This window comes from Eschrichtius robustus, chromosome 7 (assembly GCF_028021215.1).
Source record: "Eschrichtius robustus isolate mEscRob2 chromosome 7, mEscRob2.pri, whole genome shotgun sequence".
Lineage (NCBI taxonomy): Eukaryota > Metazoa > Chordata > Mammalia > Artiodactyla > Eschrichtiidae > Eschrichtius > Eschrichtius robustus.
Window position 1 is genome coordinate 112,908,681 of NC_090830.1, and position 137,479 is coordinate 113,046,159.

Here is a 137,479-nt window from a genome sequence, read left to right on the forward strand (position 1 = left end):
TTATATTGTATAAAATTTGCTTTTTTTGAAAAAAAAGTACATTTTGGTTGATTTTCTCATTTTTTTCCTGGATAGGTGTAAACTTGGCAACATGCTAACATTGGTCTGAAGACTGGCATTTGGAACTACTGGTATAGATGATCTTTTGGTCATTAAAACATCGTTCATCTAATAGCTTCAGTAACAGTATATCTTTAATTTTCATGGGGAGTTAGAATTGACATTGATGGATGAGAAAACGGAAGTGAAGAGAGATTATGTGTCACTGTTTTCTAATGAGCCCAGTGCATTTTTCTCTAAATTATTTCCTCCATCCCTTCAAGTTGCAGGGAAACTTTAGTTAATAGCAGCAGTAGTCAGGACTCTCTTCTATCCCTTTCCCTTGGAATTTCTTCAAGATCATTGAGTGGAAGACACTACTGTATGAAAAGTTATTGTAGGCAGGAAAATAATTCCCAACCCGGTGCCTTAGGAATTAAAAAATTTCCCAGTTACAGAGAGTCAAAGGTAATGGAGAGGGGCAGGTTCATAGTAGATAATGAATATTGGTGTTCCTCAAGGCAACCTGCATACCTCTGCTTAAAACAGAACAAAAAAGAGATTGTCATCTTAACCATGTCATTTGAACCATGTATTAAATAATCACCAAGTCCATACAGAGTGAAGTAAGTCAGAAAGAGAAAAACAAATATCATATAATATCGCTTATATGTGGAATCTAGAAAAATGGTACAGATGAACTTACAGGCAAAGGAGAAATAGAGTCACAGATGTAGAGAACAAACTTATGGTTACCAAGTGGGGGAAGAGGAGGGTGGGACGAATTGGGAGATTGGGATCGACATATATACACTACTATGTATAAAATAGATAACTAATGAGAACCAATTGTTTATCACAGGGAACCCTGCTCAATGATCTGTGGTGACCTAAATGGGAAGGAAATCTAAAAAAGAGTGGATATACGTATACTTATAACTGATTCACTTTGCTGTACAGCAGAAACGAACACAACATTGTAAAGCAATTATACTCCAATAAAAATAAATAAATAAATAAATAAATAATCACCATGTCTATTTAGCTGATCCTAGTTTAAGTCTTGCTACTTTCTGACAGAACTCCAAAATAGGTATTTCAACATATGACCCCCGAATTTGGCGGTGTTAGTGTCAGTCAATACGGTCAATGGATATTCAAAGACGGTAGGAAACATTTAGATTTATAATCTATTAAAACTAACGCTACATGGACGCATGAATCAATCCACTGTCAGACATATTTTTTAAAGGTTTTTAAAAATATTTATTTATTTTAGGCTGTGCTGGGTCTTTGTTGCGCTTGTGGCGAGTGGGGGTTTCCCTTGCGCAGCTGGGGCTCTAGGCGAACAGGCTTCAGTAGTTGTGACGCACGGGCTTAATTGCTCCAACGGCATGTGGGATCTTCTCGGACCAGGGCTCAAACCTGTGTCCCCTGCCTTAGTAAGTGGGTTCTTAACCACTGCGCCACCTGGGAAGTCCCTGTCAGATATATGTTTAAATCCTTCTTAGCAGCGTGTCACCATAACAGTGACAAGCCCTTTGTCGGTGCACTTCCCAGTGCTTTCATGGGACCCTAGCACCTCAGAAGGATGCCCCAATATCTCTATTTAAACCTGGGTTCCTCCTAACACTAGGGGGAGTCCAAGAGCCTTGGGACACCCCCGCCCCGCAACCCTGGGAGAGGGAGGCGGGACCTATTGTCAACTCATGCCTTCCCCACCTGTGACTGGCACAGACACTAGCCAATGGGTGCCGGAATAGGGCAGGCCGGCGCCACGCCCCCTGAGCGCCCCGCGGCCCCCGAGGCACCCTCTGGCCGTCTCTGCCGCGGCTACGGCCTGGGCGGACGGTGCGCCTTGCGCAGGCGCGAAGCCTAGACCTCGCTGCAGCCCCCCCATCGCCTCCGGGAGTCGCACCCAGGGAGTTCGCCTGCTGGCGCGTCAGTGCTCTCCCCCTCGTCTGCCCTCCCCGGTCCCCCCAGCACCCTACGCGCCCCGATGGCGGAGTTGCGGCCTAGCGGCGCCCCCGGCCCCACCGCGCCCCCGGCCCCTGGCCCAACAGCCCCTCCGGCCTTCGCCTCGCTCTTCCCCCCGGGACTGCACGCCATCTACGGAGAGTGCCGCCGCCTTTACCCAGACCAGCCGAACCCGCTCCAGGTTACCGCTATCGTCAAGTACTGGTATGCCTTGGGCCGCGGGGAGACGGACAGGGGCGGGCTGAGAAGGGTTAAAGCGCTGGGACGAAGTAATTTGTGCGGGAATAGGAGGGGGAAGGAGAATGGTTAAAGCACTTGGAAGAAGGGCTTTCTGCTGCTAGGGAAGAAGTTAAGGCTCAAGTTAGGAATGGGGACAAAGGGGTTAAAGAAGCCTGTGGGTAGCGAAGGGTTAGCGAGGGAGGAGGGGAATGAAGGGTTAACTGGGATTAGGAGAATAGAGTGAATTGGGGGTGTGGGTAGGAGCGGCGGGGTAACGATAGGAGAGAAGGAACTGTAAACGTGGTGAAAGGAGGGGGCGCCTGTAGGGGGTCATTAGTGGGCGAGGGGAAGCCGGGGTGGGGGGGGCGGCGGCTGAAGTGGGATGGGGGAGGCGAGGCGGGGCCTGGGGAGCATCTGAGAAGGCTTTGGAGCCGCGCGGCTGGAGGAGCTCAGAGGGCACGAGACTGCACAGGGTAGTGGCGGGTGTGGGTCTGTGGGTTAGGAGGGGAGCAAGTTGTGAGCGTTGTGCTTGTGAAGGGATGAGGAAGAGGTCGAAGGGATGAGGAAGAGGTCTCTTTTTGATACCTTCCCGATGAGCTCAGACGTTCATGTCAGTGCAGTGCTTTTGCGTTTGAAGTTTGGCGGAGCAATTTTTCCTGATAAACTTTCTGCTTACTCTGCACAGTTCTGTTTCTCCATGCAGAGCTTCTTCTGGCTCCGCAGCTGCTTTGCTTTAGGTCACTGGCTAGAACAGAGGCAGACAGGGTCAGGGAGATCCATGGTTTGGCTCAGAATTGAAGGAGACTGCAGTAAATGATGAAGACCTGGGACTTGGACACGAAGGATCCTGCAGTGAGATGTTAAGAGGAGCTTGGTGGTCCAGAGCTTCCAGATTTAGGCAGCAGTTCCTCAGGGAAGCTGAGGGTAATGCTCAAGTAGCTCTGTTAAGATCAGACCTGTGTACAGATGGGCTGCCCCTGGGGAGGGAATGGTCTTTTCTAGTTTCCCATTTCTTTTGCAACTTGTCTCTTCCTGTCCCCTCTTGGCAAAACAAGTGTTATAGGGACTCTTCTTCATGGTCTTTCTGGACCAAAAGTTGACTGAGAATTAATTGAATCTGTCCAAAACCACATTCGTGCAGGCACTGTATTAGATGAGCCCCTTCATTGACTCCTGAAAGACTGTTCAGGCAGCTGCTTGGGGTGTGGCCAAAGGGGAGGTACACTCAAAGGGGGCAGTGAATAGAGTGATGTCTTTGCTGGTTACCTTTCCCTTTAAGAGTGAGTCTTTTTCCTCTTTGACAACCTTTTTCTTCTTCTGGAGATGGCAGAAGCTAGGCTGTGTAGGGCTGAGGCCACCTCCCTGTGTCCATGGGAGGATGTGAAGAGGCTGACAGTGTGAAGGGCCTGGGGAGCAGCCACCTGCTCCTTAGGGAGAGCCATGAGAGCAGCCTGCCTCTGTCTGGTAGCCAGGAGGAGGTGTGGCCAGTGGTACAGTTCTCTCTGGCAGGCACACTGTTCTTTGGTTGAGAGGAGTTTTTGAAGAGAGCTTCTGAGTACAAAGCAGCTCTTGATAACTTAATCACCCATATTTAAATATATTCTACCACTATATTTAAATATGTATAGTGATGGACTGTATTGGGATATGTCATGAGGAAAAGGGGACCTGCCACTGCCATGCTGTTTGTTCAGGCCTCATTTGAGTATAAGGAGAAATCCCTACTCAGACTTGGGCAACTGTTTTTATGTCACCCAAGTGGCCATGAAGGATAGAGTTGTGTGTAAAAGGTATTGAACAGGTGCAAATGACTAAGACTGGTTTGGGAACCCTTTATTTTCCACCCATCCCCCCAGGAACCTTTCTTTTTTCATCTTGTTGCGAGTTTCTTAACCAGGCCAGGACTTATCTTAAAAGATGGGCCAGCATCTAATGATGAATAAAAAGGATTGTATAGCACTTTGTGGAATTAGAAATGCTGCCTAGATGCAGAAATATATGAGAGGGAACAGCTCAGTGACTGGTTCTTTCTAAGATTCGGAGGGGGTTGCATAATTAAGATCCTGAAAGTAATTTACTGATAACCCTCACAATTGGGATCCCACAGTCCCTCTTCAATTTTCATAGCAGGATGGCTGACTGAGGCTGCCTCAGTTTGGCTGTGGCCCAGGGTACCTTGGGATTCTTTTTCTTGTGACAGAAGGGTGGCTCTTTGACTAGTGGTCCCTAGCCAACAGGGACATCCTGGTTGAAAGCTGAGACATGAGTGATCAGGGAGCTGAAGTAGAACCAGTGCCCTAGGGCCACTCCACTCTGGCAACCTCCCTGTGGAGTGAATGAAGTCAGGTGTTCAAGGACTTAAGTTGAGGCATGATCTGGGTCCTGGGATAACATCTTTTTCTAAGATGTATTTTCCACGTACTCATCTGCTTCCCATCAGGTCTCTGAGTGAGTATAACAGAACACTCTGCTTAGAGATGAGGCTGATTTTGTCTGACTCTTGGTCATTCTCTGCAGTTGGAGTTTTAAGGTAAAGCCTCTCTCTTTGATGAAATACCCTCTGGGAGACTTGGCCACAAAGAGGGCTGCCAGGGGTGTGGTAGATGGAGCATGGAAGAGTGGACGCAGTTTTGCCACTTGATGCTGGATGGACCTAGGCTGAAGCATGGGCAGATATGGAGCCTGTAATCATTCCCACCTGTTCCACGGTTCTGCAGTTATCATGAGGTCCTTGCAGGGGTAGCCGACCTTTCTTTCCTCTTTTCCCCGACAAACTTTTCTAAATCTAACTGGTTGTGGAATTAGTCAGATGAGTTGGTGAAAGCAGAGTTAAGGAAAGACATGGAGATTTGTCCCTTTTCCTAATCCACTCAGTTGAGATTCTAAGCTATTTGTAGCGACTTTCTTACAAGTCCTATAAATAACTTAGCATTTCCTAGCAGAGAATAAGGATTTCTACAAAGGCAAATAACATCCTGGCAAAAGAGGGTGAAACCAGACCTACTGGTTTTAAATAGTGTTTGAATTGCATGGTACTGGCATGCTTGCTGGGATCACATACATGTAACATGTCTTTTATTTGGTTGTTGGCATTCCTTCAGCATACGATCCCAAATGCAAAGTGTACCCCATCCTTGTCCCAGGAGCAGACAAAGTTTTTGCAGTCTGTGGAACAGTCAGATGTCCGAGGCAGCTCAAGTGCAGTGTTTGTGGGCTAAATGCAGACTTCCTTCTGCTGATGGTTTCCATTTAGTCTTGTTTCTCAAGTCTACCAAGTTTCTCTATCCATTCTGAAGAAAAGCAGGGTTTTTTTTTTAAAGAACACTAATTACTAAAGGGAACCCTTATTGAATTAAATCCTCAGAGTGAGCTAATGGCTGAATCTCTTCCTCAACTGCCTCTCTGTTGGAATTATGGGGGAAGTCTAATGTGGTTCTCAGAGGCCCCAAATCATTTAATGTTCCAGCTCTACCTTAGAGGCAGCTGTGTCCCGGGATCATCTTCCAGATGCAAGAGCTCATAGGGCTCTCAGCCTGGCTCCTGCTGCAGTTCTCTGCAGAGCCGAGCTAGCCTAAGTTTGGCCTTTGTCACTTGCATGATAAAAGACCAGCTTTGGTCTGGGAGGTGTGGGCTGGGGTCTGGAGGCATTGGGTCTGTTTAGAACAAACTGTAATTAACATAGGGCACAATACAGTCTTTCAGGAATTAGCTGTCTAAGAGGCAGGAGTGGAGCTGAGCCTCTGCTTCCAGTAACAATGCCCATTGGGGATGATCAGGATGGTCTTTCAACAGAGGCCAATTGATTGACTGATGAGCTTCTTGCCTTGAAGCTTGGCGTGCTTATAGGCACCATGGAAGAGAGATAATCCCTGCCAATCCCACTTGGGATTGGTAATTTGAAACAGGAGGAAGCCAAAGGGTCAACCAATCAGTCTGTTTTATTTCTTTTGTTTTTTTTGAATTTTTGAATTTTTATTTATTTTTTTATACAGCACGTTCTTATTAGTTATCCATTTTATACATATTAATAAGTCTGTTTTATTTCTGAAGGAGGTTCTACCTGTTGGAGATAGGAGAAGGGAGCCTCTTGTGCTTATGGAATTGGGCTGCCTCCAGCTGCCCATCCTTTGGTCTTATCCTGGAGATAAGACCTGTGTGGCCTCCCTTTAGTTATCTTTTACCCCAGGTTCCTCTAGGATGGGGCCTTTAGGTTTGTAAGGCAGAGCCCCTCAGCTTCACATTGTCTGCTTTCAGGCTCACACTGACACTCCTGTGTTTTGTCTTTTGCAGGTTGGGTGGCCCAGACCCCTTGGACTACGTTAGCATGTACAGAAATGTGGGGAGCCCTTCGGCCAACATCCCCGAGCACTGGCACTACATCAGCTTTGGCCTGAGTGATCTCTATGGCGACAACAGAGTCCATGAGTGAGTGTGTACACTTGCCCTTCCATCTCCCTGTTCCTTAGCCTTGAGCCTTATTTCTGAGGTTTTCCTGAGCAGGGGTGATAATGTCATAGTCCCTTGAGATTGGCATTTCTCACGTGGAACATCTGGGTTTCTGCCTTCTGCCTGTACCTCCTTGTGCCAAGGTGGTCCAGGTCATCACCTGAGCTCTGCTCATCTGGTGCAGGAAAGTGTTGGTGAGCAAGAGTTCCAAAACCATCAGGTTTTTCCAAGCTTTTTCTGATGTTTGAGCTCAAATGACAGGCAGCACAGCTATGACCCAGATCTTGGGTTGATTCCTCTAGGTCTACTTCCTTTTTTCCCCTCTAGCTTATTATGAAAAATTTTAAACAAGAAACAACGTTGAAAGAATTTTACAGTGAACACTCATGTACCACAACCTAGATTCTACCATTAACATTTTATTCTACTTGCTTTATCATGACTATATCCATCTCTATCCCTCTGTCGATCTTACCTACTTCCTTTTAACCTGCAGTTATCTGTGCTCAGATCAGCTGCAGTACATTTTTTTTTTTTTTTGGTACATTTATTTATTTATTTATTTATTTCTGGCTGCGTTGGGTCTTCGTTGCTGTCCGTGGGCTTTCTCTAGTTGCAGCACGCAGGGGCTACTCTTAGTTGCGGAGTGCGAGCTTCTCATTGCGGTGGCTTCTCTTGTTGCGGAGCCTGGGCTCTAGGCATGCTGGCTTCAGTAGTTGTGGCTCGTGGGCTCAGTAGTTGTGGCGCACAGGCTTAGTTGCTCCACTGCATATGGGATCTCCCCGGACCAGGGCTTGAACCTGTGTCCCCTGCATTGGCAGGTGGATTCTTAACCACCGCACCACCAGGGAAGTCCCTGCAGTACATTTTTTATCCTAGTCTTTCTTCCATTTGCTGCCCTGTAATACTTCTAATTCCTACCTGCCTCCCCTACTTGCCTCTATAATCACTGAATTTAAATACATTTTAATATTAAGTTAAACATTGTCAGTTGAAAAAATAGCAACAGTAATAATAAAAGCTAACAGTTAAGCATTGATTATGAGACAGGTACTCTTCTGATCACTTTATATATATATGTATTAACTAATTTTATTTTCACCACAACCCTAAAATACTGGTAGGTACTAATATTTGCCCCATTTTACAGTTGAGGAAAGTGAGACACAAAGAGATTCTATAATTTGCTTAAAGTCACACAGATTGGAAGTGGTGGAGCCAGGATTCTAACACAGGCAGTCTGGCTCCAGAGTCCGTACTCTTTTTTTAAAAATTAATTAATTAATTAATTAATTAAGGCTGCGTTGGGTTTTCATTGCTGGGTAAGGGCTTTCTCTAGTTGCGGTGAGCGGGGGCTACTCTTCGTTGTGGTGTGCGGGCTTCTCATTGTGGTGGCTTCTCTTGTTGAGGAGCACGGGCTCTAGGCACATGGGCCTCAGTAGTTGTGGCATGCAGGCTCAGTAGTTGTGGCTCGCAGGCTCTAGAGCGCAGGCTCAGTAGTTGTGGCGCACGGGCTTAGTTGCTCCGCGGCATGTGGGATCTTCCCGGACCAGGGCTCGAACCCATGTCCCCTCCATGGGCAGGTGGATTCTTAACCACTGCGCCACCAGGGAAGTCCATGATTTCTCTTTCTATTATGTCCTTTTCTGTTTTTTGTTTTGCATACTATCTTTTTTTTGCCTCTTATACCATCTTTTTGGTATCTTGGTGGTGGCTGCTTAGCGTGTGTAGACTGAAAGAGTAGCAGGGCTCTTCCTACCTTGCCTTAGCATTAAGAGGTTGATTCTGGAGATGATGATGCTATGATGAGGAAGAAGATGATAATAGTCTTTTTTTTTTTCCTTTGGCTTTGTTTTAGTTCTTACTATCTTTCATCATGAGTCAAATGCTTTACAATCTTATCAGGTTCTTTTGTTATCTCTGTTTTATACATGAGGAAACTGAGTCCCTTGAGGGGTTAAATGAATTGTCTAAAGTCACACCTCTAGGCTGTAAAAGAGCTAGGATTGAATTGAGCTGTTCAGAGTCTGAGCTCTTAACCACTAGGCTATACCACTGCTCTGATCACAGGCCCAACCCAACTTCCTCTTTTCTCTTGTTAAGCTTGGAGGCCCAGGCCCCATCTCCTCACTGATCACGTGTCAGGAGCAATTCCTGGGCCTGCCTTTATAGCCTTCAAACATATCCATTGCAATGTCAGCCGAAGGCTTTGGAAACAGGGAATTAATCTTGCCTGAATCAAGACCCAGCATTGCATTATTAATAATGGAGATAGAATAGCAAACAGATGCAGGGAGTAGAGGGACTATGCTGGACTTTAATTTATATTTTTAATAAGAACCTGCAGAGGATATTTAGTGCAGCTAGCCTGTACCTTTTTGTTGACAGATTTATTCCAGTTAAAAGAATACTGTTTACTATGTGGCCTAAAGATTCTTACAGTCTACCTGCTTATGAGGTATGAGTCCAAGGCCCAAATGACATGAAGAACATAATTGAGGAAGTCCCATATTTCAGAAAGGGCAACCTCTGAATTTGAAAAAGGGCCTTTCTTTGTTTAGCAGTACCCTCGTATATGTGTGTCATTTCTATGTGATAAAACACTTTGATATTCAGATGTCATTCATGACAATAGTGAGACCTCCATTTGGGCTTTCACCTCACCACTCGAGCCTAGTATTTTCTGGTATTAAAACCTGCCACTGGGCTTCCCTGGTGGCGCAGTGGTTGAGAATCTGCCTGCCAATGCAGGGGACACGGGTTCGAGCCCTGGTCTGGGAAGATCCCACATGCCGCGGAGCAACTAAGCCCGTGAGCCACAATTACTGAGCCTGCGCGTCTGGAGCCTGTGCTCCGCAACAAGAGAGGCCGCGACAGTGAGAGGCCCGTGCACCGTGATGAAGAGTGGCCCCCACTTGCCACAACTAGAGAAAGCCCACGCATAGAAACGAAGACCCAACCCAGCCAAAAATAAATAAATAAATAAATAAAAATTAAAAAAAAAAAAAAAAGTTCAAACCTTTCCTTAAAAAAAAAAAAATACAAAAAAAAAAAAAAAAAAAAACCTGCCACTAGAAGGACATGGAAGGAATGTTCTTGGATATTTACCCAGTTCTGGTCTACGTTGCAGAAGTCAAAAGTACCTTTGTAATTGGCCTTGTGCTGGTGTGACTGGTCTCTTCTCGATCCTGGTAAGTTTCTTGAAGAAAAGTTTGCTTTTCCAAACATTTCATGTGGCGAGCCCTCTTTAAAACTGATTCATGGATTCTCATATAATTTAGGGCTTGAAACTGAGGTCAGAAAGTTGAGTGTTCTATCACCCAGCTTAAGTGCTAAGAGGTGTTGAATTGGAATTATGGCAAATGAATCTCTGGCAACATTCTCCTTACACTGCCTTTGACTTCTCATTCAATGAAAAAAAGGGCAGAAGCCTTGGTTCATTTATCCAGCATTTATCAAGTGCTGAAGTCCTATTTTGTACTGGACACAGAGCACCATAATAGGTGTCTTGGGGATAAGATGCCAAGACAAAATTCGTGTCTTAAGGAGCACATGTTGTAGAGGGAGGATAAATGTAAAGAGATAGTTACAGTACTGGGTAAATAAATGCTGCAATCCATGATGTAGAACATGATCTGGGAGCACAGTGGAGCGAGTGACTTACAGTCAGGCTGCTGGATTGGAAGAAGCTCCAGGGAGGAAGTGAAGTTTGAGAGGAACCTTGTAGGAAGGGGCTGGGGTGAGATCTGCAGTCTGACACCTCTAGGGCACAAACATTCACTTTTGGAAAGGAGAGGAGCTTTCAAAATCTTCTAGCCCAGTATTTCCAAAATTTTTAGCGCTGCCTTCATAACCTTTGCCACTTGTAGTATATTACCTACTTTATGTTCTCTTTAAGTTAACCTCCCCTGATATAAATATATTTTTAAAAGTTAAATCACTACCATATATGGAAACCAATATCACTTGCTGTAATTTAAAGGTAGTTATGGAAGTAAACACAGTGATAACAAAGCTATATTATTAAATTCTAGCTTAATACAGTGGCCTGTCACAGAAGATTCTAAGCCTGAGGCCAGCTTTCTCTTTGTTCAAGAGATTAGTAAGTACGAGCGAGGTATTAAAAAAGACATGCTAACACCAGATAGAACCTGGCCCTAGCTATGATTAAAATAATTGAAAGACAGTTGAGAAGGGAATTTTTTTTAAAGTATGATTCAGTATTATTTCTTGTCACAGACAAATGGGAAACACTGATCTAGTCCGTCTCCCTTAATTGTGCAGTTTAGAAAGTACAGTAGCCTGCCAAAGGCCATACAGCAAGTTAATGAGAGCAGCAGGGTCTCCTAACATCTAAAATGTTCTATGCTAGATAAACAACAAGGTCCTACTGTATAGCACAGGGAACTATATTCAATATCCTGTAATAAACCATAGTGGAAAAGAATATGAAAAAAGAACGTATATGTATAAAACTGAATCACTTTGCTGTATACCAGAAACTAACACAACAATGTAAATCAACTATACTTCAATTTTTAAAAAGTGTAAAAAATAAAAATAAAACGTTCTATGCTTTCTTTCAATGTACAGGGTATTGTTTGTCTTTAAGGTAATAATACAAGCAAGCTTTTTCTTTTTCTTTTTAGTTTTTACTATATTGCAGGTTAGTGCTAAGTTCTTTTTTTTTTTTTAACATCTTTATTGGAGTATAATTGCTTTACAATGTTGTGTTAGTTTCTGCTGTGTAACAAAGTGAATCAGCTATACATATACATATATCCCCATTTTTCCTCCCTCTTGTGTCTCCTTCCCACCCTCCCTATCCCATCCCTCTAGGTGGTCACAAACCACCGAGCTGATCTCCCTGTGCTATGCGGCTGCTTCCCACTAGCTATCTGTTTTACATTTGGTAGTGTATATATGTCCATACCACTCTCTCACTTCATCCCACCTTACCCTTCCCCCTCCCTGTGTCCTCAAGTCCATTCTCTACATCTGCGTCTTTATTCCTGTCCTGAGTGCTAAGTTCTTTATATAAAATTATCACTTTATATTATCCTCATAGTAATTCTGTGACATAAGGAATTCTTATTACCTCTTGCTCATAGATATAGAAATTTAGGCTTAGAGAACTTACTGCACAGGTGGTAAATTGACAATCAGTTCTAGCGACCCCAAAGCCTATATTCTTAGCTACTGTTCTGTATTGCCTTTCCATTTTAATCAGTCAACAGCATTTATTAAATGCCTACTGTGTACTTCTTCCCATTAAGATCTTTCTTTATCCTCACAGCTTGTTGAGGACAGGGACAGGCAGAAGCCTAGGGGTCCCCTGCGTTTCTTCTTGCTCCTGGCAGGCTTGCTTCAGTGAGCAGAAGGGGAGCAGCCCCACCCTGGTAGCCTGGAGAGGGGAGAAGAGTAAGCTGACTGGATGAGCCCTGGTTTGGCCAGTTCCATCCAAGTTCTTTCCCTATTCACAGTCACTAAAGGAAATAGGACAAGAGAGCACTTGTTTGGATTAAAGGTTCTTAAGAGGCTGTTTCTAAAGTTGGAGAGATGGAACAAGTTGCAGTTCGGGGCCGCCACACGGGAGATCAGCGTGCTTTTCTAGGAACCCTAAGGCCACCGCCAGCTGACTTCAGCAGCAGAGACTGTCCTGGTGCTCTTCCCCCCAGCTTGGGAGGTGTGAGACAGCTGAGCTTCAGCTGCCAAGTGCTTGTCGGAAGACTTCAGCTCTGGCCCTTCCCTTTGTGGCCAGGCAGCTGTGGACTGGAATGTGCGGGTTTGCAGAGCTGTGGAAGAGGGGGGCTTCAGCACCACTCTCCGTCAGGATTTCTGGCTGTCCCCGGTCCTGCCAGCAGCCCTGGCTAGACCCAAACTACAGGGGGCCTAACCAAGGCACAGGAGGCTGGCTAGTTGCAGAGTGTGTTTGTGATCTCAGGCAGACTTCCCTGGTGGGATTCCACTGCGCAGGTCATCTGCTGTGTGCGCCGGGCTGGTTCCAAAGACAGCCTTTGTGTGGTGTTGGCCTGCAGGCTGGCAGCTCCACAGGGTAGAGCCCACACCTCAGCTCTACCTCCATGGTCGATTTGGGCTCTGCCCCACAAACGCTGGCCTCTTGGCAGGTATGTCCATGGAGTGTAGAGTTGTTCTTGCCCCCTTGGGGCGTGGAACTGCTGCTGACTGGCTCCCCATGGCTGCCTCTACTGGGCTGGTGGATAACCTCTTTTTCCCTTTGGGTTTCTCCCATCTGGGCTCTGCACTGAATGAGTTATTTATTAAAACACTGGATACAGATTAACTTTTCCACTTGTTGTTTTGTGTGGCCTTGGTCCCCTGCAGTTGGGAAATGCTAATTTGCCTTCCTCAAAGCTTGGTTGGCAGGAACTTTTTAACATGCCATTTCATTCCCTGGGGTTTCCAGTGGAGATTCTGCCTTTGCCATAACACACCTGTCTGGGAGTGTGGTCTCTCCTCTAGTTGGCCTTTGCTTTCTTTCCAAAGTTCTCCAGAGACTGACAAGTGGAATTCCTCTCTAAGCCACCCATAGATGGCAGGTCCCAGCCCTCCCCCTAGCTGGGCACAGCAGGCCGAGGAAGAGCTTTGTAGGTTCACTGGAAGGCAGGCCTCCCTGAAGCTTTGGTCCCTCCCTCTGTCTTTCATCTCAGAGGTGTTTAGTTTCAGGATGATTATGTGAAATGGTGGTGCTCTCTGCTAAGGGCAGGGGACCTGGCCTACCTAGAAAGGGTGGGGCGCCCTTGGTCTTGGCCTGGGGTGGGAATAAGGGACAACAGTGGGGATAGAGCTCCCCCTGAGGCTGAAACCACCACTCTGGGCTGGATTTCAGACCCCAGATCTCTGAATTTTGAAATGTTGAGAATTCCTTTTCTTTTGTAACCACAGGAAGACCTGAGGCATTGTGGGGTTCCTAGCAGATCTGTGTGGGTGTGTGGCTTCATCCTTTGTAAAGCATTTCATTTGCAGCATGGATTCTCTGTTCCTTCATGGTGTAGAGATGCTAAATTCTCCGATTCAAGGAGTCCTTCAGCAGTAAGGGGGCAGTTGGGAAGAGATTCCTTGAGCTGGCCCAGTCAAACTGACTTAAAAGTCTGAGAGGCCTGATTATTCAGGAGTGACTGCCAGGCTGTCAGCATTGGGAGAGTTCCTCCTCTTCCTGCAGAGAGAGGCAGAAACTTGGAAGCCTTTATGGGTTTGATGTGATCAGATCTCTCAGCCCCAGGATTCTTCCCTGCCAGCCCACCCTTTTAGACTCCCATCTTTCACGCCACAACTTTTCCCATGCATGCTGGTCCTCACACCTGCCGTGTTCTGGGTCTGGGTTTGCCAGCATCTCCTTTGCCCAGTATTCTGACTCAGAGGTCCTGACTCAGGACTTTGGCCTTTGGCTCCTAAATTCATTCCTCTCAACTACGTTTCCAGTCAACTACGTTTCCTGTTTCAGTAGCTCCGTTCTGATGTCTGGTCCTAAGAAGTGTGTGGAGAGGTCTTGTGCTCTCTGACCTGAGCCCCATGGGAATGGTCTCCTCACCCCTGCACATACTTTCAAAGCTCGCTGACCTGCTGCCGAGCTCTCCACAGAGCACCAGGCTGCGCGGCACACCCCACCAGCAGAGCTATATTGAGTCCCAGTACAGGCAGAACACTGGAGAAGGTGATGTGTTTGGGTGGGGGACAATGAGAAGTCATACCGAGCTTCTGTCCTTGAAAAAACCCAAGATCTGCTTGATAAGAGATGGCAGAGTCCTTGGGAAAGAAGGCGACCGTGAAGATTGGGGCTGGAAGCAACTTTAGGCTTTGCCTGACTTCTGTGACTTTGTGGCTGTCTCCCCTCACCCTGTGGTCCTCAGTGCTTCATTAAAACATGTAATAATACTTGCAAACTACTTGTAGCTCTTACTGTGTGCAAGGCACTATTCTAAGTGTTTGTTTTTTTTAAAAAATTAATTAATTAATTTATTTTTGGCTGTGTTGGGTCTTCGTTTCTGTGCGAGGGCTTTCTCTAGTTGCGGCGAGGGGGGGCCACTCTTCATCGCAGTGCACGGGCCTCTCACCGTCGCGGCCTCTCTTGTTGCGGAGCACAGGCTCCAGACGCACAGGCTCAGTAGTTGTGGCTCACGGGCCCAGTTGCTCCACGGCATGTGGGGTCTTCCCAGACCAGGGCTCGAACCCGTGTCCCCTGCATTGGCAGGCAGATTCTCAACCACTGCGCCACCAGGGAAGCCCTCTAAGTGTTTTATATAAATTCATTTCATCCTTACAAAAGCTCCATGGGGTAGATATTATTAATCTTATTTTACAAGGAAACTGAGGCACAGAGATGTTAAGGAAATAATCACCCAGCCAGGGAATGCTGGAGCTGGGCTATCAACCTGGGCAGTCTGGCTCCAGCAGTCCTCACCCTTCCCTTCCTCTACCTGTGTGGGCGTGTGGAGGAAGGTCCCCCCTTGGACCTCTGTTACTATCGTGTGCCTCAGTTCAAAGGTATCTTGGATTAATGGAGTGTGAATAGTTAAGCAGGAAGAGCTTTGTAGGGGAAACGTTGAGCTGGGTGTTGAAGCAACTTTGTAGAGAAGAAGGAGTTCTGTCGGGTAACAGCAAGAGGGTAGGTGATAGGATCCTGTGTCAAATTCAAGTCAAGGCTTCTGCAGCCTTACTGTGGTCATTTTTAGTAAGTTGCCAGGAAAGTCTGCTCTTAAGAGCACAAAGGTGGTGCGTCTGGCTTGGATGTCAAGTTCACATGGTCATGCTTCCTGTGTGGTCAAGAATGTGCCCAGCATTCCCACAACCCAGAGCATATGTTGCCCAGAATGTGTGGACTATCTGATCATTCTCTCTGGGGAGGAAGTATAGAAATGAGGAACACTTCAAAACTGGGAGTACCCATACCTTCTAGCTGAGGTGTCTGTAGGGCCAACATGGGAAGGATTTTTGTTCTGAAATAAAGTTGTCTTGTCACCCTGCAGAGTGACATAACCAGCAGAGGATATATTTTTCCTCTGTCCTTATATCAATGCAGATTGTCATATCATTTTTTAAAACATTTTAATTCCTGTACAGTAAGTCCCCTACATATGAACGAGTTCCACTCCGAGAGCACATTCATAAGTCCAATTTGTTCGTAAGTCCAACAAAGTTAGCCTAGGTACCAAACTTTTACAGATAACACCAGACACGTGGACTAACTTACGCGATCAGACATGCAAACGCACGTTCGCATCTTAGAAAGTTCGCAACTTGAAGGTTCGTATGTAGGGGACTTACTGTAATGGTTTTTTAAAATTAATAGGCCTTATATTTTAGAGCAGTTTTAGGATTATAGAAAATTGAACAGATAGCCCAAAGAGTTCTCATATACCCTTTCTCTCCTCTGCTTATAGTTTCCCTTGTTACTAATTCCCTTGCATTAGTGGTACATTTGTTACAATTGATGATCCAGTATGGTACATTATTACTAGCTAATGCCTTCTAGTTTACATTATGGTTCACTCTTTTTGTTATATAGTTCTGTGTGTTTTGACAGATACATGTCCTGTATCCACCATTAGAGCATCATACAGAATAGTTTCACTGCCCTAAAAATGCCCTGTGCTTTTTATCCTTTCTTCCCTCCTCCCAGACCCCTGGCAACCACTGATTGTTTTACTGTCTCTTTAGTTTTGCCTTTTCTGAAATGTCATGTAGTTGGAATCACACAGTATATAGCCTTTTCAGGTTGACTTCTTTCGCTAAGCAATATGCATTTAAGGTTCCTCCATGTCTTTTTGTGGCTTGATAGCTTATTTCTTTTATCACTGAACAATATTCCATTGTGTGTATATACCATAGTTTATCCATTCACTTATTGAAGGATATCTTGATTGCTTCCAGCTTTTGGCGATTTTGAATAAAGCTGCCATAAACATTCATATGTGGGTTTTCTGTGGACATAAGTTTTCAACTCATTTGGGTAAAATTGCTGGATCACATGGTAAGACTATGTTTAGCTTTGTAAGAAACTACCAAACGGTCTTCCAAAGTGGCTGTACCATTTTGCATTCCCATCAGCAATGAGTAAGAATTTCTCTTATTCTGTGTCCTCACCAGCATTTGGTATTGTCAGTTTTTTGGATTTTAGCCATTCTAACAGGTGGAGTGATATCGCATTGTTGTATTAATTTGCAATTCCCCAGTGACGCATGATGTTGAGCATCTTTTCATATGCTTATCTGACATCTGTATCTCTTCTCCAGTGATATGTCTTTGTTTTTGTCCTTCACCTCCTCCCCCTCCCCATTCTACCCCCCGAACACAAAACCCCTTTTTCTTACATCATGGGTTCAGACAGTGTTTTTTGGCATATTTTCCTTTTGGTCACTTCTCATTAAGTGAGTTAGTTCCCCTGAGTAGGTACGGGGTCCACATCTGAATCCCTCCATCTCAGTAGGTTTTAACTGGGGCTGGCCCGTGTGTTCTGTACCTTCTTTTCCCTAGTGATGGTGTCTTTCATAAAGTCTGTAGCTGGTACTGGGTAGGCTGGTAGCCTACAACTTCAATCCCAAGGTTCAAGATTGATACGCCCTCCAGTACAGACACTACAAAGACTGGTGTGCAAACTTGTCCAACAGCAGACCCTGGCAAGCTTAATCTTGTCTTAGATGAGAAGTGAGAACATCAGGCTCCTTGAGGCCCCAGCCAGACCTCAAACTCTCTGTTTTAGCTGAACCAGCATCAAGAAGACTCTTTAAAGTCCGAAACTTTGCTGGCCTGTACTTTTCCTGTTCCATCCATTATTGTTGTCACTTTTTAGGTATAAAATTGCGTTTTTTCATTTACAAAGACAGACAGTTGAACCATTTTACCAAACATGTTGGAAATTAGAGAAGGAAGAAAAAAAATCATCCATAATCCTATCACCTTTTGTTTGCAATCCTACGTCTGCCCTCATGATGATTTCTGTAAACAGTTCATTGTGAGTGATGCTGTGCCCAGTGTATGCAGGGCTTCTGTCTTATGTGAGTTTCTCAGTTTGAGACTAACATCTTCCAAGGCTTCCCTAGTACTTGGCTCATGCTATTTTCTAAATTCAGCTGGCCCACGGCTGCTAGGATTTCCAGATTCTGAAAACAACGCTTTTGCTTAGGATGATGGCTCCTACCCATTGTCATGTTGCATTAACTACATCTGTTTCTTTTGCTGCTTGACTTCTCACGGAAGTGAAGAGCGGTTGAGGTAGTTTACGTACCAACTGTGCTGGCCACCCACCTCTCAGTTACTACCTCCATCCTTTTAATGCAAATCGCCGTGCATGGTGGTGGTAGTCCTGAGAGTGTGTGTTGTTCCTGTTGTTGTTTGCCCCTTAGAAAGTTGATCAGTGATTAGATTTGGTGATCACTGTCACCTGGAAATTAACACCACAAGCCTCCTTGTCTCTCCCTTTCTTGGGTGTGTGGATACAGAAGACTGAGATTGGGCTTACGGAGTGCCCCAGGTTCCTGGTACCCAAGTTATACAGAAGGTTCACAAGTATAAGCACAATTGCCAAGAGATAGGTAAGATCCTTCTCAGGTAATTGCCTGAAATAAATGAGCTACCATTTAGGACTTTTGAGGCTTTCTGCCATACATAGGAATCAAATAATATAATAATACTCTCTGTTTGCAGCAGGATCTGATCAGTGGATCTAGGAGAAAGGATGGCCTGCTGTCCTTTCCTGGCACTGGGTCTACCAGGTGATGGGTGGGTACACTTGGTTCCCATCCAGCGTTAATCACTGGCCTGTCTTCTTCGTTTGGAGGGTCAGCCGTTCACTCATTACAGAGATAGTCATTATTGGGGTAGTTCTGGGCATGAGGTATGTAGTAATGAAAAGCATACTCCTGGTCTGGCCTGGTCTTCATGGAGCCTCCAGTCTTCTGGCTGAAGCGTCCTTGAGCAGGAAAAAACAGTGCAGGGAGGTGGGCTGGTTACAGCCTCAGAACCTTAGGTGTCACACGGAACCTCCCTGCCTCCTTTGCTGCAGTCTGTCCCTTGAGGCCTAGTGGGGGGCTCTTTGCGAGCAGGAGTCCTGAGGCTCACAAATGAGGCCAGGCCTATGTTTGGGGTTGGGCCATTTCCCCATTTGTAAGTGAGAACATGCGTTCATAGCAGCTGCTCAGAGGAATGTGGTTCACTGGACTCCAGGCCCTTAACTAGCAGGTTAGTATAAGCTGGTGGCCTTCAGAGGTCCTTTACCTTCCTACTCCCTCCCGTGTTACTCAGGCTTCTTGAATCCCCGTCATAGAACCAGCTTTGCCATAATGAGGCCAGTCAAGATGTTTTTGTTTTTCAAGTGCTGACCTCCATGTGATGCCTGGAGGTGCTTGGAGCCTTGCCTCTGACCACCAGTTTCCCTTAGTCTGATCTCAGGCCTTTCAGCATGAGGTTAGGAGCTCAGGAGCCATGCCTGTGGGGAGGGGTAACTACTAGAGAATGGGGCCTGGCCCAGGCTGCCGGTCCCAGGGGATCAAGCTGGCTGGCTGCACTTTCTCCCTGTGATGGATCTGACTCCTAAATGCTTCTGAAAAGCTTGATTGGTTAGAGGACAAAACAGTGAAATCTGACAGACAACACCATGGCTTGCCCTAACCCCTTCTTCTTCCCGTTCTAGCTTTTTCAATATATCGGGTTGCAGACATGCTGGATTCCCGCCCTCCTGGAGCCAGTCTGGCAATTTTTCATTCCCGTAGCCAGGGGTTTTGCACAGAGAAAAGGCCCAGAAGGAAGGCAGTAGATGAGCAGGGAGCCCTTGGGGTTGGAGCTTTACAGGAGCGTTGCTAATATGGATCCCTTAGTTCTGTGCCAGCTCTGTGGCTGGGGGCAGTGTCCACACCATGTCCCTCCTCTGCCATCCAGTGGCCTCTAGTCTCACTTTAGTAATAGCCAAAGGCCATTGCTGCCAAGATTCTTTGATCCACCTCATCCCCTGCTGCTCTCCTTCCTGACTGTGCTCCACCCACTCTAGTCTGCTGCTGTTCCTCCAAAGTGCCAGACAGTCTCCTGCCTCAGGGCCTTTGCACCTGCTCTCCCCATGTCTAGAAAGCTCTATTCTCAGATAGCTTCATGCCTTACTCCCTCACCTCCTTAGGTCTTTCCTCAAATAACGCCTTTTAGTGAGACCTTACCCGACCTCCTTATTTAGAATGGGAACCCTGAACCCCCCTCCATGAAGCACTATCACCTGCTTAATTTTTCTTTAAAGCACTTATGACCGTTTACCTTATTTTACTTAGTTGGCTTGTTTGTTGTCTGTCTGCCCTCCTTCCCAGTAGAATGTAAGCTCCCTTAGGGAAAGGATGTATACCAGCTTTATGCATTGTTTCCCCGGTGCATCAACAAATATTTGTTGAAGGAATGAATAAATGAAAAACTAAAAAACCTTGCTTTGGGATTTCTCTGGCTGTTGGGAAAGCATTCTCACAGCAGAGGCAAAGAATTCTTCTGGCCCAGCACCAAGTCTGAGCGTTTAGCTCACTCGGGGATTTCTTCAGTTTGGACCCATGTACTTGTAATAGGGTTGATACTCCACAGGCATTTTCATAGGAGTCAGAGCCTTTCTCTGGGAGGAGGTGTGTGATTTTGGTAAAAATGTCGGAAGCTTTCTTTATCGGGGTGGGGGAGAACCCCCAGCACCTAGCACGGTGCTTGGTATATGATAAGCCCTTAATTGATTTCCTGAAGTGTTTAGTGCACATTACCTTTTAAATGCTGGGGCTATCATGGGAGCAAGACAGGCAAGATTTCTGTTTTCATTGATTTTACATTTTAATAGGAAAAACATGTAAAAATAAGTACAGTTTTAGATAGTGCAGGTGCCGTGTTGAAAATAAAGCAGGGATGATGTGCTGCAGATACCCAGGTAGGAGTAGGGCTTGAGGTGGGTGGAGAGGTTGCATTTAGCAGGTAATCAGTGATGGCTTCCTTGAAGACACATTTGAACTGAGACTTCAGTGACAAAGTGGCAGCCAGGGCTGTCACATCTTGCAACTCTAGGGGCACCGTTCATATTATTCAGTGCAATTTGTGCTCCCTGGAGTTGTACAATGCTCTGGTCACCCAACCGTGTGAAGATTGTAGGCAGTGAAAATTGTTAGTTCAGAGGCCCTGAGGTAGGAAGGACCTTGAGGTGTTCAAGGAACAGAAAGAAGGCCAATATGCTTGGGGCTTGGTAAGAAGAGGACAGCGGAGCAAGATGAGGTTGGAGGGTTTGAAGACAATACAAAGAACGTGACATTCAACTAATTATCTGTTATCTGTTGACTGATGAGGGAAGCAAAGGGATGATATTATGGGGGCAGGAGTGGGGTTTTAGGAAACTTTTCTGGTAATTTGGGAACTCAGCACTGGTGTGAAGGCAAGAGAACAGATTTGAGTGATGGTTTTATTTCCCTGAAAAGGAAACAGCAAAGTGGCTCAAAGGAAATACCATTAAGATATTTGAGTCTAACTTTGGCAGTGACTAAGAGGAAAGCTCATTGCTTTTTTTTTTTTTTTTTTTTTTTGGCTCATTGCTTTTTAATACTGTCTTATCTTGTTTGTCATTGAACGTCTCAGCCTGATTATCTCTTTGGACAGAAATGGGAATATTATTATCATTTAGCATTTGCTCAGCTGTGACATGATGTGCCCATGTACAGAACACACAATAAGTACAATCCTTGCTCTTGGGGAACTGAGATGCTGAAAAAGATTTGTTTCTTTCCGTTACCCTCTTTCAGGTGTCTCAATCTGGGGTGGCCGACTTCCCAGAGTCCTGGAGGCTAGTGGGTGGACAGAAAGTCCTTGGGCAGAACGCCCTGGCTCTTGGGTCTGTAAGAAGCCCCGAGGCTGTACATCTGTGTGCAGACGGCACCTCGCTTCCCAAATCAGACTGTGATCTTGCCGCCATTGGCCTAGCCTGTCTTTTTTTTTTTTAAAAAAAAAAAGATCTTTGTATAGATGCTGCTTTAGCCCAAAGCCAAGAGTGGGGGCTGTCATAGTGATGCCAAGAAACTCAAGCACCAGGCTCTTCCTTGGCCCAGAATTCCTATAGAGCACGGGGCGGGCTTGGAATCCCTCTGGGGACTGACCTTTGGGTTCTTTGGTGGTGGATGGGAGTAGAGGAAAGAAGGTACAGTCGGTCTCCAGTAGGGGAGCTTTCTCCAGTAGGTGGTCAGCTTTCACCATTCTGCAGAGAAAGGGTCTGCTGCTCTTGGCTTGGTGCTTTTCCTAGATTCAGTTCTCAGTCTGGGAAGCTCTTTGCTCACTGAAAGCCCAGGATAGAGTTAAGCCACCCTAAGTGTTGGGAGCCAGGTAGTTTGTTTAGCTGGGTTCTCAGCTAAATCAGTCCTGGGAGCTACTGTTTTTAAACTTGAGGAATGCTGTGGGAACATGGTACTTGGCTCCCAGCAAGGGATCTCAGGAAACATCTACTTGAGTAGGCAAATGCATTCCACGAGTCTGGTTGTAGTAGAAAGAGTATCTGCTACTCAGAGTTACAACTCAAAGGTGCCTGCCCTGCATTCTAGCCTCATCAGAATCCCAGCTCAGTGTGAGGGTGCAGAGTCTCAACTGATATGGTTTTTCTCTTTCTTTCTTTCTTTTTTTCCCTTCCTTTAAGATTGTGCAAAATTAATATAATATAGCTGGAAGTGTTTTAAAAATCTTAACTATCAGAATATTACCATATAAACATACTGGAAAAGAGTTTTACAAAGTTTTATTACCTCGAATAGTACTTGTGTAGTCACCAAACACCATTTCAAAACAGCTCATGAAGTATCAGTAATTGTGAATTGTTCGAAATAAAAACATAATCTTTGCAAATGTTTATTTTGTAATTGTTTACTGAATTCTGTTGTAATGGCTGTCACTCAAAGCATGGAAGCAGTCAGGAAGAATCTTGGGCCTGGTTTGAGGGATCCAAGGTCAGGAACTTGGGCAAAACTGGAAGATCCAGGCAGCTCTTGAAGGACGGGGCTGATTAAGCTGCAGAGTCTAGAGGGTAGGGAAGCTAGAGGCATCTGCTCTTGTTCTCAGGGAGAAATGATGAGCAGGACTGCTTCTACTGAGCACTAAGCAAGGGAAGGATGAATACTGGCTTCTCTGTTTGGGTACTTGCTGATGCTGGACACTGTGCCATCCATTAAAAGCCTCCCAACTGCCCTATGAAGCAAATATTCTTCGCCCAGTTTAATAGGTGAGGAGACTCCAGGGCACATGGAAATTAACTTGCCCAAGGGTCAGCTAGAAAGTGGTGGAGCTGGGCTTTGTGTCAGCTCAGGTGACCTCCACTGCCCGTATGCTTGCCTATGTCACTGGACTCTTCTCTAGCATCTTACTAGGACCCTAGGGTAGTACAATTTTATGCAATTTCTGCCCTAAGTCCACCCTGGGACCTCCAGAGAGTTCAAAGAGCCCAAGAGCCCAAGACTAAGAATCTCTTGTGTCTCCCTTCCTCACTACCCAGCTTCCCTGCATTGCTGGGCCGGCTCACCACTCTGCCTAAGCCCTTCAGCTCATAACCTTGGGCTGGCATTTGCCCCCTTATCCCTTGCCCAGTATTCTAAAGCTTGTAAAACTTTGCCTCTTTTCTCAGATTTAGTCTAGTTAGTAAATATTTTAGTCTCACTCTGTTCCCTTGTTCAGCAAGCCTTCACTGAGCACTTCTTTGCCAGTCACTGGTGGTGCAAAAAGGGGCAAATCCAGTCCTAATGGGAGAGCTAGGAAGGCAGTTACAGTACAGCAAGGAGGGTCCTGTGATGGTGGTTTGCACAAGAGTAAGGAAGAGTGGTAGGTGCCCTATATTGGTCAGGGTTTCAACAAGAAAGAGTTTGGTACCTTCAAAGTAGAATAACTGGGGGAGGGTTTGTTTATAAAGGAAGGGCACCATAGAGGATAGTGCAGTAATGCAGGGCTGGTGGTTGGCTTGGCTGCTGCTCTCCTAGCGCTGAAGGGACCAGAGGAGGGAGTGAGATTTGAGAACCTAGAAGGAAAGAGTTGTGTAGAGTGTCCCTCCTCAAAGTGACCTTTAGGACTAACCTTCAGTCGAGGAGCATGGCCAGCCTTAGGTAGTCTCAAAGGGAGGGAGCCCTGGTCTCTCCTCCCTCCCTCTGATTTCCTTTAGGGCTTCCACTGGCTGAACCCAAGTGGAAGCCAGAAGGCTCAGAAGCCCCACAGAGGTCAGCCTTAAAGGGCAGAGAGCAAGGTGGGTGTGTTGGTGTTCTATTGCTGCAATACAAATTACCACAAATTTAGTAGCTCAAAACAGCACATATAATCTCACATCTCCTCTGGGTCAGGGGTCCAGGTGTAGCTTAGCTGAGTGTTCTGCTTAGGGTCTCACAAGGCTGCAATTAGTGTCAGCTGGGCTGCGTTCTCATCTGAGGCTCCATTGGGGAAGTATCTAGTACTTCCAAACTCCCTCAGGTTATTGGCAGAATTTCTTTCCTTGCAAGAGTCCTGGAAAGTTCTTCAGAGCCAGCAATGGTGATAGCAGCTGCTAGCAAGACATGGTCTTACATAATGTAACATAATCATGAGAGTGATATTCTGTCACCTAGCCACGTTCTGTTGGTTAAAAGCAAGTCCCAGGTCCTACCCGCATTCAAGGAGGGGGGATTCCGGGACTCCCCTGGTGGTCCAGCAGTTAAGACCCCGTGCTCCCAATGCACGGGGCCCGGGTTCGATCCCTGGCCAGGGAACTAGATCCCACATGCCGCAATTAAAGATCCCGCACACTGCAACGAAGATCCCGCGTGCCACGACTAAGACTGGTGCAGCGAAATAAATAAATAAATACTTAAAAAAAAAATGGAGGGGGGGATTCCACAAAGGCATGAACACAGGAGGCAGAGGTCGTGGGGGCCACCTCATGATCTGTCTGCCATGGTGGGGATGGACCTAGAAGAGCAAACCGAAGGTACTCAGCACAGGTACCCAGCTCAGAGAAGGTAACACCTGAGCCTCCCTGAAGATGAGCAGAGGGCAGAGAAAAAGGGAACAACCTGTGCAGAGTCTCAGAGGTGAGGAAGTCATTAGTGTGTCAGAGATCTGCCAGTCATTCATTCATTGTGAGGCCTAGGAGGTGAGAGGGACCTAGTTCCCGGTGGTCTTGTTGAGAAGTCTGGACTTTACCCTGAAGGTTTGGAGTGGGGGTGGGCGTTGGAGGATTTTTTAGCAGGGGAGAGGTACATCATATCCCATTTTGAGAACATCAGAGTGAAGAACTGAATAGGGCAGGAGGCAGGAGATCAGTGAGGAAGAGCGGTGTTGGCCATCCAAGTGTAGGATGAAGGGGGTATAACCAACATATTATAATAACTTTAGATGAAATATTACCTTTAGAAATTGTAAATCAGTATGTTGTACACCTGAAACTTACATAATACTGTACATCGACTCTACCTTAAGGAAAAAAAAAGGCCAACCCATGGTGTGGCAGTGAGGATGGAGAGAAGAGAACAGATTTGAGAGCTGCTGAGGAGGGAGGAGGAAGTGTCATCAGACCTCAGTGACTGCCAGCGTGGCTGCACAGGAGGACAGGGAGGGCTGGAGGATGACTCCTGGGATTCTGGCTTAGTGGCTCTACTAGTTTCCTATTGCTGCCATAACACATTATCACATTTATTATCTTACAGTTCTGGAGGTCAGATGTCTGACATGGGTCTCACTGGGCTAAAATCAAGGCGTCAGCTGGGCTATATTCCATTTCCTTTACCAGCTTTTAGGGGCTACACGCCTTCCTTGGCTCATGCCCCTTCTTCCAGTTTCAAAACTGGCAATGCAGGCCAAGTCCTCGTGTCACATCACTTTGACCTACTCTTCTGCGTCTCTCTTCCACTTTTAAGGACTCGTATGGTTACCTTGAGCTCACCCAGATATCATCTAGCATCTCAAGATCCTTAACTTAATCACATATGCAAAGTCCCTTTTGCCATGTAAGGTAACATACACAGGTTCCACAGATTAGAATGTGTATGTCTTTGGGGAGCCATTATACAGGCTACCATAGTAGTACTCGTCTTCAGTTAGAGAAAGCTGGAGAAGGATCACGTTTGGGGAGATACTGAGTTCAGATTTGTATATACTGAGTTTGCGGTGTCTGGGTTTGGTCCTTTGCTTGGGGATAGATTTGGGAATCCTCAACACAGACCTGGTGCTGCAAACCATTTTATGAGGTTACCTGGGGAAACTATGTGTGGTAAGGAGGTGGCAGGAGCTGAGCCCTGGAGAAAGCGGGGCTCTGGCTTTTGTCCCTCTTTCTTCACCTAGAAAGTCCCCTAGGGGCAGATGGAGGCCATGCATGGGGAAATGCTCACATTCTGTTTTCCCTAGTGAAGTGGTTTCCAGTGGTGCCCTCTGTTTGCCAGGCAGCTCTTTATTCTCTGCATGGGTGTAAGGGGCAGAGTAGTGGCCAATCGCAGGGCGTCATGGGGCTTGGGCCAGCACTGAGGGCCTTGGAGCAGACTGACCTTCTCAAGAAACTTGGTGCAAATAGTAAAGGCAGCTGGTGCTCCAAGCATGTGCTGGAGTTTAGATATATGGTCCTTGCACTTGCTTGGTGTTGCCCTGGGAGGCAGAGAGCTTGTGGAGAAGAGATAGGCAGCCTCCTGTGCCGAGCCCCAGAGCTACTGGAGGTCTTCGTTTCAGTTCTTTCTGTAATCGCTGGGTCCAGCTGGGGATATGTGTGTGCACTTGGAGGGAGGACACCAAAGGAAAAGCTTTCCTGTCTATTCCCCTGGGACGGGACCTAGAGGCTCCATTCTTCTGGGAGAGAATATCCAACTCAGTAAAGCAGAGAACTAAGCCTGATCCCAAGGAGGAGGGCTGGTTGGAAAGGAAGACCAGCCCCAGGATAAAGGCCTGGTTTACCCAGTTCTCCAGCCAGCCTGGAACCAGGGGGTAGGGGAGGAAGGACAACAGGAGCTTTTGTAGGGAATGAAGTGACATCAGTCTTGATTCTGGAATTGGACTGGGCTGGCCTCCTGTGCCATATGTCTCCAGAGGAAAATGGTCCCCTCTTCCTTTTCTTCTGACACCAGCACTGAGCTTGAGACTGAGCCACAGTCTGTAGACCTGACTTCAGAGGTACCACCTTCCCAAGGTCAGTGGCATTCTTAGCTGGCCCAGCGTTTCTTGCTTCAGATACCAGTGGAAGTATCCAGGCCACCCCCAGAAAAAGTGGGCACTGACCACAGGACTCTCCTGTCATACCATGAGTGTCCAATATGGACACTTAGCCAACAGGTTCTGTGAGAAGCCTGGCAGGCTAAACTGGCAGATACAGTAGTGCACAAGACACAGTCCTGCCCTTGTGGGGTTTACAGTCTAGACTGGAGGGTATAAATGCTAGAAAACTTGGAAAATACAAAGAAGTTTGAAAAAGAAAAATTGTATTGTGATAGCCACTATAATATTCAATAATTTTATTGCATTTTCTTCCTTTTTCTTATATATTTTTACATTGTGTGTGTCTACACAAGTATTTTGGATCACACATTATAGTAAGTTTTGTTTCATGCTTTTTCAAAACCATTTGTTTCTAGTAAAATATACATAACATGAAATTTATCATTTTAATCATTTTTGATGTATTTAGTGGAATTATTATTACCACCATCCATCTCCAGAACTTTTTCAACTTCTCAAACTGAAACTCTATACCCATTAAACAATAACATCCCATTCCCCTCTTCCCATAGCCCCTGGCAACCACCATTCTATCTTCTGCCTCTCTGAATTTGACTACTCTAGGGACCTCATGTGAGTGGAATCATATAATGTTTGTTCTTTTGTGACTAGCTTACTTCACTTAGCATAATGTCTTCAAGGCTCATTCATGTTGTAGCATGTGTCAGAATTTCCTTCCTTTTTAAGGCTAAATAATTTTCCATTGTATGTATATAGCACATTTTTTTTAATCCATTCATTCGTTGATGGACATTCGGGTTATTTTCACCTTTGGGCTGTTGAATAAAGCTGCTGTGAACATGGGTGTACAAAATCTGTTCAAGTACCTGCTTTCATTTCTTTCGGTTATATACCCAGAAGTGGAATTGCTAAATCATCTGATAAATCTGTGTTTAATCTTTAATCTATGTTTATTTTTTTTTTTTTTGAGAAACCACTATACTGTCTTCCACAGTGGCCACACCATTTTATATTCCCACAAGTAATGCACAAAGGTTCCAATTTCATGACCATTAAAAAAAGTTATTTATATTTTTATCTTATAGTTAGTAGTAGGTGAACAGCAAACAATAATGGATATAGAGTGGGGTTCTGACTTATACTTCCTGTTCCTCCTTACCAGTTAGAGGTGGAAAACCCTTTGCCTCTCAAAACTCAGGGATTAGTCCTGCTGCTTTCAAGAAGTCTCATTTTTAATGACCATGTAATGTCCCACCACACAATGCACCAGAACTGATAATACCCCTACTTGTAGAACATTTAGATTGTTTCTAAATGTTTTACTCTTATAAATACCACAGAATATATTTACAGAAAAGGCTTTTTCCAAACACAAGAGGGAAAAGCTGCTACCCCTCTTATATACATAAAATAAGGAATTGACGCATGTAATTATGGAGGCTGTTAAGTCCAAAATCTATAGAGCCAATGTTACTAGGTCCATTACAATCAGTATGGAGTCATGGATTTTTACTTTAATAGGTTATAATTTGTTAATACCATTTGTTTCGATGCTCAAATTGTCCTAGATTTGGCCAGTGGGAGCTCTTCAGTTTGGCTTCTCTCCACTTTTGACATGTTCCCATCATTCTTCAAGTACTTACTTACCTTCTGGCACAACAAAAAGTTCCAGGCTCATTTTGTGCTTTCCCAGCCCTAGATTCAGCCATTTCTCCAGTGAGCTCTGGTTTCTTTTAATGGCAGATGGTATTTAGGCACCAAAATCTGAGTGCTGGGAGTTATCATTGCTTTTGGGGTGTCACTTAGTGGAGAGAGCTAGGAAATACACACACATATATCACACCCACACCCACATCTTTATCTATTTCTATATCTATCCCTCTATTAAATACCATATTGATACCTCTAATTCCAAAATTATACTATGAGGCTCATTCTATCCATCCTTTTTTATGTATTTCTAACTTTGACATGTTTACCAGTTTTTAACATTTCTGACAATGAGAGAAACGTGGCTCTCATTATCCACAGTACATTTACACAGAAGGTAGTTTCAGAATTACCAACTCATAACACTGCAAAAAGTAAACCTACTAACCAGAGTTCAGTATTTTACTGTTCTTTTTGCCTTTAGCCTGATGACATATGTAAACATACTGTGTACATAAGGCACTTGGGTGGCTTCTTTTTTTCCCCTCTTCAGTGTGGTTATATTGTTCATCTGAAGTACAGTTAAGTTCACTAATTTATGTTTGTATTACATTTAGCATTTTCCTCCATCCTTGTTTATTCTGAGTATGTGAAAGCATTATCATTGATCCAAAAAAATGTATATTCAGAGAAATGTCATACACTCATACATCCCACACCCCACAGTACTTTCCACCTGATTCCCTCCTATTGCTATTGCCTGTAGATAACCAATCTTATTTCTGATTTATCCTTCCTGTGTTGCTTTTTGCAGAAATGAGCAGATACATGTACATTTTCCTGTCTTCCCTTTTCTCTTCCTCAAAAGGTGGCATGCTATAGTACTCTTTTGTTGTTTTTACTTAACAGTTACCATATCAGTTTGTAGAGCTCTTCCTCATTCTTTCTTGTATCTGCATAGTACTCTTTGGACCACTCTCCTATGAATGGGCATTTAGTTGCTTCCAGTATTTGGGGATCACAAATTCTTAGAGTGGGATCGCTGGGTCAAAAGGTAAACAATATGATGGGAGTTCCCTGGTGGTCTAGTGGTTAGGATTCTGGGCTTTCACTGCCGTGGCCCAGGTTCAATCCCTGGTCAGGGAACTGAGATCCTGCAAGCTGTGCAGCATGTCCAAAAAAAAAAAGGTAAACAATATGTAATTTTGTTAGGTGTTGCTAACTTCCCCTCCAAAAAGGTTGTACTAATTTATATCCCCACCAGCAACATATGAAAATACCTCTTTCCCCACAGCCTCATCAATAGAATGTAATGTCATACTTTAAAATTTTTGCCAATCTGATAAGTGATAATGGTATCATTGTTTTTTTAATTTGCTTTTGAGTTGCAAATGAGTGAGATTGACCATCTTGTTGTATGCTTAAGGGGAATATATCTATAGCTATAGTTTGTGAATTTTTTTTACTATTAGTTCTTTGGGATTTTTTCCCCTCAGGTTTTAAAAACAGCTTTATTGAGATAAAATTCACATACCATACAGTGTATGGTTAGTGGTTTTTAGTATACGGTTTAGTGGTTTTTAGTATATTCAACAGTTATATAACCATCATAAAGTGTACGGTTTAGTGGTTTTTAGTATATTCAAGAGTTATGTAACCATCACCATAAACTAATTTTAGAACTTTTTTTATCACCCTCAAAAGAAACCCCACACCCATTAGCAGTGACTCTGCATTTGCCCTCAGTCCTCAGCCTGAGGCAGTCACTGATCTACTTTCTGTTCCTATAGGTTTGCCTATTCTTGACATTTTATGTAATATAAATATATATTACAAATTATATTATTTATCATATCACATACATGGATTCATACAACATATGGTCTTTTGTAACTGCCTTCTTTCACTTAGTGTGATATAATGCCTATAGTGTTCCAGGTGGTTTCTGAATATTTAATCCTCACAACAACTCTGAAATAGTTACTGTTACTGTTATTATCCCCATTTTATAGATGAGAAAACTGAGGCATGGAGAGGTTAAATATTTTGCCTGAGGTCACACAGCAATAAGAAGATGGGCTTTGGAGTCAGGCAGACCTCAAGTCTGAAGTCCATCACTTGCTTACTGTGTGACGTATAGAATATTACTTAAACTCTCTCAAGTGTCTTTTTCTCATATGTTAGTTAAATGAGGAAAACAATGGCTGAGTCACAGGGTTGTTGGAGAATTAAATAATATGGCATCAGAAAAGTGCTTAGTACAAGGCCTCAAACTTAGTAGGTATTCAGTTAATTGTAGTGGTTATTAGTAGATAGAGCCAGGTAAAGGCCTGGAGTACTTGACATGGTTGGCCCTGCTTCCCCTAGCATTTAGGTGTATCTGAGATGCCAGCTTTTTTTTTTTTTTTTTTGATATAATTCACATACCATGAGATTCACCCTTTTAAAGTGTACAATTCAGTGCTTTTTAGTATATTCACAAGGTTGTGCAATCATCACCATTATTTAATTCCAGAACATTTCCATCACTCCAAAAAGAATCTCTATACCCATTTGCAGTCATTCCCCATTCTCTCCTTCTCTAACCCCTGGCAACCACTAGTCTTTCTGTCTCTGTGGAGTTGTCTATTCTGGACATTTCATATAAATGGAATCATACAATATGTGGTCTTTTGTATCTGGCTTCATTCACTTAGCATAATGTTTCCAGGGTTCACCCATGTTATAGCAAATAATCAGTACAGCATTCCTTTTTATTGCCAAATAATGTTCCATTGTATGGATATACTATGTTTTGTTTATCTGTTTATATGTTGATGACATTTTGGTTGCTTCCACTTTTTGGTTATTATGAATAATGCTACTGTGAACATTAGTGTACAAGTTTTTGTGTGAAAAATGTTTTTGGTTCTCCTGGGTATATACCTAGGAGAGGAACAGCTGTGTCATATGGTATATTTAACTTTTTGAAGAACTGCCAAACTGTTTTCCAAAGCAGCTCTGCCATTTTACTTCCCACCAGCAAAGTGTGAGTGTTCCAATTTCTCTACATCCTCGCCAACACTTGTTACTGTCTGTCTTTTATTTTGGCCATCCTAGAGGGTATGAACTGGCACCTCATTGTAGTTTTGATTTGAATTTTCCTAATATATATATAATTAATGGTGTTGAGCATGAGATGCCAACTTTTAGGTCAGCTTTTTCTGCTTACCCACACTCTAGAAAGTCTCTCCCAGGTTCCTGTTTGTCTGATTGGTACCTTCTTAATCAGGTGCTTTGGGGGAGACCTTTGGGCAGGTTCCAGTGGTTGCACAACTATGTCAGGATTCGAGGCACATGTTTTTCCTGTTGGCAGGTTTAATGTTACTCTTGAGGCTGGCACAGCCATTGCCTAGGCTCACTAAACTGCTGGGACAAAGCCAGCTTCTCCCTTGAGCACCTCAGTGAGCAGGATCAGAAGTTCTTGAGCTGGAAACAATCCTGAGAGGCCGTCTCATCCATCCTTCTGCAACAAGACAGTTAGAACCCCTCCCTACCAGATTGGGGAGGATCTGTAGTATATTCCTTTAAGAATCTCTGTAGGAAGAAATTCCACTGGGCCCCTTTACCACCAGCCAGTATTTTAGCAGCCTTCGGTGTTAGAAAAATTCTTTGCTCTGACCCAGATCCCACCTTCTGCAGCACGTGCCGATTTCCTCTCACGCTTTCCTTTCTTGGAGGATGCGCGAGACAGCCGCTCTCCGGGAGGGGCTTCATCCTCTGGTCAGATAAATCTGCTTTGGCTGGAGAAGCCCTCACTTGAGGAAATGCAGACCAGGCCAGGCCCCTCCAGGGGACCTTAAAGACTGAATGACCTTGTCACTGGGCTGTTGCCTGAGCAATCTGCTTTGAAGAAGAGGCCTTCTGACAGGCTCCAGGTTGTGTGTTTATCCTGAGGCTGGGCCATTCCAAACTCATGTTTCAGAGTTTAGAGGTTGCATCCAGCCAGCCTGGTGGGTGGTAATCAAACGCAGGTGGAGACCATCTGGCCAGACCTGTCCGTCTCAGGCAGTCAAGTGAGGGCCGGCCTGCCCACCGCAGAGCTGGCCCAGAAAGCACCCCGTGTGGAGGCAGATGGTGTAGAAATGCGTGTGTGTGCATGCACAGCCCTCTTTAGAGAGGCGGTGCTGCTTGGATGCATGTGCCTACTCTCTCTGCATCTGAGGATTCACCCCATCGCACAGTCCGAGGAGCATGTTTCTTTTAGTCTGTTACTCAAGTTTTTGCGGTTAGAAATCATGTATTTTTCTTGGCCTGAGATGAAAGCCCGGGAGTAATGGTCTAATACATTTTACAAAGCTGCCTCTAATTGGTGGCTGCTTGAAATCTTCCCTTTGCCCTAGTGACCCATCTCTCTTTGTAGGGTTTTAACTCCAAGTCAGTCTTGCATTACCCCAGGTTTTCATACCCCTCGCAAGCCTATAGCCCTTGGGAGGCAGCTCTTACAGCCTCAGCTTGCTTAGCTATTCCCTCAGCCTTTCTGCATAGAATTGCCCCCAGACAGGGCAACTCAGCAAGGAAAGAAAATAGCTTACACTGCATCCTGCCAGGCATCTTCTAGCCCGGTCTCCAAAATTCTGGGTGTGTACCCCAAAATGGAGTGTGCCTCCCACAGTTATAGATACTCAGAGAAAATAGTGATTCTAAGACTTCCTTTTCAGTCCTTTAGAGAACTTAGCTTATCAGAGGTGAGCTCCTCACTGCAGCAAGTGCAGGAGGGCTGGACCAACTCGGGTACACAAGCAGGGCTAGCCCTGGTGTCAGAGCTTCTGAGACGTTAGCACCTCTTTCTGCCCAGTCTCCCGGCCTGGCCCCTTGGGGGCGATGATGATGATGATGGATGAAAGATGCCACATGGAATCCCAGGGTTGGGCACTGACTGCATCATTGCCCCTTCAGCATTCTCCCCTCTGACCGCCTGTTCCGGTAGCTTGGCTCGCAAGGAGGTGTTGGCTGTCATCTTATTTTATGGCTTGTATTTGTATGCTGAGGAGTTTAAATGTGTATAATCATTGTGGCTCATGTTTGTACAAGATATAATTACTGAAAATTATATCATGAACATAGTTTAACTTTTAACCCTTCCCATGCTGGCAAGCCTCCTGTAACTCTCAGGAGCCCCTCCCTGAATGCTTCCCTCACCCCAGGAGGTGCCACCACCAACCAGCCTTGCTCTCTAATCCACATCATTTCCCTCTCTGGCAGAAGTCCATTTCAGGGACTCCAGTGAGACTCAGCCTCCTGGGCGTTTCCTAGCAGACAGGGAGGCAGGCACTGCTGCCCTGCCTCATCTCCCTATGATGTTTGTGGCCATCATCATTCTGGGCCACTTGAGGATGGGAAGGGAGGGCAAACTCTGCTTCCTCAAGGTTCCAGTGATTGAAGAGTACACACGGGGTGCCAGGTTTCAGGAAGAGCATGTGCTGATTGATGAGTGCATGTGGGGTGCTGGCTTTCAGGAAGATCATGGGCCCTCCCAGTATTTGGATATTTGGAATCTGCTTTGGGACCCATCCTCCAATGCTGAGTTTGGAGGCCAGCCAGTTTAGCCCAAGGATTGTCCCCTTGTGGGGCAGGGTGGAGGTGGCAGCGGAGAAAGGGTCTCATCCTCATCGGGCATACAGTAGGACATATATCCTTAGCAAACTAAGTAGGTGCTTATTAATAGCTTGAAGGAATAAAGAGTGTAAGGATTATTTTCAGTAATGGAGCCTCAATCATACAGAAAGGAATGGTCCAGAGCCACAAAACCTGGAACTCGTAATTCAGAGTACCAGCAGGGGAATTTGATTGGCGGGGCTGAGGTCACACACATGTGCTGTAGCTGGCAGGAGGGCAAGGCTAGAGTTCTGGTTCCTTATTGGCTATCGAGGTGCTTCCTCCCCTCAAGGCTCAAGATTCCTCCGACTAGGGGGTTTGGATGCCGAGCCTACCCAAAAAGGGGAAGAACTTTAATTAGACAACAAAACAGTGTCTTCCCTAAGGTAGTTAAACAAAAAACATTTGCTTTTTATTCCTTCCAGATTCACAGGAACAGATGGACCTAGTGGTTTTGGCTTTGAGTTGACATTTCGTCTGAAGAGGGAAACAGGGGAGTCTGCGCCCCCAACATGGCCAGCAGAACTAATGCAAGGCTTGGCCAGATATGTGTTCCAGTCAGGTAAGAGCCCCAGGAGCTGGCTGGTGTGGTTGTCCTTTCACCATGAGCCTGCTTGGGTTGGGAACCTGAGGGTATATTTTGATGTCCATGGAAGGACCTTTCCTGGGAGTGCTATACCGCATTTGTACCATAAGGGTGGCTTGTTTCCTGGCGTTTCCTGGGTGGAAAGCTGCCTGGGCCATGGGAGGGAAGGATATGTCATATGACCTCCTGCAGCGGGAGTCCCTGACACCCTGAGCCTTGGTTGCAGTCTTCCAGCCATACTTCTGATTCCCAGCGAGCCAAAGGCCAGCTCAGCATGGAGCTGACCAGCACTTTCTCTGTCTGCCCCTTTTCCCACAGTTAGCACACTCTTTCCTCCCGGATGCCAGTGGCCTAGCCACCTCCATTTCTGGGGCACGAGCACACATGTTAATCTTGGCTAAGTCTAGGGTTAACAGTAGAGGACAGGGCAGAGAGAGAACGAATTGCCTTGAGGTTGCTCCCTCACAATGTGAACGGGAAGCTGGAATCAGGCAGGACCTTGACAGTCAGAAATATTGTTTGATTCAGATGATTCAAGTGCCCTCCAGGGGGTGGTCCTGGGCCCCTGGTGCCCTTCTGGAGACTGCTAATATGGAACCTGAAGTAGGGACTTCGTGCTGGGAGCCTTGGTCGCATGCTCTTGACTCAGCCTGCCTATAGTCCTCAAGTGGGATGAAATGTTGGGGTGGAATTCAGTACCTTCTATGGAGGGTTTCATATCATCTGAATGTTTCTGTGTGGTTAATTAATTGCTCAGAAACATTTCCCATATGACTTTATATTTTGTTTCTTTGGTTTGGTAAGTAGTTTTCAAATGAAAGCCAACACAGTTTTATCCAACTCTTGCTCTTAGACTGTCATAGATAGGAGCAGACTAGCATCTAGGCCAGGGTCTCTCAAAGTATGGTCCTTGGACCCCTGCATCAGAATCATCTGGAGAGCTTGTTGTAAGCACACATTCCTGGGCCCCAGAGGAGATCTCTGACTTAGAATCTTTGGGGCGTGATGTTCCCAGATGCTCTGGTAGAGACTAAATTTGGAGAACCATAGATCTGGCAACTTCTCTGAGTATAGTGACCTTTTTTTCAGCCTTGAGTAGGCTATAAATTGGGGGTGCAATTGACCATCTAGGTTGAAACCCTTTGCCCTCGTTTCAGACCGCTGGGGGTCAGTTGTTGGCTGGATGGCCATCATGTAATGGGACTGATCCTTAACTACCATCTACCATTGTGTGGCCTATGCGATAGTACCCTTTTGGAGGCTACAGTGGGTCTTCTCTAAGCAAGGGTTCCCAAACCTGGCTGCTCATGAGATCCTCTGGGATCTCAACACACTGAGTCCCAAACCCTCCAGGAGGGCTCTGATTCAGTTGGTCAGAGGTGGGACTGGGGCATCTGTTTCTTAACCAGCTTCCCGGGGGATTCTAATGCAGCTGGTCTGGGGATGTTGTTTGGACTCTGAAGGACTGTTGACGGGAAGAAGTATCATTCACAGGGGCAGGGGAAGCAGGCTGCTTGAAGCAGCTGGCTCATGTGATTTGGTACTATCCTAGCGTCTAGGTCTGCACAATCTTTTTTTTTTTTTAAGATTTATTTATTATTTATTTTACTTATTTTTGGCCGCATTGGGTCTTACTTGTGGCATGGGGCATCTTTCGTTGCCGCACGCGGGCTTCTCTCTAGTTGTGGCGTGCAGGTTTTCTCTTCTCTAGTTGTGGCACGCAGGCTCCAGGGCGACTGGGCTCTGTAGTTTGTGGCAAGTGGGCTCTAGTTGAGGCACACAAGCTCAGTAGTTGTGGCACACGCATGGGCTTAGTTGCCCCGTGGCACGTGGGATCTTAGTTCCCTGACCAGGGATTGAACCCGCGTCCCCTGCATTGGAAGGCGGGTTCTTTACCACTGAACCACCAGGGAAGTCCCCTGCACAATCTTTTAATGTTTTAAGATTGTGCCAGGAGTCTACTGCCTGAACCCACTGTGTCCCCTTCTCTCCCTTCTTTGATGCCTGAAACTGATGCCGATATAGAACTGTCTTTGAGAAAACAGACATTTCTTCAGTCTAATGCTCTCCCAACTGAGCTATTTCAGCTCCTGGAAAATAAACATTTCTTGACATGGAATTTGATCTACTATAGGAAATGGGGCTCTAAAGACTAGGCAACCTCTTGCTTGTATAGACAGGTAGCTTCCTGCCCACTGCTTAAGCCAGTACATTTATATGTTTGTTTGCACTTAATGTACCTGCTCATGTGGATCAAGATCAGAGAAATGTAAAACAGGTGTTATGAATCACTGTCAGGTGGAGTCAAGCAGATGAACCTCTGAAATAGTTCTGATGTTATAGTTCTGAAATAATAATGCAAGTTGGGGGAAAAACGGGATTTGATTTGCAGGGGTTCATTTCAGCCACACAGTAAACATCACAGTGACTGTTTTGCAACACTAATGTGATCATTGATTCAGGTACATTATCAACAGATGTCAAAACTATCGGATAAAAAAGATTTTTTGGGTATAAGATAGTCACAAGGACTCAAAGAATCCCTCCACAGATTACTTATGTGCTACAAAGAGAAAAAGAATACCTTTACAATGGAAAGGTTTGGGTGGGCATCAGCTTAATCAAATGATCAAATGTAGCAACACAAAAATGGAACAAATGACTACTATGTACCTCCTTACATGTTACACTGTGAAGTATAAAGCACCAGCCATGTAGCACTTTATTTATTTATTTATTTAATTTATTTTTGGCTGCATTGGGCCTTCGTTGCTGCACGTGGGCTTTTCTCTAGTTGCAGCGAGTGGGGGCTGCTCTTCGTTGGAGTGCGTGGGCTTCTCATTGCGGTGGCTTCTCTTGTTGCCGAGCACGGGCTCTAGGTGCACGGGCTTCAGTAGTTGTGGCACGTGGGCTCAGTAGTTGTGGCTCACAAGCTCTAGAGCGCAGGCTCAATAGTTGTGGTGCACGGGCTTAGTTGCTTGCGGCATGTGGGATCTTCCCGGACCAAGGATTGAACCCCTGTCCCCTGCATTGGCAGGCGATTCTTAACCACTGCGCCACCAGGGAAGTCCGCATGTAGCATTTTTCCAAAAATGTTTCACCTGAATTGAATCCTGAGCATATAGTCAGGTAAATCCAGATTGTGGGATATTTTACAAGACAGCTGCCTGGACTCTTCAAAAATGTCAATGCTCTGAAAGAAAAAATGGCAAGGGGCTGGGGCTGTCCTAGATCAAAGAAAACATGACAGTTTAAACGTACTTATGACCCTTGATTGGACCCTGAATTGGAAAAAGAAGGTTATTTTTAGGGCAATTAGAAAAAATATAGACTGTGTATTAGATAACAGTACTGTGTAACTGTGAAGTTCCTTGGGTGTGATATGGTATTATGGTTATAAAGGACAGTGTCTTTGTTCCTAGGAGATAAAAGCTGAAGTATTTATAAATAAAATGACATGATGTCTGCAACTTAACTTTGGAATGATTTGGCAAAAAAAAGTGTCTGAGGGGAGACAGAGAAGAGAAAGCGATTGTGGCAAAATGTTAAAGGGTGAATCTAGGTGAAGGATGTATGGAGGTGAAGGATATATTGTACTATCCTTCTAACTTTTCTATGGGACTGGAAATTTTGAGAATAAAAAGTTGTGGCTGGGGGCTTCCCTGGTGGCGCAGTGGTTGAGAATCTGCCTGCCAACGCAGGGGACACGGGTTCAAGCCCTGGTCTGGGAGGATCCCACATGCCTCGGAGCAACTGGGCCCGTGAGCCACAACTACTGAGCCTGCGCGTCTGGAGCCTGTGCTCCGCAACAAGAGAGGCCGCGATAGTGAGAGGCCCGCGCACGACGATGAAGAGTGGCCCCCGCTTGCCGCGGCTGGAGGAAGCCCCCGCACAGAAACGAAGACCCAACACAGCCAAAAAAAATAAATAAATAAATAAATAATAATTAAAGGTGCTAATAATTAAAAACAAAAAAAGTTGTGGCTGTTTCTTGAGTGTATGTTGACTGGTGTGGCTCCATAGTCCCGCCTGCTGTGACAGGCCCTTTTATGGTGTCTGTAATGTAGCAGCTATAGCTTGTGCCTGTAGATCACTTCAGGCATTTCACAGCAGCAGCAGGATGACTACACTCCCAAAAGTATAATACCTGATTTTCTGTTTTCCAGATTTTTATCATATGATTGTACTACTTGAATAATAACTAAAACAAATCTTCCTTAAATTCTTTTTGAAACACGGCAGGGAGTAGTAATTATTTAAATAATGGGAAAATGATGAAGAAAAGTATATGGCAACTGGTGTAAGAGAGAAGACCATGGCTATGAGCCTAAATAGTGAGGACAAGAGCTAAAATTCAGTAGTGTGTTCTATGTGCCAGGCACGGTTGTAAGTGCTCGTTTAATGTGCAGTAAAGCCCTGTGAGTTAAGCACTGTTATACCAGCTCTACAGTTGCAGAAAGGAAGACAGACAGAGAGGGGAAGTAGCTTGTTCAAAATCACACAGCTAGTAAGTGCAAAGGGCCGGCCGTTGTAGTTCTTAACGCCACTCTCTTAACCATGATACCATGTTGCTGGTGGCTCAGCTGATATTTGGGCTGCTGCATGTCTCAGGCTGGACCATGAGGTTTGAGAATCATCCACATGGGTGATTGCACTTGTGCACATAGCCTCTGAGCTCCAGCATGCCTTGCTCGGGCATTCTGGAGCATTTGGAAAATAAATAGAGGAGGGCTAAAGCCATTCGTAATATTACCCAAATCCTCTTAAACCCATACTTTCATCTTTTAACTTTTGTTCATGAAAATATGTATATAAAAAGTACAGCTTGCTGAGAGTTAACAAACTAAACACACCCCATGTAACCAGCACCCAAATCAAGAAACAGGCTAGTTCTCCAGAAACCTCCCTTGTGCCTCCTCTCAATCACCTTCTTACCTTTTCTTCCCTTCTCTCTTTCTCTCTTCCCTTCCCTCCCTCCCTGCCTCCCTTCCTTCCCCCCTTCCTGTTTCACTGCATAGTACGGGTCCTCAGCCCAATGTGCCTGAGCTCGTTGGTAAGTTAGGTAGGTAGCTATAGGCTACGTAGCCCCCATTTCCACTTCTCTCCCTGGCACTCTTCACCATCTTGCACGTTACTGATAGATCAAGGAGGACAGAATAGTATGATGGTCAAGAGCATGGCTCCTAGGCCCAGACTGCCTGCATTTTTACCTCAGCTCTGCCAGTTACTGCCTCCTGCCCTTGGGCAACATAACTTATTTGCTCAACTATAAAGCAGAGATAATAATAGTAACTATACATGAAGTTATTGAGATGATGAAATGAGTTAATACCTGCAAAGCACTTAGAACAGTGCCTGATACATAGTAAGTACTATTGATATATAAGTATCACCCACAATTATTATTATTATTCAGTCTTCAAAAACCTTATGTGAATAGAGAAGATGGGTACCTTGGTCTTTTTTTGCAGTGTTCATAAAGACCCCATTTTATAGGAAACGCTGATAGGAAGGAGATGCATTGCTTGTCCCTGTATCAGATGCCTGCCTCAGCTGATATGATAATATTTGGTGCCATTATCTTTCTCTCACACAGAAAATCAATAATAGTGACACAAACGAGGTAAAATTACCTCATTTTGTATATCACATTGTAAACGCAAAAAGCAAATTCAGTTCAACTGTGGCTCCTTGATTTATGTAGTTGGCAGTGCCTGTAAAGTCTTAAACAAATCAAATCCTATTCTATATGCAATAGAGCCCATGCAGTTTAGTGGGGCCTTGTAAGTAAATCCTTTTTTATAAGGTGAAGAATCTTTTTATAGTGTGAATAATTGCCCCTTTTTGTAACTCTTTCGTAAGACTGGATTTAGGCCTTTCCAGTTTTCTCGGAGCAGAGCACACTCTCCTGATGCTGCAGAGAACCTCCCTTGTAGGCATTGCTCTGTCCCAACCGGTTACACTCTACAAGGGTTACACATATGTTATTATACGGAACATGTATTTTATGTTTGATGTATAGATAGATAGACCTACACGTATATACCTAGCAGCATAGTTCTGTGTGGTGGTCTTGCCTCACCTGGGCTGTCCACCTTAAACTCAGTGACTTACATGGAGTGCCCCGCCCATTTGCATGTGAGAACATGCTGAGCAGTATCTAGTAAGTGGAATGCTTAGACCTGCTTGTCCAGGTCTAAACAGCATCCACAGCTTTGCCATCCAGACTTAGAAACAGCATCAGGGCAGTGGGAGGCAAGGGAAAGAGACGACGAGACTCTGGGGGGGTGGTGTGATGGGGAGTGGTGATGCCCACGCCCAGCCTGGGGCTGCATGAGGCTGCCTCTAAAGCTTGCTCTGAAGAATGACTTGGACAGGTTCTGTAACTTAGCCCCGACCTGCTGGAGGGCAGTCACTTTTTGGTTGGTTTGCTCAGAGGTGGGAAGCTGAGCAGTAGAGAAAAGGAAGTGGAAATGTGAGAGACCTGGGAAAGAAGAGTATCCAGAGAAGGTGAAGGAGTCAGGATGTGGGGGTGAGGCAGGTTAGTGTTTATTTGAGGCGGGATGCTTCTAATCATGAGCAAATGACAGAAGCCCAACAAAAACTACCTGAAATAATAACAGACTTTATTGGTCAGGTTACTGGGATGTCCAGGGTTTCAGGCATGGCTTGATCTATACGTTCGAACAGTGTCCTCAGGGCTCCGACTTGTGTGTTGGTCTTCTACTGTAGACTGACTCTTCCCACGTGCCAGGAAAGATGAGCACCACCAGCCAGAGTTTCCAGTTCTCCCAGTTTGTAGTCCCAGCAGGCAGAAGGCTTTTTTCTTCCAACATTCCTCCGTCAGTCCTGGGGAAGGACCCAGATTAGTTCCGTCTAGATCAATAGGACCCCCCCTGGTTGGGGGTGGTGGTCCAGATGGAGCACCAGGATTTATGTTTAAGGTCTTCCCCCTCCTCACTTCCAACTACACGGAGTGGGAGAGAAGTCCTCTAAAGCAAAGGGTAGAAAGCACTGGCGGAAAACATGTAGGTATAGCCCTTGGTAGGCAAAATCAGTTGCTCCCACAAGGCTTTAGGGGCATCTGCTGCCTCAGTAACTGTGATGTGCAGTTATGCTTGGAAGTCAAATCATTAGAGAATGCATAGGTGGAGCGGACACCTCTTGTATCTGTTGGGATGGTTTTGACTACAAGTTATAGAATACCCTAACTAAAATGGCTTAACAATAAGGGCACTTATCTTACAGAGCGAGTCATCTGGAGGTGGGGAGTTCCAGGGATGGTTGTCATCTGTTCAGTGATGCTGTTAAGGACCTGAGTTCTTTCTAACTTCCTGCTCTGCCTTCCTCAGCACTTTGGATTGACATTTTAAACTGGTTCCCTGATATTCCAAAGATGGCTGCCGCAGTCCCTAGCATCCTAGAATCACACTTGACAGAGTCTGCAAGTAGCAAAAAAGACACTTCTGTCCCGAGTGTCTTTTTTTTTCTTAACTGGAGTATAATTGCTTTACAATGTTGTGTTAGTTTCCGCTGTACAATGAAGTGAATCAGCTATATGTGTACATATATCCCCTCCCTCTTGGACCTCCCTCCCACCACCCCCTCTTCCACCCATCTAGGTCATCACAGAGAACCGAGCTGAGCTACCTGTGTCTTTTCAAGACCAATCAAAACCTCCACAGAACCGCCCTCATTGATCTCCTCTTGCATCTCATTAGCTAGAGTTATGTCAGGAAAGTGAGACAACCATGTTGGCTTACCGATCAATATCCACCTCCTAGGGCTGGGGATGGGCCCTGGTTCCCTGAAAGTCATGGCCAAGGAAAGGCAGAGGAAGAAAAGTGGGATTCTCTTAGTAAGAAGGGGAATGGCCACCAGGTGGGCAAAATAGTATCTGCTCCCCTACCCAAGAAGCCCCAAGCGTTACCTGGGGTCAGAGGATCCTTGCATATTGATCAGGATGCTGGGCCAGTATAAAAGTGTCATGTGGAAAGGGAATGTGACAGGGTAGCTGTCATTGTTTCACCTGCTACATAGATTAAGAACCAAATCCAGCCACTGTCATGAATCATTTGGTAAGTTCTGCAGTAAATACATCAGTAACTTCACCAGTAGACATTTCAACTTCTTTCCTTCTTACTTTGCAGCCAGTTTCTCTTACTTACCCATTCCCTTTTAATTTTATTGATCAGCTCAGTTTTTCTTCTCAGATTGCCGGTGACTGTTCCCCTGCCCCCTGCCCTCTGGGTTTCATTAGAAATAAACCATTCCCCAACTCAGCAGGGCTTGATTTCTGAGCTGTGCTTTAGAATTCCGCTGGAGAGGCTGCCTGCTTTCAGTTCTGCCATTGGTAGGCCTTAACCACAAATTCCAAGGCAATTTCACTTGAGTTTCAGGAGAAACATGGCCCCCCAATCTTGTAACTGACACTGTGGAAATTCAAGTGCCTCCGATTGCTGCTGTTTAATGGCAGCCTCATGACATGTGCTGAGTCGGCTCACTTTGTGATTCAGGCCTAATCAGGGAGATTGGAGGGAGGGTGCTGCCTGAGCATCCTGACCTCTGTGGTATGGACAGACTAATGCCAACAAGAGATTTTTTTTTTTACATTTTCTTTCCTTTTCCCATTTATAAAAGAAATATTTGCTCATTATAAAACTGAAACATAGGGACTTCCCTGGTGGTCCAGCGGTTAAGATGCCGTGCTCCCCATGCAGGGGGCCCGGGTTCGGTCCCTGGTCAGGGAACTAGATCCCGCATGCCGCAACTACGAGCCTGCATGCTGCAACTAAAGATCCCACACGCTGCAACGAAGACCCCTCATGCTGCAACTGAGACCCGGCACAGCCAAATAAATGAATATTAAAAAAAAAACCCTGAAACATAGAAATATATGACACAAAGTTAAAGTCCTTCATAATTCATTCCCCCACTGAGGAAACTAGTGTTCTATATTTCGATTTCCTTTTCAATGCATATATCTATATAGAATTATCATTATTTTATAAAAATGGACCATGTTTTTCATACTGTTTTTCAACTTGCTTTTTTAAACTTAATATCTTTTGGACATCTTTCCATGTCAGTATATTCTTTCTAACTGTACACTTTATTATCTAGATATACTTTAATCACTCTCCTGGTGTTGGGCATTTGGGTGGTTTCTAATTTTTCCCTACCACAAACTTGCAGTGAGCATCCTTGTAGATGTATGTCTTTGCACTCTTGCCTAAGTATTTCTGTGGCATAGATTCCTAGAAGTTGGATTGCTAGGTTAAGGGAAATGAACATTTTACATGTTAACAGCCATTGCAGATGAATGATTATATTATTGTAATAATACTTTTGTGATCATCCATAAATGTTATAATTGTTTTCAACAAACAACAAAATGATTGTTATATAAAATTGTTTTTATAGCAACCAAGTTGTCTTCTGAGTCCTTGAGAATTGATCCCCTTTCTTAGGTTACCTGGCCTGAGGAAGCTTGTTAATACATGTTAAACGGCGTGCATTTGGGGTTAGGAAAGCGAGCAAGCTCTTATGTGGTTCTCATGCAGTTTAGATTTAGCACAGGAACCCATCCATCATGCTTCCTGTCTCTGAAGCTGGAAGTGGTGAGGGACACACCCTGCTGCCTGAAGTCAGAGACTTTTCCAGATACTGACAGTGGGTCAAGTTTTATTAAAGCACCCCAATGAATTATGGAGTTTTCTTGAGTTTTACCTCCTCCTGCCTTTCCTAAAGTTAAAATTACTAATGCAGTTAGTCTCTTCCTGTTGAGGTCCATTTTCTTTTTTTAATTTAATAGTTAAAAGTAAGTAAATAAAACAGTAGCTATTGAGCACCAAGCCATCCTTAGCACTTACATTCTCTTATTTAACCTCTGCAGTAGGTGGCTAGATGAGGAAGATACTGATGTTGCCACTTTTCAGGTGAGGAAATGGGCTCAGAGAGGTGGTGGGCCTTGGAGAATTTCCTGCAGCTGGTGAGTGGCAGGAGCTAGTTTCCAGGGACACCCTAACCAGCGTTGGTTTGCATGCTGTGGCCTCTGAGCCTCCAGTGATCCATTTTATCTATTCATTTATCTATCTATCTACCTATTTATTTAGGCTGCGTTGGGTCTTCGTTGCTGCGCGGGCTTTCTCTAGTTGTGGCGAGCTGGGGCTACTCCTCATTGCGGTGCGCGGGCTTCTCATTGCAGTGGCTTCTCTTGTTGCAGAGCACCGGCTCTAGGCACGTGAGCTTCAGTAGTTGTGGCATGTGGGCTCAGTAGTTGTGGCACGTGGGATCAGTAGTTGTGGCTGTCGGGCTCTAGAGCACAGGCTCAGTAGTTGTGGTGCACAGGCTTAGTTGCTCTGCGGCATGTGGGATCTTCCCGGACCAGGGCTTGAACCCATGTCCCCTGCATTGGCAGGTGGATTCTTAACCACTGCACCACCAGGGAAGTCCCAATGATCCATTTTAAATGACAAGAGGCCTTGGGGGAAATGAGCACTTTTTCATTAGTTGTGTTTTTTATTTAAGTATCTGCTACATGCCAAGGACTCTGTCAGATGCTGGGTAAGCCCTGTGAAACAAACAGGTAGGATCCCTTCCCGTAGGTAGTGGAGAGAGACACTGAAAACACAGGTGAATAAATATTTGATTCCATAAGATCGCAGAACGGGAATGCTCAGGGTGCTTCAGAAGAATAAAGTGGTGGACTCATTTTAGATTGTAGAGTTGGGCAAGGACAGGACTAAAGGCAAAGAATGAGGAGAAGAATTTTTTGGCAGAGGGACCAGCACGTGTAGGCCCCTGAGGAGAGAAAGAGCTTGAGGAATATGAGGAACCAGAAGGAGAGAGAAGAAAGGGCTCAGGAAAAGCTGGAGGCTTGGCAGGCATGGAAAAGTGCTGGGCTTTGTACTTGCATTTGGACTCAAAGTCTTGATGAAGAGTCTGGATTTGATTCTAAGGGCAGTGGAGAGCTACAAAAGCATTTCAGAGAAGAAGGGGAAATGACCAGTTTGGGGAGTGAAAACACTTTAAAAAAAAATTAAGATGTGTTTGGAATTGAGGTGTTCTGAGCTCTTCTGCCTGTATTATTAGAGTGGCCCTTCCCTAGAAGGTGCTGGGGCCGCTGCAGTCCTTGGAGCACAGCGTCAGTCATGGATTCTTCTCAGCCCTGCCATTCTAATCCTTGCGACCTTACTGCAGTGTAATCCTGCCGCCAGCCTGCCTCTGCTAAGGCTCCCAGCCTAAGGAGGGGAACCCCTCTTCTCTCTCAGGGGTTGTCAGCAGCCTCTGCCTCCCTGTGCCCAGCAACACACCACAGGGCTCTCTTTCCAGGTTCAAGAAGTGGATCAGGCCTTGCTTCCTCATCCCTGCTCTGCAGGTGAGGGAAGGAAGTCAGAAGATTGAGTGAGGCACTTGGAGCATGTCCCCAGGTGTGAGATGTTGCTAGGCTGCAGTTCAGTTTCCCATCAGCAGCTTGCTTCTCTCTAGATGTCCCAGGTGTATTCCATCTTTATATCTTTGCCTCAAGTAAAGTTTTCTGAAAGGAGATGCTCCGTCATTACCAATGAGAGCTGCCTGGTTCTCTCGTTTCCTGGTTCCATTGCCCCAGTCAGCTAACTGAAGCCAAATGGAGCTGCCTGTTTTTATTAATATCATTTTTCTTCCTCATACTCTTTTTGATTTTCCTGACGTTTTCTTTCCCTCAGCCTGATTTATCCTCTTTTCTGGTTGCTATGGATCTGTAAAATATTTTCCCTTTCATCTGTTAGTAATACTTACCAACTATAAGGCAAAACAATCTCTGGTTTCTCTGCACTTTTTCAAGATCTTCGATTAGTGATTGAAAGATTGTATTTCTATTCCACTGAAATAAAACAGATCAACCCCTCAGAAATGGTCTTATGGCCTAAAATTTAAGTGGTTTGCATGTAAATTATAATTTATCCAATATTTAAGTCCAGGTGTTTTTAGGGAAGACTTAAGTCCTAAAAACAGAAACTGACAAAGTATAGCCTGTGGGTCAAATCCTGTTGGACACCTGTTTTTGTAAATAAAATTAAATTGGAATGCAGACATGCCCTTTGCATATTACCTATGGCTTCTTTTGTGCAGCAGCAGCAGAGTTGAGTAGTTGTGACAGGGACTATATGGCCCTCAAAGCCTAAAATATTTGATATCTGGCCTTTCACTGAAAAAATCTGCCAACCTCTGACAGAGTGTTTTCCACTTCTGAATAACTATCCAAGTAGAGGTGACCATCCTTCCATCTCTGTGATAGATCCAGAGGCCCTGTGAAATGCCTCGCTTTAGCTGGGGCCTGTGCGGTGGCCCAGGACAGAGGGATCACAGTACCTAGAGGTTTGTTGGGGGAGGAAGACTTTGAGGCAGATCCCTTTATCTTCCATGGGTCTGTATCTTACTTGGAGAACTGCATGAAATGTTTTGAGCTTCTTCTCAGAAAGGAGTTATTTGATAAAGGCAGTAAGCTAGGATATTCACCCTCAGACTAGTTCTCTCTTCTCCGGCCCCCTAGGGAGTCTTAACTGTTTGGCTCTTTCAGCAGAATGCGGCTCCTTTGTCTCTAGCACCCGCATTTCAGGGACACTCCCTGCAGGGGGCAGTGAGGGCTTCTGGCCAGTAGAACAGAGCAGCCGGTGCGTCAGGAGTAGACCCAGCACCTCTGCAGGAGGTAAAGCCCTCTGGTAACTTGAAGGGGCTCCTAATTGAATGTTCAGTGAAAGGGCTGGAGGACAGCACAGATAGGGGCAAGAGCCCAAGAGGCAGCTTGCCAGTTTGGCCATGTGGGACCTGTGGCACCTGTGGGTCAAAACTGAACATCTCCGAGACTTGGTTACTTCATCTGTGAAATGGGGTAATCAGGATATCTACTTCATAATATATTCAGTGTCCCTAGTACAGTACCTGGCATTAATACATGGAAGCAGTTAATATTATTTATGTGGTCATTTAAGAAGTATATTGCAGGACAAAAAGGAAACAGGCTTAAAAGAACAAAAAAGATGCACATTACAACTCTATATAGAGTTGGGTCCTAACCCTGTTAACAATATGTACATGTCCATATAGATGCCTGGAGGAGATTCATGAAGATGCTCACAGAGGCCACCCTAGGGTGATGGGGTTATGAGTTATTGACATTTTCCTTTTGGTACCTTCCAGCCATTTTAGGATTTTCTGCACAGAGCATGGGTTTTATTATCAGAAAAGAAAAATGAGAAGGATAACTGTGACTGAATTTTTCAAAGAACTTCCCAGAGTCGGGAACGGTGAGCCCCGAGAAGCAGTCCCAGGCCAACACCACAGGACCAGTCACCATCTCAGGGTGTGCTCCCTGCTGCGGTCACTGGAACAGCTTTGAATGCCACGCACTGATGGGCCAGTGCAGGGGTCCTGCTTTCTTGCTCGGTTTCTTCATAGCTTTCTCAGTGGGAAGAAAAATGACTCTCCTAAGCCAGACACAGCTCTGCTCTGGCCCCTCTGGCATTGGGTCTCCGCAGCCAGGCCTGTCTTCTTGCTTTTCAGGGCAGACATGGTGACAGGCTTGTTGTTTGGTGTCTCTCCAGGACGCAGGGGCCAGGCAACCGGCCTGCTCCTCCCCGCGGAGCTCTGATGAGGTTCCAGCAGCATTTCTGACCCCTCACAGAGCCCTTCTCCAGGAATATGACAGTTGAAACTGGAACCAGAGGAGGAAAAGAGCAAGGAGCTTGGGTGCTTTTCAAGAGTGGTTGCAGCAAGCCCAGGCCGTACGTGGCTGTGTTGCTGGCATCAGTGGGGTAGCCGTCCTCAGCCTTGTCTGGCTTGGCCCAGCAGAAGCTGCAACCTGGGGCACTGCACTGGTGCAGGGCAGGCATCTCGGGGACAGGCTGCAGCCCAGTGTCTGTGCTTTCCTGAGCCCTGGGCCTAGCTCTAACAGTCCCTCTTTGGGTTTGAAGATTTAGGGAGAACAGGACACTTATCAACTTCCTGGGCCAACTGGGCACGTCTGGGTACGTCTGGGTCCCCACCCGGACCGGCCAGCCTGGTGACCTGAACTTGGGAAGCCTTTGTCCTGTGCGTCTGTTTACTGGGCCACTCAGATCATACATGCTTTGTAATCTGTTCTGGCTGATGCACTTTCATTCCCCCAAACAAAAATAACTTTATTGTTTTTCCAGTTAAAAAGTAATGTTTAAAAAAAAATACAAGTAATGTGGACAACATGAAAAAAGCAAGTCACAGAACAGTTAGTAGAGTGGGCTTGCATTTTTACTTCAAAAAAATAAGAAAAAAGTGTGACTTTGATTATATATGCTTAGAAGAAAATCTTGAAGAATGCAAGTCAAACATGAATAGTGGTTATATCTGAGAAATGGGACTGATGAGAAAAGGGAGTTTCATTTTTCAGTTTATACACTTGTCTGTTGTTTGAATTTCTTATAAAACAAAAAACCTCTGTTGCTTTGTAATTTAAATAAGTATATAATTGAAAATGAAAAATAAACATTATCTAAATCCCAGCCCCTGAGATAGCTACTCTTAATATTTGCTTACCATCCTTCTAGAGATGTACCTACACATAAAATAGACAGTTTTACTAACAATACTGTACTGTATTAGCATGCTTTCTTCACCAGCGTTATGTCATAGTCTAAGTGAACAGAGATCAGTAGCAGTGTTTGTAGTGGTTGTATGGTGTCCCACTGTATAATAGTGAAAGGAAAATGCAAGGTTTTCCTCCACTACCCTACTTCTTTATGTGACCAGATGTCTGGGTTTTTCCATACCAAGCAATTCTCCAGTTTTCTGCAGGCACCAATTAGGTATCCTACAATTCCGTTCAGTTCTGACACTTTTTTTTTTTTTAAAGCTCTAACTGGCTTTATTCAGTGATTAATTAATTGGGCAGCATCCCATCTAGTAAATAGAAGTGTGCTCCCAGTTCTGACGCTGTTTACCTGGAGTTAGCGTCAGATCCCACAAGTAAGGGCACAGTCCCATAAGACTGCTCCCACTTCAGACACCAGTCACAAGTCCCAGATTGTCAACTGTCCTTCTGACCAACTGTCTATAAATTGGGGTTCCCATGACCCCCTCCTAGGGTTTGATAATTTGCTAGAACAGCTCACAGAGCTCAGGTTACTGGTTCATTGTAACAGGATACAACTCAGTTGCAGCATTATTTACAATAGCCAAGACATGGAAGCAACCTAAGTGTCCATCAGAGGGTGAATGGATGAAGAGAATGTGGCATATATTTACAATGGAGTATTATTCAGCCATAAAAAATGAGGAAATCTTGCCATTTGCAGTAACATGGATGGACCTTGAGGATATTATGCTAAGTGAAATAAATCAGACAGAAAGACAAATAAATGTATGATCTCACCCCTCTCCCCCCGAAAAACATTCATAGATACAGAGAACAGATTGGTAGTTGCCAGAGGCAGAGGGGTGGAGAGTGGGTGAAATGGGTGAAGATGGTCAAAAGGTACAAACTTCCAGTTATAAAATAAATGTTATGGGGATATAATGTACAACATGGTAACTATAGTTAATAATACTGTAGTGTATTGATATATTTGAAAGTTGCTAAGAGAGTGGATCTTAAAAGTTCTCATCACAAGAAAACAAATTTAGTTACTGTGTATGGTGATGGATGTTAACTGGACTTATTGTGGTGATCATTTTGTAACATATACAAGTGTTGAACCATTATGTTGTACACATGAAACGAATATAATGTTATATGTCAATTTTATCTCAATAAAAAGAAAGAAAGAAAAAAAGGATACTCATCAGGAACAACCAGATGGAAGAGATGAATAGGGCATGGTATGTGAGAAGGGGTGCAGAATTCCCTTGCCTTTTTCAGGTGTGCCATGCTCCCAGCACCTGCACATGGTCACCAACCCAGAAGATCTCTGAATCTCATACTTTAGGGATCTTTATCAAGGCTTTATCACATAGACATGATCATTTATTAACTCGGTCTCCAGAGCCTCTCCCCTCCGTGGAGGATGGGGGCGGTGAGGCTGAACATTCCAAGCTTCTAATCATGGCTTGGTCCTTTCAGTGACCAGCCCCCATCCTGCAGCTATCCAGGAGCCCACCAAGAGTCACCTTATTAGAACAAAAGATGCTCCTATCAATTCAGGAAATTCCAAGGGATTTAGGAGTTCTATGTCAAGAACTGGGGTCAAAGACCAGGAACAAAAGATGCTTCTAGCACCTTTATCACTTAAGAAATGACACAGGTTTTAAGAGCTCTAAGAGCTGGGGACAAAAAACAAAATATATATTTTTTATTATATCACAGTATCAACATAGTAAGATAACAGACCCCTCCAGTATAAACAGACCCTTCTTGATGAACTTTCAGAGAGTTTCCAGCTTTCCCCCACTTTCAACAATACTCTAAGGAACATTTATGTATGTACATCTTGGTGACCATGTTCAGTTATCTGAGAATAATTTTTTTTTTTTTTTTTTTTGGCATAAGTAAGTGTTTATTTTTCTGGCTAACGTACATATTCCTCTGGCGTTTGCCATGGAAAAGACCCTGCCTAATCTTTAGGGTACAAGAAATCATTCAGTCATATAGAACTCACTTAAGTGTTTTCTGGGTTTTCTAAACCTTGCATTTTCAGCTTCTGTGGTGACTCTGTCCTCACCTCCTTCTCTGTGGGCCTTTCCTTATACATGTTTCTTGAGGCGGGACAGAGGAGTGTATCAGATTGGACGTTGTCAGCAGCAGAGATTTTCCCAAATAGGAAAAATCAGAAGATAAAATAAAGGAGCCCCCTCAGAGTTGGTGGAACAGCTGCTTTTACTGGAACTCATGTCTAGGCTGGTTTTGCCTGCACTGCCTGTAACTGGTTCTTCCAAACACCCAGGTTACCCAGCTAGGCTTGTTGGGAATTTCAGAATTCCTGCACACCCTGTCCTGGAGGAATTTGGACTTGAGCTCTGGAAAAGAACATTGGCAGTAGAAGTGTTCAAGGTCCTTTATGCTATTGACACATTTGGATATTGACTCTTGATGTTGATGAATTTGATTATTTTCTGCTGGTCTTGGAAGGTCTCTGGGGGAGGCGGGGGGCAGCTGTGGCTCTCCCTGGGGTCACAAAAGCTGGTGGTGGACACAGTGGGGTGTGTTTATCCGTGTGAACTCTGGCAGGAGGCAGACATCTTGGGTCCTTGGCACCCAGAAGAAATTTCTGAAGTGAAATTTCTGGGTCGTAAGATCTTCACATTTTGTAGTTTGGTACATATGCCCAGCTATCCTCCATGAAGATGATTCCGCAAGGCTGGGTGGCCCCTGGCCATCACTGCCACTGTGTTCTCTCACCTGTAGTCGTGCTCATTTGGCAGCCCAGGCACTGAGGAAGGACTTTGTAGCCTCTGAGGTCCACAAAGTGAATCACAGGAGTCTTCCCGTTGTTGGTAACTTCAAGGCTGGCTTTACTCTAATGTTAAAGGAGTTCTTTGACACTGGGGACATATAGGCTAAGCGGACACCATGGCTCAGAAAGCCCAGCTAAATGCACTTCCAAGCTCACCCTCATGACTTAGTCCCTATTCCATCCCTTCAAGCAGGAAGAAATGTCCTGGCAAGGAGTCTGGCCTAAATACCAAACTGTTATCACTCAGAATTTATTGCTGCCTCTTCCAATAACCAGATCACCCAAAATTGGTTATCCCCAGCCCACTTTCTGTATCTGATAGGTAGGGAACTTTGGAAGTACTTGGGCAGACACTTGGATAGCTGGAGGTCTGGTCTTTACACTTGTACTCAGAACTAAGTTTCTGTTTCATGTTCCATCTCCAACCCAGCAGTCCCTCCTGGGTGCCATATGCTATAGGGGACATTGACAACTCAGTATCCAGAGAAGAGTGACTTTCAGACTGGCAAAAGCTCTCTAAACTGTGCTCTGTGAAGAATGGCTTTAAAAGTGAGGAAACTGGAGGGAATTCCCTGGCGGTCCAGTGGTTAGGACTCAGCGCTTTCACTGCCGAGGGCCCCGTTCAATCCCTGGTCGAGGAGCTAAGATCCGGCAAGCCAAAAAATAAATAAATAAAGTGAGGAAACTGGAAACATTTTTGGTTTGAAGAAGAAAAGACTTTGGGATGAGGTGTGGAGAGTGGTGAACTATGACCCACACAGGTGTTTTAAAAATATCTGAGGTCTTGCCATATGGAAGAGGGATTTGACTTTTCTTTGTTATCCAGAGGAGAGAATTAGAAAGGTGTTGACTACTCTTTGAGATGTGGAAGCATTTCCTAACATGGGTAGGCCTCGGGAGGCAGTAGACCCACCATCTCTGAAGCTGTCCTGGTCAAGTCTGGCTTTAAGAAGAAAGGCTTTAAGTGCTGGGTATGGGGTTGGTGATCTGGGAGCTCAAACCACTGAACCCAGAGGCCACTTAAGACATGCTTGTTTCTTTCTAATCCAGCTTCCAGCTGGCTCTGCTGTGCTCTGGTCTGGCTTCCTGCAAACGGCCTGCCCCCTCCCTCTCTGTGCTTTCTGTCCCAGGGCCCTCTTGGTCTGACCCAGCTGGGCGATCTCTGAGAACGCCATAAATACTGTAGCTGTGTTTCTTGATATAAACTAAAGAAGAGGGGGGTTCATTTCCTGAGCTGAAAATTAGAATCCTGGCTCCCTGAGGAAGTTGTCTGCTCTGCCACAGTGGGTAGACTCTGAGTGTCTCACTTCCCACTGTGCCCTTCTGCCTTCATTCTTTTCCTTGTCAACAGTGGTCGTGTTTTCCAGCGGTAGAATCTTTCAAATGAGTAACAGCTACTTAATTTGTACAGTACTTTCATCTCAAGGCAATTTTTACATATTTTAATTCTTTTATTTAATTCTAGAAACTACCCTGCAAGGTAGATAGTATCATGTTTTGATACATAGGGAAACAGATGCGAAGTTAAGTGACTTGTTTAAGGTTACACAGCAAAGGAAAATGCATCGGAAAATAAAGAGAAGTACGATTACACAGAGACTCTTCACTCGAGACTCTGTTTTTGCCTTGGACAGAAGGGTAAATATAATGCATTTGGGGTGACTCTTTGCTCCCATGATCTGGTAGAAGAAAAGCAATGAGTGCTGAGTGTTGCTTTCACTTTACACCGTGGTGGCCAGTGACAGAGCTAAGAAAAGTCAGTGTTTTATTAATTTATCTTTTTTGGGGTTGCCAGAGATGAGGCCAACCAAAAAGCTCTCTGGGTTAAAAGTTGATGTTTCAAGCAAATGGCCCATAAACACATGAAAGGAAAGATGTTCGTCCCATAATAAGAAAAATGCAAGTTAAACTACCCTGAGATACCACTTCTCACTTGTCAGATTGGCAGAAATCCACATTTGATCACATACCCTGTTGCCAAGCTGTGCGGAAACAGGCACTTTCATGCATTCAGGGTGGGATGCAAAATGGTGCTATCTCTGTGGAAGAGAACATATCACTGTCTAGCAAAATGCTTATCTATTTACCCTTTGATACAGCAATCTCACTTCTAGGAATCCCAGACATATGAGCAAAAATATGAAAAGATATTCACAAATAACTACTAATTGTAGCATTTTTTTAATCATATTTGAAACATTACATATTTGTACTAACTAGTGCAGGCATCTTCTCACAACAGCAATGGGTCCATGGGAAGACATGGAAATGTGTGCATGCTTTGTCAGGGCTCTGCTTGTATTTGCTGCTGTCCCATGGGCCAAAGTAAGCCTCCTGTCCAAACCTAGGGTCAGAGAGGGAAGGGTCTACAAAGTTACAGGTAAAATATATGAATTCGGAGAGGGTATTAATTGGGGCTACTAATACAGTCAGTTTACCGCAAAGTACAGTTACAATCTTTCTTGTAATTCACACAGCATGGTTTATAGATTTATGATCTTGGTTATGTAAGTAGAATACACTCTGTTAGCAAGATGTCTCTTAAAAATGTATAAATCCAGCCATTCTATTTCAGATATTTCAATATACATTAAGAAGTTATGTTTGGGAATATGAATACTCATCATTCTATCTGTGCAATAAAAGATTTGGCGGTAATAATGATAACGTTGATGAGGATAACCAGTGGAACTGCCTCAGTTCCTGTGCAGTGTCCTCAGAGTTGTTGCTTAAAATGCGGGCAAACGAGTCAAAGCAAAAAAGTTTCTTTTTCACATAGCCTAAAAAGTTGTTGAATACTCAGGGATACAGAATCAAATATATGGTAATGTTGTGACCAAAATAAAACTATGGCCATTGCGATCTTAAAAAAGAAAAAAAAAAAAGCAATGTCTACTTCCTGGCCATCCAGTGGTTAAGACTCTACACTCCCAGTGCAGGGCAGGGGCCACGGGTTCGATCCCTGGTCAGGGAACTAAGATCCCACAGCCCGCACAGCGCAGCAGCCACACACACACACAAAAAAGCAATGTGGAGAAAAGTATGTACCGTAAGTTATTTGTATAAGAAAACATGTTTTTTCTTTATATTTTTAAGTGGAAGGGTAAACCATATTATTTTTAAAATGGTGATCTATGGGAGAAGGAGGGAACAGAATGCAGAGGACGGGAAGCCAGACTTCTCTGAATGTACTTTGTTTTTAGATTTATGACTTTGGAGTGATGTAAATTTTATATAATTATAAAACAAACAAAATAGGCTATAATATTACCAAAATAGTCCTTATAAACAGATTGTGATTGATCTATATTTCACATTGTATAAATTTGATAGTTTATAACCAGATGTATAATTTGGTCCTCATTATATTCTACAAAAGCACTGAGGAAATTTGAGTAAGAAAGTGTAATAATATAGAGAAGATTTCTAGATGAGAAGATTGTCTTGTTTGTTTTGTTTTGTTTAAAGATTACTAATGCATATCAATAATGGAGGAAATGACATTACTACCTAATATTGAAAAAATAAAAGATGTTTTACTTCTGAAAAAAAATTATAAAACAAAAACCAAAATGAACATTTTTCCTGTGTTAGTTTTCTGTGCTATAAAACTGATTATCACAAAATTAATGGCTTAGAACAACACACATTTATTATTAGTTTCTTTGGGACATTGGTCTGGATACAGCTTTGCTGGGCCCTCTGCTTAGGGTCTCACAAGGCTGGTATCGAAGTAGTTGCAGGCTGCATCCTTATTTGGAGGCTCTACTGGGGAGGGATTGCTTCCAAGTTCCCTCAGGTTGTTGGCAGAATTCCTTTCCTTATGGCTGTAGGATTCAAGACAGCTTGCTTCTTCAAAGCCAGCAGTGCAGAAAGAGTCTCTGATGTGTGTATGTGTGTGTGTGTGTGTCTACAGTCCTTTTTTAAGGGTTTTCACCTGATTCAGTCAAGTACACCAAAAATAATCTCCCTTATAATTAACTCAAAATCATTAATTGGGCCTCATATCCATTAGGATGGCTACTATTAAAAAAAAGAAAACACCAGAAAATAATGTGTTGACGAGGATGTGGAGAAATTGGAACCCTTGTGCATTGCTGGTACGAATGTAAAACCACTGTGGAAAACAGTACAGTGGTTTCTCAAAAAATTAAACATAGAATTACCATATGATTGAGCAATTCCACTTCTGGGTATATATCCAAAAGCATTGAAAAGCAGAGTCTCCAAGAGATATTTGTACACCCATGTTCATAGCAGTGTTATTCACAAGAGCCAAAAGATGGAAGCAACCCAAGTACCCATCAACAGATGAATGGATAGACAAAATGTAGTGTATACGTACAGTGGAAGATTATACAGCCTTAAAAAGGAAGGGAATTCTGACACTCTCTACAACGTGGATGAACCTTGAGGACATTATGCTAACTAAGTGAAATAAGCCTGTCACAAAAAGACAGATATTGTATGATTCCACTTATATGTGGTACCTGGAGTAGTCAACTTCACAGAGACAAAAAGTAGAATGGTGGTTGCCAGGGGCTGGAGGGACGGGGGAATGGGGAGTTGTTATTTAACGGGTACAGAGTTTCAGTTTTGCAAGAAAAGAGTTCTGGAGATTGGTTGCACAACAACGTGGATGTACTTAACAGTACTGAACTGTACACTTAAAGATTGTTAAGATGGTAAATTTTATTTTATGTATATTTCAATACAAGCAAAAAGTAAAAATAAAAAATTTAAAAATCAAATGATTAGGGATCTTAATTATCTGTAAAATCCCTTCACTTTTGCCTTATTCTCTTGGCAAGAAGCAGGGTGCAGGTCTTGCCCACGCTCAAAGGGAGAGAATACAAGATGTGAACACCAGGGGGGTGGGGAATCACAGGGGCTGCCTTAAATTTGGCCTGCCACATTTCCTAAAAATTAAAAGCAAAATGAAGCAAATGAAATTCACAGCATATCCAAATGATGTCATAACAATACACATAGATTTTAAAACACAGTAATTTGACTTTATATCCCTAATAGATACACTACAAAGACAAAAAAAAAAAAGCTGTTTTCAGTATCATATTGTTCATAATACTATTGGTACTATTATTCTGAAACTAGTATATGTGTATAATAGGATAATGCAAATAATTATGTTAGAAACCAATATTTTCAGCATAAGAGAAAAAAATACAAATATAAAATCAAATAAATTAAAATGCTGTATTCTAAAATTTTAACTGAAAATATCAAGATAAACTTGAGATGTGCTTTTTTAAAAAATGTATTTTATCTCTTCATTAGCAAAGTCTTGAAACAATAATCAATCCAGTAGCAGTAGACACTTCTAGGTCCAAATCTTGGTCACTATATATTACTTCCCACTAAAAGAAATCAGGGCTTTTTGGAGAAGTGGCTGATTCCGGATCTGGGGCAGAAAATATACAAGACCAGCCTACAACATCTTTTTATACTAGAAAACAAGGAAGCTACCAAAGACTGTGAAGGTCATATCAACAGACTCAGGAGTCTATTGTAAAGACTTCCACCAGTCAAAGAGGGGACAACATAAGTATTAATAACAATAACAACTGCAGTGATTGAAACACAGCAGATATATTAAAATCATAGTGTTCATAGTAATACTTAAAAAGGCAAACAAACAAACAACAAGGTCCTGCTGTATAGCACAGGAACTGTATTCAATATCCTGTGATAAACCATAATGGAAAAGAATATGAAAAAGAATATATATGTATATATATATATATATATACACGTATAACTGAATCACTGCTGTACAGCAGAAATTAACACAACACTGTAAATCAACTATACTTCAAAAAATAAATTTTTAAGAAAAGGCAAACAAACAACAGAAAAACCTCACTGATCATCTTTAGAAGATACGACAATTTATTATTCTGAAAACTGGCAAATAAAAGAACCACACATTTAATCTGCCTTTCCTGTAAAAATTACCTCAAGGTAACCTTAGAGACGATTTGCGGCTTACAAACTGTCAAGAATGATAGAATAGTTTTTGGAACTTTCCAATGAAATATTAGATCTACACAATTGTCATCATTGGCTGCTAACATCACAACCTCTAGCTCTAACCTTTGGTATTTACAGGAAACACCAAGGGACAGAGCAGCATGGGGATGCAAACAGTGAAATTCAGACTGTGGGAAATTCTACTGGACAAACAACCCATTTCCTTCAACAAGGAAAAAAAAAAAAGAGAAAGAAGAAAACAATTTTGAGATTAAAAGGCTTAAAAAGTAAACCATCCAAATACACTGTGTGATCCTTGTTTGAATAGTAATTTGAACAAACTAACTGTAAAAGACATTTATGGAAGGTCAATTTGAACAATAACTTTGATATTTGATAATATTCAGAAACTACTGTCAAAGTTTTTAGGTTTGATGCTTATAATTGTGGTTATGTTTTTTTAAAAGCATCCTTACCATTTAGAGATCAATACTAAAATATTTATGGATGAAATGATATATCTGAGATTTGCTTCAAAATAATCGTGTGAGGTTAGGGTGGGAAGTTGGGCGGCGGGGGTTATAGATGATTTAGGACTGTCCATGAGTTGATAATTACTAAAGCCAAGTGATGGGTATATGGGAATTTATTGTATTATTTTCTCTACTTTGGTTGAAAATTCACCTTAAGTTTTGTTTGTTTCTAAAGCCTAAGTTTCAGACCAGGAGTGGCAAAAAAATTTTTTTTTTAATGTACTTTGGAGAGGTTTGAAGTACAAAGCTGTATGGTGGGCTGGCCAAGTCCTAGTGGATTAAGTAAGAAAGAATTCCTTGGAAACTGTGTTCTCTAGTACTCAGGTCACCTCTATACCATATGCTTTCCTTTTTCCTGTTTCACTATGGTTGGTGGCTGGGAAGAGAGTGAAGTTTATTGGTTTGATTGATTGATTGATCCATCAGTTTCCCCTGCCACCAGACTGAATCTAGTGACTCACTCGGTGATGGCTTCTTCCTGAGAGGTTTGGGGTGAAACACGGAGTTCCACCCGCAGCCTGCTATTGAATGGGTCCACTCTCGCTTACATTTGAACTCGTAGTCTGGATGAGGGTAGACATTTTCTTTAATGAGGATAGCACTTGAGATAACTTTCATTTACTTAACTTCTACCTGGCTCCTGAAGGTTTCTCTCTTCATATTCGTTGGAAACCAAATGCTTTATGTACGTAAGGCCAGGGCAGGTTCTTCCCCTGAAAGGTTCTGAAGCCACGTCCTGTCTTCACCATCCTCTCTCCTGAAGGAAAAACAAGGATGATTGTTTTGTCTGCACCTCCCTAGACTGTACGTGCCAAGAGTACAACTCTCCACTCCCAAGGCAAACGCAAAACGACAACAAAGCAAAAAGGTATATCTAGAGTAGTGTGTCCCTCCACATTTCCAGACTTCTGCAAAGGGGCAAAATGCCCTTCCTTTTTGGAATTTAGGCAAAAAGAGGGCTGTGCTAAAGTTCTTTGACTCAGAAATGCTCGGAGATACGAAGGCAGCTTTGTTCCAGAGCAGAAGTGCATCAGCTCTGTCTACCCTAAAAAATGAGAATAGCAGGTATGTGTGGTCATCTTCACCTGGGCCTACCAGGTTGTTGGTCTTTTTAGATTTTAGATTTTTCAAAGGCAATGTTAATCCTGAGCCGTAAGAATGCTGGAAGTGCTCATAAGAAACAATGTACAGGGCTTCCCTGGTGGTGCAGTGGTTGAGAATCTGCCTGCCAATGCAGGGGACACGGGTTCGAGCCCTGGTCTGGGAGGATCCCACATGCCGCGGAGCAACTGGGCCCGTGAGCCACAATTACTGAGCCTGCGTGTCTGGAGCCTGTGCTCCGCAACAAGAGAGGCCGCGATAGTGAGAGGCACGCGCACCGCGATGAAGAGTGGCCCCCACTTGCCGCAACTAGAGAAAGCCTTCGCACAGAAACGAAGACCCAACACAGCCATAAATAAATAAATAAAATTAAAAAAAAAAAAGAAACAATGTACAGTGTACAGAAATAGGACTAAGAACAAAAATTGCAAGGGAGAGAAAGGGGATTGTTTTGTGCTCATAAGAAACAATGTACAGTGTACAGAAATAGGACTAAGAACAAAAATTGCAAGGGAGAGAAAGGGGATTGTTTTTTTTTTAATTAATTTTATTTTTGGCTGCATTGGGTCTTCATTGCTGCGTGCTGGCTTTCTCTAGTTGCAGCGAGCGGGGGCTACTCTTTGTTGCGGTGCACGGGCTTCTCATTGCAGTGGCTTCTCTTGTTGCGGAGCACGGGCTCTAGGCACACGGGCTTCAGTAGTTGTGGCGCATGGGCTCAGTAGTTGTGGCTCGCGGGCTCTAGAGTGCAGGCTCAGTAGTTGTGGCTCACGGGCTTAGTTGCTCTGTGGCATGTGGGATCTTCCTGGACCAGGGCTTGAACTTGTGTCCCCTGCATTGGCAGGTGGATTCTTAACCACTGCGCCACCAGGGAAGCCCGAGAGAGGGGATTGTTTTTATGTAACTGACCATAACCACCAAGAGAAGAAGAAAAATAAAGTAACAGCAAAAGTTTGAAGTCTATGGCAAGAGGACCAGCATCACCAGTCTCATTAATTTAGGAGAAGGTGGGGCATTTGTTTAAGAACTTAAAAGCTTAGATGGTGAAAGTGCTACTGGTGACATGTTAGATGTGAGCCAAGGGTGGCCCCCTAGCTTCCTGGCCAGTCCAGATCTGTATCACTGCACCCAGAGTGAGTGGTGTGGTAGCCAGTATGGTGGCTGCTGGAGCTACTAAGGAGTTTCCGCTGCATGTCCGAGGTATCAAGGAGGAGTTCTTTCTAATTTTATTTTTTAAAATATACCAATAATACATAAATACATTTTAGAGGTTAAAAATTCAGATTCTACAGATAAAGTCAAAGTCCTCCTTGACCACACGACCCAATCTCAGGCCCCTCCCTAAAAGGAGCAACATATCTGTATGACCATCCAGACATTTTTTTCTGTGTATTCACCTTCTTCTAGATACCTAAAGAAATGGTTTGGGTTTTTTTTTTTTTTTTTCCTTCTTTAATGTAAGTGAAACTGTACTGTTCTTCACAGTTGGATTTTTCAAATAACAGTATGTCTTGGAGATCTTTCCATGTCAGTATATGAAGCTTTATCTAATTCTTTTTTTACTGTTGCCTATGATTTGGTAGTATGGCCAGGCCATCATTTAACCATTCTCTTGGTGATACACATTCGGGTTGTTTCCATTTTTCCGTTATCACAAACAGTGCACAGATGCTGTGAGCATCCTTGTTCATTCCTCCTTGTGCACGTTTTATTCTAGGATAGATGCTAAGAAGTAGAATTATTAAGTCAAAGGGAATATATCTTTTTTTTTTTAATTAATTAATTAATTTATTTATTTTTGGCTGTGTTGGGTCTTCGTTTCTGTGCGAGGGCTTTCTCTAGTTGCGGCGGGGGGGAGGGCCACTCTTCATCGCGGTGCGCGTGCCTCTCACTGTCACGGCCTATCTTGTTGCGGAGCACAGGCTCCAGACGCGCAGGCTCAGTAGTTGTGGTGCATGGGCTTAGTTGCTCCGCGGCATGTGGGATCTTCCCAGACCAGGGCTCGAACCCGTGTCCCCTGCATTAGCAGGCAGATTCTCAACCACTGCGCCACCAGGGAAGCCCCAAATGTATCTTTTTTATTAATAGATTCTGCCATGCCATGTGGCCCTCCAGAGTGACTGTGCTAGTTTACATACGCCTGGCAACTAAATGGATTTTCTTGTGGATTTTTTTTTTTCTTTTTTTGGCTGAGTTGGGTCTTTGTTGCTGCACGTGGGCTTTCTCTAGTTGCAGCGAGCGGGGGCCTCTCTTCACTGCAGTGCGTGGGCCTCTCATCACGGTGGCTTCTCTTGTTGTGGAGCATGGGCTCTAGGCACGCAGGCTTCAGTGGTTGAGGCTCACGGGCTCCAGAGCGCAGGCTCAGCAGTTGCGGCACATGGGCTTAGTTGCTCCGCGGCATGTGGGATCCTCCCGGACCAGGGCTCGAACCCGTGTCCCCGGCGTTGGCAGGTGGATTCTTAACCGCTGCGCCACCAGGGAAGCCCTCTTGTGGATTTAAATAGTAGTCTCTTTAGGAAAAAGGTGGAAGGAGTAGAAGCATGTGCTTGATTTTAAAGCTCCAAATCATCTCTTGGCATTTTGAGGGATTGAAATGTACATAGGTACTGCAAGTTTAAAACCTTTTTAGTTAATTTGGCTTTCAGAGCAAAGGATCTTGGAATCTTCCCTGCGTGTAGGTGGCAGGTCCTCTGTGCCGGTTCAGGAGAGTGAGAGGAGCACGGGTGGGTGTTGCCCATTTACAGGCCTCTGGGCAGAAGACTCTTCCTTTCCATACTGACAGGTGTCTAAACAGATGGAGCTGCTTTAAAAGAGAAGTGGAAGCATCTGCCAGCTTAGGACTCAAGGCTCTCTTGAAGTGGTGAGCAAGGCCCTGAATTCCTTACAGGAGGGCATGGCCCATAGTGGGTGAAGGAACAGGCTTTGACTAGTGACAGCTGCGAGCCGTGGCGGATAAATCCCTACAAGCTCCCTTTGCAGTCAGGGTTCTCACCACCACCGGGGGGAGAATGAGGGTGTCTGGCCAGGGCCCTGTGCGAGCGGACACAAGGCGAGTGTCTGGGATCCACAGTCAGACTCTGGGGGCATCACCACTGCCAGGTAGAGAGCCAGTCCTGAGACTCGCTTTTGGGTAAGGCCCCTGGGGGCCCCCAGCATCCTGCCAGCCTCCTGCCTTCCCTGCAGTAGCTTTGCTGAGCTCTGCTTATGAAAGGGATCTTCCTTCCCCTGCACCATTTGCCTTTGTGTCTGTGGCTTTGAGGGAGAGGGAGGAAGGTGGAGAGCCAGAGGTTGTTGAGAAAATACATAGGGAAACAATTTTGAGTCTCCTTGGACTGGCTTTCTGATCCTTGGCAATTCCTTTGATTCTGGGCAAAACCTAGAAGGAACATCCTTTCAGTTCCCCTTCAGTTTTGTAAGAACAAACACGTCTCCTCTTGCTCTTCTTTACTTAATCAAGCGGTACAGCACGCCCACTTCCCGAGCTGTGTCTTGCAGCCACATTGAGCCAGATTGATATCACACAGAACTAGATGAGGGATGCTCTCTAACCAAACACTCAGATTCACTTTTCCAGTCATGAAACTGCCTCCAGGACTTTTAAAAGGTGGGAGGGGGCTTTAATCCTTTGCTTCCACCACTTGACTGGGTTGGAAAAGCTTGGCAGCGGGCCACCGTCCACACCATCCACTCAGCTACGAAGAGCTTTGCCTGCTAGCCACGAAGGCCCATTAACACACGGACAGAGAATCTGTCTCCCTCCTCCACACACTGTTTGTTTGTTTTGTGGGGTTTTTTTTTTTTTCTTACTTAAAGAAAGAATCCTGTCTTGGCCTTTCTTTGGGAGAGTTTGATTTGAAACGCTGCAGTGGGGCGATTGTGTAATCACGCTCCTGAGATCTCCTTCCCTACAAGCATCTTGTCAGCTGTGCATGTGTGTAGAGAAGGGCAGGGGCGCCAGACTCTGTTGTTTTGTACCAATCGAAGCCTCTAAGCTCCAGAGCATCCCACTCTTATTCTCTCCTTACAGCACTCAAGTGTTAAAGGGGAATTACCTGGGACGGATTTGTTTTTTGCTCCTATGTGATATACATACATATTGCTCTCAGCTGCCATCCAGAGTTCCTAGGGTGGGCCGTGCCTCACCATGGCTGCAAGGCTCTGAACTGAACTCTTAGCTTTGGCTTGGGGCTGGGGAGTCAGGGCAGGAGGGCGGGGAAGTGTTCACTCACGGCTTTATTTGGGTCCCTGGAGGAAGGAGAGTTGCAGTTACCAGGGGAAGGTGAGCACTGATCTTAACCGGCAAGAAGGTGGTCTGTGCCCTTCCTTTGGTGGGTGCTGTCAGGTGGAGGTAGAGGAGTCCTGGCGCTAGGACAGTGAGGGCAGTGCCCTCTGTGTGATGCCTCGGGTTACCCCCTCCCCAGAATGAGCATAGCATCTCATGAGTGTGTTAAAAGGTTCCAGAAATGTAATCTGTGGCAGTGACATCAGGCTGTCTACACCCTATGACCTCTTAAATTTTGTAGGCTCTTCGTTTCTGGAAATATACCATGAAACAAATAGATTAGGCATATACAACCCCATTCCTTTCCCCATAGCTTGGCTTAGAGCAAGGAGAAAGCACCTGGGCTTAGAAATTTGGATAAGATTATACGGGGATTCAGCGGGGCAGTGGGCAGACTGAGTGGCTTCAATTAGGAGCATCTGGACTGGGCAGAGGCCCACAGGACTGACTTTGGACTTCACCTCCTCCACCATCTCGGCCAGGCCTGGTTCATTCAGCAAAACCTCCAGGTTGTCTCCTCTTGCCGGGGTATCAGGAGGCTGCTTGTGCCTGTGCAGACTTGTGTTTTTGCCCCTGTAAATGTAGTTCAGTACATGGGCCTTCAGCTGACTTGAAGGGGCTCTCTTCCAGTCTCAGAGGAAGCCTTCTCTGGGCCCAGCTGCAGCAGCCCCCAGTGGGCCTTCTCAGGAAGGAGGTGGGTGAGGCCATTGCTGGATTCTTCCCGCCTGGGGTGTTGGTTTCATCCTGGGACTTTCTGGAGACAGGACAGGCTACCTGACCCTCCCCTCTCAGCAGTCTGTGTTGCTGGGGGCGTGTCTGGAACATCTGGCATTTCAGGAAAGAACTGCTTAGCCCTCTTAGGAACCAACTCTGTGTCTTCATAGAAGACACTTAGGCCTCTGTTGTCAAAGTGTTTTGTGAGTACCAAGACAGTGAGAGGGATGGAGACTGCTTCTTGAGAGACGGTGATGGCTACCCCATTGTTGAGAATTTGACCTTAAAGTTGACAGACTCCAGGACTTCCCCGGCAGTGCAGTGGTTAAGACTTCGCCTTCCAGTGCAGGGGGTGCGGGTTCAATCCCTGGTCAGGGAGCTAAGATCCCTCATGCCTTGCAGCCAAAAGACCGAAACATAAAACAGAAGAAGCACTATTGTAACAAATTCAATAAAGACTTTAAAAAAAGAAAGTTGACAGACTCCAGTCTACCAACCTGCTTTGATCCACCTTCCATTTTCCTGCACTCCCTAAAACGCTTCTTGCAGACCCGCCACCCCTTTCACACCTGGCCCAGTTCAGCTGGGTTTCCTGCCCTTGCTCTCTGTCTCTGGAATGCATGTAGCCATCTCCAAACACGGGGCTCCAAGCGTCAGCCATGAGAAACCCTCTTTTTGGGGCTCCAAAAGACAACATTAACCCTTTCTCCTCAGACCAAGCATATGGATTCTGACCACGGAGATAGAATGTTGTGGGTGGGACATTGCTTTCTGAGCTATTGTGTGAAACACCACTGGGCCTGTACTTCCACACAGAATGGAGACAGACAGTCACTCTCCAGAGTTGGGATGAATTAAGAACTCTTGAAGAATGCACTTGTTTCTCAGTGTTTCAAAGGCAGCACTAATTATTTTGCAAACAATAGCTGTTTTCTTCTGCAACCCCTTTCCCTAGGTTTTGCTAACTTTTTATATCCGGCACAGTCCAACTTCAAACCACCATGACTAAAGCTGGATGTTTGGGAAGTGGGGTAGGGTGACAGCCAGTTCGAGGGGTCAGTTAGGATCTGCACAGCCATACGGCCCCCCCATCTTTTAAGAGTTCTTGCCAGGGAGTTGTTTGTTAATGGGGAAAGAGACATTGAGTGATGAAACCTTTCTTTAAACAAAGCAAGGGGCAGAACTGAACCTAGCAGTTTTTGGACTCTCTTTGCCACCGTGGAAGGGTGTGAATTTGCCAAAGAGGCTGCAGCCGAGGGAGGTTTCTCATGGTACTGGGAGGCAGAGCTCAGAGGAAGAGGGAAGAGAATGGGAAGTAAACCTCCAGGCCTCACCTGGAACAGCCCTGGTGGCCCCTCTGCCGTGCTGTTTGGGTTGGGGTCTCAGGGACTTGCATCCTAATATCTTGGTAAGGACGCTTCAGGGAACCAGAGAGAGGAAGGGAGAGGTAGCGAGCGCCTCTAACCACTGGACTGAACAGCTGGGCCTCCAACCGAGGCAGTATTAGCATTTGAAAACCCCTCTGAAGGGTCTGAGGGCTTCCCGGGGTGGGTGCTGGGCCTGAGTGCTGAGACCCGCGGTGGCTCCGCACAGAATGAGGCTGAGCATCCGGGGCATAAAGACCAGGCTGGACTCAAGAATGAGCCCATTGTGGCTTTGTCCAAGGCTTGAAAACTGTGACCAAGGCTCTTTCATTGTTAAGAAAGACCATTTCTTGGCCATAGCAGAGCTAATAAGTCTGGTTCCCCCACCAGGCAGGTCTGGGAGGTTGTTAGCTACATGCTCTCTGAACCTTTCTGTGGGTAGTTAACACTGTCTCCTCCCCCTCCTGCCTTTAACTCACTCTGGATCCCGCAGGCTGGTGTGTTGGTCCAGGAACAGCGACTGGGGCCTGTCTCCCAGCTGCCTAAATTAAGCCCCTTCCCAAATTGTCTGTACATAGTAGCTTTTGGTCATTCGTATCTCATTTCAACAGTGTGGGTTGGTACAACGTTTATTTTTAAATCAATGTTATTTCTGGTTAATAAAAGGTCATGACTCCAAACCTTTGTAGCCTCTTCCCTGTTTCCAGCCTAAGTCAGCTAGAGGTGGGGCGCTGGAGGGAACTACTGGCCCAGCTCTTCCTTAAACCAGGAGCAATGGTGCCACCTACTGGCAGTTGCTGTTAGCTACAGGATCTGTGGCCGGTCCTGTTTTCTGGTAAAGGGACTGGGACCTGGATAGGAGTAGCTATACTGTATTCCAGTACAGGAGTAATAACGTGGAGCACACACTGAGTAGGTCACTATTTCCTGCTTACAGATGAGGAAACAGGCTTATAGATTGTGATTGGGTAAGTTGCCCAGGGTCACAGCTAGTAAGGGGCAGAGGCAAATAGGAACAGGGCCTTCCCAACTGCAAGGTTAACCAGTCTGCCAGGGTTTGCCAAAGCCAGCAAGAGATTTTAAGTGATAACTGGACAAGGCATTCAGTGACATGAATAGTGAGGACTATCTTCCCCCTTCTGATTCAATCCTAATGAGTTTTTCAGTTTGACTCTTTAAACCTCTAACAGCTCTTTAACCCTTGTTCATTTCAGTTTTTAACAATGTTAGGTAGGCAACAGTATCAGTTATAAATTAATATCTTTTTTTCATTGAATTATTTTGAAGTTGTTATCTTCCACTTTACGGTGAGCAACACTGATTTTCTATTTCTCTTATTATTTAGTACAGTGATATGAAGTTTCCGTTTATTTTTTTTAATGAAGTTTCCTTTTAAAGTAAGTTTGTTTAGGTTAAAAAAAAGTGAGTCAATTTTAGGGGGAAAAATACATGTAGATGACAGTGCAGGTGTACATAGATACGTCAAAAATCCTAACAGGTGTTATGGATGACTCAAAAATTTGGGAGGCCCAGAGAAAACCATAGTTCAAAAAGACACATGCACCCCAGTGTTCACTGCAGCACTATTTACAATAGCCAGGTCATGGATGCAACCTAAATGCCCATCGACAGACGAATGGATAAAGAAGATGTGGTACATATATACAATGGAATATTACTCAGCCATAAAAAGGAATGAAATTGGGTCATTTGTAGAGACATGGATGGACCTAGAGACTGTCATACAGAGTGAAGTAAGTCAGAAAGAGAAAAACAGGTATCGTATATTAATGCATACATGTGGAACCTAGAAAAATGGTACAGATGAACCGGTTTGCAAGCAGAAATAGACACACAGATGTAGAGGACAAGCATATGGACACCGAGGGGGGAAAGTGGGGGGTGGGGGTGGTGATGGGATGAACTGGGCGATTGGGATTGACATGTATACACGGATGTGTATACAATGGATAACTAATAAGAACCTGCTGCATAACTAAAATAAAATTCAAAAAACAAAAAATGTTTGAGAGGTGTTACACTCTGCCCATCCTCACTGGCTTGCTCCATGACGTTGGGCAGTCTTGAGGATCCTTTCCTCATTTGTAGAAAATGAAAATGCTGGAGTAGGTGATCATTGAGGTGATTTGGACTATAAAATGCTGTGATGTCTGGGCATTACAACTTAGGTTTCTCCTGGGCCAGGCTGCTTAACCTGAGGTGGTAGTAACAATCCAGGGCCTTGCTTCTCCCACTTTTCCTCTCCCGCAAGATTCTTCCCTTTCACCTACTGCATTTTCTTTATTCTTTTAAAAAATCACCTTTACTGAGATATAATTCACATATCTTATAGTTCACAGTTGTGACACCATCACCCCAAAAAGCAACTCCAGACCAGTCACTTCCGATTCCCCCTTAACCAACCCAGGCCTAGGCAACCACTAATCTGTCTATCTCCATAGATTTGCCTACTCAGGACATTCTGTATAAATGGAATCACACATGGCCTTTCGTGACTGGCTTCTCACTTAGCATAATGTTTTTGCTATGTTGTTCATGTTGTGGCATGTATCAATACTTCAGCACTTTGTGTTGCCAAATAATATTCCATCGTATGGATATACCACATTTTATTTATTCATTCATTAGTTGATGGACATTTGGGTTGTTTCCACCTTTGGGCTATTATGAATAATGCTGCTGTGAACATTCAGATGCAAGTCCTTGTGTGGACATGTCTTCATTTCTCTTGGGTATATACCTAGTGGAATTGCTGGGTCGTATGGTAATTCCATGTTTAGTATTTCATGGAATCACCAAATTGTTTTCCAAAGCAGTTCCACTGTTTTACATCCCTACCACTATTGCACAAGGGTTCCAGTTTTTCCACATCCTCACCGATACCTGTTATTTTCTGGGTTTTTTTGTTTGTTTTATTTTTTTTATTTTTAAAATGGCCATCCTAATGGATGTAAAGTGGTTATTTCATTGTGGTTTTAATTTGCATTTCTTTTCACTTTCTTGTAGCACAACAGGTTTTGATTGTAATGAAGTCCAGTTTATCTACTCTTAGTTTGCTTGTGCTTTTGGTATCTATCTAAGAACATTGCCTAATCCAAGGTCAGAAGATTTACTCTTACGTTTCTTCTAAGAGTTTTAACTATTATAGTTAGGCCTGTGATCCATTTTGAATTAAGTTCTATTTATGGTTTAAAGAAGGGATCCAACTTGATTCTTTTTTTTAAATTTATTTTTATTGATATTATTTATTTTTGGCTGCATTAGGTCTTTGTTGCTGTGGGCGGGCTTTCTCTAGTTGTGGCGAGCGGAGGCTACTCTTCGTTGCAGTGCTCGTGCTTCTCATTGCGGTGGCTTCTCTTGTTGTGGAGCATGGACTCTAGGCGCGCGGGCTTCAGTAGTTGTGGCACGTGGGCTCAGTACTTGTGGCTCGCGGGCTCTAGAGCACAGGCTCAGTAGTTGTGGTGCACGGGCTTAGCTGCTCCGTGGCATGTGAGATCTTCCCGGACCAGGGCTCGAACCCATGTCCCCCACATTGGCAGGTGGATTCTTAACCACTGTGCCACCAGGGAAGCCCTGGCAGGCGGATTCTTAACCACTGCGTCACCAGGGAAGTCCCTGGAATTATTTTATAAATTTTATTTTCAAAATTGTTCTTGCTAGTGTATAGAAATACAAGTGACTTTTGTATATTATTCTTGTACCCTGCAATCTTGCTGAACTTGTTTTTTCTCATAGTTTTTAAGTGGATTCCTTAGGGTTTTCAATGTATAAGATCATGTCATCTATAAATAGAGATAGTTTTATTTCCTTTTCAATCTATCCAGATTTTTCTCTTTCTTGCCTTATTGCCTTGGTTAGAACCTCTAATACCACATTGAATAGAAGTGGTGAGAGGCAGCAACTCTGTCTTGTTCTTGATCTTAGAGGGAAATCATTCAGTCTTTCATCATCAAGTATGATGTTAGCTGTAGGTTTTTTGTAGATACGCTTTAACAGGTTGAGGAAGTTCCCATCTATTCCTAGTTTGAGTGTTTCAGATTTTGGGACTTCCCTGGTGGCGCAGTGGTTAAGAATCCACCTGCCAATGCAGGGGACACGGGTTCGAGCCCTGGTCCAGGAGGATCCCACATGCCGCGGAGCAAGCAAGCCCGTGCACCACAACTACTGAGCCTGCGCTCTAGAGCCCACGAGCCACAACTACTGAGCCCGCACGCCACAACTACTGAAGCCTGTGCGCCTAGAGCCCTTGCTCCACAACAAAGAGAAGCCACCTCAATGAGAAGCCCACTCACCGCAACGAAGAGTAGCCCCCGCTCGCTGCAACTAGAGAGAAAGCCCCACACAGCAACGAAGACCCAACACAGCCAAAACTAACTAACTAACTAAATAAATTCATTAAAAAAAAAAAAAGTATTGGATTTTGGTAAATGCTTTTTCTGTCTATCGAGATGATCATGTGATTTTTTAAAAAAAACTCTATTCTATTGATATAGTATATAACATTGATTTTCTTATGTTAAACCAAACTTGCATTTCTGGGATAAATCTCACTTGGTCATTGTGTATAACCCTTTTTATATGTGGCTGTATTCAGTCTGCTGGTATTTTTGTTGAAGATTTTTGTGTCTATGCATAAGTGATATTGATCCATGGCTTTCTTTTCTTGCAGTGCCTTTGTCTGGTTTTGGTATCAGGGCTTCATAGAATGAATTGGGAAGTGTTAGCTATTCTTTTAATTTTTGCAAAAGTTTATGAAGAATTGGTATTAATTCTTCTCTAAATGTTTGGTAGAATTTACAGTGAAGCCATTGGGCCTAGACTTTTTATTGTGGGGGAAGCTTTTAATTACTAATTCAGTCTTTTTACTTGTATTGTTTTCTTACTTGCAGATCATGCATGCTGCTTGTAGACACACACTTCTGTAAAAGGAGAGAAAATCTGGGAGGAGTGGGCCAAGCAGAAATTGGGAAATTTGGGGGTTTATGATTGGCTCTGCCTGGAGCTGTACGTTACTTTAAATATTGATAAAAAGTGAAGAGATCTCAACAGTTGAAATTCCCAGATCATAAGTAATAGACCAGGGACCTCCCTGGTGGTCCAGTGGTTAAGAATCCGCCTTCCAATGCAGGGGACATGGGTTCAATCCCTGGTCGGGGAACTAAGATCCCACTTGTTGCGGGACTACTGAGCCCATGCGCCACAACTAGAGAGCCCGTGTGTGCCGCAGCTAGAGAGCCTGTGCACTGCAACGAAGAGCCTGCATGCCACAACGAAAGATCCCGCATGCCACAATGAAGATCCCATGTGCTGCAACTAACACCCAATGCAGCCAAATAAATAAATAAATAAATAAAATAAGTAACAGACGACAATGAACTACTATACAGCTATATAAAGGATGAAGTAGTGGACAATTTCAGGATGAAAAATACAAACTTACTTCATGATTATTAAAAAAAAAAAGATTGAGGTAGTTATAGTATACAAAACTATAATAACCAAAACAGTATAGTATTGACATTAAAAGCAGACATATAGGACTTCCCTGGTGGTGCAGTGGTTAAGAATTTGCCCGTCAATGCAGGGAACACGGGTTCGAGCCCTGGTCTGGGGAGATCTCACATGCCGCGGAGCAACTAAGCCCGTGCACCACAACTACTGAGCCTGTGCCCTAGAGGCCGCGAGCCACAACTACTGAGCCCTCATGCCACAACTACTGAAGCCCGCATGCCTAGAGCCCATGCTCCGCAACAAGAGAAGCCACCACAATGAGAAGGCTGCGAACTGCAACGAAGAGTAGCCCCCACTCACCGCAACTAGAGAAAGCCTGAGCGCAGCAATGAAGACCCAACGCAGCCATAAATAAATAAATAAATAAATAAATAAATAAATTTATTAAAAAAGTAAAATAAAATAAATAAAAACAGACATATAGATCCATGGAACAGAGTAAAGAACCCAGAAATAAACCCACACATACGTGGTCAATTAATTTACAACTAAGGAGCCAAGAATATACAATGGGGGAAAGGATAGTCTCTTCAATAAATGGTGTTGGAAGAACTGGACAGCCACATCCAAAAAATTGAAACTGGACCCCTATCTTACACTGTACACAGAACTCTACTCAAAATGGTGTAAAGACTTGAACATAAGACCTGAAACCATAAAACTCCTAGGAGAAAACATAGGGGGTAAGCTCCTTCACATTGGTCTTGGCAGTGATTTTTTTTTTTGATTTGACCCCAAAAGCAAAGACATCAAAAGCAAAAATAAATAAGTGAGACTACATTAAACTAAGAGCTTCTGCACAGAAGAGGAAACCATTGACAAAATGAAAAGACAACCTATTGAATGGGAGAAAATATTTGCAAATCATACAGCTGATAAAGGATTAATGCCGAATATATAAAAATAACTCATACAAAAAAATTAAAACTAATACAACTCAGTAGCCAAAACAAACTATCTGATTTTAAAATGAGCAGAGGAACTGAATAGACCTTTTTTCAAAGAAGACATACAAATGGCCAACAGTTACATGAAGATGTGCTCAACATCACTAATCAGGGAAATGTAAGTAAAAACTACAGTGAGATATCACCTCAGACCTGTTAGAACAGCTGTCATCAAAAAGACAAAAGATAACAAGTGTTGGTGGGAGCGTGGAAAAAGGGAACACTTATGTACTGTTGGTGGGAATGTAACTTGGTACAGACACTTGGAAAATAGTATGGAGGTTCCTCAAAGAATGAAATACAGAAACTACTATCTCATCCAGCAATTCCACTTCTGGGTGTATCTGAGGAAAACAAAAACATTAATTTGAAAAGATACACACACCCTCATGTTCACCGCAGTGTTGTTTACAGTAGCCAAGATATGGAGACAATCTAAGTGTCCATTGATGGATGAATGGATAAAGAAAGTGGTATATATACACAATGGAATACTACTCAGCCATAAAAGAGAATGGAATCTTGCCACTTGGAACATGGATGGGCCTTGAGGATGTTATGCTAAGTGCAATAAGTCAGGCAAAGATAGACAATACCATATGATATCACTTATATGTAGAATCTAAAAAATATATAAAACAAACGAACAAAAGAAAACAAAACAAAAACCAAGCTCATAGGTACAGAGAACAGACTGGTTGTTGCCAGAGGGGAGAGGAGGTGGGGGAGGGGTAGATGAAATGGGTAAAGGGGGTTAAGAGGTACAAACTTCCAGTTATAAGTTCTGGGGAGGTAATTATACAGCATGGTGGCCTATGGTCAACAGCACTGTGTTGTATATTTGAAAGTTGCTAAGAGAGTAGATCCTAAAAGTTCTCATCACAAGAAAAAAAATTTGTAACTATGTGAGGTGATGGGCTTATTGTGGTAATAATATAACAATATATACATATATCAAATCATTATGTTGTACACCTTAAACAAATACAGTGTTGTATGTCAATTATAAATAATAATTTCCCCTCAATAAAACTGGGGCAAAAAAGGAATGAGGTAACTCTTTATGTGTTGATATGAAATGATCTCCAAGATACATAATTTTAAATGAAATGTGCAAAATGGTGTGAAGGAAAAAAAATGGAGAGGACCTATAGATGCTTATAGGCTAGTAAACGCAGAGTACCTGTGGAAGGACACCCAAGGCGAGAGTCCAGGGTTTGGGAGACGTCATAGCATCTGGGTGTTTTTCCCTTGTGGCTGTGGTACCTTAAACATCTTTCTTTAAAGCAGCGAGCCTGTGTGAAGGGCAACAGTGAGACTACAGGGTGGCCGTATTTGCACGTTTCTCTTGGGCAGCCTGGGCCCAATGCCTGTGTCCTCATGGGAACAGCTGCCCCTCCGGGCTGCACATCTCGGCCGAGGTGTGTGAGGCAAAGTCAGAGCTCCATCTAATGAGGAACTATTCCCTGAATCTGTCTACCTGTGAGAAACTGGTGACAGATCTCAAAAGCCCTCCAAGGCAGGGAGTTCCTATTTGAACACTATTTCAGCCGCACAGAAATCCTGGTATGTTTTTCCAAGGTGAAGGGTTTTATTGCCCTCCAGCCTCCCTGTGGACTCCTGGCCAGGATGGTCCCACAGTAAAGCACTTTATTCTTTCTTGGCAGACCCGATTGTGGCTGTCCCCCGCCGCCTGAATAAGTGAAGGTGCTGGGGAAGCAAAGACGCCAGAAGTCTTTGGACTTGCCGGGCCAAGCAGGCAGCCACACTGGCAGCCCGTCATCTTCCACCGAAGGCTGGCAGAATTGGCGAGCAGGAACGTGTTTGGTTTAGGGGCAGTAGCCATACTCTTTGCTCCCATCCAAGTGAACGCGTCCCCTCCTTCACAGGGGCCACCTTGGAAGGCTGGGGGGCCTCCCAGCCTGGGCTTCTGAGACCCCGGGTCGGGCTCCAGGCCTGGCTGCAGGGCCTCGGTCGCTGAGGACCCTCACGTCTGTCCACAGAGAACACCTTCTGCAGCGGGGACCACGTGTCTTGGCATAGCCCTTTGGATAACAGTGAGTCGAGAATTCAGCACATGTTGCTGACAGAGGACCCGCAGATGCAACCCGTGCAGACACCCTTTGGGGTGGTTACCTTCCTCCAGGTGAGGCGCAGCTTGGACCTGGGCTCGAGCCTTTCCTGGTAGGACAGGAGGGCTTGGGTGGGGCAGTGAGGGAACGGAGATTTCCTGTGGTCTTCTTCCACTTTCTAGTCCCTCTGATGGTTTGTCGGGTAGATTCGGATGGCCTGATTTAACCTGCTGAGATGGGGTAAGGGGGCAGGGGCAGGGGCCATTTGGGTAGGAAAGGATGGCTGTACTGAGTGGATAGCAGGGAGGGTATTTCTGTGAACTCGTAAGACCCAGACAGCCACAGGCACAGGACCTCCCGGCAGGCAGCTTTGGACTGGACTTTCCCTTACCCGGAAGGGACGTGCACCTACCCCAGGTGCACCCGGGCTGCTTGTGATCATGGTGGGGTCTGTGCGAAAGTTCAGTTGTTTCCTTTGAGATTTACTGTAAGGCTCAGCCCCTGATAAGGAAGGGAGCTTCTCTGCGAGCCGCTGGTGCCCTTTGGTCATCGTTCTAAGCTTGAAGGGTCTCAAAATCTCCTCTGTTTACAATCCCCATGATCCTAGACTGGGCAGGAGCATCTCTCCCTGGACCTCCCCTGCTTCCAGAGACATGGGCTGGGGACCCATCCTGAGTTGGCAGGGCCCTGATTTTCTCTTCTGCAGTCTAGGGCTAGGCTTTGTGTCGCCCAGACCCCTGAGCCATCACAGCAGGGCAAGGGTCAGACCTCAGTGCCCTGTGTGTGGACCCATCCATCTGCTAGCCAGGACACTGTTCCCTTCTAAAGGAACCATCCCACTTTGGACACATCAGCCCCTGAGCACAGATCCTGCCTGCGGTCCCCCAACTTGGGTGATACTAAGAGAGCCTGGGTAGCTGACCTTCCGGGTGGGTTGGAGGAATGGCCATTAACGCACAATGGCATCTTTGTCCCGGGGTCTCAGATTGTTGGCGTCTGCACTGAGGAGCTCCACGCAGCCCAGCAGTGGAATGGGCAGGGCATCCTGGAGCTGCTGCGGACGGTACCCATGTGAGTACACCCCTGCACTATGAGATGGGGGCGGGGTCCCCGGGCCTGGGCTTGGGAACCCCTCCTTCCCTCCACATGTGGGCGCCCCCTTACATTGCTGCTCAGGCTGTGGGTTTTCAGACTGCGGCTTCCTGATCACTCTCCCTGACTATCTCTGGCCACTAACCAATCCCCTGTGTTCTGGGCCGGGGGCAGCAAACAGGGCAGGCTGTAGACCCAGCCCATCAGCCCCAGACCCTCAGTTACCATCCTGTCCCCTTTCCTTGTCCACAGCGCTGGCGGCCCCTGGCTGATAACTGACATGAGGAGGGGAGAGACCATATTTGAGATCGATCCACACCTGCAAGTATGTCTTGAGTGAGGAAAACCTTTCTAGCACACTGTGCCTAGGCTTCTTCCAAATAACACTGGCTTTCATCCTGGGAAAACGGAGGAGCTTTATTTGTGAGTGAGTAGAAATATGGCATGATTTGGAATTTGTCCTCTGAATTCTGCAGAGCACATAAGGGAGCAGAGATTTCAGGCCAGGAAAACTTGTCTTAGACATATGTTTTTTTGCATTTTAAAAGGATTGATTTTATTGAATACAAATTATACATCAATAAACCTGACCAAAAAATCGGATCACTAGCAAGGAAAGAAAATCAGTATAGTGGATATTTCTTGCCCAGTACTCATCCTGCCATGTTCCCCTTCTTAGAAGAACACAGGGTTTCTTTCAGGAAGCCACCCCACTGCCACCGCCACCCTGTAACAGACAGTAGAACAGGTGATAGTGACCCCACAGCCCAGCTGCAGCGGGGAGCGCTGATTGGTCTAATGATCCCATCCCCCTTTTAGATACATTTTTCATCTTGGGTAGTCAGACACCGAGCTCCTCCCCTGGCTAGGTTGGCATCCCTTCATATATAAAAGGAAGTCTCTATACACACAGGCCTGCAGTTCTCACTCGCTGTGGCCCACCTGTACAGAGTGTCAGTGTTGTCTTTGGGTTTTCTAGAAGCAGCACTCTGTTTGTATGAAGGTGAATTTTGAAAGCCACGTAGAGCATAACTTTCTTTCTTATTGGCAGCTCCTGAAGCAGGAACCGCAGACAGCTAATAATGTGCCTGGCATGTGCCTGCCTCCTTCTCCTTTGCCCCTTCCCATTGCGGGCCATTGCCATCTCTGAATATTTTATGCCTCTGTAAAAATCTGGTAGGCCACAGGCTGCTGCCAGGAGTTATATGTCCTTTAGGAAGGGTGGGAGGTGGCCGGGAGAGGTAGCAGGCGGACATGTAGCCAGCAGTCCCTGGGCTGTTTACTGCAGACCTGGGCGTTCTTGGGCAGAAGGCCTACTCATTCACAGATGATGCTCCTCTGTTTTCCTAGTGCCTTGAACACTGCAGCTTTCCAACTGCTGCCAGGATATCCTCTGTTATCTCTACTTTAAACTTGGTTTCTTTGTAGCTTCTGCTTATGCAAGAACCAGGAACCACGAAGGCTATGTTTCCCTAAGCCCTCGTTCTGCAGCCACACTGGGATCCAGCACGGGGCACCATGGGCTGTTCTTTGGCCCCTGTCCTAGGTGCCAAGTGCTAAGAAAGCACCTGATCCTTTAAGCTACTAGGGTAAGCAGCCCATCCTTTCTCTGCATGCTGAGAACAGTTCTCCTCCCTAGTCTTCAGGCGCCCCTGAGGCCAGCCAGCAGGACCCAGAGCACCTAGTGTTCTTTAAAAGCAAGCACGGGGGGCTTCCCTGGTGGCTCAGTGGTTAAGAATCCACCTGCCAATGCAGGGGACACAGGTTCGAGCCCTGGTCCGGGAAGATCCCACATGCCGCGGAGCAGCTAAGCCCGTGCGCCACAACTACTGAGCCTGTGCTCTGGAGCCTGTGAGCCACAGCTACTGAAGCCCACATGCCTAGAGCCTGTGCTCCGCAACAAGAGAAGCCACCGCAATGAGAAGCCTGTGCACCGCAACGAAGAGTAGCCCCCGCTCGCCGCATCTAGAGAAAGCCTGCACGCATCAACGATGACCCAACACAGCCAAAAATAAATAAATTTATAAAGAGAAGGATTATATTTAAAAAAAAAAAAAAGCAAGCAGGGGCACCTTGGTGAGAAAGTCCAGCTTCCTTTCCTGGGGGCTCTGTGCACCCACTGGGAGCTCCTATGTGCTCGCTTGTGTCTCTGGGGCCTGCTTGCAGACCGTTTGTTTTAGAGCTGCTCCTGGTCCTTTGCTCCAAGCTCTACCATTAGCCAGCTATGTGCGTGGACAAGTCTCTGAACTCCTCTGCGTCTTCACCCTTTCTTGTTTACTCATAAAGTAAGTGGGCTGAGCTTGTTGAGCCAAGAGGTGTCCTGAGCTCCTTGCTTAGGTGAGGCGCCTCAGGGTGGCCAGTGGAGCGGGAAAAGCATAGACTCCACCCCAAGCAAACTAGGGCTCACACGCCCCTGGTTAGAGCACAGAGAGCCACTCCCTGTCATCAGCCTCCCACGCCTCTGCTCAGAATCCCCAGCTTTGCCTAGGCTGCTGCTAGCACTGGAGAGGAGGAGAATGGGATTGATGGGAAGGAGGCATCGGGCCAGGGCCACCTGCTGACTGGTCTCAAGAAATAAGGACCCTCTGTAAGCTTACCTTGTGCTTCCCTGGATGGGCTCCCTGGCCGAGCAGCAGGCCTGTTTGGAGCCTGTGGCGCCATGGGGAGAAGGTCCCCCAGACAGGGAGGAGCAGACTCTTACTGAAGTACTGACTCAGGAGCTCTATTTGGCCTACATGACTGTTTATGAACAAGGTTGCGGGAGCCTCCCAGATGACCTTTCATCCAAAGCCCAACATCACAATTTGTTTTACCAGAAATCCCAGGTGTTTGTGTTTAGCTCGTCCTCGAGGCCATTTGGAGAGTGTTTGGACTCAGAAGTGTCAAGGCCTGTGCGAAGGCAGGGCCTCTGGTGGGGTCTAAAGATGGTCACTGCCCTCCAGGCCCCCGTTTCAGTCTCAGAAATGGGAAAGAATCTCCATCCAGAATTCTTGGCCAAACAAGTCAGCAATGCAGCAAGGGGAAGTCCGGCCCTTCTGCTCTCTGGGGACTCTTCCCTGTGTGACCACACCCTCTGCTGTTGGAAGAGAAAACTGCAGGTATGGAGTCGGAGAAATTGGGCTGAGTCCCCGCCTCTCCCGCCTGTGGCCGGCTTCCACCCTGGCCTCTGGAGCAGCGACGGGGTGATCAGTGAGGAGAGGAAGGACTGTGCCTTTCCTCAGGAGGGTGGTTCCTGGCTCTGCCACATCAGCTCCACGGGCCAGCACAGGGTGGGCAGAGTCGGAGCTCTGAAGCGGGTAATGACAGTCACTTTACTGGAAGGCTGATGGGAGAGGAGACGCTTCCCTTGGGATTTTCATTCTTCCCGGCTCCCCTAATTCCTGGTTCCCCTGGAGGAGACCCGTGGCTGGCGGAGACCGCCACGCGTTAGTAACCAGGGCAGAATAAGGTCAGAGACCCTGCTCTTCTGGCACCTGTCCCGTGCTCAGCTCTTACCAGGGCTCAGTAAACATGGGAAAGGTGGTGGTGACCTTGGGCCACCGGTTCGCTGAAGGAACTCCGGCTCTTTGACTCTTTCCAAGCAGGAGAGAGTTGACAAAGGCATTGAGACGGACGGGTCCAACCTGAGCGGTGTCAGCGCCAAGTGTGCCTGGGATGACCTGAGCCGGCCCCCCGAGGACGACGAGGACAGCCGGAGCATTTGCATCGGCACTCAGCCCCGGCGGCTCTCTGGCAAAGGTGGGAGCCGTCGCCTTCCCTTTCCCCAGGCCGGGTTTCAGTATTTCCTGGCAGGATTTAAACAGCAAGTGAGGTCTTCAGCAGGGTGGAATGAAGGGAGCTTTACTGACCCGTTTCTCCTGTGTTTCCTGTGTGTATTTCAGATTGCACTTCCAGCAGTGACCATTGTGTTTTAGATTTGCCCCTTGCTATCTGAGGTCAGGGAGGTGAATGGAAGCCCTAGAACAGTTACAGGAAACAGCCATAGTCCACCCAAGTGCAAGAGAACAAGCATCGGCCACCCACAGAATTGACACAGGGCCCAGCTCTAGCCTGAAAGCCATGCCAGACCTGAGGATCACTCTGGCCTTGGGCCCTCCCAGGCCTCAGACAAGAGAGGGCTGAGTGTGAGGCCAGTTTGCAAACTTCCCCACCCCACTCTCTTGCAGATATAATGTAGGGGGCATAGGCAGGGTACCCTTACCTGCTGCATTTTGTCGGGGGGCCTTGGGGAAGGAGGATATGGCTCCCCTGTTGGAAGCTCACCATGCTGGTCTTGGTTAGCGAAACAGTTGTGGTTTTTAAGAAAGGGCATCCCTAACTAACTCCAAAAGAAAAGCAGCCGTTTACACAGATGTGATTACTGCTGCTTTTTCTACTTCCTTTTTCAATTCTTCCACCTTTTCTTACCTTTTGAAGAGTAAGATACCTAGAGTCCTGAATAAAATACCAGCGCATGTGACCGCACTTATAAAAGGTTTTCTTTCCATAAAAAACAACTTAAACCCCTAGTGCAAATATCTGACCCCTTTCTTTCCTTCCTGCTTATTCTAATGATGTGTCAAGCCCTGGGGAGATTCTGAGAGAGTGTACAGTTATTAGAATCATTCAGTTGCTTTTGACAAAAGAGCTAATTTAAGGAGGGATTCACAGTTTTGTCCAAAATTTCAACCATCATTGGCTATTTTTTAAAAAATTGTAAAAGTAAGATCCATGCCACTATAACAAGTCAAACACTAGAAAAGTTAATAATCACCTCCATCCTCTAAGCCCACCCTTTAACCAACAAACGTTAATTTGCTTTTTTGTGTGTGTTTGCAGTTTGCAGAAGTAAATCTTAGACAAAAATCTCAATATAGGGGACCAGACTAGTAAGCTTCACCCCAAAGACCAGAAAAGCACCTTGCAAAGGAATAATTCAACCAGGGGACTCCTTTGTCACCTCCTGGCCCTTGGCAGAGCCGTGGAGAGGCAGGATTCCCTGGGATAGTACCAAGGTGGGGAGATGACTCAGTATCCCACTGACCCGGCCCAAGGGGAAGGGGTGGCAGGGTCAGATACCAGCTGACCACCCAGAACCCAGGAACGTGTGTAAGGGACGCCTGCTCATTCATGGCAGAGCACTCGCAGCCCTTACTGGCATCCGTTAAGTGGGTGCCAGTTAAGAATCCCTGGGTGGTCTTGGGTAGTGGCTGTCTTGTGAGTCACTGTCTGGAGCCATGTTAGGCGTAAGCCTAGGGCCTGTGACACAGGATGGGAAAGGACAGTGGAGGAGAGCCCTGCCTTGGAGAGTGCCCTTCTGCAGTCCAGAGGCCATTCCTTGTCTTCGACACGAATGGTGCTCTTCAGACCAGAAGTTTCCAGAGCACACGATGCCTCGTCTGCCCTGTGTCCTCATGCTGCACTCAGATTGCACAGCTGATGCCTAGAGTGGCCTCAGGACCAGCCTTTGTGGGGGCCTTTCCCCAGCACATCAGCAGAGCCAGGGTCCAAGGACAGGGATGGGGATGCTGGGGCCCCAGAGGGCCATCAGGTAACTTAATGGTGTCATTGCAGACACGGAGCAGATCCGGGAGACCTTGAGGAGAGGACTTGAGATCAACAGCAAACCCGTCCTTCCGCCAATCAACCCCCAGCGGCAGAACGGCCTCACCCACGACCGGGCCCCGTAAGTGCCCTGCCCACAGAGGGGTTAGTCTAGCTTCCTGACAGCAGTGTCCCGGGACTGGGACAAGGGGGCAGTTTTGTCCTTCAGGTCCTGTCCCTGTGGCTTGCATGAGAGAGAACAATGCCCAGAGGCCTTGCTGGATGGACTCAGGGTCTCTGGGACACACAGATCTGTGGGTTGTAAGGGCCTCAGAGGGGACGCAGCAGACCAGAAATATAAACAACAGTAAATATTTATATGGGCTGTGTGAGCAGATGGGAGGCCAAGTTGGGGCAAAATCTGACTTGGGGCCTCCCAGCCTTCTGGCAGCCCATTGTGCTGAGCACGATTCCCCTCCTTATCTCGGCTTCGGCCAGAGTTGCCCTTCCTTCCTTCCTGGAGCCTGGTCTCCGGCTGATAGCTGCAACCCCCGGGGCCTCTCTGTCTGGCCAGCCCCGGACTGGACGCCTGCTGCTGAGGCCCTTCTTCCTGCCTCCCTTCCATGGGGCCCAGGGAAGGGAAGTCCTCTGCAGGCCTCTGCTGTCTGTCCAAGAGCCCCTATAGCTCTTAGGAGAGACTGTGACCACCCCAGAGGTCAGATCCACTTCCTGCTGACCTCTCTTCCTCTGATGGGGGTGAATGGTGGGCAGAGCTGGAGCTGGGCACCACGCTCTGCCCTTAGTCCCAGGGCAGCTCTAGGGAATAGCTGCTGGCAGGGGATGCCTGGGAGCTGGCAGCCCAGAGCAGGAACCCTGCCTGCCAGAGAGGAAGTTGCTGTGCCCTGGGCTAACAGGGAGGCGGACCACTCCTGCAAGACCAGGGTGATCCGTCCTTCTTCTAAGAAGTCTTTATTACACACTTGCTGTGTGGCAGGCTCAGGACCCAGAGGGCTATCAGGGGTGTAGGCTCTTTTGGGGGCACATGAACTGAAACAGTCAATTAATTGGCATGATTCTGGCTGTGGATGTAATTTTTTGGAAATAGTTCCTTTGAATTCTAGCTCCAGTTGCTCATCCACGATCCCCAGAAATGGTAATGATCTCATGTGCTACAGAAGGGTCAAGTCAGCATGATCTGGAGTAGTTAGGGAGGGCTTCTTGGAGGAGGAAGGACATGAGATGGGCATTGAAGGTGCCCTGGAATTTTAACAAGCAGGTGAAGAAGCTGACAGGGATGGAACAGGGGAGGCCTGGCTGGTTAAAGTCGAGGCTGCAACCTGGGAGCAGATTGTGGAGTAGGGAGAGTTACTCTGGCTGCCCAAGGTGGCCCACCTGAAGAATCTGCCATCCAGAAGTCATGAGAGTAGAGCTCTTTTGCAAGAGCCTGGAGAAGCCTCCACTGCCACCTCCAAGCAGCTTTCAACTCCAGCCAGTGGATTTCTGCAGCCAGCCGCCTTGAAGGAGCTGGCTTAAGGCACCATCTTCCCCTGGCAGGAGCAGATGGCCAGGCTGAGTCGTGGGGCATCTGGAAACTCTCCACCTGTGAGTCTGGACCCTGTCCCAGGGCCATACTCCTTCGCATTCCCTGAGCTTGGCCTCTTCCTCTGGGCCCCGTTGGCACTGATGGGAGGTCGGGAGGTAATTGAAGGCTTAAAGGCTCAAGCAGATTGCCCCATAACTTGTGAAAGTCAGTCCAGGTGGCCCTTCCACCTCCAAAGGTCTGGGTTTCTGGGCAGAAGGGCACGGGCTCCTGTGGAGGCAGCCCACTTGCCCCTACTGTACATCTGGGACAAGTCTGAGATCTCACTCCCAGTCTAGGGCGTACTTCCAGCTGCTGCACCCCAAGACATTGTAAGGCGCACAGAGTTCCTGGATGCAGACATCCAGCCCAGACTCAGCCTACTGGGCAGTGGGACATCGGATCTGGTCCAAGGGCAATCTGTAGACACAGGGCAGAGGCTGCAGCCTCCACTCTTTGACCTGAGTTGGCTGAGCTACAGAGAGATGGATGGGAATAGATCAGAGGTGCAGCCATCTGGGGTCATCTCCCCTCCCTGCAGCTCAAGGACCCAGTCGTGTCTCCAAGGTGCTGGAATCTGCAGTCTGAAGGGAATCGGAGTGTCTCCTCTAAGGTTGTCAGTGCTGGTTACCAATTTGTTAGCAGTTGGTTGAGAAATGGTTCCTCCTTTGCCAAGAACATTTTCCAACCCTCCCTCAAGTCTCCAGCTCCCTGTCACCTCAGGATCGATGACGGCGGCCTCAGTTCAGATTAGCACGCACGACTGTAATATCTGTGCTGCCCACCCTGGGACCTGACCTGGTTTCAGATAAACCGCATGGATTGTGACTGAGAAAGCCGACCCAAAATGTGCTGGCACTAGTGTTTGCTCCTCTCCCTGTGGGGGAGTGACCGGCATGGGCCCTATTGTGTCTTCGTGTCCGATTTCCTTTAGTCAGGCTTTCTGGGCTGGGGCTCTGATGCATAGTCTTATGGGCCTGAGCGTGGTTTGAGAAGGCTGTGGAGGTAGAGCAGAGGTTCAGAAGAGCCGATGGAGCCTGGGTATTAGCAGCGGGGCTCTGGCCTACCTGAGGGAGTCAGGCACTTGCTCTTTTCCCACCTTAATGGCGACTAACACTGATCAGGTGCAAGTGCCAGGTAATGTTCCAAGTGCTTTATACCATCCTCATAGTCACTCTGTGAAGTAGATAATCTTATGATCCCCCTTTTATAGATGAGGAAACTGAGTGAGGTACAGAGAGGCTAATAAGTAACTTGGCCAAGGTGAGAAAAGGGTGGCACTTAGGGCAGTCCCTCAGCCGTTAACATGGTGTGACCCTCCTTGCTCCATTCTCAGGAACCTCGTGAGGGACACCCCAGACTGTGCCTCTCACCCTCATAGGTGGACCTCCTCTAACTAGTCAGAGCATGAGTAGAGACTGCTCCCTTGGCACCGAGGACAAGGCTAAAGCCCCATGTTAGAAGCTTACTGTTTGTATTTAACTCTAGGGAAGACATGCCGCCAGGCTCAGTGCTTCCAAACCCCAGAGATAACAAGATGTGTCATAATTGTCTCATTTATACCAGAATTACTTTTTAACACAAAGCCTTGTTTTCTTCATGTTCAGAAACAAAATCAACCGTATATCTCTGGCCCCTCCACTGCTTCAGTGCTAGGGGATTTCTTTCTTTTTTTCTTGAGGCCTCACTTCCTGCTTCCCAGAAAGGCGGGGCCCTCTGGGTAACTGCTCCTCTCCCACTCCCCCTGCCAACCCTCCTCCCACCGCCTTCCCGGAAGGGGAGTCCTTAGTCCTCTTTGGGGCTCCTTCCAGCGTTTCACAACCCCTGCATTCCAGCCGTGAAATTTGTATCTGGCTTTTCCCAAGATGATCAGTTGAGAAAAGCCTCCTTCGGCTTGCTGGCGCCTCCCTTCCCACGGCCTGCCCACGTGAGTTTGGGAAGCAGCTCCTTTGTGCCACTGAGGGGAGCCCGGCTTAAGGACTGTGCCTGCCAACATTTATAAGGACCTGGGTCGAGGGAGAAAAAGTCACTGGCATCCTCTGTCTGAGGTTGCCTGGTTAGACATGGACTGTTCTGTGGAGTCTGGCCTTTGCTTCCCAGCCTCCCCACAGTGACCCGGGGGATGTGCATGGTCAGGTGCACCGCGTGGGGAGGTTTGCATTTCTGTAAACTCGCTCTGATGCTGGGTACACTTACCAGGACCTCCTCCTCCTTCTGCCAGTGAGTCACTGATTGAGGTTGGGGGACCTTTAGGGAGCTCTCTGGGTCACATAATCCCCCCAAAGAGGGGCAGGGCCCATGCATGTGTGTGCACATGTGTTGGGGGGGAAGGTTCCTGGCTGCAGGAGAGACACTTTGTAGTTGAGGCACCTTTAAAAAGCAAACTAACCGTCATCGCTGAGCTAAGTTTCTCAGTCTTCTGGAATTGCACCAGCAGCTTTTAAGGCTTATTTTTTTTTTTTGCTTGTTGCCTTAATTTTCTGGAAAATTAAGGTTTTGTAGCATGATTTCTCCTGTTGTGACATTTTCAGCTGCACCCTTCCCCCAACATGCACACAAAACACACATATATTTCTCTCCATTTTATGAGTGTCTCTGCTCCCATCTGTTTAGCCTTTTGGATGGGTAGCCATGCTGCCTCTGTTCCCATCTTGAATAGCTTGTGACCTGGCCAAAGAGTCATCCTTTAGAGAAAATTGTGTTTTGTTTTGCTCAGCCTATGAGACCCATGAAGATTAATTAGAAGAAGAAAATATCTCGTTTGCATCCAGTGAATTGGGTGAAGGAAGGTGAGTTTCCATTTGGGAAAACAGCTGGGCTATTGCCATCACTTCCTGCATGCAGGGCAGTCTTGGGTAACCCTGCTCAAAGGGCTCTATCATGTCAGTGCAGTGGCCTGCCCGGAGCCCGAGTGTGTCACGTTGGCTCCCCTCACCACTCCCACACTGGGGAAGTACGGTTGTTTTCACTGGAGAGAAAACCCAAGAAGAAACAGCCCTGCTCTCAGGGCCCCAGCCAGGCCCCACAGGGCTGATGGGAGGAAGGGCCCAGGCCTCTGTGATCCGCATTTGTCTTGCTAAGTGCCTGCCTTTATGTGCCTTTCTCAGAAATACACATTTGAAAGGGCAGAACAAGGACTCCACAGCAGTCCTGCCTGGGTGAATTTCTGTTTGAACTCCATTCTCTGCTCTGCTTCCCCAAAGAGGTGAAGCAGTGGCCATCGTTAACACCCCAGCCTCAGAGTTCATGGCCGGCACATTGAATTCTCAATCCAAACTGCATCTCTCTTCCTCAAGTTGCACAATCAGGAGTATTTTTGTCGCCCATCCTTGATCCTCAGTGTCACCCAACACTTCAGTAGTGAGTCACTTCTCCAGGGAAGGGAAAAGGAAGGCTCAAAGGTGAGAGCTGGAGAGAGGAAATGACTCAGTGTCTCAGAAACCAGAAAGCCAAGGGCTCTGGCTAGAGCAGGCTCATTCAGGAGATCAGGGGTCCTAGTCTCCCACCTGAGTCAGACCACAAGGCTGCGGGGGGCGGTCCCTGGTGCCCAGAGGAGTTAATAGTTGATTAAGGAATCCACCAACCTTAACACAAGTTTTCCTCACTCTGTCTTCTTCACCCACACTCTGTCCCACTGTTCTATCATCACGTTCCATCCTTGGAATATTCACAGTGAAAATACTGCGTTTCATCATTTGGTTGTTGGTGTTTACCAGTAACCTTTTAAGGCCTTTTACTTCGTGTGTCATCCTCATCAGAGAATTTTTCCAAATTCAGATGGTAGCAGTAACTGTGAAGGTGAGCTGGTGCCCTCACCCACACCCACACCCTGTCCCAGTCCTGCCCTGAAGGGAAACCTGCAAGTGGTTCTTTCTCTGGAAAGTTCAGAGCTTTCGTCAGCAATCTGAAAGCAAAAGGAATAATCTCCCAGGCTAGCGGCAGAAGCCAGAGGTTGGGCTGGGCTCAGCAGGCCAAACCCACTTCACTTCTGAATAGTTGCCAACCCGGGTGCCCTGGTTCCTGCTCCCGGGCGTCCCCAAGGAAAAGGCCCCAAGTGGTGTGGCCAGTGCAGACGTCATCACTGTCACAGGACTGGGATTGTGGCTAAAAGGAGTCTCAGTGGTTGGGCTCCTCTCCTTTCCACACCTGCTGCCATTGATAGAATGTGACCAATACCCTTAGGCTAAAATTGAGACTTTTCAATCTGTAGAGACCAGGGTGGAGAGGAAACATGGATACGGTTCTATCAATCTGTGAAGTGTGGGTAGGGTGAACAGGGGCCTGTACTATAAACTGTGCAGCACTAGAAATCAGGAGTCTGTCCTGACACTGGAAAGAGAAGGCGTGTTAGGATATGTAAAAAGTCCCCTTACACAGTGGGACGTGTAAATATAGGATGTGTTACATAGACAGGTAGTAAAAAAGAAAGAAATGGAAAGATTTAGATCAATTGCTGAATTACTGAGGCGTGCCTCTGAGCCATCCTGCAAACCACTCCTCAGTGCTCCCAAAAGAATCCTGGGCTGGACAGGTTCTGTGACCAAGCAGGCAGGTTTTTTTGTTTGTTTGTTTTTGTTTTTTTGGCTGCGCGGCATGCAGGATCTTAGCTTCCCGACCAGCGATCGAACCCGTGTCCCCTGCAGTAGGAGCGCAGAGTCTTAACCACTGGACCGCCAGGGAAGTCCCAAGCAAGCAGTTTTTATTAGGTATCGCCATGTGCCAGGCCCTGTGTTGTGGGCTATTTTTGTCCCCATTTTACAAACGAGAACACGGAGGCTTAGATAGATTGTATAACTTATTTCGGGTCAATGAGCCAAGATTAATAAAGTTCAGAGCCAAAATTTGAACCTTGGGTTGTTTGAATCCAGATCTAGACCTCTTCACCACTGGGTACTGCCTGTAAAAGAAGATAAAAGTGGAGGAGTTGCCTGCCAATTCACAGGAAAAAATAACTGGAAAGAAGGCCTTGGAAGTCTCTATACCAGTGCACAGAGTAAAGCTGGTGTTTTAATTTGCCTGAAAACCCCTGAGGGTGGCAGGTCAGAGAGAAGCATACTAAAAAAGTGAAATCTGCTAGAGGATATGCTCCATCGAAATGAGTGAGGAAGACATATGGGGAGCAGGAAATAGGATCCAACATGAGAAAGGCGAGAGGAATCACCAGTGTGAAGGTAAGGGGTGATCCCATGACGACACTTGTGCCGCAAGAACGGAAGGCAGACAGTTCAGACTAGAGCCTTTTGGAAGGATCCTCTGGAGAAATGTATTTTTTTTTTTTAAGTGATATTTTATTTATTTATTTAATTTAGTTATTTTTGGCTGTGTTGGGTCTTCATTACTGCAAACGGGCTTTCTCAAGTTGCGGCGAGCGGGGGCTACTCTTTTTTTTTTAAATAAATTTATTTATTTATTTATTTATTTATTTATGGCTGTGTTGGGTCTTCGTTGCTGCGTGTGCGCTTTCTCTAGTTGCGGTGAGTGGGGACTACTCTTTGTTGCGGTGCACAGGCTTCTCATTGTGGTGGCTTCTCTTGTTGTGGAGCATGGGCTCTAGGCGCGTGGGCTTCAGTAGTTGTGGCACGTGGGCTCAGTAGTTGTGGCTTGTGGGCTCTAGAGTGCAGGCTCAGTAGTTGTGGCGCACGGGCTTAGTTGCTCCGCGGCATGTGGGACCTTCCCGGACCAGGGCTCGAACCCATCTCCTCTGCATTGGCAGGCAGATTCTCAACCACTGCACCACCAAGGAAGCCCCTAGAGAAGTGTCTTTAAAAAGATAAAATTGAGGGACTTCCCTGGTGGTGCAGTGGTTGAGAATCCGCCTGCCAATGCAGGGGACACGGTTTCGAGCCCTGGTCTGGGAAGATCTCACATGCTGCGGAGCAACTAAGCCTGTGCACCACAACTACTGAGCCTGCACTCTAGAGCCCGCGAGCCACTACTACTGAGCCCGTGTGCTGCAGCTACTGAAGCCCGCAAGCCTAGAGCCTTTGCTCCGCAACAAGAGAAGCCACCGCAATGAGAAACCCACACACCCCAACAAAGAGTAGCCCCCGCTTGCCGCAACTAGACAAAGCCCGCATGCAACAACGGAGACCCAACGCAGACAAAAATAAATAAATAAATTAATTAATTAATTAATTTTTTAAAAAGAAGATAAAATTGATAAATATTTGCTCTATTTGAAAGTCTTGGGAGAATCTGTAGGCCATTGGTTGTTAGTTTAGGATTGAATTAGCAATAAACACATAGAAAACCAATACGGTTATTAAATACAAGGAAAATAGAAAATCACACTAGGGATGTCCCTGGTGGTCCAGTGGTTAAGAATCCGCCTTTCAATGCAGGGGATGCAGGTTTGATCCCTGGTTGGGGAACTAGGATCCCACATGCCACAGGGCAACTAAGCCCACACACCGCAACTACTGAGCCCGCGTGCTCTGGAGCCCACGCGCCACAACTAGAGAGAAACCTGCACGCCACAATGAAAGATCCCGCGTGCTGCAACTAAGACCCGATGCAGCCAAAAATAAAATAAATAAATATATATATTTTTAAATCACACTAGAAAGGAAAAGTAATCATATTATACTACATGACTCAGTTGTAAATAGCATTAGTATAATAACGTAAACACTTAATACTGAGCCAAGCAAACTTACAGTATAGTTATCTTGGGAAGGTGGGAGGGTGGAATGGAAGGGAGCTAAAAGCTCGTCTTCTGTAGCAGCAAGTCAATAGATAAAGCCTGAAAAAGGAATACCAGGAAGTAGAAAGAAAGTGTATTAGAGGTATTGAGGAAAATACCAAAAGAATCAGCTAACAGAGATGACGGTGGTTGTCTCCGAGGAGTGGGGAGTGGGAAGACTGCTGACTGTTGTAATGAACCTTATAGAACTATTTGGCTCTTTCAACTTTAAAAAAAGAATAGTAAAAAAAGTCAGAGAAGTGATATTGTAGGAGCTGTTACAGCTTGCCCTGCACAGTGAGAAGAAAGAATGACACAAAATTCCAGGTAAAAATCACAAAATTGTCACCAAGGTAATCCCTGGTCACTCAGAAGAACTTCAGCTTCCCGGCATCGGGCTGAGAGCTGAAGGTGAGCATCGTATAAGTGTCTGACAGGCCTCCTGAGAGCGTCTGTCTTGGGGTGAAGGAAATGACGAGGCACCTCGGCTGTGCACCTGACTCTGACCGGCAAGGAAGCTGATGGAGTGGGAGTGACAGGGCCTTGGGAGAACGCGCTTGGGCAGAGCAGGGTTCAGGAGGGAAAACCCTGGGCCTTGTCAGAGCACTGCCTGACCAGTGGTCCCCAGAGGGAGGGTCCCCACAGCCTTTTAGGGGGGTCGGTTGGGGATTAAGTGAAAAGGGGTTCCTGTGGCTAAGGTTGGAAGAGACTGGCTTACACAAAATGAAACTGGTTCCTTTGCCCTCTATAGTCCTCCTCAGAGTCTTCGAAATGCCAACATTTTATGGATCTTTAATCTGAGATGCAGTGTATTGCATCCAGCCTTTGCCACATCTGCTCTTCTAGAAGCTTCTCTTAAATTAAAATTCCATCAAATACCCTTTGGGAAGCCCTGCCGTGGCTTCTAGGAAGCAATTCTTTTAAGAGTTCAGGGAAAAAAAAAAAAAATAGATGTGTCTTCATGGCCTTTGAAACCCCAGAAGGAAAGACCACTCAAAGGGATGGGAGGCTCTTAAGGAAAAATATTGTGGTTACACTTTAGCTGGCGTCAGGAAGACCTGGGGTTTTTTGTCTCAGCCCTTTATTTGCCCATTTGTGTGATCTTGGACTAGTTATTTAAGTATCTGAGTTTCAGTTTCTTCATCTGTAAAATGGGAAAAATAATACCTATTTATAGGGTTGTTATAGAAATGAAAGGAATAAAGTATATAAAGGGTTTAGCATAGGACCTGGCATCATCGTGTGCACTCAGTTAAAGGTACCCCTTAATACTATCATTGCAGAAAGTCCCCTGAAAACTAAAAAGAGGTGTAATACCTCTGGGGACCAGTAGAGATATGTAGGTAATTCTTTACATAACTCAGAATATTTTTGAAGGATTTGAACAAAAGCTGGAGAGAGAAGTATGTTATACCAACAGACACTTTAAGGAATAGGATCAAGAAAAGCTGAAACTCAAGAAGAATTAAGTCTTGCAAAAAAGGGCTATGATCAGCAAAAAGGACTTTGTTTTTTCATAGTTCTGTTTCGAACAAGAAGAAGAAAACCTAGGCCCCATTGTTTGGACAGAGTAATGTTGATCAGAGGCAGAGAGGCAGCAAAAATTTCCTCTACTTCTATTGTGCTTCCGTCTCAAAACGAATGGTTATCAGACTAGGAAGAGTCATATGGGCATCGATAAGAGGATTGAAGCCATGATTTCAGATCTCCTGGTCCACATGTATTGCACCCCAGAATACCAGTCAAATTGGCAGATGAGATTCAGGAAGCTGTTGTCAGTAATCTCTGAGGGAATGGGAGAGAGGTGTTGGCAGACTGAAAGCACTCAAAAATTTCAAGATGCAAAAAGCATCTTGCACTCTCTAGACTAGTGAGCTTGGTGTCAACTCACAGGGAAAACTCTGGGCTAGATTATTCAGCGAGTAGGCTGTGAACACTCTCTAAGGAGAAACAGTGAGGCCTGAGAGACAGCATGCATTCACCAAGAGTCAAACCTGCCGGACCATCCTCACTGCCTTTTTAGAAACACTTAACCTATTTCTATTTGGTAGATAAAGGAAGTGCTGCAGACCTTGTATAGGTGGGGGTTAGCAAGATGTTTTGAGAGTGTCTTCTGACATCACTGCTGGCAAGACAGAGAAATGTCTATACAGAGCATCCAGGAGGGTGAGGGGCTTAGTGATGGAATGGTTGGGTTGATTATAATCAGTTGGATGAGCATACCCAAAGAATGATGATGTCAGTCTGTCAGCTTGTCTGCCTGGCCCTGTCCTATTCACTGTTTAATCAAAGCCTGGGATGAGAACATCGATGGCAAGTTTATCAGTTTTGTCAGTGATGTGAAGTCAGGGGGGAGTGCCAATATGATGGGTGCCAGAGTCAGGTTTCAGAAATATCCAGACTGCTTGACACCCTAGCCAGATAATGCAGATTTATGTTCTAAGCTCCAAATCATCTAGAGTACATACAAGCTAGGGGGGAAGAGGTCTAAGCTCAGTCCATGGGAGAAAGCCTGAGGGAGATTTTGTTGACAGAGGGAGTGTGGTATAAGTTGGTAGTATGCTGAGGTTACAAAGAATAGACAATCTGATGACAGTTTTAATAGAAATAAAGTATCCCAAACAAGAAAGCTCACAGTCCTTCTGTGATCTGCTGGGTAAACCACATACTGTATTTATTTCCCACATGACACTTCACTTCTGGACATGACACTCGGGCTTTGACAAGCTAGAGTGAATCCAAGGGAGAGTGACCTGGATGAATGGAAGATTTCAGGACCTTATCTTAAGAATATAGTTGAAAGTTGGGGCTACAAATACTGGAAAAGAGAAACTCCTCTTGGTCTGTGAGCAGCCTCGGGGATTTACAAGGCTGTCATGGAGGATGGATTAAACTAATTCTCGGCGACTTGAGGACCAGTAGATGAGAATTGCAGGAAGGCTGATTGTGCTCATTGTGTAGGAAGGCGGTCCTGCCAGCATGTCTCTCAGCAGAACAAAGGCCTCAAGGGGTTTTGCTGGCCTGTAGTTGGGCCTTCCCAGAACACCAGCGGTTGCCCAGGGCCCACAGTGGCTGCTGCCCCATCTCAGAAGTCCCCTCTTCCAAGCCCAGGGCAAGGACCTTTGCTCAGAATGGGGGACTGACTTGGCCAGAGGTGGTTGGATTCTGGGCCCAGGGTAAAGGCAAATAAGTCTCTCTTAAGCTATCAACATTCCTGCACGAGGAGCAGATAGAGTTCTAGAGGCAGCCAGCTAACATTTTGAGCACCTACTGTATCCCAGGCACTGTTTGATGCTTCACCTGGGTCATCTCATTTAATCCTTATAAGGAAAAGGTATTGTTATTCTACCCATCGAGAGGACAGTGAAGCTTAGAGAGAGGCTAAGTTATCTGCCCAAGGTCATATGGGACTCAAACCCCAAACCTATGTTGTTAGCCATTCTGCCTCCCAGAGCATCCTTCATCCCCTGGCCCCATCTTCCTAGCAGCACCCAGCGGTTATGGGCCTCCATGCCTCCCTAGGAGCCATTCTCCCTTCCAGCCCTCAAGCTCTGCCTTCCCCTCTGCTAGGAACTCAGGGAGAAAACAGCCCAGCTGAAAAATTAGGCCACGCTGGCGAGCACACTACTTATTTTTTTATGACTAAGATTAAGCTGACAACCATGCAAAACATTGCAAACCTGTGTCGGCTGCAGATTTAATACCTCACCCAGCCCACACAAATAATTCATGCTTCTGCATCGATGTCCAGAAAAAACAAATCAGCAAAAAGCTGGGCTCCTGCGTGTGTGTATGTGGAGCAGCCGCGTTTCCATTGAAGCAGCATGCCGGAAATACCCAAGCTCCAGGACTGCAGATCTAGCATTTTGCAATTTTTTTTTTTCTCTTAAAAGATTAAAGTACGTTTTCAAATGATTGAAGGTTGGTGGGAGGTGTAAATGTGGGCACTTGTCACATTAATTCTTCAGATGATTAAGTTCTTTTCCATTTCTTTAAAGCTGTTTGCACTTGGGTTTGATGTCCTCGTTCTGGGTGAGTGTGTTGTAGCGGTTACCAAGGTGACTTTAGCTGACTTTCAACAATTTATTTTTCCCTCCAGCTTGAGACATCTCTAGCCCTGTGTGCTGTTGATTCTGCTCTCCCAACCCCCCTGCTCCCACCCCCAGTTGCTATTCATCAGCATTTTTGCCTGTGTCAGAGAGGCCCACCGGCTCGGAGGCCCCACCTGGCAGCCAGGCCTTTTGGGAGCATGGTGGTGTGTCTCAGAGGTGGCACAGGGAAGTGATGGTGAGAGTCACACCCTGGCTTTTCCTCTTAAACTCACTCTGTGACTGTAGGCTTATCACATCACTTCTCTGAGCCGCGGGTTTCCTGACCTGTACAAGAAGCGTTAACTATAGAGGAATCTACCTGGTGTAGAGTCCTTGCTGTGAGGACTCAGTGAGTGAATCTATGGACTCCTTACTCGGGAGGAGAGTAAGGCCTCACCAAAGAGGGCTGCTGTCTTTCTTGAGTCCTGCTCTTGTCCCAGCCCCGAGGGTGGTGTTTGGTGTTGCCCTCCTCAGAAGGGAGGCGTAGCAGCTGGGGTGTAAGGGGAAGAGAGCTGGTCAGAGGTCCTAGGCTCCCATGATGGCTTGCCGCAGCCCAGCTCTGTGGCCTTGGGCACGTTACCGGCTCTCTTTTGTAAAGGAAAGAGGTAGATTAAACAACCTCAGAGTTTCCTTCCAGCCCTGAAATTCTGTGACCCTCTTGGCCAGCATGTTTGTCTCCTTCACAGGTCTTGTGAAAGGGTTTGTCAAAGGAGACACTAGGGCAAAGGGCAGTTTCAGAATTGGCTTTGGAAACCAGAGGAAGGGACCACTTTGTGAAAGATCAGTCACATGTCACATCTGAGGGTGGATCCACCCAGCTGGTGGGAATGGTCCCCGTTACCTCGGGAGCTTTATAAACCACTGCCTCAGTAGGGCCTGTGCTGTCCGATGTCACCCTCCATCCTGCCTGCTGACCTCACATCCTCCTCCCTCTGGGGAGGTGCTCTGAGTGTTGGGGTGCCTCATTGGGCCACAGGCCCCAGCGCTCAGCCCCCCAGTGTGTAAGGAGGTTGGGCCCCCACTGGCTGTGTGACTGTCAAGCCCAGATCATCCTGGGTGGCTATTGCCGCTTCAACAATAAATAACTAAAGCTTCTCACCCAGTATTTTGTTCACTTGGGGAATTGTTCTGAGATTCACAGTCCAAACCAGGATCTGGCCTTTTGAATGAGATCAGTGGGTAACCCTCACTTCTGGCTGAGGCAGATTTGAGAGGTTGTCAGTGGGGGCAGCTGAATTTGAAAGAGCACATCTTAGATTGCAAAGGGACCCCGTGGCCCAGCTGTGGAGCAAGCTGTGGGTGGGAAGCAGGACAGGAGGGAGCGCGAGGCAGCAGTGACAGTTCGCCATGGCTGGGACCACAGTCAGGAGGAATCTGGTACAGGGTTCCTGGGGCCTCGTAGCCCAGCAGGGTGGTGGCCCGGTCCTGCTGCCCGGCCAAGCTCACTGATCTGACTCCTGAGAGCCTGGTTTCCACCCCTCGATGAAGACTGTGTCATTTCCTGTTGGATGAAGGATGTGTATGTCACGGCAGCTGCTGGCCATTAGCAGGAGTGTGCATGCTCTGAGCCTGCTCTGATGTCAGCCTTTTCAGGGTCAGCAGGAAGGAAGCTCTGGGAGCCATGTCTTCTGGCACTCTAGCACCCCAGCCTTGGAGAACTTGGGGTCTGAGGCTCTGGGGCAGGGGAAGAAGGGCTCCCAGAAGCCCCTGCTGCTATCTTAGGGAAGAACAAGCCACTGTGACATAAGCTTTTATACAGAGTGTTGGCCAAAGATGAGGCTTCAGAGCCAGACCTACCTGCGACCAAATCCCAGCTCCACAGTCCCCACTGTGCGACCTGGACAAGTTAGGTCACCTCCCTGATCCCCAGCTCCTTATCTGTAAAAGGGCCATAATAATAGTGCCCACCTCACGGGGGCGCCGTGAGGAGTAATCAGCGAGAGGTGCCTCACGCAGGGCTGGCACTTGGCGAGTGTGTAGTGAGTAAATGGTGGCTGTTGTTATCTTCATCATCAGTCACCATCCTTGTCGTGCCTCAGGAGCCTGGCCTGAGAGCCTCCTGTCCTGCGGTTTTCACCTCGTGCTGAACCTGTTCCTGTGCTTGCTTCGCAGGAGCCGCAAAGACAGCCTGGAAAGTGACAGCTCCACGGCCATTATTCCCCATGAGCTGATCCGCACGCGGCAGCTCGAGAGCGTACATCTGAAATTCAACCAGGAGTCAGGAGCCCTCATTCCTCTCTGCCTAAGGTAAGCCCTACAGCATACAACTTGGCCTCAAGGAGCCAGCAGGCCTGTGCTTGCCCCCTACACCGAGGCAGAGTCTGGGGCCCAGGGTGGGGAGGAAAGCTAGTCAGTCCGCTCCATCTTGGGCCTTTGGGGGAGCCTGTGGACCCTGAACCCTCCGGTAGCCCTCACCGCGCTGGAGAGCGCTCCTTTGTCCAGAGAAGTGTCCCCCAGCCCTGCTCCCTTACGAAGGTTCAGTGACCTAGGGAGATGCCGTGCCATCCCACCAGCCCAGAGTCAGGGGTGGCAGGGTCCCCAGTAGCACTGGGGTAATAGGGCAGGGGAATCTGATGGGTGGGACTCTTTCTCCTCCTTGCTGCTTTTCCATGCAGAACACTCAGTTCTCCAAACCCTGTGGCCTGCACAGCAGACTCCTTGAGGGACCCAAAAGCCCAGCTGTGTCCCTCCTGCTGCTGTCCACAGTGCCAGAAACCCACCCCTGTGGCCAGAATTCAGCTCTCTGCATGGGGATGCTGCATTGGGCTAAACCTGTTGCAGCTGGCTTCCTCCACAGCCCTCAGGGGTTCCACCCTCACTTTTATAGCAGGAGAAGCAGCAAGGATAACTCTAAACTCAGACAGCAGTGACAAGGAAGAAAGGGGTTGCACTGGTTTGGACCATCCCCACTGTCCCTGGAGCCTGAGGAAGGACCTTGTGTGGTAACCAGCCTTGCCCAGTAGGGCAACGAGAGCAAGTGGCCAGAGCGACCAGGGTCTGGCCAGCCCCCCGCACCATCCCCCCAGGACCCCAACGATTTCCTCTCCAGCTCCCTCTCTGGCCCAGGCTCAGGGCCTTTAGACTGGTGAAGGGTTAATCTAAGGCAACCTGAGAAAGCCAAGAGCAGGTTTTGCTGCCTTTGCTGACTGGCATCTCTGCCCCACTGGTTGCCCCTGCCTGCCCTTCCCCCAGGTGTATTTCCAGACTTGGGATTAACAGTAACTTCTTGTGGCTCCCTCAGAGTGACCCCACTTGGCTTCAGCTTTTTTTTTTTTTTTAAGATGTGCCCTTGGTAGCCATTTAAATCTCGTGGGGAGCCCAGGAGGAGGTGGAAGACTGTGCCCCGGACACAGGATTGTGCTGTGAGGGCACTAGGCCATCATCCCAGGGTGTGGGAAATTCGTTTAGGTGCTTCTTCACCCCGACCCTCCAAACAAAGGTGGGGCACAATCCCCCTTTTAGCTCTGGGCCTGACCTTGGGCACAGTACTAACTGGCCTCTCTGGCCTCAATCTCCTCACCAGGACACGAAGGAGGTGGACTCCCGTCCCCTTTCAGGCCCTTTGAATGCTGCTCTAGTATCTGCTAGCCTTGAGCACTTTGGAAGGATAATAGTAGAGAACTCGTAAGAGGCTTCTTTTGGGAGGTGTTGAGATGAACGTGTTTAGTTCCAGGCCCCTGTTAGTGGGCAGATGGTCGGTCAGGAGGGCATTTGCCAGACAGCCCGTCCCAGGGAGTGTAGCCTCCACAGTCCCTGAGCTTGGCCAGGCCTGCTCTCACTGTCTCATGTTCCCACCCCCAGGGGCAGGCTCCTGCACGGACGGCACTTTACATATAAAAGTATCACAGGTGACATGGCCATCACCTTTGTCTCCACGGGAGTAGAAGGCGCCTTTGCCACCGAAGAGCACCCTTATGCAGCTCATGGACCCTGGTTACAAGTGAGAAGGCTCCTTTTCTTCTCCCTCCCTCCTTTCCATGGGTTCTTCCTGTGCCCGCCCCCTCGCAGTCCTCCCGTGGCAGCTCTTGGCGGCTCCTCTTCCTGAGGGGCTGGTTGTGAGATGCCATGTGGAGTGTGGTTGCTGCTGCCTAGCCCACCAGCTCCAGAAACACTTCCTGGCCTCTCCCCCGTACCCCGAGACAGGAGCGATAACTCCAGGCCCTGGCCGTTGATAATTCTGTTTGCCACGGAAATTCAGGTTTGAGGGATGTGAGACTTTCTGCACACTGGGTAAACCAAAGAACAGGAAGCGGGAGGGTGAAGCAGGATGGGAGGAAGTGTGGAAGCCACTCTCGTGCTATATGGAAAGCCCACCAGAATTCCTAGAAAGTGGGCATCTGGACCTGGACCGGGCGCTGGGCTGAGATGGGCAGGCCTTGGCACACAGAGCCTCCCCCATCTAATGGTTCTCCTGTTCTTCCTGATGGACACCCAGCTTCTCTGTGCAGAAACCTGCTGGCTTTTCCGGAGTACTTTGTCCCTCCTTTGCTCTTCTGGCTGGAGCACAGCTTCAAGCCATTGCCAAGCTGGGTGCTGGGGCCTGAGAGCCACAGGCCTCCTTCCAGCCCCTGCCCTGTCCAGGTCTCTCGGGTACTCGACCCAACCCTGACTCCCACTCCCGGATGTATTAGAGGAACAACATCCTTTTTTGTTTGTTTGTTGGGGGCATGGGAGGAGGAACACTCTACCTTACCTCTCTCAGAAAGGGAATCTGACCCTGATCTAACAGGTTACTCTGCCTTGTTTGTGGTGTATGGTGGAGGGTGCGGGTGGGTGGAGGGATTACCGTAAAGGGGAAGAGAATTTTGCCGGTTCTGTGGGGTTAGCCTGGTCTGTGGGGGTCTGTGAAGTGTGTATAGCATTAATGTAGGCATGTTTTTAGTCTTTGAGTGTCTGTGTCTCTTCCTCAGGCCAGCTCCTCCCTCGCCCTCCCCACCAAAATACTAACCCTTAATTAAAACAAACGGCAAACAAAGGACACCAACCACACTCCCAGACTAAGCTGAGGTAGAAATGGAAGCCGGTGCTTTAGGGATATTGTGTTCCATAAATTATCTTGCATTTTTCCACTGTTGTTATTACATTGTTTCATAACAAAATTACTTTGAACCATAAAGTTATAAATACATTTTAAAAGTCCCACTTGGTAACATTAGATTTCTGTCCATGTGGTGTTGGTAGTTGCTGTAGCAAAAGCTCTGAAGTATAACATTTGAAATTAGCCCAGCACAAGTGGAAAGGTCCTCCCCCCAGCCCCATCGTGTCCCAGGGCACCGGGCTGCCTCTGTGGAGAGCAGGGAGGGGGTAGGCCTTCTGCCTGGGCAGAGCTGGGAAGGAGTGGGGAACGAGGGACCGAGTAGGAGACCCCCAGCCACTGAGAGGTCACAGGTCATCATTCCTAGCAGGTGACAGTGTGTTGACAGGTCTCAGCAGAAGTGTCCTCAGATAGCACTTTTGTGTATTGAAGGTTAAGCACATTTTCTTGGAAAAGTAGGAACTAGAGTCTCCCCAAACTCAAGAAGAAATTTCACCCAGTTGCCTTTCACATGCTCAACTCTGAACCTGTCCTTGGAGCCCCGCCATCCCCCTTGGAACATCTTCCTGCCCGCAGCGGGGATGGGGGGGGAGTCAGCATCTCCAGTTCTCAGCAGCCTGGGGACCTGGGCCTCCAGAGCACTCGGCGGATGTCATGTTGCCCCCCAGTCCCCACGAAGGTCTGGGCCCAACCCTGATTTCCAAGCCCCTGATCCTCCGGCTACTGGTGTTCCCTTCCAGCCCTGTTCCCCCTCGCCTCCCTGGCAGCCCCTCAGTGAGCTTGAGCACTCGCCCTGCTGACTCCCAGCACATGGTCCCCTCCCAGGCGCCGTTGCCCCGGGAACGGGAGCTGTGGGAACCAGCCGCTGGCCTCGGCATGTTTCAATAAAGTTGCTGTGCTGGGAGCTGCTTAATCAAAGGCCTGTGTTATGGGCTCATTAGTGTGGTCCACCACAGGGGCCAGCTCACAGGGGAGCTCCCGGGAAGGCTGGCTGGGGCCCGCTCCCCAGGCACGCACCCTAACTCACCAAGGGGTTTCTCAAGGCCCTTTCCAGGGAGCCCTGGGAAACCCGCTGCCCCTGCCCCCAGGCCAGCCGGTCCTCAGCTGTGAAGCCAACATCCACACCAGCCCTCCTCCCCACCCCGCCCCCAAAGCAGTCAGCCCTTTCTGCATCTGACTGGCAGCCCGCCTTCCTCTTTAGGGTCTTGCCACTGTGGTCACAGGCAGCTCCCTAGCTTGTGGGAACCTGGGCTTGTAATTACTTGTGGGCCTCTGAGTCTCCCTCTGGGGCTGCCTGTCTCTCCGGGAGTCTGAGGACCTCCTGGAGGCCTGGGGTCAGGCTCATAGTCACCAGTGAGGGCCCACTCCACTGGGCCAGGAGGGACCCCAGGCTCCTCTGGAGGGAGACCCCAACAGAGGCCTGCCCTCACCTCCTACAGGAATCTCTCACTCATGCTTCCAGGATCCAGGGTGTCTCCCTGACCCCTGTGTGGCCAGGCCTGCTGGGGGCAGAGCATCAGGAAGGAACTGGATGCAGCAGCCCCAGGACTGAAGAGACCCAGACTTCTGTTCTCTTGGCTGCTGCTTGAACACTCCCTGTTGGTCCCAGAGGAGTTGGGAGGGGCTAGGATGACTTTCTTGCATCAGCCTTCAACAGCCTTGGAAGCCCTCACTCCCAGCCTTGGCACCTTGTTCTGGCCTCCAGCCCAGGCCTGTTATCTCTTGGGGAAGTGGCATGGCAGAGACACCCCACGTGGGAGAAGAGAGACAAAGGAGAGCCTGAGAGAAAAAGGCAGCAAGTGAGGGAATCTGGGCCCTTTCCGGAGCTTGTGGAGTGGCCCCAGACAGGCCTCCACACCCACCTGCTCCTGGGCCTGCACCTGCCCTCCAGGCTCCTTCTTGCCCCATCTCTCCAGCCCCAGGAACGTCAAGGCCCCGGCACGGAAATGCAGGGCTGTCTGCAACCCCAGAGTAAGCACAGTGGACACTCCTTGCTTCCTGGAGGAGCTGGAGAGGCAGGAATCCTCCAGTTCCTTAGGCTCTTCAGTTTCCATAGGTTGACACCGGACTCCTCCATTTGCCCTACCATTTGCTGTTTTTATCTTTTCTGAGATGGTAGAGGCTGTCCACCAACTCCAGGGTTGTACAGGACAGTCTTCAGACCAGGGGGAGGCCTGCCAACGTCCTCTCCTGCACGCCTTCCCCCAGCATTCCTCATCCCAGTGGCTTTAACAAGCCTCTCTCCCTTGAGTCTGTCAACACCGGGCTGTTAGCCTCTGAGTGGGAGCCTGGCCCAGAGCTGAGTCGTTCATCCGTCCCCAGCCAAGGTTGATCTGAAGGGGGAGAAGTCGGCCCCAGAGGTCACACAGGGGTCACATCACCAAATATGAGAATATTTTTTTAAGCCCTGCAATGCTTTCTCAGCTGTGTGGTGTCTGACAGCTCACCCAGGTGGCCCCCCGTTCCCAGCCATTCCCTACCAGCCCTGATGGGAGGCCCAGGGCTTGGGAGAAGACACCCAGCAGCTGTTCAATTGGGCTTCTCTTCTCCAGGCCAGGTTTGGGGAGTCACTGCTGGGCTCTCCTCCTAGCCCAGCGGCTGACTCACCACTGTCCTCTGGACAAGCCGCTGCCTTCTCCTGTCCCCATGTACCCATTTGGATGTTGTGTGGAAGACACTTGGCAATCCCTGGCCCAGGCCCTGGGCAGCTCCTCTTCTGTGCCTCTGCCCTTTCTCCTTCCACTGGTGAACCTGGCCACGACCTGGTCCCCCTGGAGACCTTTGCTTGGGCTGTCACGGGGACCTCAGTGTCCAGGGTACAGCCATTAGGGTTTAAATGCCAGCACTGTGCCTAGGGAAGTACAGCAGCCTCCCTTTCGGGCGAGGGCTGTGGCGGCCCGCTCTGCCCTCCGCAGCAGACAGCCAGAGCAGGGGGAGTCTGAGCCCGCTCCTGGCCACCTCAGCCAACTCCTCACCACCCAGCAAGGACAGGAAATGAAGGTGGCCTCCCTGTGCCACCACTGCAGTGGTAGCTGCCACACACACCTCTGCCCCCGAGCCTGGGGGGCGGGGGTCCTCTGGGCTGTTTTCTCACTTCTGTCTGGCCGGTCGGGGTTGGGGGGACGCAGACTGGCCTGCTTCCTGGTCCTGTGTCCCCCGCTGCCATTGTGAGTGCCAGAGCAGCTCCATGGCAGGCTCTGCCCCGTAGACAGCACATCTCCTTCCCTGAGAGAAGGAAAGGGAAGGAAAAAGAAAGCCAAACTTGTTGGGAAGCAAGAACAACGTGTCAACACGAAGAGCAAACAAGGCCCCAGACAAAGTGTGGATTGTCATACTAAGGGGAAGGAGTGGGCTTTGTCAGTGCTGTTTGCAGACTCAGAAATATCATTGACCGCAGACATTTGAATCAGATCTACAGCAGCGGGGCCCCTGCCTGTCCCATAGCCAGGCCTGCCCAGAGCAGGCATTGATGAAAGATCACTTTTCAGGTTCCTTCTGGAACTTGCTGGGGCCTGGGGAATTGGGAGATTGTTGACAATCCTCCGTCTTCACCAACCAGCCAGGCTGGCCTAAGGCACTGGGTGTGAGCACCTTGGAGTAAGCTGCTGGCCTGTGTTCCAAGCCTCATCAAAGGTGGAGGTTGGGAGTGGGGGGCAGGGAGCCACTGCTCCCCTCCCAGCTCCACCAGTTAGAGCTGGTGGTAGAGCTGCAGCCACTAACTCATCTGCATTGGTTAAACCTGTGCCCAAACCCACTTCCCCTGTGAGTATATTTCCCCAGCACTCCCGCCACCATGATCTCCTGGAGGGAGGTGTTGCCTTTTAAAAATGCAGATGCCTTGGCCTTGCCTGAGCTATTCAGCTTCAGAAGGTCTGGATTCAGAAGGTCTGGATGGGGCCTGGTATCTCTGTGTTTTCAAAATCCTTCTAGGGGAGTTTGCTGCTCAGATTGCTTGGGGGGCTTTCCCTTCTCACTAGAGAGTCTTCTCCCTCCAAGGGTTGCTTGTGCACAAACATAAGCATTTATGCCCAGCTCTTGGTGAGTACTATCATCGATGAGTGCTATTTTCATTATTAGTATTATTTCTACTGCTATTTTCTGGACTAATGTAACTGTCGTCTTATGTACACATTTACCAAGCTGACCTGGAAATTTGACCTGCTGTCCCCACTTGGAAACTGTATTGGGGCATGGTTTGCCTTCCTTTCCAGTTGGCCAACCTGGTTTTGAGCAGCTGCATGTCTGTGACGCCCAGGGTTCCAGCCCTCTTGAGCTGAGCAGGTGGCCGGGAGATGTGTCGCTGGTTTTCCAGGCCATTGGTTGAAGCCAAAGTCACCTCCACCTCCCCCATCAGAGGAGAGAGAGGAGTCAGCTCTGAGCATACAAGGCTTCTTGAATTGGGGTACTTTCCCCAGACAGGAAAAGAGCTTCTTCTACCACCATGAGGTCAGATCACTGTTCTTCTAAAGTCCAGACTTGTCTCCTCTTGATGCCCGCTCATCTGCACAATGGGAATGCTGGTTACCTCCCTTGCAGGACTGCCCTAAGGATTCAGTGAGATGATACCGGTCAAGCACTTGGCCCAGTGCCTGGCACACGGGGGAGGCGCTGCTTCTGCTGTTGGCAGTATTATCATTACCACTGTCATTATCATAGCCTTTCCTGTTATTATTTGTGGCAGAGCCAGGCAGCTCCATGGGGACCCAGGGAGCTTCAAGAGCCCGAAGCCCCAGAATTGCACAGGCTTTTCCCACAGTTGCATCACAACGGCGAGTCTGTTCCTCGTGAGAGCGCCCAGGAGCTGCTCCATCATAGCTGTCTATCTCCAGTGTCCTGTTGATAAGATCTGTTAACATTCTCAGCTCCAGGTCTGAAATATACAAAGAACAGGGCCTGTTTGTTCAATCCAAGCTTCTAAGGTTTAACTCCCAAAGGAAATTAAATTAGGTGCCTGGAGCTATGACAGTCTGTCGTGTTTCTTTGCAGGGAATGTCACCCTTAATATCATGCAGATCTCATGTATAATTTTACCTGTTTAATTCTTTTAAAATGTGAAGTTTCCAGCAGGAACCAACAAACCACCAAAAGTGAAAATTGAGGAGTGACTAGGGTTTGTCCCCTTTTTCGGTCTTACCATCCCCTCTCCCAGCTGAGTATAAAATGAGTCCACACACAGATTGTACACACTTGGTAGCTGGTCTACCAAAAGCCACCATAACTCACCCTCTCTCCACCACCAGTTCCAGACCTTTGTCAGAGGAACTGGCTTAGGACTGAACTCAGTGTTGGTGGGTTTACCTTTACCATTTCTACAGCTGTTTGGAGTCTCTCTGCATGGTCACCGTCCCTGTGAACTCTCCCCCAATCCCATCTCACCCCCAGCACTAGCTACAGTCCCAGGCCTATTTACCTCTCTGGCAGAAATGTTCTCCCTCCAAAGTATTTGTGGGTTAGAAATCAGTTCAGCCTAGCCCAGACTGGAGCCATTGTAATATAATTGGGTTTTAGGTATGCTCGTGTTTGTGCTAGCATTTGCAGAGATGGCAGCAGGCCCCGGAAATGCCAAAAATGTGAATGTGACTTTTGTACTACTCAAGCAGACTGGTGATAACTGGTAGAGAGACTCTGGGCTTTGGGGGGGTAGTGGGGAGGGAGAGCCCTGGGATAAGAGCAGGAGGAGCAAGGGCTCCAGCTGTGGGAGGAGGAGGATCAGGGTGGGATTGGGAAGGGGTCACGGTGGTCTGTGAGAGGAGTCAGCCAGTCCCGCCTTGGGGAACCAGGAGGGAGGTGGGAGGGGGCACCTCAGGTGGGCATTTCCCTGGACCGGCTTTGCCTGTCTAAACCTTGTCTCTGTCTCCACTTGAAGCCTGAGCTCCTCAAACAGAAACTTTGGTGAGGAGTTGTGGGCCAGTGGTTGGAGCTGTTTTGTCCCCGACTGTGGGCTTGCAGCCTGAGAAGGAGATGACCTTTGGCTCCCTGTCAAGCGCGGGAAGGTGCTTGTCCAGGTGGAGAATGGACTGCCTTCATGCTTGTGTCCCTGAGGCTCCACCCAGGGCCAGGCCTAGCAGAGGCACCCAGGGAATGCTTACGGAATCAAGTAGTTGGATGGGCAGACGAGTGGAAGGATCAATAAATGAGGAAATGTCGTGAGGGTAAGACCTCAGGATTTGGAAGCTGTGCTCTGGGCACTAACGTTAGAGTCCAGACAAGACCAGGACCTGATCTTGTCTCAGCTGCTCACAAACCACGTGACACTGGGCAAATCACATAACCTATCTGTGTCTCAGTTTCCTCATCTGGAAGGCGATAAGATATATGAGCGGTTAGCGCGGTGCCTGATGTGGTGGTGTTTTTTTACCCGTTCACTTGGGGTAGTTTTCTCATTCCTTGCTCACACCTCCAGCCCATCAACATCCTTTCTTCGGAGCCCTCCGTCCTGTGAGGTGCCCAGTGATCCTGGTTGCTCACCTTCCTTTCTCTGCCATTTCACTTGATCTCACAAGCTGACTTTATTCCAAATGTTGAAACTTATGTTCTCATCAGAGTGGACAACTCCCAGGGGAAACCTGATGGGTATTTTCTCAAGTCCTGGATCCTCCTCCTTGTCACAGGGGACTTTTCGTCAGAGGAGCCCCTCACCTTGGTCTTCAATTCATTGTTCTCTTCCTCTGTCCCCCCACCCCCACCCCGGGCGTTCACAGGCTGCTAGAGAAGGCAGAACGAGGCGGGGAGAGCCACAGCCCGGGGGGACAGAAGGGTCTGCTGCAGAGGTCAGGGGGCCCCGTTGACCAGCACGGGGAGGAGAGGGGTAGAGGAAGGGGTCAGGCTGGGCAGAGGAGCCAGTTGAGAAGATGGCCCACCAGGCTGAGGAAGCCCTGGGTACCCTTGAACCTTGCTGCCAACTGTGAAAACTGCTTTAGGGGGTGAGGGTGATGGTTGTGCCTGCCGCATAGTGGGACCAGGCTGTCCTCTACGTCAAAGCGTGAAGCCACAAGACACCAGACTAGAGCAGCAAAGTGGGATAGCTGGGAGATGCCCTGGAGAAGAGGTTTCTTAAAGGAAAGCTTGAAGAACTCAGTGGCTGAATGGGGCCAGCAGGGCAGGGGTTTGGGAGCTTCCAGTCTGAGGGGAAGTGGAGGCCACGGATGAAAATGGGAGTTAAGGAGTCCCTTTCCCTTCTGTAAAATGAGAGAGGTTGGTGTACAGTCTCCGAATTCTGCAGCTCAGACGTTCTTGGATGTACCTTCCGGTGCATTTCCAGATTCCAGATGAGGCTTGTGTTCCAAATCCAGACAGATTCCTTCTGTCCTACCAAGTGAACCTGGTTGGGCAAGGACGATGTTGGAATCTCTCTTCTCTGCCCCTCGGCTCTTCTGTCTCCCCTCTACCATACTGCAGCGCGCAGGAAGCCCGAACTGCCAAAATAGGGGTTCCTCCCAACCCGTTCTCATGTCCCTTCTGGGACCAGCGCCACCATCTCTCCAGATGTCCCCCCCTGCTCCCCATTGTCCTCTGATGTCCTTCCTCCTCTGCCCCAGTCCCTCTGATGTGGTAGGCAGGTGGTGGTGGGAGTTGGGGGCGGGGTGTGGGTGACAGTCGGGGATAGGCCTCAAGCCCTTCCCTGTGTCCCTAGAACACATCACAGTGGCCTCATAGCTCCTTAATGGCCCGAAGAAAGGTCCACAGCTTGGCAGTTAGCAAAAAGACTATATATTTTTAAAAAATAATAAAAGCCTGTCTTGTGCCTTCTTCCCAGATTCTGTTGACTGAAGAGTTTGTAGAGAAAATGTTGGAGGACTTGGAAGATTTGACTTCTCCAGAGGAAGTAAGCTGTTTGATTCTCTCTGACGGCAGGTTCCAGTCTCCAGGAGCCTCTGTGTGTGTGTGTTTGTGTGTGTGTGTGTGTGTGTGTGAGACGTGTGGAGATAGGCTGGAAAGGAGATGTTAAATGGCTTTATTTCTCTTCCCTGAACCACCCCCTACCCCACTGCCAGCCCTTGTAAGGACACCCAGCAAACTGTCTGAATTGCCAACTCCTGAGAACCTCCTTGAAGAGGCAGCCAGGGCCTTCAGGCTCCTCATTGAGGAGCACAGAGTTCTCCTCAGCCCCTGCTGTTCCCTGGCAGGTTCTGAACAGAAAGCCCACGCCTGCTGCCAGAGAACATTCCACGGGAGAGTTCTGGTGGGCAGCGAGGGACTCCTGCGCTTGCCTCAGGCCACCCAGGAGCCACTCTCCTTCCTCCCTTCACTGGCCATGAGCTCTCCCCTCTGGTCCACTTCTTACAGCCCTAGCCGAGCTGGCGGGCCAGGTGGGGGCCTGTGCTTTCCCTGGCTGTTCTGCTTGGGTATAGGAATGGGGCCCATAATCCCCTTTGTTTTTCTTCCTTGTTCCCGGCATCCTCATTTGTGGGGACTTACCTCATCCTGGAAAGTCCCTTCCCCTCCCCCGGCCTCCTACCAAGCAGCACCCCAGCGGGTTGAGCCTTCCTGGCCTTAGTGCCCTGCCCGATAGGTTAATGGAACATTAGCAAGCTGGCTGTCCTCCTGCTCTTCTGGGCCCTCCCCTGCCCCGGGGCAGAGACAGACCCTTCCTTCGCCCTTTGTGCCAGGAAGTGTGTTTGGGGGAGAGCTCCTTCACCTGCCAGGGGCCAGGCTTCCAAGCTAGAGCGAAGCCAGGCAGGAGCCAGCTTTCAGCCAGGGCTGGAGCTTCCAGTTGCCGGGGCTTCCAGGGCCGAGTCAGCCAGGACACGGAGGCCTCCGACAGACGTCCACGGGGCGGAGGACAGTGCACAGGGCAGGAACTGGCCCGTCCAGGTCTCCAGGTGAACAGGAACTCCTCAGAACCTGAGGTCACCCCCAATGGGATAGTGTCTTCTCTCTCCTCTGGGATGTGGCTTGATAAATTAACTCATTTATACATTCAAAAGTCACCAAGTACCCAGTCTGTGCCAGCCAGTCAACCCCCGCAAGTCACCGGTCCCTGAAGCCTGGCTCCCATTCAGTCAGACCAGAGCCAGCTGCCCAGAAGTGCTTCCGGAGAGGCCATGTCGCACAGGGATGGCACCATGCCAGGCTGCTGCTTTCAGCTCGGGTGCTCAGGGGGTGGAAGGGGGGTAGTCCAGGCAGGAGGGACAGGAGCCAGGAGGAGCTTAGGAAAGTAGGTCACTAAAAATGACTTTTTTTTTCTTTCCTGTCCAGAGGCTGTCCCCACACCCTGCCCTACTCTCCACTTTGGTCCTGGCTTGGACAGTCCCCCATCAGAGGGAGGGAGAGGGAGCCAGCCAGGAAGTGTCAGGCCCATCCACTGCCAGCACCAGCTCTAGGCAGGCTGAAGGCCCTGCTCTTCCCTCCTTCCCAGACTGGCCTGTCTTCTTGCCTGGCCCCAGGGCAGCAGGAGTCATAAAAGGCAGACCCTGCTCCTAAATCGGGGAGCATCTATGAGCACCATAGGACCCATGCAGGGTCCTAGCATACAGAAGGAATAAGATAGGTCAGCCTCTTCCCCTACCCCCACCAGAAGCTTGAGAAACACAACTGTAGGCAAATCAGTGATTCCGGGGAGTCGGGTAGGAAGACCTTGGGCTCTCCTTGGCCACTGCTGGCACCTCTCTCAGGCTGGTAACTCTGGGAAGCAGGTGAGAATGAACAAGGGGGAGGAGGATGGGGGTTTACTCCTCTCGAGAATGAACCAGGCCCAAGAAGTCACCTTAAGCCACACTACCCCTGCTTCTCGGCACCCACCGAGGCCGAGCCAGGGCCTCCTTCCCTGGGGACCCTTTGGCAAAGGCTACAGAGGGCCAGTTCCAGCGTTCTTCCCCACCAGCCTCAGAAAGAAGCCATGGCAGGGACAGGACCGCAGAGTTCCAGACCTCAAGCCACTTCCCTGTAGCATCTGCACCCTCCCCTGCCCCCCATCCTCTAGCCCCTGGGCCTCAGGGAGCAGATTCCTTACATGCTTGAGGCAGAACCAAGGAAGTGAGCTGGAGGGAGGTCAGCACAGTCAAGAAAGAGTTAGAAAACAAGCCTCCTCCAACCCCAGTTAATTATTGGCAGGGCAAGGGGAAAGGAGGGGTCAGTGAACTCCAGCAGCTTGACCCCAGCCGCCCACCTGGGTCTAGCATTGGTGACTGAAGCCAGGCAACCAGTGGCCTGTCTTGCCCCCAGCACCCAGGGGACAGGGCCTTGGTGAGGGTCCTGGCCTCTCTCTAGGCAGCGTGGGAAGAAGGCAGTGGGTTCTGCTAACCGTGTATACTCTGGCTCTGTGCTTGTTCTCCCTCCGCAGTTCAAACTTCCCAAAGAGTACAGCTGGCCCGAAAAGAAGCTCAAAGTCTCCATCCTACCCGACGTGGTCTTTGACAGTCTGCTGCACTAGCCTGGGCTGGGCCCTGCAGGGGCCAAGGGAGAGCCCAGCTGCTCCCCGGTGACTCCAGTGTAACAACTGCGTAAATGAGACTCCCACAAATAAAAGGACAAGTGTGAGGATGACCACGCAGCCACTGCGCCCGTAGCCCGCTGGGATGCCACGCACAGGCTGCAGGCCCCCCCTCACCTGCAGCTCGGGGGCCTCCCCCCGCAGCCGGCCAAGCCATGTGACCAGGCCCTGGCCCCAGTGGGCCACAGTTGGGCAAATGCCAACCTTCCCCTCCTGCCACTGCCACAGGTTCCGTTTTGAGATTTGCCTCCGGACCTCTGATGTGCTCCTAGGTGGAGACAGGCCTCGTTCTCACCTACCCTCTGCCACACAGCCCAGCAGGAGGGAGGTGGAGTGGCCGCCTGTACGGCCCAGCTCAACTCTGGGGAGGCTTTGTTAGTCAAGCTCCTCTGGCCATGGAACGATTCCTTCGATCGTGTTTGGTTTTCTTCCTCCTTATTTTATTTTGTAGAAACCGGATGGTATTTTATTGCTCCTCAAAGATGTCCAGAAGCCATCTATATAATGTTTTTTAAACAGAACTTTATTTCCAGATGAACTTTCTCATTCTCTCAGACAAGGGCCTGGGGCCGTCTCCCCCTGAGCTGCCACCAGAGAAGGTGCCAGTGTTCGCCTGCCAGTCCGGGGCCCTGAAGGAGCCAGCTTCGCAGAGAGGCTTTTCTTCCCAACTGGGCCTGGTGGAGCCGAGGCACTCCCCCATGCAGCCTTGAGCCCAGTTTAGCTGGGGCCAGGAAGGGCTGCTGCTGGTTCCCAGCTGGACTGGGTCCCCACAAAGTTCAAGGATCATCAGGATCTCCGAGACTTGGTGACTGCAGCCTCACCTTCCAGGCGTTTTCCTCCCAACCAGGCGTGCCTGAGAGAGGGCGAAGCCCAGCGCTTCACAGACCATCCCCACCTGCCACTCAGGGCCTGGGTCTCCAGCTCTCTGCCACTCCCATCCCATTTCCTCATCCCCCGGGCCTCCCAACCTCCAGGCTGCAGGACTCTGGCTTATTAAAAACAGAAAAATCAACCTCTCAACATGTCTTTCACTTTGGTTTTGCAAACGCTGCACTCTCCCGCGCTCCCGTCCTCCCTGCATCCATTCATTTCTCATCCTTCATTCTCTACCCCTTGTCCTGTCTCCTTTCCTGCATCCTGGCCTCTCGCGGTCCTTGGTCCCTCACCCCAGTATTGCAGATCTCGTGGTCTTCCTATCTCATAGCCAACCTATCTCTGGCCCGTGGTTTTGGGGTTCTTCTTGGGTTGTCTCCCACTTTTGACCTGGAATCAGCAAGCCCCTTTCGTGCCCTCTTACCCCCAACTCCAGGGACGGCTCTTCCAAGATCACCCTTCAGGCCTTTCCAAAGCAAAGTCCTTTTGTCTGTCACAGACCACACAGGCCCGTGCCCTGTCCCTGTCTGCAGCCGCCACACACACAGGCACCACCGGGAGTGCCAGGGAGGTCCACGGGGTGCAGGACGCCTCTGATGAGCAATCTAGCCAAAGAGCTGCCTCCAGGGGCCGTGAGGGTAGTGGCTAGGCTGTTGGACTTCCGAGGGGCCACTCGGGTCTGGTTCCTTCTCTGCATACACCAGCAGGGCTGCCTGGTTAACCCCATCAAACTCAGCGCTTCACGGCGGATCGGCCTGGCACTTGGGAGAGACGCCGCCCCCAACACACAAGCGCCGAAGATGGAAGCCCCTCTGGACCTGATGTTGGCAGCAGCTGTGCCTTCTGCTCTGAGGACTTTTCCAGAAGGACGTTTCCTGGCCTTCACCCACCACAGCATCCCTGCCTTTAAAGCTCTTGTCTTCAGACATTTCATGGCCAAAGAGGTGCCATCGGCTTGCCTCCCTGCTTGCCATCCTGACCTGCCTCTCCACAGATTCTTTCTTTCTGGGGACCTGCCTCTACCTGCCTGGTTTGGCTTGGGGGGAGGGGGTATTTTCTGAGCTAAGTTTTGTTGTCAGTGTGGGAGGCAGAAGGGAAGCAGGGGAGCTCTGAGACGATGGGCCTGTGAAGCCTGTGGCCCCTTCCTGCCCCGTCAGTGTGGGGAACCTCCACAGTTCGGCCGGAACCAGCCTCCTTCTCCTTTCCCTACAGTGCATGGGCTCTGGGGGAGTGGTGGAACATTCGCCATCTCTGCCCAGACCTCCTTTCCCTTAGGTGGTGGTGCCTTCCAGAGGTTTCTCAGCAAGGGGGCCCTCCACTGAGCTTCTGGCTGGTGAGAGGGGACCCTCCCTGGGGACGAAGCGAGGCTGACCATGGGGCATGCCCAGCACAGCACTTGGCATATGATGGGCGCTCACTAGATGGACCCCTTCTTTCTCTCCCTGTAGCTCTTTGGGAGCCCTGACCTCATAGTAAGTTGGGGAGGTAAGAAGCCTCCCTCCCTAAATCTGCCTCTTCCACAGGCTTCCTCGAAACTTGCCCCATCCTACCCCATCCCTCCAGGTCCCCGTGGCTGAAGCTTCCGAGAAGAAGGGGCTCCCCCATGCTGTTTGCCAGCTACACGAGGCAGACGCCCACGGCTCCTCAGGTGCAGTGTGGGCTGCAGGAGGACCACAGACCCAGCTGCCATTCTGTGGGGCTGGAGAGGCTCATGCAAGGTCTCAGGTCTGGCTGAGGAGCTGGTGCCTCTTCCTGCCCTTCTCTTCCCAAGGCGAGGCTTCAGGGCAGGGGCTGGGAAGCCTTGGGGAGAGTCTAAAGGGCTAGCATGTTTTAAAAAATAAACACAGGGTCTTGAGACTGGGTTTTGAGTTGAGAGCAGGGGAAAAACCTGAAGGTCGGCCCCTATGGGGCAGACCAGGAGAGAATTCCCTTGACTGTATTTTTTTATCTGGTTGTCTTTCCTCTCTGGCTTCTAGGCCCCTGTGCCAGGTGAGGTACCTGGGTCCCTGTTGTAAGTCAGGAGCCCTGTAGAAAGAGCCCTCCTTTTGTACAAGTACCTGAATGCTGCAATGAGCAGACTTTTGTAAAATTTTATATTAGTTTCTAATGTCAATGGTGACTCGGTTCCTGGGGGCTGCAGCCAGCCTGGGACTTTTGTAAGAATTTTTGGGTGACTCACTTAGATGTCGTTTCCTTCTTACCCCCTCTTCCTCTGTGTAATCTAAGTGCATTAAACGTATTTGCAGAAGTGCCTGGGTCTTGTGCTCCTTTCTGGCTGCCTGGAGTAGGGGAGCAGAAAGCCAGGGGCCCTGCCAGAGGGGGTGGGTTGGACTCAGCCACCTAGAAGAAGCCAGGATGTGGAAAGGCCCTGAAGACTGATGTTGGGAGTGGAGACGGTGCCAGGGAAGCAGGATCACACAGCCTGTGACTCTTCAGTCATGCAGAAATGACCTCGCAGGGACAGGCTCTCTTTCACTGGTCTTGAATTCCTGTAAGGTCCGGGGGGTAGGAGGTGGAACACAGTCTGGGGAGATGAGTGTATGGGTAAAGACCCTCTCTTCTGCTTCATTCTCCTACCCACCTCTCAGCAAAAAACCCTTTTCCCTTGGGAAGGCGGGCCTTCCTCAGGTCCACTTTGGAGTCCTTACGCCCCTTCCAGCTATGGCAAGAGACAGCACTCCCCTCACCAGGCACCTAAATTCAACCTCCTAATCCAGGGCCTGGGGGAAGGATGGAGGGGCAGCCTCAGAACTGGCCCACTGGGTGACACAGAGGCCAGCCTACCCTTCCTGTTAAATCCTCTGGGCCTGGTCTGGGTGAGGAGGCAGGTGGATCTTCCTTCCCTGGATCGCCCAGCTCCTATCACTCCAAGGCCTGGTGTGGCAGGGCAGAGCCTAGTGCTAGAGGGGGAGAAGGCAACAGCCTGGGGCCTTAGAGGCAGGCAGGAGTGGGTCTGCACCCAGACAGGGTCCAGGAAGCCGCAGGACTGCTCTGGGCCTTCACACATTCTTTCCCTTCCTACTAGGCCTGCTTGTCTGTCCTGGGGAATAGCAGGGCCCTTTTCTTCTGGTCCTCAGGATGGAGCTGTAGCACTGAGGGGGTTCTGCAGAGGTCCTGGGGGCACCACAAGAGGGTAGGGGGCAGAAGGAGTCAGCTCCTGTGAAGGGTCTCTTAGCTCCCCTCCCTGTCCTCTTTGAGATGCAGCTGTATCTGTGGGACCTGCCCCAGGGGGAGGTCACTCCTCCTTCCTCTGTGACCTCCTGCTGAACTATGGCTGCCCCCCCCCCCCCGCCCCACCCCGCCCCTCCTCAGCAGTGGGGCAGGTCCTGTCTGGGGCCCTCAGTCCCTCTGGCAGTCAGAGCAAGGGAGCTGGGAGGGTCTGGAGCCAGGCTGACTACCCCAGGGTGGCCCAGGCCACACCCCTTCCCCTTTCTCCTTGGAGACTGGGGGCAGGTTGCTTATCTAATCCTCCTCATCTGACTAGCCTGGAAGGACCCAGGGTCAGGGTGAAGTTCTTGCCCCAAAGAAAACAGAATAGCGAGATTCTGTGCTTAGGTGGTTCCGGGAGACAGGAGTAGGCTGGGGTTGTTTCTGGAAAGAAAAGCGCTCCTGGACCCAGAGCAGAGACTCTGTCCCTAGGTTTAAGGAGGGGAGAAGCCGTCCATGTGATCTTTAATGTCTCCTCCGAAAGCCTGTACATTCCTCCAGGAGTCTGCTCTGCCCTATTTGGGGGATCAGGGGCCCTAGGGAGGGGGACCCACAGGCTCCAAGGCCATGGGTCTGGGGAGCCTGAGAGATTTGCCAAACTGGCCTGACCAGAAGGAGAATGCATGCTGGAAATGAGTGACTCAACCCAGCCTGCCAGGCTCTGAGGTTGGGAGGCCAGCGTGGGGTGAGGGGAGTGATTAGCTGGGCAGCAGAAGGGAGAGAAATGTCCCAAGACCATAGGGCAGGGCAGGATGTGGCCTGGCAGGGGTGGCCATCTCGGGACCCTTCCATGTGGGACTAACCAGCCCCTCCTCCTCAGTGCAGGAAGTCTTTGGGGGAGAGCTAAGGGCAGGATGGGGAAAGGGCAAAAAAGACTGCTGGTGGGTGTCCATGGTTTGTGTGAGCACAGCTTTCTGAGGAACTTGAGGGGCAAGGGAGACTTTGAGGGGGTTGTGAGGTGAGCAGTGGCCTTACTGGGGCCAGAGAACTAAAAGAAGCGATGCTGTTCCTTTGTTCTTCTAATTTCACCCACTACCACCCCACACGCCATCTCAGTACTGAAAGCACCAAAAGGAAGGAGAATGGAGCTTCTGGGTCTTAACCTTGACAAGCCAGAGGAAGGCCACCTGAGCATTATTGAGCCACTACGATAACACTGTGGGAATGGCAAAAACTAGAAAATATGTTCACTTGTCCTTTCAACAAACGTGTGGCAGGCACTTGGCTATATGCTGGGAGACTCTTCACAGGCCTGGCCTTAAGGAGCTCATAGTGCACTGGGGGAAGACGGACCTGGAAACAATTGCAAAAGCCCTAAAAGAGGAAGGCAGTAAGCTGCTTTCGATCCTACCCCAGCTCCACCACTTGTTATCAGTTTGACTTTAGACAGGTTAACTAATCTGTGCCTCAGTTTCTTCTTCTAAAAGTGGATATTCGCTTCACAGAGGTTTGGCAAGGATTATATGTGATAATACACATGAAATGCCTGGCACATAGTAATTGCTCAGTTAGGGTTAACACTTTATTAAAGGGCTATGCTAGGATATGAACACAGAGAAGGTACCCAACCCAGTCTGGGGAGATTTATAAACCTTCCTGAAAGAAATGACATCTAAGTCAAAACCTGATGCTTAAGGATGAATTTGGCAAAAGAAGGTGGGGCTATACTTTGAAAAGCTCTCCAGGCAGACAGAACAACAGGGGCAAAGCCCCAAAACTCTTCTTGGGAACTGTGGAGTTCCAATTGCCTAGAGTACATGGCTTAAGTCATCCAGCTTTCACAGTAGTACCATCCCCCTGCCTGCTGGATGGAGAACATTTTGAAAGAGAGCTAGATTGGAGGCAAGGTGACCAGTCAAGCCTAGATTAGGGTAGAAGTGGTAGGAATGGAGAGAACGGGATTCATTCATTGATTCAACAAATAATTATTGAGCAGCTACTATGTGCTAGGTCCCACGGTAGGCATCAGAGACACAGCATTAAAGAAAACCCCTTTCACAGATCTTATATTTTGGAAATGGAAGATAATATTTTTTTAAAGTAGAATACATAGTACATGGAGTTATGTGCTATGGAGAAAAAAACAAATGCAACAGAGGAGGAGAGATAGTGAGGGCTGGGGGAGGGGCACATTTTAAATACAGAGGTCAGGAAAGGCCTCACTGCCTAGGCTCACTTGAACAAAGGATCTCAATGAGAGGAAGCAGGGTGCAGTACGGATATCTAGGGGAAGACTGGTTCAGGCAAAGTGAGGAGCAACTTCGAAGAGCCTGGAGGGGTGGGGCATGGGAGACACACCAGGTGTATTTGAGGAACAGCCAGTGGGGCTGGAGCAGAGTGAGAGAAAGGGGATAATAGGAGATTACTTACACAGAGGCCAGATCCTGTAGGACCTTGCTGGCAATTATAAAGTGAGCAGAAGAGTGACAAAATCTGACATATTTTTCGAAGATGACTCTGGCTACTCTGTTGAGAATTGACTCCAGGACATAAGGGCAGAAACAGAAACCAGTTAGGACCTACTGAAATAATTAGGCAAGAGTTTGTGGTGAAGTAATGGAGAGGTTAAGAAATAGTCAAGATTTGCAAACATCTTGAAGGGCCAGCAGGTTGGAAAGCAAAGAGGATGAAGATTTTAGTTTCCAGTACATTGAATTCAAGGTATCTGTGGGACATCTGGGTGGAGAGCACAGTTGGTTTCACGGGTCTGCACCCAGGAGGGTGAGAATCTAAGCTGGAGACTGATTGGGGAGTCATCAGTATATAGACAGTAATGAAGCCTTAGGAGTAAATGAGGGAGCAGGTATAGGTTAGTAAGAGAAGAGCATGGAGGGCAGCCAACATTTAGGAGATGGAAATTGGAGAAGTCTGTGGTTAGAAAGATATGAAGAAAATCAGAAGAGTATGATGTTTAAGTCAAGGGGAGCCATCTAGAAAAGTGAGAAATGAGTGGAATCCTTTAGATTATCCTGGAGGTCATTGGTGAGGAGGCCAGAGAAGGACGCTCCAACAGCTCCAGTCTAGACCTTGTTTCTTTGCACCGTCTTTAGAGCATGGAATTGAGGATTAGGGCTAGAAAGCCACTTTCTCCTTGTTTATTCACTCAGACATGCATGCATGCGTCATTCATTCAGCATAAGACCTCCCATGTAAGGGGATGCAAAGTACTAAAAGACACATGCTGTGTCCTTGAAGGGCCCATATTAACACTTCCACCCCCCAATCAGGAATAAGGAGATTGAAGGTCCTGAAGCAGAGAAGCTCACTGGTTTTACGGAAGGATCAGGGACCCATGGGTCATTCTGAACTGAGTTTGAATCTCAGTTCTACCTTTTTTAAAAAAATTGTTTTTTGGCTGCGTTGGGTCTTCGTTGCTGCGCGCTGGCTTTCTCTAGTTGTGGTGAGCGGTGGCTACTCTTTGTTGCGGTGCGCAGGCTTCTCACTGCAGTGGCTGCTCTTGTTGCAGAGCATTGGCTCTAGGGCACGCAGGCTTCAGTAGTTGTGGCTTGTGGGCTCTAGAGCACAGGCTCAGTAGTTGTGGCACACGGGCTTAGTTGCTCCACAGCATGTGGGATCTTCCTGGACCAGGGCTTGAACCCATGTCCCCTGCATTGGCAGGCGGACTCTTAACCACTGTGCCACCAGGGACATCCCTACCATTTAGAACATAATCGCTCATGATTCTGAAATCCATAATCTCCAGCACAAACCTCCCCTCTGAGTCTGTATATACAATTGTCTCCTCTAGGATTTCCACTGGGATAGCTAAACCAACTCAAACTTAACTTAGAACTATTTAAAATGTCCCCACCCAAACCTAATCCTCTCCAATTGTCTCCTTCTGGGTAAATGGCACCACCACCCAGCCTCTTGTTGAGGCCCAAATCATAAGTTCAGAAGGATATACTATATATGTACAATGATAAGCACATCTAGATCCCATTCCTACCCCATTACTATTATGTGTTGATTCCTCTTCACCCTACATCTAAATCCTGTCTAGTCCTATTGGCTCTACTTCCAAAATATATCCCAAATCTAGTAGCTTCTCACAACCAGCTTCAGGTCCAAACTCCTTACCATGACCCTGTGTGTTCTGGTCCCTACCTGGCTTCTCCCTCACCGCAGGCCTTCTTTCTGCCCTGGAACATGCCTGATTGATTCATTGCTTTTGCATTTGTTTTTCCTCCTGACTGAAGCACTCTTTTCCCAGGTTGTCATTTGCCCGACCCCTCCTGAACATTCAGGTCTCAGCTCAAATGTCACTTTTTCTGAGAGTACTGTGTGAGTCCCGTACTCTCTGTCACAGAAATTATCCTACATATTTAATTTTTTTAAAAAAAGTTTGGTACGTGTTCTCCAGGGAATCCCCAGGGCCTAGAAAAACGTCTGGTGCATGAGGCTTTTGTTAAGTATTTGTTAACTGACCGGTTGACCCCAGTTTTTTAAGCCTCCATTTCCTTATTAACTGAAGAGAGATAATAATGCATATTTTGCTTGGTAGTTCTAAGTTAGAAATGTAGGGAAGGGAATTCCCTAGTGGTCCAGTAGTTAAGACTCCTGTGCTTCCACTGCAGGGGGCATGGGTTCGATTCCTGGTCAGGGAACTAGGATCCCGCAAGCCACGAGGCCTGGCCAAAAATAAATAAATAAATAACGTATTTTTTTTAAAAAAAAAGAAATATGGGGAAAAGTATTGAGGATATCGGGAAATTGCTGCAGAGTGAACCTTTGTAATTCACTGCTCAGTTCCATCTGACAGATAGCAGACTGACAAACCCTCCTTTCCCTCTCAGGTAGAAAGAGCTATGGGTGAACAGGCCCAGAAAGAAGTGGTCCCACCCCGCAATGTTATCATCTCCCTTTTAAGAAGCGCGGAAACTCAACCCCCATCCCCAATGTTTAAGGTAACCGAAGTTAGTGCAAGTCACGTGAGGCCCTCGGGTTGCCCCGCCTTAAAGAGGCGGAGCCTCAGTTTGGAGACCAATAGCAGGAACAATCTCCGGAACAGCCCCCAACTCCAGATAGGGAAAAGGGGAGGAGCCGGGCGCCCCAGCAGCTGTAATAGCACTTCCGGACAATACTCCCCGCCCCCTCCTCCCCCTTCTGCGTCCGCTTATTTCTCCGGTGCCGGGTGGGCAGAACCAGCGGGTGCTGATTACGGGCGACGCTGTTCCGCTGCTGCTTTCTCCTCGCCTCCCCCTCCCTGTCTCCCCGCCCTCCCCTTGCAGAGTAGCGGGACCGGCCTTGATGTAGGGACACCACCCTCCGCCTCTCTCCGCCCTAGCTCGGGACTCCGGCTCACCGCAGCCCGCTGCGCGCCCGCGTCTCCACCCTGCGAGCCGCGCTCTGCTCCCAGCCCATTGTATCCTCCCCATCCCCGGGCTCAGACTCCGAGGCCAGGCCGTGGCGGGAAGATCGGGGACCTCTGTGCATCCCTCCAGCCGGTCCCGCGAGTCGGGGCCCCTCCCCCGCTTGCCGTCCTCGCAACGGTGCGGTAGCTGCGAGGGCGCCCTTCCCTTTCTGCTAGGGCTGAGACGGCCGACTGGCGGGCAGCAGGGACGTACCCACCCCCAGCCCCAGCGGCGAGCACCCCCCCCACACACCCGTCCCCTTCCTGGGGGAAGGAGAGCCGAAGCCCGAGCGAGCCGAGGCAGGAAAAGGCAGCCGTGGACTGCCCGGCTCGCAGATCATTTTTATTATCGAGATCATTATTAAAAGGGGGCGGGGAGCCCAGGATGCGGGGGAGGGGGCTAGAGACGCAGCTATTTTTATTAAACAGATTATTCCTGAAATAATAATACGCGCAAGATGGCTGAAGGTGGCTGTGATGAGAGTGTTGGGGGGTTTTTTCTTCCTTTTTTTGATCTGAGGATAAAGCTCTGAGACGACAGCCGCTGCGGAGACCCTGCCCGGAGTGCCCTCCCCAGATGAGAAGCAGCGGGCGGACAAACGGACCTACCGACGGAGCAACTGGCGCGGGCCCGCCCCGGACGCGTCGCCTGGGCAGCAGCCGGGGGCCGCGGGCGCTCGCCTTTCTCCGACTTCTTCCAATTCTAATCTTTTTTTATATTTTGGAAAGAACCGGGGTGGGTGGAGCAGAGGTGGAGAGAAATCGGGACTTGGCATTTTCTCCCTTTTCTCTCTCCTAATTTGAGGGAGGCTGCCAGCCCTCTCCTTAAAAAAAAAAATCCCACCACAAAAAAAAAAAAAAAACAAAACAGAGAGAGAGATAGAAAGAACGCTGCAGGACCCTCCAGCGAGCACGCTCGAACCCCCGGCCGCCAGCGCGGCGGCCGCCGGGAGCCCAAGATGGCTGGGCGCTGAGGGAGGCAGTCCGGCTCGGCTAGCTTGGCCCGGCCCCGCCGCCGCGGGCTGGCTCCGACCGCAGCCCCGAAGGCCGGAGGAGAGGCCGAGAAGAAAAGAAAGTGGGGGGGGAGGGGGGCCGGGGTGGCGAAGGGGGAGGGCCGGGGGGAGGGGAGGGCCGGGAGCCGAGCCTCCTGTTCATTAGCAGTTGAGAAAAATTCCTTTCTAGTTTGATCAATCCTTGTTTTCCTCGGCAGAGCCGGGGCGCCCGCCCAGCGCGGAGACGGAGAGCGGGGTCTCTCGCGGCGGGGGCGCCCGGCGCCGGGCCTCGGGGGAGCGCAGAAGTAGCGACGAGGGGGTCAGGCCGGAGCACCGACGGGGCTTCTTCTCCCTCCCTTTCTGGTTGGCTTTTTTTTTTCCACTTCTCTCCCTCCCCCTTCCGTTTCTATTTGTGAAGGGAGGAGGAAGGCAGAGGCGGGCTGGTGTCTCTGGCCGGGGACTGGAATTTCATCTGAATGACTGCCCCTGCGCTCACGCAGTGCCCCGGAGTCGGCCCGCCTGCGCCCCGCAGCCCGCACCCGCAGACGGCCGGCAAGCCGGGGGGCGCCCGCGCCGCGGCCCGGGGACCGGCTTGCCTCTCCCGCCTGGTCCGGATCTAGCAGTCCTTGGCGCGGCCGCACTCGCTTCTCCGGCCTCTCCGACCCTGGACGAGGCGAGGGAGGCGCAGGGCCGGCGAGCCAGGAGAGAGCCACCATTGCCGCTGCCGTCGCTGGAAGAAGTGTGCGGCTCCCGGGCTCTGTCCGCCTTGGGGCGCGCCCCAATGTCAGCCTCGGGGCCGAGTGCAGGCCGTGGGCCGCCGCTGCCCTAGCCGCGCCGACCGGGAGGCGGCCTCTTATATGGAATTTGGACCCCGGCACTCCCCTCCAGGGCTGGTGCCCCGGCCGCGGCCCTGGCGCAGTCCGCCGTCTCCCGCTAGGCGCTCGGGAGGAGGAGGAGGAGACGCAGCCGGCTGCGCGCGCTGCGTGAGGACCGAGGCTCCCTCCTCTGGGGGGCGGGCGCGCGGAAGGCGCTGGTGACTGAGCGACTCTCGGGGCCGCCGGGGCCCGGAGCTCGGGGCTTGGTGGGCCTGTAGTGGCACCGGACGGACCCCCAGGGTTGGGGAGTTGGGGAGACCTGCCCGGGCCCCCTGCCCGCAGCCGCTATGGCGGAGAATTGGAAGAACTGCTTCGAGGAGGAGCTCATCTGCCCCATCTGCCTCCATGTCTTCGTGGAGCCGGTGCAATTGCCGTGCAAACACAACTTCTGTCGGGGCTGCATTGGCGAGGCGTGGGCCAAGGACAGCGGGCTGGTGCGCTGCCCAGAGTGCAACCAGGCCTACAACCAGAAGCCGGGCCTGGAGAAGAACCTGAAGCTCACCAACATCGTGGAGAAGTTCAACGCCCTGCACGTGGAGAAGCCGCCGGCGGCGCTGCACTGCGTGTTCTGCCGCCGTGGCCCCCCGCTGCCGGCGCAGAAGGTCTGCCTGCGCTGCGAGGCTCCCTGCTGCCAGTCCCACGTGCAGACGCACCTGCAGCAGCCCTCCACCGCCCGCGGGCACCTCCTGGTGGAGGCGGACGACGTGCGGGCCTGGAGCTGCCCGCAACACAACGCCTACCGCCTTTACCACTGCGAGGCCGAGCAGGTGGCCGTGTGCCAGTACTGCTGCTACTACAGCGGTGCGCATCAGGGACACTCGGTGTGCGACGTGGAGATCCGGAGGAATGAGATCCGGGCAAGTACCCTACACACAAACACACACACACACACACTCCCTACCGCCTGGGGACCACCCATCCGGACAGGCTGACTCTTGTGACATCAGGCCAGAGGTTCCCTTCCAAACTCCCACTCTAAGTTTGGAGGCAAGGTCCTGGGAAGTAGGGTCCCCGATCGGTACTTGATAAATTCCTGCACCTGTGCTCATAGGGGGCATCTTGTGAGGCATTTATAGAATTGAGGTGTGGGGCTCTCAGGGGTAGAGTTTGGCTGTTGCTTTCCTGTTTTGCGTGCAGCTCCCTCCCCCGGCGTTGTTTCCGTAGGCCCTACGGGAAGTCACTGAAGGGAGTGACCCAGGTCCTGCTTCTCCAGCTGCTGTTTATGTAATGAGTGTCCTGGTGCCGCTGCTGTGGCTGACATGATCCATGATGCTGGCATACCAATGAGGAAGTAAACAAAAGCAGCCATGTTAGTTTCAAGCCCTACTGGAAACACATTGGGGGGGGGCGGGGGCTGGAGGGGGAGCTTCCGGAGGGAGAGCAGAACTCCTGGTATCTATCTGGCCAAGGCCTGGACAGCCAACAGTATCACCGGACAGCATCTCAGCTATTCGGATTATTCCCCATAGCCCGCTCTCCATGCGTGAGAATCGCTGCCCACTGTGTGCCTGTGCGTATTGCACGCATCTGCATGAACACACCTTAAAGTATGTCTTCATCACCCTGAGCGCTTTTCTCCCAGCCCAGCCCTCTATCACAGCCCTCCCACATTTAGGGAGGGGAAGTGGAAGATGGAAAAAGAATCCTGTGGGTTTAAGGTTGAGCCGCCTTGCAATCTGGTTTCAGGCAGCTGGCTCCCCTGGGCTGCCGGCTGGGTGATTACGGAACCGCATCCCCTCCCATTGTATACACCCTGTAGCAGCGGCCAATGTCAAAACCGCCTTCCCCCTCAGGCCTCTGGGGCTGGCCTGGCTTTGGAGCTGGACTGAAGCAATACTTCCGTCCCCTTCAGTGGAGGGGGGCTCCTCCTGGGTTCCTCCCAGGTCCCCTGGCTTTCAGGGTTGAGTCATACCAGAAAGAAGGGGTTGGCCTGAGACTGTCTGAGCCATCTCAGAAGCCCCAGCTTGGGGCCTGGGTGTGATATCATGGGGGTGAGGTTGGGCTTTGGTAGGACTGGGAAGTGTTTATGGGTGGGGGCCCCTGGAGGCTAGTCGAGGCCAGTGGGGAGCTTGGTTATGAGGAAGCTCTGAGCAGGGGACGGTTGTAGATGGGGGCTGTTTCCTGTGGGGGGGACCAGTCAGAATGAGTCACTGTTCAGCAATTAAAAAGCATGCATATACCACTAACAAAAGGCAGGAGGGCTGCCACAGGCTGAGGGCAGGGATAACAAATAAAATTTGCTGTATAATTAGTTTCTAATCGGATGGGCTAGCTCTGGGGTGTTGTGCCAGGACAGAGCCTCTGGTTTCTTAAAGGAAGTGTGGGTGGGGGATGGAGAGAAGAGCCTCGCCCCCGCCCAGGGTTGGAAAAGGCAGAGGCCATGGGGAGCAAATGAGCCCCTAGTGTACTCCGCCCCCCACCCAGGGCAGGCAGAGCCCAGACTTTCCCTAGTATTGGGAAGCTGCTTCTATTAATAAAGATGGAAGGGCTGGGGAGGAGGCTGGGAAAAGTGCAGAGGCAGGAGAAAGGAAGGCTGTCCAGTTCTCTGTCCTGGGATTGACAGTGGAAAATGAAGGGAAGGGAAAGGTGGAGATGGGGCTGAAAGGCACAGAAGAGGGGACAGCAACCAGGGTGATGAGTGAATGTGTGCCTGCACCCACGGCTTTGCCCTTAGGTGTATCGGAGTGCTCAGGTGTCTTTCATTTAGGTGGGGGAGAAAACACAATTTTACCTGATTTGGTAGTAAGAGGGTGTCTGTGTTTGTGTCTTTGAGACTGTCTGCTTTGCCCTCAAATGCACCTGTCTCCTGTCTGTATAGTTGGGGGATGGGGGTGGCACACATACGCAAAGTATACCCTGGGGTTCCTACCGGCAGGTCTCTGATCCCCCAGCTCATGGAAGGAACTGGATGGAAGCAGGCCCTGAACTTTGTCAGCAGCTCCATGTGTGTGCGTCTGCGTGCGTGCGTGCATGTGTGTGTGTGTGTGTGTGTGTGTGTGTGTGTTCTTGTGTTCGTTCCTGTTCCTGGTGTGGGCAGGCTCAGAAGTAGTGGGTTGCATCACAACCAGATGTGCAGTTCTGTGCACTCAGCATCTGTGCCCCACAGCCTGAGTCTCGTCCCTCTCCAGGCTCCCCTACCCCAGGCCCTCCAGATTCTCTCTGCTGTCCCAGGGCACTGGAGTTGGAAACCCTTCAATGGCCCAGTGCCACTCAGTGTGAGTTGGACTTATTGAACGAGTAGGAAGAGGGGCCCCACCCTCAGGGGAGGGGGTGAGCCACAAAGAACCTGAATGGAAGAACCCATTGCGCTCCATCCTCTCTAGGCTAGCCATGGGGAGGGGCGTTTTCCTGGGCCTCTTTTCCCTTGTGGGAGGGAGTCTGTCTTAAAGGGCCTCTGCTGGTACCATGGATGAAGGCAACAGAATTATCCCAGATGCAGGAGCAGAAGCATGGAAACCTGGCACACACCTTAAGATACAGCTCTGCTTCTTGTGCTTCCTCTTCCGTTGTCCCAGGGGAGGGGCAGGGGCTGCTGAAATGCCCTACTGGCTAGGAATAGGAAATGCTGATCAATCTTCCTCTGGTGGTCCTCCAAACGCATACTCAAAGCACCCACCTGTGCAGCAGCCTAGAGCTGGGGCCCAGCAGGAATGCAAGCAGGGCTTCCGCCCAGCAGGGGACTAGCAGGGGGTCTCAGAGTCAGGCCTTTGAAGTCCTTGCCCCACTCTGCCCTTGGGAAGCCAGTGTGTAAGCCACGTTGCCATGAAGCCTGGATGCCCATTGGGTAGACCGCAGAGACCACTCTAAGACATGCCTAGACCCCAAATGTGTTCTGCCTTGGGGCTATGGGATGCTAAGGGCCCAAGACTGGGATATTCAGGTGGACTCAGGCGTGGCGGCCCTAGGTGGTCAAACCCTCTTCCAGCCCCTGGGTTTAGGGGTTCATGTGAGGAACTCGGGACTGGTATGAGCTGGGAGCACCTCTGTCTCATGACCTCCTTCAACATAGAAGATCCAAGGTAAAGCCTAGTTATATCTGTGAAGGGCTATGCAGGGTGTGTGTGTGTGTTCAGGTCATAGCTGTGCCTCTGTGTCATTCCTAGTACTCCAGACTGAGGTTGGAAATGTTCCCAGGACCCTGTTCCTTGCATTCTCGAAGGTTTAGAGTTGAGAAGAGATGTTCTCTGGGGACAGGATCCCGCTTCTTGGGCCAGTTTGGGGTTTGCAGCTGCTGGGGGTGAGGTCATCCTGCTCACATTGTCCATGGCCGGAGGGGCTGCCCTGGGACCCTGGAGGGGATCCTAGGTCTCCACCCCATGTGTCTGTCTCCAGGTGGGCTCTGGGAGTGAGGGCTGCCCTGGCCCAGCTATAGCCGGGCTGTGGCTGCAGCCTGACTCAGGCAGTACAGACCCCACCGCTCTCTGCTGCCCCCGACCGTAATCCTGAGGTCTGAGGTGGGGTGGGAGGTGACGTGGGGAGGCTCTGGGTGTGGGTGTGGGTGGGAGGTGGGAGGGTCAAGTGGCTGCTCCTTCCTTGACCATCTTGAAGGATTGGGAAGATGGGGCCTGGCTTGGCCTTCCTCCCTGGCCCCGGGCAGAGGAGCCTGAGGCGGAGGCCCAGCCCCCCACCTCCACCCCAGGATCCTGCTGACACAGCCAGACCAGACGCCTGTCATGCACGCCCTGCTGATGACTCTGCCTGCTGCAGCTCTGGGTGCCTGTGCATCCAGGTCTCTCTGCAGGTGTGTGTGTGTGCATGTGTAACCAGTGCGTCTGGTTGTGCATCTAACATGGGACTACTTTTTTGTATCTCAACGTGTTTATCTCTGAGAAGGTGCAGTGTGAGTGACTGACTTAATTACGGAGTTGTCTTGTGTGTGGCTATGGGGTCGGGAAGACGTGCATGTGTGTGTGTGTGTGTGTGTGAGCGAGAGGAGGGTGCCCTGCTTGCCGTTCACCTGTGAGTTGAAGTTGAGTGTGCACACATACCTGTTGTTGACAGCGCTAGTGTGTGACTGCCTGCCTGATGGTGGTTGGTTGGTGGGTGTGAGTCTTGTGTGACTTTCTCACCTGGTGGAGGTGTTGGGGAGGGGAGGGAGGGGACTCACCTTCGGTGAGCTTGTTGCCCGTGGTGGGCTTTGGAGGTGGAAGCCTGGATGGATCCTGCGACGCTGTGTTGGGGGCATTCGGGGTGGTCATAGGAAGAAGGGGAGCCCGGCTTGGGCCCCAGCCCTGGACCGAGCAGGCAGGCTTGGCTGGCCTCATCCCTGGCTCTGGGAAAGCCTTCCTTCCCGGCTGGCCTGGCATTCAAACACAGACAAAGGGGGGCTTTCTCTCTCGCCTCTTTGTTCTGCTGCCCCAGAGCAGTGCTCTCTGCATGGCAAAAGCTAATTCCACTGTGCAGCTGGGAAACCCTCTCTGGGGTCTGCCGGGGCTTGCCTCCGAGGTGCTGCCTTTCTCCTTGCCCCTGGCTCCTGCTCTGTAGCCTCTTCTCTCTGGGTCTGTGATTGCCCGCAGCCTGGGGGTCCACATGGTAGCCCCAGGTAGGGGCTGAGGCACGGGAAGGGGCAACTAAGGCTGAGACCAGGAGGGAGTGCTGTGGCCCAGAGAGAGGGGAGGCTGACATACTCCTAGGACAAGGGCTTATGTGGGAGAGTGGGGGGCGGCTTGGCAGCTGGGGAGGAGGTTAGGAGGGGGTAGCTCTGAGCGAGGGCTTCATCCAGAGCTGGAGCTGGCATGAGAGTCATCTGGGCAGGGATCCCAGCAGGCGGAGGTACTCCAGCAGCCCAGCGCCCTCTTCCTGCCTCCACCCCATCACAGGGGCTGCTGGCCCCAGCTCTGGTCCCATCTAAAAACCTGAGGCCTGCCTCTGGCCCAGATCCTGGGGCCCTGCTCCCTCCTGACTTTGCTTCTCTTCAAGGTTGACTTGAGGGTTTTATTATTATCATTTATTAACTTTTACACAGCCTAGAGTCCCAATGGCCTTACCCGTCTGCCCAGTCCAGTCTGGCATCAAAAATGCCAGCTGGGCCTGGCGAGTCAGTCTCCAGAGGGCTGTGAGTGAGGCTTTCCCAGGGCAGGAATGTAAGGGGCTCATGATTGCCCCCTCTCCAGGCTGGGAGGGGCTTTGGAGAGAGCAGCTCAAGGCAGAGTCTAGAACATTAGGTGACAGATACGAGGGTCTTGGAGGGGTGGGAATGGAGTGCCCCCAAGTCTTCTTGATCTTTTGCCCTCACAGACCCAGGAGCAGACTGTGGAAGGCCTTAGGTCCTTAGGGAAGGACAGGGTCAGGAGTGAGCAGGTCCCACCTGGGCCAGCAGGTGTAGAGTGGGGCTGGGCCTCCAATTGCCCCCGCCCCTGCTGGAGGCCTGGTCCCTCAGGTGCTTCTAGTCTAGACCATTCTAGTCTCCACTCTGTTCCTGCACACTTGAGGTGTGCCACAATCCAGGTGACCCACTGTGGGCCGGGAGCAGTTTGTAAGGTGCCCTCCCCCACATTGAGAGGCCTTGCCCTGAATCAAGCTGGGAAATCTCTCAGCTGTGGGTTTTTCCCAGGTGGGCCGTGGAGCCTCAGCTCTCAGTAGTTCCGGGAGGTTGGGATGGAAAGGAGGCTGCTGGTAGTGGGGAGGGGTCCTTGCTTCCTCTGTTCCCCATCTTCCAGCTTCTCAGCAACCTGATTCATTCACTGGTGGAATCGAGGTGAGGGGTGATAAAGGGGCAGCAAGTGGATATTTCCTTTCTTCCCCACCACCCCGATTTTCCAGTGCCTGAGGTAGCAGTGTCCCCCTGCCCCCTGCTTCCCCCCGGTGTTGGCTGTGGCAGGATCAAGAGCACCTAGCCCCGAGGGAGCGCCATTCCTGCAAGGGCGAGCTGGCCATGGTGGGCCCCCCTCCCAGCCTTCCCTGGCTGGCACCCCCTGGCCAGTTTCCTTCCTATTCCTGGCCCTTCCCTTCCCCCTGTAGTGGAGACAAAAGCCTGGTGGCCTCTGAGCTGGGGGAGGGCCAATGAAACCCAGCCACCTGCTAGGGAGTGTGGCCACTGCCTTTGCTGGACCTGGACTGGGCTGCACCCCAGAGGGCTCTGGGCAGGCAGGAACCAGGACCTGGACCCGGAAGCCAAGGGAAGACCACTCAGGGTCCCAGGGTGGCCGTGCTGCCAGGAAAGGATCTGAGAAAAGCCTAGATGAGGGAAGGGGCTGAGCCCCACTCCCCAGGACAAGACAGGAAGTGCCTCCCTTGGCTGTGCCCTGAGGGGTCAGCCATGAACTCCCTGAAGGGGTTTCAGGGGATTGGCACAGAGGCCTCCCACGGGTCTGGAGGGCGGGAGTGAACAGCCCCATTCCAGGCCTCTGAGGGAAGTGGGGCTGAGATCCTATCTGGGGCTGCCCCTCATCTGGGACTCAGCTCCAGGTGCACCTCTACTCTGATACCAGTGGGTTTGGTCGTGAGAAGTAGTTGGGCCGGGAGACCGTGGTGCACAGATGTGTGTGTGGCTGGGGCCTGGGCTCTCAGATATCCTGGGCACTGGGAAGGCAGGAGTGGCCTGGAGCCTGAGATGCATCCAAATTGGAGGGACTGTCTTCCCGAGTGTGGGGACGAGGCAGCCAGCAGGCAAAAAATTGAGGGCCAGTTGCAACAGGGGAGGTAAAAAGGTCTCATATCCTTTGGTGGTACCCTGGCCACCTTGCCTTCAGGCAGCCCTCCCTCAATCGTCGGGGGCCTTCAGGAGGGCCAGCCTTCACTGTGCAGGGCTGTGTGTGTGACAGTGTGCCTGAGGTGCTCAGGGCCCAGGTGGTGGCGTGTGCTTGTGTGTGTGCATGCATTTGTATGCATGTAGGTGGGCCATACTGTGGGGTGCCGCCTGCCCTTTTCATGTGACTGGGGGCAGTTTCACAGGAAGGGAGGATGTGTGACTACCTCTGCTCCTGCTCCCAGCCAGCTGTGTTTCTCTACAGGCTCTGACTCTCAGGCTGGCAGCAGATCCATGTGCATGTTGGGCTGGGGTGGAGGCAGGGCAACATCTCCTAGGGCTGTCTCTTACGGTACTGTCCTGGGTCACTGAAAGGTCAAATTGTTGGGGGGGGGGGGTGTGCCCGGGGGGTGCCCCAGTCTTTCCCAGCTCAGAATCTGAGAGCCTCACCCCCTACCTCCTCCTGTCCCCAGGGCCCTGGTTCGAGGGTAGCCACCAACACAAAACAGGGTCACTGAACTCTCTTGGCTGGCCTTGGTTTCCCCATATGTAAAAGGGTTTGGGGGAATAAGGAAGGGATTGGTGGCAGCTTGTCTTTTGGAAGCCAGCTGAGTGTGGACAGGAGTGGGGGTCATGGGTCAAACTTGAGGGTCACTTTGAGGTCCACACAGAGGAAGAAAAAGAACCGCTTCTTGTTGAGTGGACACTGTGAGCTAGGTTCTGTGCAATCTGCTTTGCAAACCTTGTTTTGTGTGCAAAACCCATGGGTTTATTCAGGAAACACATTATGCATCTGTAGGGTGCTGGGGCCTTTGTGGGTCCCGGCTAGGAAGGGAAGTGGAAAAATACAGCAGCAAAGCCCTGTTTTCAAGAGGCCTTGAGTTTTGTTTGGAGATTAGACTGCAGTTGGTCAGACTATAGAATAGTGTTGTCCTATAGCTCTTTCTGTGAGATGGTCACGTTTTGTGTCTGTGGTGTCCAGTACATTAGCCACTAGCTACATGTAGCTATTGAGCACTTGAAATGAGGCTGGTACAACAGAAGAACTGATGTTCAATTTAATTTATTTTTAACTAACTTAAAATGAAATAGCCACATGTGACTACTGGCTACTGTATTGGACAGCACAGCTACAGAGGGAGAGCAGAATGTGACAGTCCCCCGTATGGCCAGGACAGGCAGGGTCCTGCACAGACTCCGAGCAGGGGCCATGGAAAGTTTCCTAGAGGAGCAGGGCCTTAAGCTGGGCTTTGAAGGATAGACAGGGGATGGGGAGAAGGCACTGTGGGCTGCAGAAAAACATCAGCTGGGTGCAGGGAGTTCAAATTTGCAGTGTCAGGGACAGGATACCAGCCCACCTGGCTGGGAGAGTCAGGTTGTAAGTAAGAGAGCCTACAGAGTTTGGAAGGAGGGGTCATCGAGGGCTCTTGGGCAGGAGAGAGAGACCCTGTTTGAAGAGGTGTGTCTGTCTGGCAAGGGAGGATGACAGGGTGGCTGGAACAGCGGGGATAGGCAGGTCTGGGAAGAGAGGGGTTGTAGAGACAGAAGATTAAGGGCTGAGAAGAGCAGCATGGTCCAGAACCTTCCAGCAGACTGACCTTGGGTCTTAGGAGAGCCAGAGTTTCCTTTCCACCCAGGTCCAACTGAGGGGCTGAGGGAGTTAGCAAGGACTTCAGAGGTCTAGCTCTCAGCATCAAGAGCAAGCAAGGGGGCAGCTGTCTGGCTTGATGCCCCCCAAGTGTAAGGCAAGCATCAGGTGAGATCTCTGGACCAGGCCAGAGGGCCTGTGAGACCCGGGAAGGTTGTGTGACCCTCTGCATCATTTCTAAGATGGTGCTCCCCAGAGAGAGGCAGCATGACTTGGATAAGAACAGATCCTACTACCTGGTCATTTAGGTTTGTATTCCAGCTCTGACACTAGCTGTGTGACTTTGGACGAATCACTTAACCTTTCTGGTTTCCTCTTCTCTGAAATGAGGATGATAATAGTACGTATCTCATAGCATTACTGGAATGATTAGATAAGTCTATACAGGAAAAGTGCTTACAACAGAGGCAGGCCTGACCCTGCCCTCAGAAAGTTTATGGTTTAGATATGTGTGGGAAGCCATTCCAGGCTTTCTCTTCCTGGGGACAGGCTGGCCAGACAGTTGTCACCAGGCCCCTGGGATTGCATGGGAGCCAGATGGGGTTGGGGGCAGAAATTTTAGGTCATCTGGGAAAAAGGCTCCATAGGTTGAGTCTGTTCTGTAGAGGGAAGGATGGTGTTCCCCCATTCCTCTGATGCCCCTACCCCAACTGTCTCTGCAGAAGATGCTGATGAAGCAGCAGGACCGGCTGGAGGAGCGAGAGCAGGACATTGAGGACCAGCTGTACAAACTCGAGTCAGACAAGCGCCTGGTGGAGGTAGCTAAGCCCAAGCCCATGGTATGAGGTGGGGGGCGGCTTGGGGACTGGGCCTTGGGCTAGGATCTGTTGCATGGTCGGCTCTATGCCGGAATCCCTTGATCAGTCATTCAATGAACCGTCAGTGGATGAACCCCCCACTGGTGCCAGGGTACCTGTCCAGAGCCCTGTGCTACCAGTGGGGGATTGGCAGGTCAGACTTTGCCTTTGGGAGCCCTGGGCAGCCTGGGGCTTTGGGGTCCCAGACTCCCCCATCCAGGATGTGAGACAGGCAGGAGCAGCAGCCAGAAGTCCCCAGTACTTGCCTGCCCACCCACTCTTGCCCCGGTGCCCGCAGGAGAAGGTGAGCCAGCTGAAGGAGGAAGTGCGGCTGCAGTACGAGAAGCTGCACCAGCTGCTGGATGAGGACCTGCGGCAGACGGTGGAGGTCCTGGACAAGGCCCAGGCCAAGTTCTGCAGCGAGAACGCAGCGCAGGCGCTGCATCTCGGGGAGCGCATGCAGGAGGCCAAGAAGCTGCTGGGCTCCCTGCAGCTGCTCTTCGACAAGACGGAGGACGTCAGCTTCATGAAGGTGGGCTGGGCCTGGGACCGGCTGGTGGGACCCAAGGGGCATTTTCAAGGTTTTTTTCTTTTTTTTTTTCCTGCATTGGGTCTTCGTTGCCGTGCGCGGGCTTTCTCTAGTTGCAGCGAGCGGGGGCTGCTCTTCGTTGAGGCGCGCGGGCTTCTCATTGCGGTGGCTTCTCTTGTTGTGGAGCATGAGCTCTAGGTGCGCGGGCTTCCATAGTTTTGGTGCGCAGGCTCAGTAGTTGTGGCTCACGGGCACTAGAGCACAGGCTCAGTAGTTGTGGCGCACGGGCTTAGTTGCTCTGCAGCATGTGGGATCTTCCCGGACCAGGGCTCGAACCTGTGTCCCCTGCATTGGCAGGCAGATTCTTAACCACTGCATCATCAGGGAAGCCCCAAGGGGCATTTCTAAATTGGAGTCTGCGATGCTTTGCTCCCCAACTGGTTCCCCCCACCTGTATGCTCACAGGGCTTTGGAGCCAGCCTGCATGGATTCAAAACCCTCCCACCCTGTTCCTTCTAGCTTTGTGACCTTGGGCAAGTCATATGTGTTCCCTAGGCCTCAGCTCCCTCACTTATAAAATGGGGTTGATAATACAGGTCTATTATCTGTTATACACAATGCCAAATTTTTAAAAATCTCTGAAAACTGAAAGAAAAAAGTTCTGGCAGCTCATTTAACAGCAAAAATTTACCTGAACTGATGCTGGCAATTTATGGCCTTTATTGATCTTACTTGGTACAAATATTGAAACATATTGCTGGGACTTCCCCGGCAGTCTAGTGGTTAAGACTCCACGCTTCCAGTGCAGGGGAGGGATTCGATCCCTGGTCAGGGAACTAAGATGCCACATGCCACAAGGCGTGGCCAAAAAAAAAAAAAAATATCGCTGCAGAAACATTGATGTGTTAGATTACAGTGTCTTACACTGTAATCACATATTATGATACGGGCATCATATTTCCCTTCTAAAGTCCAAAAAATTCCAAATTCCAAAACACATCTTGCCCCAAAGATTTTGGGCAAAAGATTGAGTGCCTGCAGAACCTTCCTCCTAGGGTAGTTGTTTAGATAAGATGATAGATGTATAGAAAGCACTTACAGTGTTGTCTGTCACATAGCAAGTGCTCAATCTTCTGAAAATGGAGGCACCCCACCCCCTGCCCCTGCCACGCTCTGGCCAGAATCAGAAGGTCAGCCCTGCCTGGGGGGGGAGAGGGTGGGGCAGCTTCCGTCTTCCCCTCTCTCATGCTGCCTTTCCCACTGACTAACCCTTTTCTCTCCCTCTAGAACACCAAGTCTGTGAAAATCCTAATGGACAGGTGAGCAGATGGCCACCAGCCCTCAGGGGCACACATGTGGGGGAGGGCAGGAAGGGCCAGGCCCACTGGGGGGAGGTAGGGCGGGCTTACTGGTGATACCTCCTCACAGCAGATGCCCCGTCCACTGCCCCCAGGACCCAGACCTGCACAGGCAGCAGCCTTTCTCCCCCTAAGATCGGCCACTTGAACTCCAAGCTCTTCCTGAACGAGGTGGCCAAGAAGGAGAAGCAGCTACGGAAGATGCTAGAAGGTGAGGGTGGGATCCTCAATCAAAGGGAGAGAACCCTTTGGGCAGGGGTAAATGCCAGAACCTTCCTTCTGAGAGGCAGCCTGGCCTAGTCAGATAGACCTTTCCTCATATCCCTGCTTTGCTACTTCTAGCTGTGGGACCTTGGGCAAGCCGTAGTACCTCCCTGAGCCTCAGCTTCTTCAGCTGTAAAATGGGAATGATAATAGTATCTGCTTGCTAATGGAGTAGTGAGCATCAAGATGGTGCATGATGTATTGTTCTTGGTCCTACAGATGGATAATGTCCCCGGGGGAGAGGAGGCCTGGGTTGCCTGGGACGGGGGCTTTAGCGACTTTTGCCCAAACTCTCCACAGGCCCCTTCAGCACACCGGTGCCCTTCCTGCAGAGTGTCCCCCTGTACCCTTGTGGTGTGAGCAGCTCTGGGGCGGAAAAGCGCAAGCACTCGACGGCCTTCCCTGAGGCCAGTTTCCTAGAGACGTCGTCGGGCCCCGTGGGCAGCCAGTATGGGGCAGCGAGCACAGCCAGCGGCGAGGGCCAGTCAGGGCAGCCCCTGGGCCCCTGCAGCTCCACGCAGCACTTGGTGGCCCTGCCGGGCGGCGCCCAACCAGTGCACTCAAGTCCTGTGTTCCCCCCATCGCAGTATCCCAATGGCTCCGCCGCCCAGCAGCCCATGCTCCCCCAGTATGGGGGCCGCAAGATTCTCGTCTGTTCTGTGGACAACTGTTACTGTTCTTCCGTGGCCAACCATGGCGGCCACCAGCCCTACCCCCGCTCCGGCCACTTCCCCTGGACAGTGCCCTCACAGGAGTACTCACATGCGCTCCCGCCCACACCTTCTGTCCCCCAGTCCCTTCCCAGCCTGGCGGTCAGAGACTGGCTCGACGCCTCCCAGCAGCCTGGCCACCAGGATTTCTACAGGGTGTACGGGCAGCCGTCCACCAAACACTACGTGACGAGCTAACGCTACGCGGGCGGTGGGGCGCTGGGGAGTCTCCCCCCTCAGCCCCCAGTGGCTCGGGAATGACGCATCCAGAGACCTGCCCTTCTACCTTCCTGTCCTCCCTCCCTTCCTCCTTCATTTCCCCAAGTCTTTTCCTTTTGGATTTTGTTTTGTTTGGGGCTTGTTTTGATTTTTTTTTTATTACGAATCTCCTGGACTCTGAGGTGACAGTGGGAGCTGGCCTGGGCCGGGGCTGCAGGTGGCTCTGGAGTTGGGAAAGCGTCTACCTCAAGGCGCTGAGCTCTCTCTCTGTCTCTCCTTTTTTCTTCCACTCCTTCCCCTACCCACCCCCGTGGCTGGAAGGAGCCTCAGCTTCCCCTAAAGCCTTGGGGGTAGGGGCAGTTTCCAACCCTCCTCAGCCAGCCCTGGGAGGAGGGACCAGTGCCCACTGGCCTGCTTCTCCTCTTCTTTTTCTTTTGGGCAGTTTGATCACTGACTAAATAAGGAATGACCTGTAGATTGTGGGGCTTTTTTTTTTTTTTTTTAATTTTTTTTAAAACCAAGAATGATTTCTCCTGCTTCCTTCTCACCATCCTCCCAGACGGAGTTCAAGGGCCACTTCTCAAGCAGCTTTTGGCACCTTCAGCCTCAGAATGGAATCTTAAAGACAGGAACCCCCATGTCCAGGAAAGGGGAAAGGAACCTTGCCAATGATAGTGACCACAACAGAAGCAAATAATAATAATATTAATAATAATAAAGAGAAATAAAAGAAATAATTAAAAAAAAACCATAGCACAGCCCTTGTTGAGGTCAGCGGGAGAGGAGGGGCTGCCGGGAGTTGGGTCCTTGCCTGGATTTTGACACAGCGACTTCCTGTAGTGAGCACTTTGTATGAATCGTGGACTTCCTGTTCTCAAGGCGCAGGTATTTATTCTGTAATCTGTCTAGAGCACACACCGAAATCCAACCTTCTAATAAACATAATGGCGCAGTCCCATTCCCTGCCTCGCCTCTTACCGCTAACTCCCCCAGGCCTGGGGTCTTCAGGCGTTGGTGTGGGGAGGGGCCCCTCTAGGGATGGAAGCCCCTGCCCTCCTTGCCTTGATTCTCTCCTGGGTTTAGCCTGTTCCAGGCCTGTGAATGTCAGTTCGTCAGGCACTAACTACGTCTGGTCTCAGCCTTGGGTTCATTTGGCAAATATTTGCTGAGGGCCTCCTAGGCCCAGCCCCCGGCTGCATGGGCCCCGGCGTCTCTTTGAGTTTCTGCCAACATGCTCTTAGCAAGGACAGACAAAGGAAGAAATACCTTTCTATGAGTCTTGCAGAGTTTACCTCCTTCAGTCCACAAATATTTATTAAGCACATGCTAAGCGCCAGGCACTGTGTAGGGCCAAGGGCACAGAAGTAGAGCAGACCCTATCTTGGAATTTAGTCTAACTGAGTCTTGGCCCCCATTGGGGGAGGGGGCGGGGACGGTCACTCAGCTCCATGCTTCCTTTGGTAACTTGGGCTCTAGCCCCTGCCCCTGAGCATGGAGGGAGGGCAGGCAGGAAAATCTTGTGCTCTGGGAGGCACAGTGCTAGGGTAACAAGGTGAAAAAGACATCCTACCCTCATCCCCTTTGGCAGAGCTTCTCAAAGAGTAGCATGCTTGGGAGCTTGTTAAAAGGGCTGAATCCTGGGGCCCTACTGAGGGCCCAGGAACCTGTTTGTTTTTTTGTTTGTTTGTTTTTTTGCCACGCCACACAGCATGCAGGATCTTAGTTCCCCGACCAGGGGTCGAACCCATGTTCCCTGCAGTCCTGCAGTGGAAGCACGGAGTCCTAACCACTGGACCACCAGGGAATTCCCAGCAATCTGCATTTTTAACCCCCTGGTAATTCTGACACATCCTGGGGTTTGAGAACTGCTGCCATGAGGGACTGGCCAGGGACCTGCTTGTTGCAGGGACCTGTGGGCTGGAAGGAGGAGCTGGGGCACACCAAGCCCTCCTCTGTTGGAGCAGGAGCCATGTGAGGGGGTTGCTGATCTTTTAAAAAGATCTCTGGTTTGTTGCCTAACACTTTGCATGGATCTGCTTATGTGTAAAGTAGGAGGGTCAACCTTTCCTGGGTGCCTAATTCTCTTTCCCTTTGTCTGGGTAGAATCTGAGCCTGAATGCCTCCCACCCCAGAAAGCCTAGCGCAAGACAGGGAACTATGGGTAAGTCCTGCACCAGGGGTCCAACCCTCACTGACTCTTAGTCACCCCTCTTCTCAGAAAAATAAGCACTCAAGTTGGAGGACATGGTCAGTCCATGTCCCCCGGCCAGTCGGGCTGGCCAGACAAAAGTGTTGGTCTACTGCCTCTGTCTTCCCATCCTGTGGGAGTAGAAAATGACTCAGTGTGGGGTGGGTGGACCCTTGATTCACTTCTCCCCCTTCCCCACTTTGGCAAGGAGCCAGAGCCAGGAGCAGGATGACAACAGCTGGCCTGCCCCTTTCTCTTCCCCTGCACCTGTTTGGGGCTATTGAGGGGAGGCAGATGGCTGGAGCACAGTGCCCTTCCAACCCAGGGTGGAAGGATGCCTGGGGCCAGGTGCTGGTGGACAGATAGACATTTAACTCCACTCACATCTGCTCCTGACTCACTGTCGCTTTCTCTGGTTGTCAGGAACCCTGGGACATCTTCTGTGCCAGGAGTTGGGAGCCAAGACAGAAAGCTGCCCAATTTCTTTCCCACTTGGCCTAGTTTTGTTTTAGCTGATGGAAGAGGTTCTTTCTCCAGGTACATCGATGAAACTGGGATATGGAGGGGAGACTGGTGGTAGCAGGATGAGCTTGAACCCCACCAGGTCCCAGCTCTGAAAGCCCACCCCAGCAAATAGACACCCAGGCACGCAGGCTGTAGGCCAAGCATCTAACTGTGTAGTATGGCCTGGAGTGTCTGGGCAGCCAGGGAAGCCGGGAGACGCTCACCCCATCCAGCTGTCCCCAGCTACCCAGCTGTCCCTGGCTTTGTAGGAGCAGCTGTCACCCACCTCCCAAAAGGGTCAGGGGCAGAGGAGGCCAGGAAAGCTGGAGGTGACCCAGGAACAGGGCCAGCTGGAGAAGGCGTGGGGGCCTTCCTCACCCTGCGCACTCAAGACACCTCTCACAGCCACAGGCGCGCCCTGTGCCTCCCTCGGCTAACCGCTCAGACTCCGAGATATCGCTCTCACCGCCCCCGCCCTCCGGGGAGGCGATCGCTCCTCCCCATTCCAGGCAGGGCTGGGTGGTCGGGAGCGGAGCGCGTCTCCCCCTCCCCACTGACGGCTCCTGTGGGCCAGATGTGCGGGGCCCGCAGGGAGTCAACCGCCTGGGGGCTTCCTTCGCCCGCCACCCCGGCGGGTCCAGGCTCTTTCATGTCGCCGCCCTCCCGGGTCCCAGCCCCGGAGCCGAGCAGCTGCGCCCCGCTCCCCGCCCCCAGCCTCTCTCCCAGCTGTCTTTGGGGTGGGGCCGGGCAGCTGGGGAACAGCTGCAAGGCGTGGAGTCGGGGTGCTCGGGTGCCCTCCTGCAACAGCCGGAAACAGTCTCCTTGCCCGGGGGGGGGGGGCGGGGGGGCGGGGTGCAGGGGGCCGGGGGAGGGTGAGGCCCGGGGGGATGGTCGGCCCCCCCCGCCCCTCCCCCAGCGCACCTGGCCGGCCAGCTGAGAGTCGGGCAGACCCCAGATCAAAGCCCCCTCCCGGCTTCAAAGGGCACCCTTGGGGGCAGGGGAGGCGGATGGGGCAGCGGGGAACACCCTGAACGGGGAGGCCGCTGTGTCAGCGCCCCAGGGCCCTCTCTGGAGGTCGAGCCCCCGCGTTCTAACCTAATTTCTGGATTCTTCCAGGCCCCGTTCACATCCACCCACTCGGACCCTGTGGTTGTCACCATGCCCTTTCCTCAGACACCTT

The 137,479-nt window shown here is 49.0% G+C and overlaps 2 protein-coding genes across 5 annotated transcripts; both read left to right on the plus strand.

Annotated features, from left to right (window-relative positions):
* Window positions 1–1,888: 1,888 nt before the first annotated feature.
* SUFU (SUFU negative regulator of hedgehog signaling) lies at window positions 1,889–112,216 on the plus strand. 4 transcript variants are annotated; one of them, XM_068548464.1, is made up of 13 exons: window positions 1,889–2,220; window positions 6,526–6,660; window positions 34,563–34,699; window positions 74,593–74,735; window positions 75,647–75,732; window positions 76,006–76,078; window positions 78,570–78,851; window positions 79,338–79,491; window positions 81,307–81,418; window positions 95,741–95,875; window positions 97,430–97,568; window positions 106,420–106,488; window positions 108,946–112,216. In XM_068548464.1, the coding sequence occupies exons 1-13, from the start codon at window positions 2,039–2,041 to the stop codon at window positions 109,033–109,035; spliced, it is 1,737 nt and encodes a 578-aa protein (XP_068404565.1). In that variant the 5' UTR covers window positions 1,889–2,038; the 3' UTR covers window positions 109,036–112,216. The 4 variants fall into 4 exon arrangements, with proteins under 4 accessions (XP_068404565.1, XP_068404567.1, XP_068404568.1 ...); XM_068548466.1 differs by lacking the exon at window positions 78,570–78,851 and having other exon boundaries at window positions 79,335–79,491; XM_068548467.1 differs by lacking the exon at window positions 78,570–78,851.
* Window positions 112,217–119,652: 7,436 nt separating this feature from the next.
* Window positions 119,653–134,565, plus strand: TRIM8 (tripartite motif containing 8). The gene is made up of 6 exons (XM_068548468.1): window positions 119,653–121,252; window positions 130,393–130,488; window positions 130,826–131,059; window positions 132,344–132,375; window positions 132,510–132,625; window positions 132,979–134,565. Exons 1-6 carry the CDS (start codon window positions 120,683–120,685, stop codon window positions 133,584–133,586), a joined length of 1,656 nt encoding a protein of 551 aa, XP_068404569.1. The 5' UTR covers window positions 119,653–120,682; the 3' UTR covers window positions 133,587–134,565.
* The last annotated feature ends 2,914 nt before the right edge of the window (window positions 134,566–137,479 follow it).

Bases quoted from the DNA above. Each gene is read 5' to 3' on its own strand.
- TRIM8 (XM_068548468.1), top strand. From the start codon at position 120,683: ATGGCGGAGAATTGGAAGAACTGCTTCGAGGAGGAGCTCATCTGCCCC. The intron at 131,060-132,343 runs GTGGGCTGGGCC...CTCTCCCTCTAG, and splicing joins AGGACGTCAGCTTCATGAAG to AACACCAAGTCTGTGAAAAT. The intron at 132,626-132,978 runs GTGAGGGTGGGA...AACTCTCCACAG, and splicing joins GCTACGGAAGATGCTAGAAG to GCCCCTTCAGCACACCGGTG.
- SUFU (XM_068548464.1), top strand. From the start codon at position 2,039: ATGGCGGAGTTGCGGCCTAGCGGCGCCCCCGGCCCCACCGCGCCCCCG. The intron at 34,700-74,592 runs GTAAGAGCCCCA...GTCTGTCCACAG, and splicing joins CAGATATGTGTTCCAGTCAG to AGAACACCTTCTGCAGCGGG. The intron at 74,736-75,646 runs GTGAGGCGCAGC...CCGGGGTCTCAG, and splicing joins GGGTGGTTACCTTCCTCCAG to ATTGTTGGCGTCTGCACTGA.